The 144,179-nt window shown below is 39.2% G+C and overlaps 6 protein-coding genes and 3 pseudogenes across 15 annotated transcripts; 7 read left to right on the forward strand and 2 right to left on the reverse strand.

The window, feature by feature from the left end:
* Positions 1–3,766: 3,766 nt before the first annotated feature.
* On the reverse strand, positions 3,767–4,684 carry LOC123591253 (olfactory receptor 8S1-like). Its single transcript, XM_045465226.1, has one exon. It carries the CDS (start codon positions 4,682–4,684, stop codon positions 3,767–3,769), a length of 918 nt encoding a protein of 305 aa, XP_045321182.1.
* A 16,776-nt stretch (positions 4,685–21,460) lies between these two features.
* Positions 21,461–45,562, forward strand: CB4H12orf54 (chromosome B4 C12orf54 homolog). 10 transcript variants are annotated; one of them, XM_045464591.1, is made up of 9 exons: positions 21,505–21,608; positions 22,269–22,381; positions 27,644–27,674; positions 28,166–28,204; positions 31,102–31,134; positions 33,139–33,163; positions 35,087–35,135; positions 44,028–44,142; positions 45,353–45,562. In XM_045464591.1, the coding sequence occupies exons 2-9, from the start codon at positions 22,326–22,328 to the stop codon at positions 45,362–45,364; spliced, it is 360 nt and encodes a 119-aa protein (XP_045320547.1). In that variant the 5' UTR covers positions 21,505–21,608; positions 22,269–22,325; the 3' UTR covers positions 45,365–45,562. The 10 variants fall into 10 exon arrangements, with proteins under 10 accessions (XP_045320558.1, XP_045320547.1, XP_045320550.1 ...); XM_045464593.1 differs by lacking the exon at positions 21,505–21,608 and adding an exon at positions 21,686–21,870; XM_045464600.1 differs by lacking the exon at positions 21,505–21,608 and adding an exon at positions 27,473–27,555 and having other exon boundaries at positions 22,270–22,381.
* Positions 45,563–48,487: 2,925 nt separating this feature from the next.
* Positions 48,488–50,023, forward strand: LOC123590955 (annotated as a pseudogene).
* A 19,423-nt stretch (positions 50,024–69,446) lies between these two features.
* On the forward strand, positions 69,447–70,392 carry LOC123591342 (annotated as a pseudogene).
* Positions 70,393–84,404: 14,012 nt separating this feature from the next.
* LOC123590480 (olfactory receptor 8S1-like) lies at positions 84,405–85,340 on the forward strand. Its single transcript, XM_045463713.1, has one exon. It carries the CDS (start codon positions 84,405–84,407, stop codon positions 85,338–85,340), a length of 936 nt encoding a protein of 311 aa, XP_045319669.1.
* A 3,600-nt stretch (positions 85,341–88,940) lies between these two features.
* On the forward strand, positions 88,941–89,879 carry LOC123590479 (olfactory receptor 8S1-like). The gene has a single exon (XM_045463711.1). It carries the CDS (start codon positions 88,941–88,943, stop codon positions 89,877–89,879), a length of 939 nt encoding a protein of 312 aa, XP_045319667.1.
* A 14,559-nt stretch (positions 89,880–104,438) lies between these two features.
* LOC123591819 lies at positions 104,439–108,771 on the reverse strand (annotated as a pseudogene).
* A 15,300-nt stretch (positions 108,772–124,071) lies between these two features.
* LOC123590943 (olfactory receptor 8S1-like) lies at positions 124,072–131,187 on the forward strand. Its single transcript, XM_045464621.1, has 2 exons — positions 124,072–124,390; positions 130,571–131,187. The coding sequence occupies exons 1-2, from the start codon at positions 124,072–124,074 to the stop codon at positions 131,185–131,187; spliced, it is 936 nt and encodes a 311-aa protein (XP_045320577.1).
* An 11,499-nt stretch (positions 131,188–142,686) lies between these two features.
* Positions 142,687–143,613, forward strand: LOC123591820 (olfactory receptor 8S1-like). The gene has a single exon (XM_045466473.1). The coding sequence runs from the start codon at positions 142,687–142,689 to the stop codon at positions 143,611–143,613; it is 927 nt and encodes a 308-aa protein (XP_045322429.1).
* Positions 143,614–144,179: the final 566 nt, after the last annotated feature.

Consider the following 144,179-nt stretch of genomic DNA (forward strand, 5'->3'; position numbering starts at 1 on the left):
ATAATTCCACTACTGGGTATCTATCCAAAGAAAATGAAAACACTAATTCAAAAAGATATATGTACTCCTATGTTTATTGCAGCATTATTTATAATAGTCAAGATATGGAAGCAACCTAAGTGTCCATCAACAGACAGACACACACATACACACACACACACACACACACACACACACACACACACACAAATACTACGCAGCCATAATAGGATGAGATCATGCCATTTGGGACAATGTGGATGGATTCAGACAGTATTATGCTAAGTGAAATTGGCCAGACTGAGAAAAACAAATACCAGATTCACTCATATGCATAAACTAAAAAAAAAAAAAAAACAAATGAAGAAACAAACAAAAAAGCAGAATCAGACTTATAAATACACAGAAGAAACTGATAGTCGCCAGAGGGGAGTGGGGTCAGGGGATGGGCAAAATGGGTGAAATGGAGAGGAATATATGACATTCCAGTTTTGGAAGGAAAAAGTCATGGGAATAAAAGGCACAGCATAGGGAATATGTCAATGATATTGTAAAAACGTTGTATGGTGACAGCTACACTGTAGTGAGCATAGCATAACACATAGAGAAGCTGAATCACCTCTGTGTTGAAAACCTGAAACTAATGTAACATTGTGTGCCAATACACTCAAATAACTTTTTTAATTTAAAAATAATAAACATAAAAAATAAAAATGAGGTACATAAAAATTAGAAACAGAAAAAGAAAATTATTTGCTTTTATTCAAGATGAAATCATTAAAATGTAATTTTAAAATCCAATAATATTTATAAATAAGCCATTAGAAATAGGAAGATAGTTCGACAAAGTTAACAGATATAAGATTAGTATACAAAATATCACAACTTTCCTATGTACTAGAAATAACCAAGTAGTAAATGTAATTGAATTTTTAATTCATAATAGAAACAAATAATGGAAAAATATCTGGTACTATATCTAACAAAATTTGTGTGTGTCACCTTTATGAAAATAAGTTTTGGGATGCCTGGGTGGCTCAGTTGGTTGACCATCTGACTCTTGATTTCAGATCAGGACATGATCCCAGGGTTGTGGGATCAAGCCCTGCATAGGGCTCCACACTGGGCATGGAGCCTGTTTAGGATTCTCCCTCCCTCCCTCTCTCTCTCTCTCTCTCTGTCTCTGTCTCTGTCTCTGTCTCTCACTCCCACTTCCCTCTCTCCCACTCTATAATTTAAAATATTTCTAAACAAAAAATAATAATAAGTTTCATCAATGGTAACTGCAGAATAGCCTTTGTGAATGAAAATGTTGAACCTTTGCATAACCACCATGCCCAGCCATGGCCACACTGCAAATTCATGGACCAGAACTAGGCTCACCAGGAAGAGACTGGCACTCACATGGTAGACTATTCTACGCATGATTATTTCAGACTGCTTTGGCAGTGGAGTCCTTCTGGTGAGAACTCACCCTATATATTTTCTCAGTTTCTTTGCCTATAATTTACACAGTCAAAATACATTTACTGTGAAACATACATGTTTGAAACTATTTTATATTCTTGAAAAAGTAGTGAAGATTGGCAGAGATCAAGATTGCCCTTGATCTCTTTAAGTTTATATTTTCTGCTACTGGGCAGTACAAAGTGAAGGGTAAGTAAGTAAAGCAAGTAAGTAAAATCTAAAAGGTAATTTCAGGGTCGTCTGGGTGGCTCAGTCGGTTAATCATCTGACTTCAGCTCAGGTCATGATCTCCCGGTTCGTGAGTTCACACCCTGCATCGGGCTCTGTGCTGACCGTTCAGAGCCTGGAGCCTGCTTCAGATTCTGTTTCTCCCTCTCTCTCTGCCCCTCCCCACTCGCACTCTGTCTCTCCCTCTCTCAAAAATAAACAAACATTGGGGCGCCTGGGTGGCGCAGTCGGTTAAGCGTCCGACTTCAGCCAGGTCACGATCTCGCGGTCCGTGAGTTCGAGCCCCGCGTCAGGCTCTGGGCTGATGGCTCAGAGCCTGGAGCCTGTTTCCGATTCTGTGTCTCCCTCTCTCTCTGCCCCTCCCCCATTCATGCTCTGTCTCTCTCTGTCCCAAAAATAAATAAACGTTGGAAAAAAAAAAAAATAAAAAAAAAAAAAATAAACAAACATTAAAAAAAATTAAAAGGTAATTTCAGAAAGAAATAATGATTTTTGACCTTGATAACTTTAATCTCCCAAATCTCCTTCTCAGTAATCCTCCAATTGTATTTCATGATCCAAGGGGCTTTTGCTGAAAATCTATTGGTTTCTTTTTAGAGTTTGTCATAGGCACAGTGCAGCATTTGCTCTGCCATTGACTCTCTCACATTCTGCCATTTCTGTAGCATTATTAGGGCTGAGTGGCAGAGCTACTTGTCCAGCAGTGTCTCCCTCTCACAGCTGTAGAGACTACAATATATAGAGATAGACAGATATAGATATAGATGATATAGATATATATAGATATAGATACAGATATAGATAGATATAGATATAGATATAGATATAGATATAGATATAGATATAGATATAGATATCTTTTCTTTGCAAATGACAGAATCTAACTCTAACTTACTTAAGTGAAATAAAACAAAACAACAATAACAAAGCATTAAAAGGGAAATTCATGAACTGGGTCTGGGGTAGCTCATAGCACCAAAGGGACAGTCAGTGTGTCAAGGTAGTAAAGAAAACAGGCTTTGGGATAAGTCTATTTGATTCCAAATTCCACCCCCATCATTTACCTCTCTGAGTCCACGTTCTCTTTTCTGAACAAGGACAACTAAAGTATTTACCGAAAGCATTTGTTGGGGTATTTAAGTGAGATAATATATGTAAAATACTTAGCACAGTACCTGACATGATGCAAATATCTAATCACGTGCTTTTATTTTTTTTTTTTAATTTTTTTTTAATGTTTATTTTTCAACGTTTATTTATTTTTGGGACAGAGAGAGACAGAGCGTGAACGGGGGAGGGGCAGAGAGAGAGGGAGACACAGAATCGGAAACAGGCTCCAGGCTCTGAGCCATCAGCCCAGAGCCCGACGCGGGGCTCGAACTCACGGACGGTGAGATCGTGACCTGGCTGAAGTCGGACGCTTAACCGACTGCGCCACCCAGGCGCCCCTAATCACGTGCTTTTAATATAATTCATTTATCAATCTTCCTTGAAAGTACAGAATCTAGGATAACAATAGTGATCTTAGCAGCAGAGGCGCTGGGATAGGCTATCAGAGTGCTGCAAAGAGAAAGGCTGACCTCTGCCTCTCTGAATCTATCCTCAAGATTAAAATTTCTAAGGGAATGAATGGTGTGGCACTGACCATGTGCTCATTCCTATACCAGCCACTGTCTCAGGAAGAATGAGTGAATAACGAGTGGGGGAGGAAAGAGAATTTGGGGACACCATAATTAACAGTCTCTCTAGAACTATACTGAACAACATGGAGTTTAGTTACTGGTAGGATAGTAACGATAGTGTAAGCAGGCAATAACAAAGTCTACCATACTGTCTGTAATAAATTAAATATTTTGTAAGAAAAATTGTAAGACAAGAGGTTTACCCATCTATTTTCCTGTGAATAGGACAGAACGACTATCATTCCAAGAAAATAACTCCACCTTTTCTTAAACATTTTAAAGAAACAATGTAAGGCATCTTGCAGATCATGATTATCAGAAAATTCTCCTTAATATTCAGGCACTACTTATTGTGGTTCTATTCATTTCTCCCCTCATTATTCTGATTTTGTAGCCTATCAATTAGAACGCTAGACACGTTTTCTCAAAATTCTTCTCACAGCTGCCTTCACCTCTTTGTTCTTCAGGCTGTAGATGACAGGATTCAGCATAGGAGTGACCACACTATAGTGCAAGGAGAAGATTAACTCTTGAGTGGATCCTAAATTTGGCATGAGATAGCGGAGTAATCCTGAGCCATAAAAGAAGATCACTGCAGTGAGGTGGGAGGAGCAGGTCGAGAAGGCCTTGTTTCTGCCTGTGGTAGCATTCATACTCAGGATGGTGAACAAAATGCAAACATAGGAGAAAAATATCAGGAGGAAATTTCCAAAGAAATGCAAGAGGCTGGAGCACAGCAGGACAGTAAAACTTGCAGACACGTCACAGCAAGACAAAGAGTAGAGAGAAGGCAGTTCACAGCTGAAGTGATGTATATTTTGAGCCCCACAGAAATCTAAATTGAGAGCTACAAGGATATTAATAAGAGAATCCAAAAAAGCCACGCTCCATGAGCCCCACACCAGCCCCATACACAATTGTCTGTTCATCATCTGGCCATAGAGCAGAGGGGAGCTGATGGCAACATAGCGGTCATAGGCCATGACAGTGAGTAGGCAGGATTCAGTGCCCCCAGTGGCAAACACAAAGAAGGCCTGAGCCAGGCAGCCCTCTACTGAGATGGTTTTCTTCTCAGACAGGAGGTTCTCCAACAGCTTGGGCACAGTGACAGAGGAGTGGCAGAGATCCAGGAAGGACAACTGTCCCAGGAAGAAGTACATGGGGGTGTGGAGGCAAGAATCAGCCCTAATCACCAGCAGCAGCATCAGGTTCCCCATCAGGGTCAGGAGGTAAATAACAAGGAACAGTACAAAGAGGAGAGCCTCGATCTGGGGGTCAGCAGACAGGCCGAAGAGGATGAACTCAGAAACAACACTGTGGTTTCTCATTGCCTTCAATATTTCCTTTAGAATATAAGAAATAAATCAGATAAAGCCTCTTCTTCTAACAAATACTCAAGTGTTTTAATGTTCTTCTCCACTCAGAAAGTTTCATACCTACTCAAAAATTTATGCTCTGAAATGATAAACTTCCTTAAGTCTCTAGATTTCCTAAAATCTGAAATAATCTTTTTACAGGATTCCAACCCAAGATCAACTCCCTGTCCACTTTTATTGTTCTTCCTTTTAATGTCTTAGAATTTATTTTTTGTTGTTGTTTTATTATTAAAGCTACTGGACGATGTTTTGTAAACTCTTGATAATAATCCAGTAGAGAGGGAGAAATTGCAGGAGGAATAAGAGAAATTGCAGAAATAGTGTCTGAGAGCAGCTGGGTTGCAGAGCAGAAGCAGAGCATGGCCTTAGGTGGGAGTGGGTTTACTTCATCCATCAAACATGCATAGATTTGTTGTTGGGAAGGAAGTAGTTCCCATCTAATGGCTTATTTTTTCAATAAATATTTAAATGGGGTCATTAATGGAAACTGAAGATGAGTAGTGACTAGAGATTTGCAGAGTGAGGAAAAAGTGAATGAATTAGAAAGAAGGCAGCATAGAGGTATCCTAGATGCAATACAACTGATTAAGGGAAACTGCTGATGAATATGGGAACATACTCTGGTAATAATCTCTATCCCCAGTTTGTGTCATCTATTCAACTTCAGCTCTAGTTTGTTGCCCTTATGCCATTTGAAAATATAGACTACCTACTCACTTTCCAAAGCTTAGCTTTCTCTATTTCCTACTCTGGACTGACAACCCAGATTATAACTACAGACTCAGAATGACTCTCCAACACCACTGACTATATCATCTTGACCCCTCATGTCCTGCTCTGTCTCTTGCACTCATACTCCAAGACTGGCACATTGAATTTCTCAAAGAACTTATTATTTCTTTCCCATTATTTATCCAAACGACACCTAGAATTAAAGCTATTCTTAGGAATCAAGTCCACATCGCCTGTACTTCTCACCTAGGTGACCAATAACTAGCACAGAATTAAATGAAAACCTTTTCAAATCCAGTGATCCAGAAGACAAGTTTGAATGTCAGTGTGAGAATTCAGTGTTAAGGTGGAGCTTGAAAATTCCTGTTGGATAGAGACCTCTCCCTTGATTTCTAAAAGAGGGAACAGTAGGCTAAGTTGTATTATTTCTAAAAACCTAAATACTTCCAGTCACGTAACGATTGCATTTTCCATATAATTTTTTTCTTTTGCTCACCACTGTAGTTCTAGCTACAGCAACTTGGATTCATCCTGAGAGCAGAACATCACTGGCAGAAGATGCCGGAAAAGCAAGGAACCAAACCATGAAATGCAGACAGAGAAGCACCCATTATAATTTTGGAGGGCACCAAAAAGAAAGGCTCCTCATCTCTAAATGGCGCCCCACTTACTAGCACTAGAAACTCCTTAAACTTTGGGGAAATTTTCTCTCTTAGAAATAAAGGCAAAAGGACATTTTCATGAAAGATAAACCTGGAAAGTATGCCCTATCAGCAGCCATACTTCCTCAAAAGTATATAGGTGTATTGTAGTAGAGTTACTTGAGGGATCACATAAATAAATAAAATCACTTCTATTTTTACCTGGTGCTGCAATTTCATTACTCTCGATGTTTCATTTATTCAGACTGTGAGTCCAAATTTAGAACAGAAACAGCTCTGAGAACATTACCACTATAAGTTTCAGTTATTATCACAATTAGGTGGAGTTAGCTGACTAGATAATTTCCAAAGGATAGCTGCCTAAGAGGAGCTTCTTTTAAGATGAGACATACAAAAGTACCTAGCATTATAACTGCTCCAAAGGATAAAAATGAATATGTGAATGAGTGAATAAGTGAATGAAGGAAACTTAGGGGAAGAATAGTCTAGGGTTTTACTACTCACAGGGAACAGATCTGATTAGGAACCAGTAAGGGATTTGGACAGTCAAGGCTTGCATGAAACCAGATGTATGAAGGGCACTGAAAAATTTTGCAACTGGAAATGTTTGCCCCATTATAGTGTCTCATGCCCTGGTCTGAACCTCCACATACCTCAGAGCATATAATTACAGAGAATACCTATAACTAAAGATGTAATTAGTTTCTGGACCCATACATTTGGAGTGCTTGGAGAGAGTTATTTTTGAGTCACAAAGTACCCAAAGTCTATCATTGATGTCCTATCCCTTCTCACCTCTTACAGACAGCTCTCAGCCTTCCTGAACTTCCAGGTTTCTGGTATAATGTGGCCTTTGAGCACCCCCAAAACAAGGAATAAAGCTAGATATAAAAAAGATCTTGTCCCAGTTGTCTCATATGTAAAATGAAAGCTAAAAATTATTACCTTGAAGAGTTGTGAGGACTTAAGAATCCTGAAATGTTGAAGACTCATTAGATTCTCTTTTCTTCACACCCAATGCAAGGGTTTAATTTTCCCAAAAGGAGGAAGAGAGGTGATTTTAAAGAGGAGACCAAACATTTCAGGTCTCAGAAATGAATGCCATGTCAGAGAGAGACGGGGAAGCAATGATATCCAGCCCAGGGGAACAGAGAGGAGATGAGAGCTATAAGAAAGGAAGTGCCTGATGAGGGGGTAACAAGAAGCAGCAGTAATTGAAGCAGAAAGGATCCTACACAGGGAGCACAGAAGCAGATAAATTCATCAGAGAACAGATGAAAAATATTACCACGTGTCTGGGTTTTTCTGGTGCAGAATATGTCCCGTTTTTCTGAGTTGGTGGGCATGCCACTGAGCTCAGGAGAAATTCACAAGAAAGAAAATGTGCCACAACTGTCCAGTCATGTGAACTGGCATTGCTTTTTCTATTTAAAAACTTTCTGTGCATAAAGAGAAACATGTAAGCTCAGTCCTCAAAAGCCTCTGCAAATAAAGGCTTCAGAAAACTCTTCTAAATTTTGACAGCATCTTTACACTTATCCCTTAGTGATTCCATAAAATGACAAAGGAAAACTTGAAGACTTAAAATTCCTAACAAGCAATTTCTTTCATATTTCCCCCAGCATAATTACAAAATAATTTCTGCACATATCTCTCTGTATGAGTGTTAATATATTGCTCACAGCACCATCCTGACAGAAGAGGCTCAGGTCTAGCCTTTCAGAAGGGATTGTGGGTTAAGGTGGCCAATGAGATGGCAAAGTATGACCTGACAGCCCAGGGGACATTGTGGGTCGATCCTGATTGCTGGAAAGCTCAGCTTGAAGCTTACTTTAGACTCATTAGCTAAACATGGTTACTGAATGATCCCTCTGGGAAATCCTCCTAAAGTGATTCACAGCTTCCCTTTAGGTCATTTTTCTAATGTTGTCATGTATTTGATTATTACATTTATTCAAATGTAATTATTATATATGACATCATCATTGTTACTACCACCACCACCACCACCACTACAACAACAACTACTACTACTACTACTACTACTACTACTACTACTACTACTACTACTATATGGTCAATGGTAATTTAAATTTACCAACATATTTGACTTTTATTTGCTCAATTTTTTCTATGGCACAAAAACAGACACATAGACCAATGGAATAGAATAGAAACCCCAGAACTAGACCCACAAATGTATGGCCAACTAATCTTTGACAAAGCAGGAAAGAATATCCAATGGAAAAAAGACAGTCTCTTTAACAAATGGTGCTGGGAGAACTGGACAGCAACATGCAGAAGGATGAAACGAGACCACTTTCTTACACCATTCACAAAAATAAACTCAAAATGGATAAAGAACCTGAATGTGAGACAGGAAACCATCAAAACACTAGAGGAGAAAGCAGGAAAAGACCTCTCTGACCTCAGCCATAGCAATTTCTTACTCGACACATCCCCAAAGGCAAGGGAATTACAAGCAAAAATGAACTACTGGGACCTTATGAAGATAAAAAGCTTCTGCACAGCAAAGGAAACAACCAACAAAACTAAAGGCAACCAACGGAATGGGAAAAGATATTTGCAAATGACATATCGGACAAAGGGCTAGTATCCAAAATCTATAAAGAGCTCACCAAACTCCACACCCGAAAAACAAATAATCCAATGAAGAAATGGGCAGAAAACATGAATAGACACTTCTCTAAAGAAGACATCCAGATGGCCAACAGGCACATGAAAAGATGCTCAACGTCGCTCCTCATCAGGGAAATACAAATCAAAACCACACTCAGACATCACCTCACACCAGTCAGAGTGGCCAAAATGAACAAATCAGGAGACTATAGATGCTGGAGAGGATGTGGAGAAATGGGAACCCTCTTGCACTGTTGGTGGGAATGCAAATTGGTGCAGCCACTCTGGAAAGCAGTGTGGAGGTTCCTCAAAAAATTAAAAATAGACCTACCCTATGACCCAGCAATAGCACTGCTAGGAATTTACCCAAGGGATACAGGAGTACTGATGCATAGGGGCACTTGTACCCCAATGTTTATAGCAGCACTCTCAACAATAGCCAAATTATGGGAAGAGCCTAAATGTCCATCAACTGATGAATGGATAAAGAAATTGTGGTTTATATACACAATGGAGTACTACATGGCAATGAGAAAGAATGAAATATGACCCTTTGTAGCAACATGGATGGAACTGGAGAGCGTTATGCTAAGTGAAATAAGCCATACAGAGAAAGACAGATACCATATGGTTTCACTCTTATGTGGATCCTGAGAAACATAACAGAAACCCACGGGGGAGGGGAAGGAAAAAAAAAAAAAGAGGTTAGAGTGGGAGAGAGCCAAAGCATAAGAGACTCTTAAAAACTAAGAACAAACTGAGGGTTGATGGGGGTGGGAGGGAGGGGAGGGTGGGTGATGAGTATTGAGGAGGGCACCTTTTGGGATGAGCACTGGGTGTTGTATGGAAACCAATTTGACAATAAACTTCATATATTGAAAAAAAATTTTTTTTCTACTAAAATTGGAAAGTTTGATAGCTGAAACTGCAATGGATGAGTTCAACACAAATCAGACAAAGCTGAAGAGGTATTAGTGAATCAGAAGATAGGTCAGAGGAAAATAAGAACTCACACCTGTGAGCATTTTCTTTCTCCTAGAACTTCTTTTAAGTTTCATTTAGTGCAATTCTTCTTCGTGACGTATTTATCGCATCTTCACTCTTAAATGATGTTTGACCAGACACAGAATCCTAATGGGGAAGCTTTTGTTTGTTTATTTGTTTATCCAGTACTTTGAAGATGTCTTCTGTCATCTGTCTTTTGTCTTCTTGTTAGTCTAATTCCTCTCTCGTGAAGGCAGTTGTTAATCTAATTGTACTTCTCTGGAGTTCATTTGTCTTTTCTCTCTCTCTCTCTCTTGCAGGTTTTAATATTTTCTCTTTTGATTTTTAGTAACTTTATTATGATATGACAAAGTGTGACTTTCTTTTTTTAATTTATTTATTTAAATTCAAGTTAGTTAACATACAGTGTAGTATAGGTTTCAGGATTAGAACCCAGTGATTCATCACTTACATATAACACCCAGTGCTCATCCTAACAAGTGCCCTCCTTAATGCCCATCACCCATTTAGTCCACTCCCCTCTGGCAACCCTCAGTTTGTTCTCTGTATTTAAGAGTCTCTTATGGTTTGCCTCCCTCTGTTTTTATCTTTATTTTCCTTCCATTCACCTATGTTCATCTGGTTTGTTTCTTAAATTCCACGAGTGAAATCATATATTTCTCTTTAACTGACTTATTTCACTTAGCATAATACCCTCTAGTTCAATCACATTGTTGCAAATGGCAAGATTTCATTCTTTTTGATTGCCAAGTAATAGTCCAGTGTGTGTGTGTGTGTGTGTGTGTGTGTGTGTGTGTGCGTACACAATACATCTTCTTTATCCATTCATCAGTCGAAGGACATTTGGGCTTTCTCCATGATTTGGCTATTATTGATAGTACATAAACATGTATAGATAGATACATATAGATACATAGGTAGATACATATACATATTGATAGATAAACATAGGGGTGCATGTGACCCTTCCAATCAGCATTTTTTTCTTTTCATTTAACATACTTGGGATTTACTTATAGGGCTTCTAGTATTTGTAGTTGATATACTTTTTTAGTTTGGAACATTTTCATCCATTATCTTACATGTTGCCCTATTTTCATATATATTACCTTATTCTCTCTCCCTTCTCTGTAATTCCATGTACATGTATGTTATCCTTACCATTCTATGCATTAAGTATTTTATATTCCCTTGTTTTTTTCTTTATTCTTTCTGTACCTTACTGAATACATTTTCTTCTTACCTACCTTATAAGTCATTAGTATACTCCTCAACATTGTCTAATATCCTTCAAACTTATCCATTAAGATCTTAGTTTCAGCCACTGAATTTTCTAGAACTTTCACTTAGATTTTTTTATAGTTTCCAGAAATATTATGCCAAATTCTCAATCTTGTCTTTAATCTCCATAAATATTTTAAGTTTATTTGTTTTAAAGTTATGTGTCTGGGTCTGTTTCTACTGTCTTTAGTTTTTGTCTCCCCATATTGTTTATTTTTTTCTATTGAGAACAGGATGTTATTATGAAAATTATGGAAATAATTTAAAGCTCTGGCTTATATTCTCTTCCTCCAGAGAAAATTTTCACTAGCTTCTGTCAGACAGCCATGGACATTCACAGTCCTGGGTCATTCTCATGTAATTCCAGGGGCTGAGATGAAGCTGGGCTTCAGTCCTTATGAAGTTGGGCTGCTTCCAATCCACTTTTATTTCAGGGTATTGCCCTTCAAGGCTCCAACCCACCCCCTTGGTGGTCCCTGCATTCCATTTTTCCCACTAATTTCAGGAAACTGTCAAAATAACTTTTCACATTCTCAACGACCTCTTCAAGATGCACTTACGTGAAAAACAGATCCCCGAATGCTGAGCTTGCTTCTCTAGATTTTCTTTTCTTTGGGATGATGGCTCTAAAATTCTTCGCTGCTTTCTTAGTTTTAAAATATCTTCAAAGCATATATTAAAAATATGCTTTTCAAATAAAGATCCCAGAAATAAACCCATGCTTATATGGTCAATTAATCTATGACAAAGGAGGCAAGAATATACAATGGGAAAAAGTCTCTTTCAATAAATGGTGCTGGGAAAACTGGACAGCTACATATAAAGGAATGAAACTGGGACACTTGCTTACACCATACACAGAAATAAATTCAAACCAGATCAAAGACCTAAATGTAAGACCTGAAATCATAAAAATCCTAGAAAAGCACCAGGCACCAATTTCTCTGACATTGGCTGTAGCAACATTTTTTCTAGATACCATCTCCTAAGACAAGGGAAGCAAAAGCAAAAATAAACTATTGGGACTCCATCAAAATAAAAAGGCTTTTTGCACAGCAAAGGAAACTATCAACAAACAAAAGGACAACCTACTGAATTGGAGAAGATACTTGAAAATTATACCTGTGATAAGGGGTTAATACCCAAAATATATAAAGAAATTATATAACTCAACACCAAAAAAATAAAATAAAAACAGTCCAACCAAAAATGGGCAGGGTACCTAAACAGACATTTTTCCAAGAAGACATACAGATGGCCAACAGACACATGAAAAGATGCTCAGTATCACTAATCATCAGGGAAATGCAAATCAAAACCACAATGAGATACCTATCAGAATGGCTAAAATCAAAAACACAAGAAATAACAGGTGTTAGCCAGGATATGGAGAAAAAAGAACCCTCTCGCACTGTTGGTGGGAATGTAAATTGGTACAGCTACTGTGGAAAACAGTATGGAAGTTCCTCAAAAATTAAAAATAGAAATACCACATGATCTGGGGTGCCTGGGTGGCTCAGTTGGTTGAGGGCCTAACTCTTGATTTTGGCTCAGGTCATGATCTCATGGTTGTAAGACTGAGCCCCATATAGATTGAAATTCTCTCTCTCTCTCTCTCTCTCTCTCTCTCCCTCTGCCTCTCCCCCAACTAAGCACATGTTATCACTCCCTGTCAAAAAAAAAAAAAAAAGTTCCCTACTGTGCCCAGTTTGCAGACTTTTATAAATAAATAATCACTGAACTTTTTAATTTTTCTTAACGTTTGTTCATTTTTGAGAGACAGAGACAGAGTGCAAGTAGGGGAGTGGCAGAGAGAGAGGGAGACACAGAATCTGAAGCAGGCTCCAGGTTCTGAGCTGTCAGCACAGAGCCTAATGTGGGGCTCGAACCCACAGACCACAAGATCATGACCTGAGCTGAAGTTGGCCGCTTAACCGGCTGAGCCACCCAGGCGCCCCTCACTGAATTTTACTGAATGTCTTTTTGCGTCTGTTGTGATAACGTGGTATTTTTTTCACTTAAAGTTTGAATTAGTGGGTTTAAATAAACTTTTTTAAAGCTTGAATTAGAAAATTCTTGCATTCATGGTATAAATCCAACCACTTTAAAATTAGAGGATTGGAGAAAAAATAATTCCTTCTAAATATATTCATAGTCAAGGTTCAAATAAATTAATTTTCCCAAACCTTGTAACTAGAAATTGAAAGGTATTAAAGAGCAAGGATTAAAGTTTATTTACATCTAAAATACTTTTCATGTTGCCTGTCTCAAACACACACACCATTATATATGAAACATGTAAGTGAAATATCATATACCTCTCTATCCATCTCTCTCTCTTTCTTTCTGTCTCTCTGATCTATCTGTGTATCTACATAGATATACACACAGAGACACACACACAAACGTCACTTGTAGCTCATTTGCTCTGTCCTTGGGAAAAAAAAAAAAGGAAGGTGACATTTCATTCTTCCACTGAACTGAAACCAGAAATGCCTTATTTTGATTTACATAAATTGGCATTAGAGGCTGCTCCTGTAACCCTGGAGCATAATGGCATTATCAGGTCACACAACTCCTGTTGTTGCTGAGAAATAAAGCAGGGGCTCTAAGTTACAGGAAATAAAATGAAGATAGTTCCTCTAATTAAATCAATCAGATTCAACAGGTGGCATAGCCATTTTTACCTGAGATAGAAACAAGAGAGAAATGATCACAAATTGTAAGCACATTAGGAAGGTCTGGGAGATACGGAGTTTGGCTGAGCAAGTCTGATAGCTGAGAATAAAGCCCACTGACTACTTTTTCTCTTCCTACCCCTTTTTTTCTTTTCTTCTTCTCTTAATGCAACCTAAAATTAAAGGTAATTAGAAAAAGCTAAGAGTTAAGAGAAAAATACAAAATTATACCTTGACTTCCTTTTTTAAATGTTTATTTATTTATTTTGAGAGAGAAAGAGAGAGCACAAGCAGGAGAAGGACAGAGAGAGGGAGAGAGAGAATCCCAAGCAGGCTCCATGCTCAGCATGAAGCCAGACACGGGGCTCATTCTCAAGAACCCTGAGATCATGACCTGAGCTGAAATCAAGAGTCAGACGCTTAACAGACTCAGCCACCCATGCACCCCATTGACTTCCTTTTTAACACTTAAATAATTCCTTTTTAACATTAATTCCAAATATATTATTTTAAAAATAGTGCCTGAGTAACCACTGCAACAGATTTACATTTTTTTGTAAATAACATATGCGAAGCTCAAAGTCATAAATCATGGAGGCATGAGAGTAAAGAAACCAGCTGGTTCAGACCAAATGACTAAGACACCACTGCCTCCTCGTGGCACAATTCCAGAATGACAAGTTATGATTAGTGGAACGTGTTTTGTTTTTTCAAATCAGAGTTTCGACAGCCAATGTCACAGAAGCCATGGCTTGGAGTAGAAAGAGAGTCGCTATAAAGATCCCAGAAAGACATGAGAAGAATAGCAATTCTGAAAAGAGACAAAACCAGAGGAAAGTTATCCAGGTTTTCTTTCAGGTCTCCCAGGTATGGGGGCAGAGAGGTTAAAAAAGACTTGAGTAATAAGAAAAGCTTGACTTCAGTAGTTCCAGAATGGTATGCAGTAGAGAGAGATTGTACAGAAAAACTAACAGACACTTAAATAAAGTCTACATTACAGGCGTTGCTCTTTTCTGTATCATGTAAAATTATATATATACACATACACAACCTGGCATTTCTTCATAAATATATAAAGACCCAGGCCCAAAAACAATGTAATTTATTGTATGTTTGCCTATGAATAAGTTACTTAATCCTCTATTAGTTTTCTTATCTATAGGGATAATCATAGTAACTACTTCAGTGAGTTTTTGCAAGTCAGTTTGGTGAGTTTTGCAGTTAAAAATGTTAATAAAAATAATGACATGATTGAGTCTTTACCATGTGCCACAGGCTATTTTAAATGTTTTACTTTATCTTATTTCTTCTCAAGACATTTATAAAGCATGCAAAGCTCTTAGCTAATACTATGTCAGCAGTTTGTACTCAATAAACAATATTTTTAAAGTCTGTAAAGCGTCCTCTATATCTCAAGTCAAGTAGGAGGAACACATTTGTTTATACAGTTCAACCAATAAGACGCGTTGTCCAGGCACTGTACTGGGCTCTGGGAATATAAGGATGAGTAAGACAGAGTCTCTTCCTTTAAGACATTTATATTGTGTGGAAGAAAGTTGTAGTAACAGCTATAACGTAACACAGTAATTTATATTACAACAGTGTGACAGGATTGCTATGGGAGTTCTGAGGAGGAAAAAAAATCATTCTTCATTAGATGGTCAGGGAAATATTCACAGCAAAGATACCTATTTGACTTTGCCTTGTCTAGATCACTAAATTTTAGGAAGAAAAGAAAAAAAATCTTCCTGGAAAAAGAAACACTTTATAGTAAAGGGAGAGAGATGTGGACATGTAACATTTGAGATTAAGAGGATGAATCTTGGAATTAAACAGAGTTGAACTGAAATGCCAGCTCTGCTCTTCACCTGCCTTCTGACTTTGGACAGGCTACTGCTCTTTCTCCTGTTCCCTTGCCTATAAAAAGGATGTGACAATCGTGCCCTATCAAAGGTTGGTTGTGAGAATTAAATGAGATGTTCACATAACATTTGGCACATTGTCTAGCCCATTAGTGTTGCGTTGTTATTAATATATTTCCCTCTAAGTTGTCATTTGCTGAAAAAGGAAAACCACCTACTAATTGCTAATTTTTTTGTCGAGCAGAATTAACCATGTTAAATGGATTGTAAGATGCATTTGTATTTCAGAAACACTAAAATATGAAAAATGTCCACCTTAGAATCAAAGAAGATTACATTATCATAATTATGAGGACCAGTCTGCAAAGAATCTTTAATGCTATCCTGAATATTCAGATTTGAGCCTACTGTTAAAATCCTTCCCTTGTTGGTGGTTTCTAGATATTTTGTTTATAGTTCTTAAATCACACCTTAAGGTTAATGTTAACTTTCTGTTTCGTGTGGTCTCTAACATGTCCTCAGCAAATAGTGGATATTCCAAAGAGTATGGAATTAAATGGAATCTGACCAACCCATGAAAGGTGACCATCAGGTTCTCATCTTCGAACTCAAAGGAATAAGCCATAAGATCAGTACAAAAGATGCAGTTTTTGCCTAAACCCAATAGCTGATAGATAACTCACCTCCTCCCACTGTGTGCTTGTTTGTTTAACAAAAACAAAAAACAAAACCAACTACAGCAGTGGTAACTACATGTTAGAGTGCCTCTAAATCATGTGTTGTTAATACATGGATTGCTGCCCACACCCTAAGAGTTTCTCCTTCAGTAGGTCCAGGGTGGAGCCCCAGAACTTGACTTGTTAAACCTGGTAGGCTAGTACTGATGAATCTAGTCTGCTACACTTTGAGAACCACTCAAGTAGAGGCAATTGGGCCTCCAGAGTCTCAGCCAGGGACAATTATTCAGAAAGGTCCTTGGCTCGTCTGACCTTCTCTCTGGTGGGTTGGGTAAGTCTGCCTCAATGCCCAGAAGCCTGTGAGGCCTCTCCAGTCAGCTGCCTTCTCTGGTTCTGGCTCTTCTCTTTGTTTGGCATTCTCTACATCCACGATAACATTAGATATTGTCCTGGGGAGAAGGAACTGTGCTCCCACTGAGCATTATTAGCCATGGAGAGAGACGAATGGGAAGTGAGATTCTGCCAGGTATCTCGGGGTCTTGTTACTGCAAACTACACTTGTCTCTTTAGGCTCTGGCAGCTTCTGCCTCCTCTGACAGATCATAGGAGGCTTAGTTAAGGAAAATTTGTGGAAGGAGCTCCCCGGTGTCCAAGCTCAGGAACAACTGCTGAACTTTAGCCTCCCTCATCTAGAGACCTCTGAAGAAATTGGCCAGCTGCCCACTTTGTCTTCAGCTTCCTCTCAGCAAAAGTATTACAAATAAAAGAGAGGGGATACCCTTGAGGCATTCCTAGTGAGCTCCAACCTGACCTGCTATGGCCAAATGCAAGCATAAATTGTCTTCAGCCTCACTAGCTGGGATTGTTTAGAAGCTAGCTGGATTTAGAAAATATTTGTTAACTGCTACAGGAGAGGGATTACACCAGTTAAAACCCTGAATTATAAACATTTAAAACACATAACTCAAGTAATTAAACATACATGGCATTTTGTTATTGGGATGTCTGAACAGAATAGACTCCTTTCCATTATAGTTCACACATCCTTTCTACTGCTTTGTTATTGTAACAGTGACCACCCTATTGACCTCCTCCCCATTAACATGGACATTTACTGCATAGCTCATCCAAACATTACTGCTTAACTACAAAAGAGCTACTCAAGGACTTGGACCACCTCCTCCAGCTGTTTTACTCCCAGTTTCCATCCCAGTAGTCAAGACACAGCAGGTGCTTAATAAACATTTACAGAACAAATAATGTTAACATCAACCTCCTGATCTCTCTTCATTGTTGTTTTATCCCTGATACCCTTTCCATGAGGATACCTCATTGTTTTTTTTTTTTTTAAATAAAACCCCTATCCTGATACCTCTTTTCCTATTTTAGAAAGATGATTGAGATGTTTCAGCATGAATGAACAGACTCAAATACTTCTAGTCTTTAACAAAACATGTAAATCTTTTAGTTTTCAAATACAGATTTTAAGCAGTTTAGCAGACTTGTCAAATCTTTCTCTTCTTTCTGTTGCTGTGTTTTTCAACAGCATGTCCAAGTATAATGACATTACTTCCCACCCATCAATTCTTTTCTTAAAGCCCACTTTCCCTGTAAGCTGCCTTCCGGCTCTCCTCCTTCTCGGGAACTACACAGTCTGTGCACTAAAATCTTACTCTTGACAAATCTTAACTACCACTTTCTTCTTTGATTTCTATACCTTCATGAATATTACGAAATTGCACTTTCCCTGTTTCCTTATACTTCTTGTAATTCTTTTTGTCTGCTTAATAGATCCTACTGTAAATGGTAGATGCCTCAGGCCAGGACTTTTAGAGCTTGCAAATGCTGAAGTAATTAGCAATGCTATTCACCAATACTCCAGTTTTCTATCTAACAGCATGATAGGAGGGAATTTCTGAACCACCTCAAAGCTAAGAGTGCCTATGTCTTGCTTGAACCAATGAAATATGAGTTGGGGGGCCTGGGTGGCTCAGTTGGTTGGGCATACGACTCTTGATTTCTGCTCAGGTCATGATCCCAGGGTCGTGGGATACAGCCCCACATTGGGCTGCACACTCAGAGTGGAGACTGCTTAAGATTCTCTCTCTCTCCCTCTGCCCCTCTCTCCTGTTCTTGATCTGTCTAAAACAAAATGAAATAAGTGGAAGTTACATGTTTAAGGAAAATGTTTTTAAAACAAGCACAATTCATCATGTTTCTAGTTTGCTGCATCAGAAATTGCTGAAGCATGAAGAAGAAATTTCCTCAGCTTGATTACTTAAGTGAGGATGATACAAAGTAGGGCCTTTCCCCTAAAGCTCCCCAGAAAGGACATGTAATGTGAACAAAACCAAAACTTCCCAGTTTTAAACTGCTGAGATTCGGGGGTTATGTTGGGAGTCCCAAGAGTACCCTCAGGCTTGATGACTCACCAGAAAGACTCACAGGACTTCAGAAGTGGTCCTAATTATGGTTACAGTTTATTACAGGGTTAGGATACAAATGAAAATCAGCAAAGGGAAAAGGCATATGTGCCAAAATCCAAGAGAAACCAAGCACAAGACTCCAGCTGTTCCCTCCCAGTGAAGTTGCATGGGGACCCGCTTAATTCTCCCAGGAATGATGTGTGAAAACACATGTGAAGAGTTGCCAACCAGGAAAGCTCACACAAGCTATGAAGTCCAGAGTTTTTATTGGAGGTCAGTCTCATGCAGTGCCTATGTGACCAGCCTCAACTACTCAGACTCAAGTCGCCTCCAGATCAAAAACATTCACCATAAATGTAAACTTATTTGGTCAAGCTAGTACACCATGGCTCAAAGCCTCCGTCTACAAAAACATTCTTGTCAGGCAGAATATTCCAAGGATTTGGAGATTATCTCCCAGGAGCCAGCCAAGGAGTCCTGAAGACAGGCCTTTCTTTGGAATATGTAGGGAATGAGAAACCCAGGCCAGCGGAGTTAACTCTTTACTGCCCAAGGAGTTAATCTGGGGGGGCATACAGCTCCCAAATCATCCAAATTCCAAATCATCCAAATAATTTCCACTTTTGAAATACTTGTTAAACTAGAAAAATTAACAAATGTCCAAAAGTTTAAAAATATCATTACCAGGAGATCTGTACCGCAAGAAATTTAAAGAAAAGTCCTTTGGGGAGAAGGAAATGATACCATATGGAAATCTGGATCCACATAAAGAAATTAAGATATCAGAAAGGATATTTACATGAGTAATTATAAAAGACTGTTTATTCTTTTTAAATCTCCTTTAACAATAATTGACTATTTAAAGCAAAAAAAAATAATGTATTTGGGGGGTTATAACAAAAGACAACAATAGTATAAAAGCATCAGGGAATAAATGAAAGTATATTGTTATAAGATTTTTATACTACACATAAAGTGACATAATATCACTTGAGGGTAGTCCCTAATATGTTAAAGATATAAACTATAAATCATAAAGCAGCCCTTAAACTAAAACAAAAAGAGCTACAGCTAATAATCCAACAAAGGGATAAAAGAAAATCATAAAAATACTCAATTCACAAAGACACAGAAAAAGAGGAACAAAGGAACAAAGAATAGCTAGGACAAACAGAAAACAAAGAGCAAGATGGCAGCCTTACACCCAAATGTATCACAAATCACATCAAATGAAAAACTGGACAGCAACATGAAAAAGAATGAAACTGGACCACTTTCTTACACCATACACAAAAATAAACTCAAAATGGATGAAAGACCTAAATGTAAGACAGGAAGCCATCAAAATCCTCAAGGAGAAAGCAGGCAAAAACCTCTTTAATCTTGGCCTCAGCAACTTCTTACTCAACACATCTCCAGAGGCAAGGGAAACAAAAGCAAAAATGAACTACTGGGACCTCATCAAAATAAGAAGCTGCTGCATAGCGAAGGAAACAATCAGCAAAACTAAAAGGCAACTGACAGAATGGGAGAAGATATTTGCAAATGACATACGAGATAAAGGGTTAGTATCCAAAGTCTATAAAGAACTTATCAAACTCAACATCCAAAAAACAAATAATCCAGTGAAGAAATGGGCAAAAGACGTGAATAGACACTTCTCCAAAGAAGACATCCAGATGGCCAACTGACACATGAAAAAAAGCTCAACATCACTCATCATCAGGGAAATACAAATCAAAACCACAATGAGATACCACCTCACACCTGTCAGAATGGGTAACATTAACAACTCAGGCAACAACAGATGCTAGCAAGGATGCGGAGAAAGAGGATCTCTTTTGCATTGCTGGTAGGAATGCAAGCTGGTGCAGCCACTCTGGAAAACAGTATGGAGGTTCCTCAAAAAACTAAAAATAGAACTACCCTACGACCCAGCAATTGCAGTAATAGGTATTTATCCAAGGGATACAGGTATGCTGATTCGAAGGGACACATGCACCCCACTGTTTATAGCAGCACTATCAATAATAGCCAAAGTATGGAAAGAGTCCAAATGTCCATCGATGGATGAATGGATAAAGAAGATGTGGTATATATATGCAGTGGAGTATTACCTGGCAATCAAAAAGAATGAAATCTTGCCATTTGAAACTACGTGATGGAACTAGAGGGTATTACGCTAAGCAAAATTAGTCAGTCAGAAAAAGATAAATATCATATAACTTTACTCACATGAGGACTTTAAGACACAGAACAGATGAACATAAAGGAAGGGAAGCAAAAATAATATAAAAATAGAGATATAAAAAATAGAGAGGGGGATAAAACATAGGAGACTCTTAAATATGGAGAACTAACAGAGGGTTACTGGAGGGGTTGTGGGAGGGAGGATGGCCTAAATGGGTAAGGGGCATTAAGGAATCTACTGCTGAAATCACTGTTGCACTATATGCTCACTAGTTTGGATGTAAATTTTTAAAAAAATTAAATTAAAAAAAGAAAAAAAAAGAAATTGAAAGCCAAATTTTTCAGACCCTGTTTTGCAATTCAAAGTTAAAGGTGGATTCTGCTAAGCTCCTTCCTGCTGTCTCTCAGAAGCACTGGATGTTTAATGCAATGGGTGGAAGGCAATGAAGCAGCCAAAAATCCTAGAAATTAAAACTCAAATTTTATATTTTCTCATTCTTTCATCATTATCATTTAGACTGAATGGAACCCGGGCTGAGGGGGTGGGGGGCGGGAGAGCCAATTGTCTCAGATCTATGATGTCACAGCTGAAGTCACAGAGAGTTGAAAAGGGCAAGGTAGATGGGGAGCAGATGAGATGGGATTGTTGTGAAATGGGGTTCAAAGAGGAGAAATCCAGGGAGAAAGGGGTGGGACAAAGTATGACTTGGGCAGCGGAGCTGGGTAACTTTCTGGGCATAATTGGCCTAGTTCTGACTGGGGTTTAGAAAAGGGGAGGATAAGAGCAGGAAAAGGGGAGGCAACTTTTCAGAGGAGGGTTTAACTCTTGTCTAGGTCACTGCTTTGGCCTTTCAACCCCATGTGTTTTTGACACTATCAACTATGAGGTTTCCCTCTTCCTCCACAAAGCACTTGAAGGCTGGGGCTGCCAGACTTCCAGCCTGCAGTGTTACCCTTAGATGACCATGAAGATTCTGACTGTGGGGTAGAATGGGATAGGGAATTTTCCTATCTTCAGTTCATTACACACTACTTCCTATCCTTGCTTTAAAGTCCACCTTCACCTCAAGGGGACTCTAGCCAGCTTCTTAGCCCCAATCTCAGTCAGCTATTATTTTTTACTCAGGTTCTTTTTTTTTTTTTTTTTCACCTACCTTCTCACTGGAACTTTCTGTTCTTACTTACTGAAAAAGACTTACCTGGGGCTACACTTCCTTCCTCTCACCCTTATCTTTCTTTACACTTATGTGCACGTGCACACACACACACACACATTCAAAACACAAATGCTTCGTGTACTACTGAGACCTCTGTCCTTGTGGGTAAGTGCTTCTCTTCTCACTATACACCTGCCCTCTCCCCCTATCATTTGTGCCTCCCCAGGGCCTAGAGCTATCTCCAACTTCAGCTCCAGAGTCTCTGGTTTCTGTTCAAGGACAAATGGCACAGCATACTTTCCAAGATCAAGAACAAAGGACCTCCATACAGCAGAATAGGTAAATGGGGGTAATGATGATCGTAAAAAGTCTTTAGATTAGATATGCTGCGTGGGAGAAAAACTAGGGTCACCTTCTACCATCCCCCTTCTGATACACTTACTTCCTGACAGAGGAAGTGGAGGGGGGGGACTTTCATGTATCCTCTCTTCTCCACCTCCTCAATGTTAGAGACATTAGTAGACCTTTGTCATTTCAATTTAGAGGGTTAGCTTCAATCTGAAATCCCTCTAGAAGTTAGTTGAGTATACAACATAGGGACATTTATCCCAGGGTAAATGTTTGTTAAGAAGTCCTTATGTGACCTACAGTTTAAATCAAGGCCAGCCATCCAGAACCATGCTTCCCTTGGACTAGGGTAGAGAGGAGGGCCAGAATCTGCTGTATGAAACTGAGTATGAGACCCAGGCAATGTTATCCATAAAGTCAGAAAAAAGGAGGCTTGCTATGAACTTATGGGTCAAGAAAGCTTCAGAAAGGAATTAGGACTTGGCTTGAGCTTTTGAAGTATTCAGATGTTTTGACTTAAGAATTGGTAGGAAGTCAGGAAGAAAGAGAAAGTGTCTTCAAAGTTTCCAAGTTACCTATCTCTAAAATGCTCAGAATGGTCAACTGGACCTCAAGTCTGAGAGCCAGTGAGGAATTGAGAAGCCTGAAACTTGTAGGAAGATGAAAATCTGTTCCAAGAGTATGAAGTCTCTTGAAGACAGCTGCAGGACTATGAGGAGAAATAGTGGGTAGATATCGGAGTCTCTGCGAGTTCTATATGAGAAAGCATAAAAACCACACCAGAGATGTCTGCTGACAGATAGGTGTTCTGACGGTAGAAGCAAGCAAGACACTGAAAAATAGTGATAACAATATTTAAAATGAACTTTACAGTTACAAAGGCTTTTATATAATCTAACCCCAAACTCAGTAAGGTAAAGATCATTTCTCCTACTTTTTTTACATGCGGAAATAAATTTATACAAAGAGATTTGACAAAAGTCCAAGAACTAGAACACAATGAAGCTGGAATTCAGACAAACTCTTCTTTCTCCAAACTCCAAATTCTTCCTACTGCAGTGTAATTAGGCTTTCAATAACTCAGTATAAAACAAGGAGGACATGGGGCGCCTGGGTGGCTCAGTCGGTTAAGCGGCCGACTTTGGCTCAGGTCATGATCTCGCAGTCCGTGAGTTCGAGCCCCGCGTCGGGCTCTGTGTTGACATCTCAGAGCCTGGAGCCTGTTTCAGATTCTGTGTCTCCCTCTCTCTGACCCTCCCCCGTTCATGCTCTATCTCTGTCTCAAAAATAAATAAATTAATTAATTAATTAATTAAAAAAAAACAATGAGGACATAATTTATGCTCTCTTAGAGAAGTCATAACAAAGAATATATTCAAACTGACTGAAGGGGAATTAGCTTTTTTTATTACTATTACTTAGCATGACAGAGCTTCAGTTTGCTGCAAAGTAAAATGCTTCCCCCACACAGCAGCCCTGTTTGAGGATAAAAAATGTGGATCAAAGCACCCACCTCAGTGCCTGGTTCATGGAGGCTCAATCTTCTTCAGCCCCAACTTCCAAGAATAAATTGCTAAAATTCTACCATGACTGCATCTTTTCTCTCTCCTCTTTCTCCCTTGTTGCCCTCCTTTCTCTTTGTCTTTCCCTTTATCTCTCTCTCTTTAGATAGATAGGTAGATAGATAGATGGATATTGTTTAATTTATTTAGCCATTGTTTATTAAATAATTTAATCAATTTGTGCTTATCCATTGATCATTACATAGCAATAATTATTTACTACTGCCATTTTGTTGTATCCGGAACATACTGTAATTCCATTGCTTCTCTCCTCTTGTTATCTTTGTGATTTGTTGAATCTTTCTTTTAGAACAAAATAAGCTGTTTAGTTAGGATTATATTTTCAGAAATTGCAAATAAAATTGTAACATTTATAACAGGAATATATATGAATACACACACACACACACACACACACACACAGAGACAAAATGTAATTCATTCAGTGGAGACAAGAATGTTCATTTTTAGAAGAAGTTCATTTTAGCCTAATCAATAAGTATAATGGCAAGCACAATCACCTACAATACATAACAACAAAAAAAATTTTACTAAACCTGTCAACAAATTCCGTGAAAAAAGTTCAATAAAAAGAAGTTGCCTAAAATGACCCATAAGTAAACAAACCTAAAACTAATAGGACTAATATTCACTGTCAAATAACCAAAGGCCCTTTCTGCTTCCATATATCCTGTAAGAACGATGAATCGTGAAAGAAAAAGTTTGGAATTTCAATAAAATGTCATTTAAAAACTTAACAAAAATGGCTCTTCTATATTAATAAGAAAATAAACTAGGTGTACAATCCCCATTACTACGTCAACAAAACTAGGAAATGACTGGGAATGAATTGAATTTTTCTAGTGATATGCTTTGATTCCTTTCTCTTTATCTTTTGTGTATGTACTAGAGATTTCTTCTTTGTGGTTACAAGGTTGTTTACATAAAACATCTTATATAGTATAAGTTCATTTCAAGCTGATAAATTTGATTGCATACAAAAACTACATTTTACTCCTCCCCTATGTTTTATATTATTGTTGATATTTACATCTTTTTTAAGATTTTGTTTTAAGTAATCTGTGCATCCCACGTGGGGCTCGAACTCACAACCTGAAGACAAAGAGCCGCATGCTCTACTGACTGAGCCAGCCAGGCACCCCAATATTCAAATCTTTTCATAATGTGCATCCATTAACAAATTATTGTGTTTAGAGTTATTCTTAATACTCTCGGGTTTTAAGGTTTATACTAGCATTAAAAATGATTTAAGCACCAACATTACAGTATTGAAGTATTCTGAATTAGACTATATACTTACCTTTTCCAGCAAGATTTACACTTTCATGTTTTCATTCTACTGTTTAACATCCTCTCATTTCAATTTGAAGAACTCCCTTTAGCATTTATTTTTTTTTAATTTTTGTTTTTACATTTATTTATTTTTGAGAGACAGAGCACAAGTAGGGGAGGGGCAGAGAGAGAAAGAGACACAGAATCCCAAGCAGGCTCTAGGCTCTGAGCTGTCAGCACAGAGCCCAACTTGGGGTTTGAACCCACAAACTGTGAAATCATGACCTGAGCCAAAGTCGGACGCTTAACCGACTGAGCCACCCAGGTACCCCTAACATTTATTGTACACCAAGTCTAGTGGTGAGGAACTTGCTTAGCTTGTTTGTCTGGGAAAGTCTTTGTCTCTCATTTATTTCTGAAGGACAGCTTTGCCAGGTAAAGTATTCTTGGTTAGCAGTTTTTTTCTTTTGATACTTTGGTGTGGGATGCCTGGGTGGCTCAATTGGTTAAGCATTGGTCTCTTGATCTCAACTCAGGTTGTGATCTCATGGTTTGTGAGATAGAGCCCCACTTCAGGCTCTGTGCTGACAGTGCAGGGCCTACTTGGGATTCTCTCTCTCCCTCTCTCTCTGCCCCTCCCTTGCTCTCTCCCAAAATAAATAAAGAAACTTAAAAAAAAAAATACTTTGGCTATTTCATCCTACAACCTTTGGCCTGCAAGGTGTCTGCCATGAAGTCTGCTAATAGTCTTCTGGAAGTTCCTTTGTATGTGGCAATTCACTTTTTCTTGCTGCTTTCCAAATTCTGTCTTTGACTTTAGACAATTTGATTATAATGTCTCAGTGAAGATCTTTCAATGTTCAGCCTTTCTGAGATTTTTGAGCATCCTGAATCAGGATATTTATTTCCCTTCCTGAATTTGGGGATTTTTCTGGCATTATTGTTAAATAAGCTTTCTGCCCCCTTTCTCTTTCCGTTCCTTCTCTCAAAATGTCATTGTGTCATTTGATGGTATCCCATAAGTTACACAAGGTTTCTTCCCTCTTTTGCATTCTTTTTTCTTTTTGTTCCCCTGCTTGAGTCTGCTGTTGAAGTTCTCCATAGAATTCTTCAGTGCAGTCATTGTATTCTTCAGCTCCAGAAATTGTTTGGTTCTTTTTTTTTTTTTTTATGGTTTTACCTCTTTGTTGAACTTTTCCTTTTGTTTATGTATTGCTTTCCTGATTTCCACTAGTTGTCTGTGATCTCTTGTAGCTCACTGAGCTTCTTTAATATGATTATTTTGAATAGTTTTCAGACAATTCCTATGTTTCCATTTCTTTGGTGCCTGCCACTGGAGCTTTGTTCTTTTAGTAACACTCTTCCTTGATTCTTCATGTTCCTTGAGTTCTTCCATTGCTGTCTTGGCATTTGAAGAAGCAGTCCCCACTGCCAATCTTTACTGACTGGTTTCAAGAGTGAAAGACCTTCACCAATAGCCCAGCTAAAAATGGGGGAGGGGGTGTCTCTCAGGCCTTTTTTAAGGATGCACTTACCATTACCTTCTTGTTCCCTCTTGTGGAAGGTTTAGGATTTTGTCTTCTCTTCCCATAAAGCTAGTCTGGGTACTGAGAGCCTCCTATTTATTTTCCCCAGGATGGTGCCCTGGTGCATTCCAAGATTGTATGTCTTCTCTCATTCCTACATAATTGAGCCAGCTGCTGACATCTACATACTGTGCAATGCTTGCACTTGCCATCTGCAAAGGCCTATGTGCACCATCTTGGGGTGTGTGCAGAGTACTGTGGGCATTTGCCAGCCAATTCCAGGGGTAGGGGGACCTGCAGATAAGGAGTCCCATGGAGTTCATGGGTGGTCCTCTTGGTAGAGCCTACAAACCAGCTAGTAGGATCTGCAGCTGGTTTCTGAGATCCATGTGGTAGCCTCTGTGAGTGTCCACTCCTTTTCTTTGTTCCCAGATTCCCCCAAACTATTTAGCTGTGCCAATAACCTCAGTGACCTGGGTGAGGTGAAGCAGAAATTGGCCTCTTATGCAACGTCTCACAAGGCTGGGGAATCAGACTGCTCATTTCACTCTCACTTTTCCCCATGGGAGAAATCACAGGCTAAGAGTGTTTCTTTTGACACTGAGTTATGCTGCCCTTGGGAAAGGGTGACATAGGTAAAGTGAAACTGTTTTTCTTAACCTCTTTAATGCATCTACTTATGGATATTTTGCTCCTGCAAGGTGCTGGAATCTCTCCACTAGACTCCTGGTTTCCCACAGAGGTTTTCCCATTCATGATGGTTGTCAAAATTGATGTTTCTGTGGTGAGTATGCGGACTGGAATCTCCTTTTCTGCCCTCTTGCTGATATCACCTACCCAGTGCCTCATCAGATTTATATCATTCTTTCCAGAAAATCCACTGATGATACCATGCAACCAAAGGTAGGTAAGACTTCCAAATAGACTGGTTCCTTTCGGGTTTCTCATTCCTGGGGAAAATGGAGAAGAAGGGACTGTAGCTAGGAGACAGAAATGCTGCCTAGTAAGGACCATATCTTGGAGGACTTGAGCATTATAGCTCAGAGTGCTCTTGACCAGCTGGTGGATCACTGTCTACCAAGACTAGGTAATACCTTCAATGCTACTACTACACTAGATAACTCCAGGGGCTATGTGGATGTTCATAAGGGAAAAATACGAGACTATTTATACCTGTCACCCACCAGATAGATCAAGAGATGACATAGGAGATATGGCCTGAAAATGACTCAGTAGGGCTGAAGGAGACTTTGGGATGTCTGAAAAATAGGGTGACTTCAAGTGTCCATCTCAATTCCAAAAAAATGTCTTGTATTCTATCAGTTTCAGGGTGTGTCTTCTGATTCTGGGAGAATTAGGGTAATATTCCCAAGATATGTCTCTTATTTCAACAGGAAATACAGCTAACAATAACTGAAGCCCTCTGGGACCAAGTAAGTACAAAGGGGTCATCTTCGACAGCATTGTGAGAGGCAGGAGAAGGGATAGAAGACTTAAGAAAGGAGCAAACTTCTTTCTTTCCCCTTGAGTAATTACTGATTGATAGTGAAGGATTCCCATGCTCTCTTCCATCTTGTTCTATTACCCATCCAGTCCTAAATTCTCAGAGACTCCTCATGTTTGTGCACTTCAGCACTCTTCTAGAGATCCACCTGTCCATTAGATAATCCCAGCCTTTTAATGACTGCAAAATGAATAATTTAAATCTCATCCACGAGCAAGGACCTTAGGGGAAGTATTGAGAAACCCATATACTTTAAATCTCGGATGAGAAGAAGGCAAAGTTACCATTTTGTTAGGAAAATTAAAGATCTTAACTCCATTTATGATCCAAAAGAAAGTTATTTTATCTTTGGAGCTACTCAACTTGTCCAATAACTACTTGACTGTGGCCCTTGATTCCTATATCATAAAATGTTTTCTGAAAGATTTGGCCCCTCCAGAATAAGTTAGCTCCAAAATAAACGTCTCAAAAAATAAATGAATCAACCTGAAGAATAGAAGTATTTAGTTTTATCCATTTGAATGCCAAATTAAGTCCATTAAAAAAATACTAAGTTTCCTATAATTGCTAGTGAGTTTCAGAGAGTAACATGCCAAGTGATCCCATTGCTTCTAAAGGTCTTGTCTGGAACATGATTGGGGTTTTGTCATTAGCACAGAGGAGGATTATTTTTTCCCATTGGCTATGGCTGGTAGGTCTATATCAAGACATTAAAGGACGTTAAAATTAGATTGTCATTCAAATACAATTTCAATATTTGGGATGCCATTCTCCTCTGCATTATTTATAATAGGAAATTGCATTATTACTAATGCATTTCTAGCTGTTGTGAATTTCTTTAGAGTATTTTAATAAAGATTTTGGAGAAGCACAAATGCCAGATTCATCCTGTGGGATCAGAGGCTGCTAATAAAAATGTTTTAATGCTCCAAACTGTCCTACACATTCCCAAATTTATTGACAGTAGTTTAAATGGGAATAATGCCTAATAGTAGAAAACCATGCTGAAGCTTTCCTGTTCTTTATTAGATTTGAGAGACTCAGACCCGCTTTTTGTTGGTGACTTCTAAAGTGTTGAGAAGTAAACGAATATAAGTCTATACTTTGGATAGGAACATGAATTGCCATTTTTGTGGTTAGGAAAAGAATGGTCAGGAAAACCATTTAAGTTGATTTAAAGAAATCCAGTCAAAAAATGTCTTCCTTTGTTAAATCAAATGTTCTATAATAATGAAATTGTTGAATCCAATTAAGAGTGTGTTTTGGAATTTGACAACTATGAGTTGAAAACAAAAATAGGCCCATTAGGTCACCAATCTGAATTTGTTGCCTTCAGTCTTCTAACTGAAGCAATGCGATGAGTGGTTAGTCTCAGAATCTACATTATTAAGTCTTGCTTTCTGAAACTGCTTTACAATAGACATGAATTTAATGAATTTGAAAGTACCTTCTTTTAATTCTATAAAAACTGATGCCTTTTCCATTTTCACGAAATGTCCTTGGTTTCCCAGCTATATGAAAACAACAAGGTGGCCAATTCTCAAACATGAAAATGCCAGCTTTCACTTTATATTTCAATGGCCTATCAGTGCAGAAGCTAAGTATTCCCACAAGGCAGCCAGAGCAAGCTATTGTGAATTCAAGAACACAGACACTATCTGGAGTTTCTCAGGACTTCCCAAAAATATCAACTACTTCAGCTTCCAAATCTTGACATTCTAGTTGCATACACATTTAAACTGTTAGATAGAGATGGGAATTAGAGGACAATTGATCACTTTGAACTTATATGTTTCCCATACCGAGCCAAGCAGGAAAAGACAATTAAATTAATGACTCTGGATTTTTTATCAAAAAATGAGAAGTCTCGCTAGCCTCTTCTGCAAGCTCCCAATGAACAATATTATATGAAATGAGTAATGTGATCAACTTTTTTATTCTCTGTGATTTACAGTGACTCTTCCTGTAAGTTTTACAGAAGAAAGTAATCTTCTTAATTTAAAATGGATAGAATAACTAATGTTCTTATAATTATTGTATTAGAAGAGTGAGTTGCTTATGAAAGCCTCAGAAAACCATCCTGTTGAGAACCAATACATAATTGGATACCTATGACATAAAAAAGGATATGATAAAACAAAGAGTGAACAAAGGTAGTAAGCTGGTAACTGGCATAGTCTACCCCACTGACTATCCAGCTTCCATATGCACCTGCACACACCTGTTGAAACTCCTGAATTTCAACAAAAACAACTCTATATTTCTACCAAACAAGACATAACTATCTATCTCAAAGTCTTCATCCTTCTCCCAAAATGAGGCAACTCAGATTTCTAACAGTCATTCTATCCATCCATGGCTAGGTGTGAGGGTAGGTACATAGTAAGTTTTACAAGAACTGCCAAAGCTTTTTCCAAAGCGAATATACAATTCTACACTCCTTCCAACAATGTAGGAGAGTTCTGACTGCTCTGTATCTTCACCAATATTTGGTGTTGTCCTCCAATACAAATATGTGTTGACTTTAACAGCTATGCTTAGCTTCAGAACAATGACCAATTAAAGTATAATAGGTTTCACTTATATTCCTCTCACAACTCAGCCCTCTTTAAATAACTTCCTGCATTTCACCCATTTACCATATGGAGAAATGGTGGCCCAGACATATGTAGAGAAGTCAATGGGATCTATTGCTAAAGCTAGGAAGCCATGGTCTCTTGGCATTCACACCCTACAGCCTAATAGCTGGAAGATTCTATATATATAATCCCTTTGTAATGAAGTCTATAACATTAATTTTTTCACAAGTTTTGTGTCTTCTTTCAGGTACTAATGGCTTTTAGGGATATACAAAAAGAGGTGAGATTAAATTTCAATTTTCTAAATTCCCTGGCCACATCACTTTTCCCTTGCTCCCATGTTTTCCATACCCTACTGTGATGTTGACTCTGATCAAAGTTTAAGTTTCAGTCCTTTATCTAGTGAATTCTCCCTTTAAAGAGCAGCACTGGCTTGTCAGTTCAGGAAGCTAAGGGAAGAAGATGCCTAACAATCCCCTCGTGGAAATATGACAATAGAGAAAATTGTATCTACCAGAACTTCTCTGAGCAAGAATACTCTGTGTAATTATATGAAACACTGATAAGTGACTGAGTTAGGAAGAGTCCCCAAGTGATGTGGTAAATTCCTTATTAGACAAGTATGTCTATTCACTGTAGGGAAGTGCAAATTAGAGGTCAGAGCTAAATGTCTCTGCTAAACAGAAACATTCCTCCTCCTCTGCTCTTCCTCCACATAGATTTCAGTCTTTTTCTATACAAATACTGATCAAATATTTTAAAAATATACTCAAACATGCACTGTCCCCAGCTTGCTCAAGGTGGTGATATATCTGGGTCCTACCAAGCCTGCTGTCCCGCCTTTTTTTTTCTGTCTGTTACAGTGGACAACAATAGGCACTGTCTACACAATTACCTATCAGTAGACTATTTACATAGGTAAACACATAACTTAGGACAGGTACTAATATTATAAAACCAAAGCAAATGGGAAACTTCTACACAGATTCTTAACTTTTATTCCTCTGAATAAAGACACAGTTTCATTAAAATTAGCATCTAAGTATAATATGAGCTTCCAGTGGTCTCAGAAACAGTAGCTCTCTCTAGTTGGCAAGAAGTCATGTATAAATTGATTGAGAAAGCACTAAAAATAAACCTCTTCTAAATCACTATCTTCGCCTTAGAACTGAGCCCCTTCTATGGTCCCAGGAAGCTATGTCATCGTATCCTGCTGTTATGTCCAGGACTTACTCTAGGGAAAATTACAGCAGTCTTTGCCTCCACCTGGCTGCAAGTAAAAGGCAGCACTAGGTAGAGATAAGAAATTTGATATTTTCATCCAAGTTTTGCCTTAGGGTCAGGGTGCCTCTACCCTACCCAGAACTTTAGTCCCCTTAGGCCTGAGTCTCCTCCAGATAACGCTTGAATTAGTAAGAGGAGAAGCCTATCTATAAGTGAGACTTGTGTGTGTTGATTTCCATCCTCACAAGGCTTATATATTAAGTTAAAAGTCCCCTCTGATGTCCTCTATGCTGAAGCTCTCTTCTAGCGCTTCTTCATGGGATCCACCAGATAAATCCCTGTCTTCATAAATTCCCCCAGGCTGATACAGGCAAACATACTCCTTACTTACAGACTTATTAAGAAAAATTTTTATACTTAAATACTGAGAGAAGAATGTCAAACAAAAAATAGCAGAGAGAGGTAGAATTAGAATGTACTTTCTTTTTGATTAGGCAAACCTTAGGACCCATGCTTAGAGCATCGTTAGGTAGAAAGATGATCTACCAGGCTCCTGTTTGCTCAGGGGTCCCAAAGTGTATCAGCAGCAGCTGTTCACTCTAGGGTGGGTAAGAAGGATTTTTTTAAGGTCCTTCATAGATATTTAATAGTTCTCCTCAGAGAACCACTGGAGATGCAGAGAGGAGGGTAAAAGGGGGCCAGAAAAGGGAGAGCAAAAAAAACATACAAAAGTAAAAGAGAGTAATGAATTGTGTGTCTCCCACCCCTAAAGAGACCACATCTTGTCCTATTTATTTATTCATCATTCAACAAACATTTATTGAGCATATGCTGTATGCAGGACATTATGTTAAGTGGTTTGGTGTGAGGGATATAAAAACAACACAAAATTCTGCTTTCAGGAAACTTAGAATTTAATTCCAATCCTTAAAAGCCCCTATTTTCCACATAGACATTCCTACATTTGACCAAGTAAGTGTATAGCTGGTACACTGAAGTTTCAGAGGAGATGGATGGCCTCTAAGTCTCTGACTCTCTCCGAATTCTCATTATCTTTCAGCTGCAGGAAGATGCTCGGATTCGAGGTAAAAAAGCAGTATTTCAAGGTTTGGATAAGCCAAGAGTGGTGGGAGGGAACAAGAGGGAGTTCAACCCAAAGTCTCATCTTTCCTCTGGGTAAGAGCTGGAGTCGAGATCCTCCTTTCTTTTCTCCCTTCAGCCAAGTGAACATGGACTTTCCTTGAACTTGCAGGAGCACTGCTAGTCTCTCCTCTGTCCAGCCCAATTACCGAGATGGGCACAGAGGGATCCTTTTCTCCTGTGGGATGACTGCTGAGGACCTGAGGATACTCTCAACCCTCAGTGAGACCTACCTCTTTTCAGCAGAGGAGGGGCAGCAAGCATAGAAGTCTGCTGTATGGGCTTACTAGGGCTGGCATAGGGCTTAAATAGTGGGGACATCAGAACAGAATGCTTATTCATGGTGGTCAAATTTTAGTTCTAAACTACAGTCCTATGCCCAGGTGAAAATTTTAGTGTTACAGGAAAATATTCAAAACACCCAGAAGCCTAGAATTATAGCATAAAAGCTGTATCTGGAGTTCCATCCTTCACCCATCCAAGAAGAAATTTATAAATCAGGGCTTTTCAAACTTTTGCATGTATACAAATCACCTCTATACCTTGTTAAAAAGCAGATTCTTGGGGCGCCTGGGTGGTTCAGTCGGTTAAGCGTCCGACTTCAGCTCAGGTCACGATCTCGCGGTCTGTGAGTTCGATCCCCGCGGCGGGCTCTGGGCTGATGGCTCAGAGCCTGGAGCCTGCTTCCGATTCTGTGTCTCCCTCTCTCTCTGACCCTCCCCCGTTCATGCTCTGTCTCTCTCTGTCTCAAAAATAAATAAAAACGTTAAAAAAAAAATTAAAAAAAAAAAAAAAAAAGCAGATTCTTATTCTGTAGGTCTAGCGTGGGCTTGAGATTCTGTATTTCTAAGAGAGTACCACATGACGCCAAAACTGCTGACTCGTGAACCAGACTTTGAGTATCGAGGATATAAATAACTGGGCCCAGTGAAATATCCTCCGACGTCAGAATGAAGTAAGATTTATTTCAGGGGTTTACAAGTCCCATCACTTCAAATATGGGTGGAGTAATCACAGGGAGGAGCAAATCAAAAGGAGATTCTGACTAGCCTAGGGGTCTTTCTGAGAATTAAAACTATGCTTTTCTAGACCCTCCCCAAAACAGAGCTCATTAACAGTCCGAAACTTCTTGAGAATCTTTAAATATAACAAGTCCAGAAAGAATTGTTCTGATCTTGCCCCAAGCCTGGTCAATCACCTCCATTCCAGAATGATAAGGAAATAGGGCCAGGCAGAATCCATCATGAGATATAGAGGAAAGTTCTTGGCTGCCAATCCCTAAGGGTCAACAGGTCAAAAGTGCCAAGTTTACCTCAGCTTAAAGGATACTCTCCTTTATCCAAGAAAGGCTGATTTTCAAAGAGGTCACTGCAGGACTCTGGGAATACCCACCTGATGACCTAGGATGTAACTGCTGCTGTTGTTAGTTTTCCTAAAAGATGAGGGAGAGTGGGGGGGGGGGGGGGTAGGGAGGAGAGACTCAGAATAAGATGAGGAGAATTAAAGTCTCATTGTATCCATTTTCCATACAAAAAAAGTAGATAAGAAGTGAGAAATCAAGGACCTGCTCTAGTGGCAGTGCCCAGGGACTGAGACATTTGGCTAACTCCTAATGCCCAGCACTGCTTAAACACAGAATCATGGTGGCCATGATTTGCTCTGCTTTGCAAATGACCATATGTCTGGTGCAAGCAACCAGGATGGCTGGTGCCATAATCTGCATCTGCCTGTCTTTAGTTTCCCCATAAGTTCCAACCTCTCCTTCTTTGGCTATACTCCAAACTAAGGATGTGAGCAGGGCTCAGGGCCCTTAGGGAGACATTTCTAGATCCTTATAACAAAATGACTCCTTTGTGTGTCCACCTCAGGGATGAGCAACTGCTCCATGATACCCAGGTCATTTGCATTTGGGACTGGGTAAGTAGCCCTCTTTTGATAATCCCCAATGGAAATGGTATCCACCCAGATATGGGTATAATGGCTAGGAATATAGCTGGCTCTGAGCCTTGAACTTTCAGATGCCTGTATTTCCAATATACATCTCTTCTAAGGGGAGAGGAAGTGGCCCCCCACCACTCAACTAATGGTTAACTACAGAACCAGGGGTTCTTCCTCCATCCTCATCCCCATCAGAAATCCCTGTAATCTCAGGATCAGTCCTGGACCTCACCATAAGAGAAATGGGGAGATTCTCATCATTCAATTGAGGGAGTAAGGGAACATCAAAAGAATGTCAGATAAGAAAATAGAGTCATGAGAAAAGAATAAAAAATTATGGAGGTACAAGAAAGACTTAGAAGAAGAAAATTAAATTAATAAAAGTTTGAAAGTCCAATGCCCTAACATGGGGAGATGTCAATTTCTTTTCCAAAAGAAAAATACCAGGATTGCTCAGCTGGGAAGACGGCAGAGTAGGAGGACTCTAAGCTCACCTCATCCTATGGATACAACTAGATAACACTCACGTTAGCATAAATAACCAGAAAGTGATCCAAAGCCTGACAAAACAAACTCCACAACTAAAGGTAGAGAAGAGGTCACATCAGGGCAGGCAGGAAGGGTAAAACATGGTTTGAGAGTGAAACAGACCATGGCTATCCAGGTGGGGAGAGAGCTGGTAGTGCAGAGAAGGGCAAAAACCAGACTTTCACACCAGAGAGCCGAAGAATGGGGAGGACAAATCCCCATAACATTTGCCTCTGAAAGCAAGAGGAGCTGAATTTCATGAGTTCTTACAACCAGCGGGACTTAAAGCCTGGAATTTTAAAAATCAGCCAACTCAGGTCTGGCACAGCCCAGAGGGCATTAGGAAGCTGAGTCCCTAAAAACATAGTACAGCAACAACCTGTGCAGATACAGCATAGAACCGCAGTGTGAAAAATGCCAGGGCAGAAGAGAGAGAGTGATTTACTCATCTCAGAGCATGGCCTGGAGAGACAGAGAAAACAGAGAGACCCCTCCAGAAGCAAAAGAGCTGGCAGGCACCATTTCCCTCCTCAATACACCAGCATAAACAACGGCCACCTGTAGGAACCAGCATGGGTCAATACTCATTACCTAATTTGTTTGCACCAAGTCCCCCACCTACTTCACTTCAGCAGATCCACTCTTCCCAGTCACACTCCCATTGGTCCTGTAGCTCCAGGCCCCCTTCCCCAGAAGAACAGCACAGAATATCTCCCAACCTACACATTTTGAGGGACCTCAGTTCCACCGACAAGGCAGATCTCATTTCACAAGCATTTCACCACACATGTTAAAACGCACCCTACCCCCCACCACCCTGCTGGGGACCAAACATTGCCCATAGTAGGCAAAGAGAGCCTCTGCAGACAACCAGACTGAAGTAAAAAGAGGCCAAGACTTAACAGCAGAGCAAATGCAACACACATAAGAGACATTCCCTGAAATTCCAGGCCCTGAGGAACAGGGGACACTGCACTGCAGAGTTCTACAGGACCTCTTCTTCATAAGGCTACTATTAAGAGCAAGAGGTAGCTGACTTCTCTAACACGCAGAAACAGGCACAGAGTTAGACAAAAGGAAGAGACAGAGAAACATGTCCCAAATGAATGAACAGGACCAAACCACAGCAAGAGACTTAGGGGAAACAGATATAAGTAATATGACTGATAGAGAATTTAAAGTAATGATCATGAAGATACTCACTGGACTTGAGAAAAAAGTACACAACATCAGTGAGACCCTTAACACAGAGATAAAAAAAAAAAAAAAGAACCAATCAGAGATCCAGAACATAATAAATGAAATTAAAAATTGAGAGAATAGCACACTAGATGAAGAAGAGGAACAAATTAATGACCTGGAAGACAGAGCAATGGAAAGTAACCTAGTTGAGCATAGGAGAAGAAAGTTATGCAAAATGAGAATAGTCTCAGAGAACTCAGAGACTCCAACAAGCATATAACATTTAGATTAGAGGGATCTCTAATCTAGAGATTAGAGAAAAAGGTAGAAAAAGGGCAGAAATTTTTTTTTTTCAACGTTTATTTATTTTGGGGACAGAGAGAGACAGAGCATGAACGGGGGAGGGGCAGAGAGAGAGGGAGACACAGAATCGGAAACAGGATCCAGGCTCTGAGCCATCAGCCCAGAGCCCGACGCGGGGCTTGAACTCACGGACCGCGAGATCGTGACCTGGCTGAAGTCGGACGCTTAACCGACTGCGCCACTCAGGCGCCCCAGAAATTTTTTTTTTAAATAACAGGTGAAAATTTCCCTAATCTGGAGAAGGAAACAGATATCCAGATCCAGGAAACACAGAGATCCCCCAAAATATTCAATCCAAAGAGGTCCACACCAAAACAAATAGTAATTAAATGTTAAAGGTAGTTATAAAGAAAAAAATATAAGCAACAAGACAAAAGAAGACAGTTACATATAAGGAAAACCCCATAAGGCTATCAGCAGATTTTTCAGCAGATACCTTGTAAGCCAGAAGGGAGTGGTATGATCTATTCAAAGTGCTGGAAGGGAAAAATTTGCAGCCAAGAATATTCTATCCAGCAAGGCTATCATTCAGAATAGAAAGAGAGATAGAGTTTCTCAGACAAACAAAAACTAAAGGAGTTCATGACCACTAAACCAGCCCTATGATAAATATTAAAGGGGGCTCTTTGAGTGGAAAAGAAAGACCGTAAGTGAGAGTATGAAAAGTAAAAAACACAAAAGCAGTGAAATATGTATTTCTGTAAAAATCAGTCAAGGGATTCATTAAAAAAAAAAAAAAAAAAGAATGTAAAACATGACATATACCTAAAACATGGCAGTGGGGAAGAGTTAGAAAGATTTCAAACTTAAGCAAGAATCAATTTAATATAGACTGCTATATGCAGAAGATGTTATATACAAACCTACTGGTAACCACAAATCAAAAACCAATAATAGGTAAGCAAAGAATAAAGAGAAAGGAATCTAAGTATATCACTGAAGAAAGTCAACAAACCATGAAAAAAGCAAGAGAAGAAGGATCAGAGTAAATCTATAGAAACAACCAAAAAACAAGTAACAAAATGGCCACAAATACATATCTTCAATAATTACATTGAATGTAAATAGACTAAAGGCTCCAATCAAAAGACATATGGTGACAGAGTAGATAAAAAAAAAAAAAAAACAAGACCCATCGATATGCTACCTACAAGAGACTCATTTCAGACCAAAAGACACCTGCAGATTGAAATAAAGGGATGGAGAAACATTTATTATACAAATGGAAGTGAAAAGAAAGCTTGGGTAGAAATACTTACACTGGAAAAACTAGATTTTAAAACAAAAACTGTAATATGAGACAAAGAAAGACACTATATAATAAAAAGGGGAGAACCTAACAAGAAGATACAATTATAATATTTACGCACCCCACATGAAAACACCCAAATACATAAAACAGTTAATAACAAACATAAAGGGAAATAATCAATAGTAATACAATAATAATAGGGGACTTTAACACCCCACTTACACTGATGGACAGATCATCCAAACAGAACAGCAACAAAAAAAAACAGTGGCCTTGAATGACACACTGGACCAGATAAATTTAACAGACATATTGAGAACATTTCTTCTGAAAACAGCAGAATATGCATTCTTTTCAAGTTCATACAGAACATTCCCCAAAACACATCACATATTAAGCCACAAAACAAGTCTCAACAAATTCAAAATGATCAAAGTCATACCATGCATCTTTTCTGATCACAATGCTAAGAAACTAGAAATAAACCACAAGAAAAAATCTGGAAGGACTACAAAAACATGTACATTAAACAACATGCTACTAAATAATGAATGAGTTAACCAAGAAATCAAGAATAAATGCAAAAGTAAATAGAAACAAATGAAAATGAATACACAACAGTCCAAAACCTCTGGGATGCAGCAGAAGTGGTTCAAAAGAGGGAAGTTTACAGCAGTACAGGTCTACCTCAAGAAGCAAGAAAAATCACAAATAAACAACCTAACCTTACACCTAAAGGAGCTAGAACAGGAACAACAAGTAAAACCTAAAAACAGCAGAAGGAGAGAAATAATAAAGATCAGAGGAGAAATAAATGAAATAGAAACTAAAAAAAAAAAAAAAAAAAAAAAAATACAACAGATCAATGAAACCCAAGAGCTCATTCTTGGAAAAGATCAACAAAATGGATAAACTTCTAACCAGACTCATCAAAAAAAGAGAGAGGACCCAAGTAAACAAAATCCCTAATGAAAGAGGAGAAATAACAGCCAACACCACAGAAATACAAAAATTATAATATTATGAAAACCTATATGCCAAGAAATTGGACAACTTAGAAGAAATGGATAAATTCCTAGAAACACATAATGTACCAAAACTAAAGCAGGAAGAAATGTAAAATTTGAACAAATTACCAGCAATGAAATTGAATCAGTAATCAAAAAACTCCCAAAAAAACAAAATTCCAGGAACAGATGGCTTCATGGGTGAATTCTACCAACCATTTAAAGAAGATGTAATACCTATTCTCGAACTATTCCAAAAAAAAAGAAGACAAAGGAAAACTTCCAAATTCATTCCAAGAAGTCTATTATCACCCTAATACCAAAATCAGATAAAGATACCATGAAAAAAGAAAAATACATGCAAACATCTCTCACAAATATAGATGTAAAAATCCTCAAATTATTAGCAAACTGAATCCAAAACTATATTTTAAAAAATCACACACCATGATCAAGTGGGATTTATTCCCAACATGCAAGGTTGTTTCAATATTCACAAAACCACCAACATGATATGTCACATCATTAAGAAAGGATAAAAATCATATGATGATTTTGACAGATGCATAAAAAGCATGTCACAAACGATACATCCATTCATGATAAAAAACCCTCAGCAAAACAGGTCTAGAGGGAACGTACCTCAACATAATAAAGGCCTCATATGAAAAACCTTCAGGAATATCAACCTAATGGTGATAAAACTGAGAGCTTTTCCCTTAAGGTCTAGAACAAGATAAAAATACCCACTCTTACCACTGATATTCAACATAGTATCAGAAGTCCTAGCCACAGCAATTACACAACATAAAGAAATAAAAGGCATCCAAATTGGTAAGGAAGAAGTAAAGTTCTCATTATTTGTAGATGACATGATACTATACAGAAAGAACCCTAAAGACTCCACCAAAAAAACTAGAATTGATAGCTCAGTGAAGTCGCAGGACATAAAATCAATGTACAGAAATCTGTTGCATTCCTATATACTCATAATGAAGCAGCAGAAAGAGAAATTAAGAAAATCCCATTTACAATGGCACCAAAAATATCTAGGAATAAACTTAACCAAAGAGGCAAAAGACTTGTACTCTGAAAACTATAAAACACTGATGAAAGAAATTCAAAATGACACAAAGTGGAAAGACATTCCATGCTAATGTATTGGAAGAATGAATATTGTTAAAATGTCTATACTACCCCAAGCAATCTACACATTTAATGCAATGCCTATCAAAATGCCAACAGCATTTTTCACAGAAATAGAACAATCCTAAAATGTGTATGGAACCACAAAAGACTCCAACTAGCCAAAGCAATCTGGAAAAAGAAAAGCTGAAAGCATCACAATTCCAGACTTTTAAGTTATATTACAAAGATGCAGTAATCAAAATAGCATGGTACTGACACAAAAATAGACACATATCAATAAAAGAGAATAGAAGCCCCAGAAATAAACCCACAATTATACGGGCAATTAATCTTCAACAAAGGAGGAATGAATATACATGGGAAAAAAAATCTCTTCAACAAATGGTGTTAGGAAAACTGGACAGCTACAATGCAGAAGACTGAAACTGGACCACTTTCTTTCACCCTACACAAAAATAAACTCAAAATGAATTAAAGACCTAAACATGAGACTTGAAACCATGAAAATCCTTGAAGAGAGCAAAGGCAGTAACTTCTCTGACACTGGGCATAGCAACAGTTTTCTAGATATGTCTCCTAAGGCAAGAGAAATAAAAGCAAAAATAAATTATTGGGACTACATCAAAATAAAAAAGTTTCTGCAGTGAAGGAAATAATAAAACTAAAAGGCAAGCTATGGAATGGAGAAGATATTTGTAAATGATATATCCAATAAAGGATTAGTATCTAAAATATATAAAGAACTTACACAACTCAACACCAAAAAACAAATAATCCAATTTAAAAATGGGCAGGGGCACCTGGGTGTCTCAGTCAGTTAAGCAGCTGACTTCCGCTCAAGTCATGCTCTCGTGGTTCGTGGGTTCAAGCCCCTTGTCGGCTCTGTGCTGACAGCTCGGAGCTTGGAGCCTGCTTCGGATTCTGTGTCTCCCTCTCTCTCTCTCACACACTCTCTCTCAGTCTCTCAAAAATAAATAAATGTTAAAAAAAAAATTTTTTTTAATGGGCAGAAGACATGAACAGACATTTCTCCAAAGAAGACATACAGATGGCATACAGACACATGAAAAGACGCTCAACCTCACTCATCATCAGGGAAATGTCAATCAAAACTACAATGAGGGGTGCCTGGGTGACTCAGTCTGTTAATCGGCTGACTTCAGCTCAGGTCATGATCTAGCAGTTCACGAATTCAAGCCTCTCATCAGGCTCTATGGTGATAGCTCAGGAGCCTGCTTCAGATTCTGTTTCTCCCTCTCTCTACCCCTCCCCCACTCACACTCTGTCTCTTTCTCTTAAAAACAATTTTTTTTAATTTTTTTAAAAACTACAATGAGAGGGGCGCCTGGGTGGAGCAGTCGGTTAAGCGTCCGACTTCAGCCAGGTCACGATCTCGCGGTCCGTGAGTTCGAGCCCCACGTCGGGCTCTGGGCTGATGGCTCAGAGCCTGGAGCCTGTTTCCGATTCTGTGTCTCCCTCTCTCTCTGCCCCTCCCCCGTTCATGCTCTGTCTCTCTCTGTCCCAAAAATAAATAAACGTTGAAAAAAAAAAAAATTAAAAAAAAAAAAAAAAACTACAATGAGATATCACCTCACACCCGTCAGAATGGCTAAAATCAACAACACAAGAAACCACAGGCAAGGATGTGGAGAAAAGGGAACCCTCTTGCACTATTGGTGGGAATGAAAACTGGTACAGCCACTGTGGAAAACAGTATGGAATTTCCTCAAAAAGTTAGAAATATAAGTCCCATGTGATCCAGTGATAACACTACTGGGTATTTACCTAAAAAATAGAAAAATACTAATTCAAAGGTTACATGCATCCCTATATTTATTGCAACATTATTTACAATAGCCTAACTATAGCAGCAGTCCAAGTGTCCACTGACAAATGAATAAAGAAGAGATGGTGTATATATACAGTGGAATATTATTCAGCTATAAAAAAGAATGAAATCTTGCCATTTGCAACACCATGGATGGAGCTAGAAAGTATAATGTTAAGTGAAATAACTCAGAGAAAGACAAATACCATACGATTTCACTCCTATGTGCAATTTAAGAAACAACAAACAAGCAAAGGAAAGAAAAAGACAAACCAAGAATCAGACTCTTAGCTATAGAGAACATACTGATGGTTACCAGAGGGGCAGTGGGGGGGGGGGGGGGGGGGGGGGGATGGGTGAAACAGGTGATGGGGATTAAAGACTACACTTATCTTGATTAAAAAAAAAACAGAAAAGAACAGATTGGCTCAGTTCATTAAGCATCCAACTTCAGCTCACGTCATGATCTCGTGGTTTGTGAGTTCAAGCCCCTCATTGGGCTCTGTATCGATTACTCAGAGCCTGGAGCCGGTTTCAGATTCTGTATCTCCCTCTCTCTGCCCCTCCACCCTCAAATAAATAAACATTTTTAAAAAACATTAAAAATAAATTAAAATAAATTTTTTAAAAAACGGAAAAGAACAAAAAAAGACTAGGGAAAAAAAGATCAGGCTACAACACCAGAGATTTAATTTAGACATTAGGAATAACTTTCCAATAATGACAACTAAGAAACAAGAGGACTGGGTGGTCAAGAAAGATGGCAGCATCATGTTCTGCAGAGGACTTCAGAGATACTTTTTTAAAAGTTAGTTTGAAATATTTCAGATACAGTCCTTCCTGAACCAGGAAATGAAAGCAAACTCCCTGACCCTGTTTGAACCAAATTTGATCCTTTCTCAGACAGCTGGCTCTAGTGAAATAAAAACCATAAGAGACAGATCATTATACTTTAAACTGATCAGTGCTAAAACCATGAAAGGAATAACTGACCGGTAATCTCATCTTTACATACATTTTAAGTGTAATTACTGTAAACTTTTATAACGAGAAGCACTTTTGTTTGGTAAAAACCACATTGGACCTATGATTTTACTTAATTTTAATATTCCTCTGAGGCAAGCATGAGGAACTATCCTGACTTTCCTGATGAGGACACAAGCTCTCATAAGCTATGACACTACATCTCCTAAGACCTAGCAAGGGCTATTCCCTGTGGGCCACATGATCACCAGAGAATTGCAACTCCCACAACTAGTGATTCCCATTCCTGGTGGAATGTGATGAGAAAATCCTTCAGGACAGTGAAAACCAGGGCAGTGGGGAGGGATGGATGAGATCACTCTCCGCCATATATTCACAATCACAACCTTCTCTTATTGGGTACAAAAGCATCAGGCCTCCAGATTCTGGGATGACCCTAAATTTGGGAAGCACTGGAGAACAGCCATCAAGGGCCCAGGCCCACAACCTAAGAAGACAGTTCTCTGATCAATCAGCTTGCTACCCTGGACCCTAACCCTACAAGCAAGAAAAGAAGGTCTCTCTTCTGCTTCTGCCAGGTTTCACCCACATGGCCTTTCCCCTGAGGTCTCCCCTGCCCATCCTTCTATAGTCAAGAAACCACACCTCATGGGTCCTCACTCGAACATGAGAGAGCAGCACCAAACCAAGCAGGTATGCTCCAACCCAAGGGACAAGGAGTTGGGGTGCCTGGGTGGCTCAGTTGGCTAAGTGTCCAACTTCGGCTCAGGTCATGATCTCACAGTTCGTGAGTCCAAGCCCCGTATCAAGTTCTGTGCTGACAGCTCAGAGCCTGGAGCCTGCTTCAGATTCTGCGTCTCCCTCTCTTCCATTTCCCCACTCACTCCTCTCTCTCTCTCTCTCAAAAATAAACATTTAAAAAGATTAAAAAATAAAAGGGACAAGGAGTAAGAGAATGGAAGCCTGAGGGCAGGGCCAAGCCATGACTTCTTGGTCTCTTTGAACAATACAAAGAGCCAAAGTATGTCAGGTGTGGATGGTTCCATATAGAGAAAATCATGGAGAAACAATTATAAGATAAAGAGATAGAAAAGCAGGAGAGCTTAAACACAAACTAAGAAATGTGAGGCCCATTATTCCTTTCTGGAAAGTGCTCCAGAAACTTGCATTACCCTGAGGGCTTAATTCAGACTCAAGAGTTAAACACAGTAGGCCCACAACAGACTCCATTGTCATGATTTTCATCAATAAAGTACTTGAGTATGCTGCCCTCAAAGGCACTGCTTGAGTGACAGATCATTTTCTCAACCTTTTTAAGTTCCCTACTCCCTAGTTTCATCTGACACCTAATATCATATGGAGAAGAAGACTGTCTCAGATGTTCACCTGTGGCATATACAGTGCTAGCCACACTCTCCATATGGTCCGATCTATGACTTACTGGGAATTCCTTTTAAGACAGAATCTGAGTGATGGGTGATGAAGAAAAGTGGGCATATCTGCATATGTCTAAGTATAGTAACTGTGTATTTTCTTGAGTAGTCCCCTTTCAAATACTTTATCCCATATTTATCCCCCACAGCAGCAAAATACACAAAACTTTCCAATATTTTGGCAATAAGATTACATCTTTCTGAAAGAACACATACACTGACAAAACCTCTGTCATCAGTCAAAACTCAATTTGGTTCAGAAATTAAGGCAGGGAGCTTCCTTTCTCTTCAGTACCACATGGGCAGCAATGTAGGATAGCAAAGAATGAACACTGCATAGAAAGATGGTATACAACAAGTGGATCTCCTCCCTTCATGTTAGATATCCTGGGATAGGACCATGAAGGCAGTGCCACCTGCTTAGTGAACCAAATTTCTTTTATTTCCATTCATGTGACAATGACATCTAGGGCACAGCTTAGGTTGACTGAAAAAAAGAGAAGTTACTCGGCAGACATCACCTCTGACCCAGAAGAGAAACTGACCCTCATGGACAAAGATACCATGATCTTCGGCCGCACCTGGTAACTTGGAAATTGAATGAGACCCAAGCACATCACAACTGCCAAGCAAAGAAACCAGCAAACAAACAACCAGTAAAATAAATGTGATATAAAAGGTACTCACTTTATCAGTTCTTACTGGGTAGTGGGATGTAGTGATCAGATGTCCAAGTTTGGTTCATAGAACAGCACTGTAGATTAGAAGAAAATATGAATTATAAGGTCACAAACCCACTTCGACTTTGACTGAGTTATTCTTTTTTATGGACCTCAGTTTCCTCCCCTGTAAATAATGCGGCATAACTGGACACTACTGAAGGCTCCTTTCATTTTTAATATCCTGTGATCTAGATGGTCTCACAGTCTACAATTCCAACATAGCTATTCTCCAGACTTGAAAAGCCATCTCATCCAAAAATATTTCCTACAAGGAAGGAATATTTAGGATTTCATCAAAGGTGGTGGCCTTTGAACATACAAATGCACATATTACATGACAGAAAATGTAGAGTTTTTTAACTCTTTCCTTCCTAAACAAAATCTAAACAAATGAACATAACATACTAAAAATTATACAACATAGCATTTAACCCCAGGACTTAAAATTTGTCATAACATCAGTAAAATAATAAGCAGAACACATTGTAGCAACAAAACAAGTATTAAAAAAACATCAGGGGCACCTGGGTGGCTCAGTCAGTTAAGCACCTGACTTCCCCTCTGGAAAATAGAGATTCCTCAAAAAATTAAAAATAGGGGTGCCTGGGTGGTTCAGTCAAACACCTGACTCTTGATTTCAGTTCAGGTCATGATCTCATGGTTCATGAGTTTGAGCCCTGAATCAGGCTCTGCACTGACAGTGTGGAGCCTGAGATTCCCTCTCTCCCTCTCTCTCTCTCTCTCTCTCTCTCTCTCTCTGCCCTTTCCCTGGTCATGCTCTCTCTCAAAATAAATAAACGTTTTTAAAAATTAAAAATCAAACTACTCTACAACCCAGCAATTGCACCACTAGATATTTATCCAAAGGATACAAAAATGCCGATTCAAAGGGGCACATGCACCCCAATGTTTATAGCAGCATTATCAACAATAACCAAATTATGGAAAGAGCCCAAATGTCCATCGACTGATGAATGGATAAAGATGTGATGTATGTATGTATGTATATATATATACATACACACACACACACATACATACAATGGAATACTACTCGGTGATGAAAAATAATGAAATCTTGCCATTTGCAACAACGTGGATAGAACCAGAGTATATTATGCCAAGCAAAGTAAGTCAGAGAAAGACACATATGATTTCACTCCTATGTGGAATTTGAGAAACACAACAGATGAACACAGGAGAAGGGAAGGAAAAATAAGATAGAAAGAGGAAGCAAACCATAAGAGACTCTTAAATACAGAGAACAAATTGAGGGTTGTTGGAGGGGAGGTGGGTAGGGGGATGGGTTAAATGGGTGATGGGCATTAAGGCAGGCACTTGTTGAGATGAGAACTTGGGTGTCATATAGAAGAGATAAATCACTGAGTTCTGCTCCTAAATCCAAGACTACACAGTACGTTAACTAACCTGAATTAAAAAAATAAATAAACAGCAAAACGGGCACATTATGGTGATACAGAGGTGTTAATTACAGGAAGTAGCTACCCTCCTTAGGGCTAGGGGAAAAAGATGAAGTTGGATTGCCAGCCACTAGAAGCCTGCAAGAGATTCTCTGTGAGCTGGGACTCGCTTCCCTGAAGAGGCGTGCTGCCTGTCCGTGCTGCTGTCTCAGGAGTTCAGAGGAGGGAGCCTGTGGAGCTGAGAAGGGGAACTTTCTTGCTGAGAGGGCATAAGGAGACCAGTTCTGGGAGTGCCAAGAAAAAGCTGGAAAGTGGAAGCCCAGCTATTGCTGGGCTGCTAACAGAAACAGCAAGCAGTCTCCCGTTAGTGCCGGAATTTAAGAGAAGTCTTGTCAAATACGCTTTCCAGAACCCGCACTGCACACAATGGTGGGTCTGAAGATGAGAGTTGCCTAATAACTACTATGAACCTCCAGCAGGATAAACGCAAAAGAAACCACACCTCAGCACTGCATAATAAACTACCGAAAACCCAAGACAAAGAAAATTCTCAAAACAGACGGAGACCAAGGACAAATACCTTTAAACAGCACCACCTTTAGGCCCAGGCAACTGTGGCCCGGGGCCTGGACTTAGGGGTTCCTGTTTGGCTTCCTTCCCACCCGTCACCCTCCACAGGGTGAGGGTCCCGCAGAGTCCCGCAGCCAGCACACTGTGGAACTCAGGCTCCAAACAGAACTCTGGGCCCTCAGAATCCCCTGCCCGCACAGCCTCAGGTCCACCTCCAGCGCTCACAGCCCTCTTTGCACCGCAGGGCGCGCCCCAGGCCTGAGCGCCCAGAGCTCTACGGTGCGGGCTGAATTCCTTAAGCATGCATATCCCCCACCTCCATTCAGGGACGACCCAAGGGTGGGGAAAGAAAGGCACCTGGGTTAATGGCCTCCATTTTTTTGGTCAGGGCGGGCCTGCCTCGCAAAGGACCATCAAGTGCAGCCGACTCCTCCCAGTCAGGCGGTGGGCGGTGCGAGGGAAGGAGACTGCTGGGAAGGCGGGAAGTTTAAAAGGCCACTCCCCCAACCCCGCCCCTCGGCCTCCAAGAGCTCATGCCGCCCTACCAAGAAACGCGGCAGCTGCGCGGGCCTGCGCAGCCATCCGGCCACGTGACAGCATGGAGGCAGCGGGCTGTGAGGACAGCCCCTACCTCTTCAAGGTGGTGAAAAGCCTCTACGACCGTGAGGCCGGCATCCCGGAGGACGGGCTGGCGGCACACATCCAGAACCAGGGGAGTGAGGAGAAGAAGCTGCACCCCGGGCGCGTGGCATCCTGCGAATCGTGAAGCCCTGCAACCGTGTGCTCAGCCTGCCGGTCCCCATCCCGAAAGACAACGGCTCCCCAGAGGTCATCTGGGGCTATGGGGCCAGCACAGCCGGCACTGCACGCTCCCGTTACAACCAAATGTGAATCTAGGGAAAATAAAAGTTTTGGCTTCCCTTATGACCTCTAAATGTGCTGTGGTTGATGTGCCATTTGGAGATGCTAACGCTGGTGTTAAGATTAATCCCCAAAACTACACCAGTAAGGAAGTGGGGAAAGATTACAAGGGGGTTCACCGTGGAACTAACAAAACAGGGCTTTATTGGTCCTGGAATTGATGTGCTTTCCTCAGACATAGGCAATGTGAGTGAGAGATGTCCTAAATTGCTGACACCTATGCCAGCATCATAGGGCTTGCATAGCGCATGCAAATTAACGCACATGCCTGCTATCCTGGTAAATCCATCAGTTGGGGTCTCATCCGCCGACATCTCCGCTACTGGCCAGTGTTTTACATGGGATTGAAAACTTCCTCAGTGAAGCTTTTTTCATGAGCATTTTTGGAATGACACCAGGGTTTGGAAAGAAAACATTTCTTATTTAGGGCTTTGGCAATTTTGCACTCTATAGTTACATTATTTTGCTAAATGTGTTGGTGTTGGTGAATCTAATGGGAGAATATGGAATTCAGATGGCATTGACCAAAAGGAACTAGAAGACTTGAAATTGCAACATGAGTCGAGCACCTGGGTGGGCTCAGTCAGTTAAGCGTGGGACTCTTGGTTTCTGCTCAGGACATGATCTCGCGGTTTGTGAGATCAAGCCTCACGTCAGGCTCTGTTCTGGCAGTGCTGGCAGTGTGGAGCCTGCTTGGGATTCTTTCTCCCTCTCTCTCTGTCCCTCCCTACTCACTCTCTCTCAAAATAAATAAACTTAATTTTTTTAAAAAATAAAGTTGCAACGTGAATCAATTCTGGGTTTCTCCAAGGCAAAGCCATAGGAAGGAGGTATCTTGCCAGCAAACTGGCATACTTATTCCTACTGCCAATGAAAAGCAGGTAACCAAGTCCAGTAAACCCAGAATGAAAGCCAAGGTCATTGCTGATGCTTCCAATGAACCAACAACTCCAGAAGCTTATAAGATTTTTCTGAAGAGGAACATTACAGTCATTCCTGATTTATACTTGAATGTTGAAGGAGTGACAGTGTCTTACTTTGAGTGACTAAAGAATATAAATCATGGAGAACCTGGATGGCTCAGTTGGTTCACCCATCTGACTCTTGATTTCAGCTCAGGTCGTGATCCCAGGCTTGTGAAACTGAGTCCCTCACCAGGCTCCATGCTGAATACGGAGTAAGCTTGTGTGTGTGTGTGTGTGTGTGTGTAGTCAGCTATGGCTCTTTGACCTTAAATATGAAAGAGATTCTAGCTACTGCTTTCTCATGTCTATTCAAGATAGTTTAGAAAGAAAATGTAGAAAGCACCATCAAACTTTTCCTATTATATCCACAGCAGGGTTCCAAAACAGAGTATCTGAGAAAAGACATTGTACATTCTGGTTTACCTTACACTGGGGAGTTTTCTGTCAGGCAAATCATGTACGCAGCTGCAAAGTATAACCTGGGATTGAACCTGAAAACAACTGCCTATCTCAGCACCATTGAGAAAGTCCTGAGGGTGTAGCTGGTTTGACCTTCAAATAAATGGAACATAGCTGACTACTTCACTATCCTCTTTAACTGTAACTTCTGCAAACCTATCACATGTTTACATATAACCACAAAAAGATTTTTCTCTTAAGGACATCATTCTTAATAAGTCAGTCCAAATCACAACAAGAAGCTAAGAGATGATAGAAGATACATGTAAATTGTGTGGAAGGGAAATACGGAGAAGTGAGCAAATTGCTTCATGAGATAGAAGAATGGAAAAGAGCAATATTCTAAAATAAATCTATTCTTTTAAAAATGTTATTTTAGGGGCGCCTGGGTGGCGCAGTCGGTTAAGCGTCCGACTTCAGCCAGGTCACGATCTTGCGGTCCGTGAGTTCGAGCACCGCGTCGGGCTCTGGGCTGATGGCTCAGAGCCTGGAGCCTGTTTCCGATTCTGTGTCTCCCTCTCTCTCTGCCCCTCCCCCGTTCATGCTCTGTCTCTCTCTGTCCCAAAAATAAATAAACGTTGAAAAAAAAATGTTATTTTAGGGGCGCCTGGGTGGCTCAGTCGGTTGAGCATCCAGCTTCGGCTCAGGTCATGATCTCGCGGTCTGTGAGTTCGAGCCTCACGTCGGGCTCTGTGCTGACAGCTCAGACCCTGGAGCCTGCTTCAGATTCTGTGTCTCCCTCTCTCTCTGCCCCTCCCCCGTTCATGCTCTGTCTCTCTCTGTCTCAAAAATAAAATAAATGTTAAAAAATGTAATTTTAAACAGAGATGTGTAATTAAGTTAATGCATTATATATTATAAGTAGGAAAAAAAATAAGTCAGCCCAAATCAGCCCTTTAAAAAGGAAGAAATTAAGGGTGAGAGATCACAGACACATTGATGAGTGTGAAAGTAGAAATTGCCTGTGCCAGAGGGCCACTTGGGATAATTTGCCTTTAAATCAAAAGCCTTTTCATCTAGCTATATGCTCCCAGCTCACAGTTTGTTCCCAACATGTTAATTACCTTTTGTTTCAGCTGAGCAATCAGTTGTTTGCCTAAATTTACTCTGGCCAAGTCTGAGATGGAACATGCTATAATTTCGATGCATTTAAAAAGTGGGTGTGTGGCATTTTCAGAAGGTAGTATTGTCCTAAAATTAGTTATTATTATTTCACATCAGCAAAATAGCTCGATTTTATAGGTTACAAACAAAAATAAAAGCTGTTTCTTCTATGCATTTTATTCTCTTAGGAAGACACAAGTACATGCTGCTGTAATAAAATTGCCTTTAATCATTTAACAAGCCTAACTTTGACTCAAACAGTAAGTGCTTACAAACATAAATTTAAAAATCTAGTATTTTATGATATAAAACAGCATTACTTATAGCTCATCAGTTCTGTATTGTCCAGCAAAAATAAAAAGCCAGATGGAGAATTATTATCTTCAAAACTACAGATGAGGGAGGCTATTTTTATTGTGGCTATCTCAATTTGCTAAATATAATTATGACATGTAGTCCAAATAATGCAGTGACCTGCTTACCATGTTAATTTTTTCATTTCTTTAGGGATCCATTGCTGAGTAATTGAACAATAATTCAAGTGGAGTAACCCAGAAAAAATCTACTTGGTCTCCCTGTCTGGAATCTGGCTAACAATTTAAGCATTACTTGATTTTGTGTCTCTTTTCTTTTAGGAGGCTTCATATGCACACAAGCTTAATTAACAAAGTGGGACTTAAAACATTGGATTGAGTGTTTTGTTTGGGACTTTTTTGGCCAGGACCTTTTGAACAGTGTATACCAATGAAATACTAGACATTATGTATGTAATGAATGAGCCCTTTTTTAAAAACAATAAAACTCTCAGAAATTTCTAATTGTTTTGTAACTTCATGACTTAACCTGGTAATAAAAACAGTTATTAAAAGTCTGCCTTTTAAAAATAATTGAAAGGGAAATATTTTCAGACAAATGACAGCTAAAGACAGCACCAGTATACATTTACAACAGAAATACTGAAAGGATTTCCTTTTATAGAGGCAATATGTTCCTAAATGGAAACATTGAAATAGAGGAGTGGATTAAGACCTACTGAAAGTTTGAACATGTGAGTAAGTTTGCATGACTATTGAACTGTATAGCAACAATAATGTCTTGAGGATTATACACATACATACATATATGTACATGTACTCACACACATATAATCAAAATACATTTCAATAACAGCACAAAAAGTTGGAGATGGGTAAAACATGTTAAAACCGTGCAATGATCCTTATATTGTCCAAGAAGTGGTAAAAGTACTAATTTATAGGATACATTTGGTAACATCCAGGGTAACAACTAAAACAAGAGTAAAAGATTGCCTCCTACTAGAAAGGAAATAATGGAGTGATAAAATAAAGGGGGGGGGGGAATCCAAAAGAAGGCAAGAAAGGAGAGAAAAAGTAATATAGAGCAGGTGTGACAGTGGTGAGGTAGGAAGTTAAATTCAATTACATGAGTAATTATGATAAATGTAAATGGACTAAATTCTCTGACTAAAAGAGTTTATCAACTAAATGCTACCTAAAAGAGTTGCACATTAACTATCAGGTACAGAAAGTTGAGAATAAAAGGGTGGAAGATGCTGCATCTTATAAATGATTAAAAAAAAAAAAAAGCTTATAAGGCAGCAATAGGAACCTCGTCAAAATCTCTCCTTTATCCATTCCCAGAGAGAGATGTGAGAGCTGGGGAGGTAAATCATCATAAGATTATTATAGGGTGGCACTTATAATCGATTCTACTTTGGATGCATGAGGCAAGATCAATATTCAACCAAGACGTGCCTTAGGAATAAATACAGTCTAATTCAAAAGAATAGTAGATAGATTATTTTGAGAAGCTACATCCCCTTTACCTTAAACATGCAAATGTAGTCCAGGGCCTGGGACGTTGGAGCTGATAACAACAACAACAACAACAAAAAACTTTCCAATGTGCAGAAATCTCTTTAAAAGGGTTCTACATTTACCACTCTTCATTATCTTATGAGGCATATATTCACCCAATTGAGCTAGGAATCTCTTTATGATCTTACCATGTCTTTAACAAAAATATTTAAATTTCCCATTCTAGTTGTTCAGTTAAGTCACTACTCCATAAGTGTTAAGTGTTCTTTTGACCCATTTTTGTGTAAGAGTCATATTCAAATGTGTTCCTTAATCCAATGAGGTGTAGGTTATGGCTCCAAATTGGCATAAAATGCCTATTTCCAGGACCTTAATGGTGTTTTAGCTGCTATTTCTGTTAAAGAGTAAGAAATAGTTATTTTTGTTAAAAATCCTTTTGAATTCTTCAGAAATATTAGCAGTGACCTTGTGTCATTCACCTGTCAGCTTTGAGTCAGTCTTGTTATTGGGGATTTTCCCAAGGCCAATTTCAGATAGTTTATCTGTTGTTAACATTCAGTAAATTATATTTGTAACTTCCACATTAGTGACTCTGCTAGATGACAGTGGAATATGTTTTTGTAAACTCATTGTTGTATGACTTGGACATGACCATGCCTCATTTCATGTATCCAAGTGATTACCTGCAGTCGGTGGACCAAGGCATCATCTTGGCATTCCAATTCTCCTCTGAAAGAAAAATTGGGTTCTTTTGGTGAGCATCAATATGATCTACTTTAATTTTCTTTCTGAAATTCCACAGGCCTTCCACAGTTGTGTTCTTCACAGATGGTACTCTTTATTGTTCATCCATTAAACATTTATTAGCTATACCCTTGGGCCGTTGGCTATGGACGAAGAGCTTGTGATACCCACACTTTTTTATATAACATTTTATGTCAGGAATGTGATCTAGAGCAATATTCAGTTCTTTTTATATTGCTCTATGCACTGCTTTCAGTTCATCCCATTATGCAGAATTACCTTTACCTTTTTCTTTCTTCTTTAAATTTATTTTAATTCTAGAATAGTTAATATACACTGTTACATTAGTTTCAGGGGTGCAATACAGTGATTCAACAATTCTATACACTATTCAGTGCTTATCATGATAAGTGTACTCTTTAATTTCCATCATCTATTTCACCCACCTCCCACGAACCTTCCTTTTGGTAACCACCTGTTTGTTCTCTATAGTTAAAAGCCCGTTTCTAGCTTTGTCTCTCTTTTTTTTCCTTTGCTCATTTGTTTTGTTTCTTAAATTCCACATATGAGTGAAATCATATGGTATTTGTTTCCCTGACTTATTTCACTTAGCATTATACTCTCTAGCTCACATCCATGTTGCTGCAAATGGAAAGATTTCATTCTTTTTAATGGCTGAATAATATTCCATTATATATATATATATATACACATATGTGTGTGTATATATATATATATATATACACATATGTGTGTGTAACCACATCTTCTTTATCCATTCATCTATCGATGGATACTTGGGCTGCTTCATGGTTTGGTTATGGTAAATAATGCTGCATTAAACATAGGGGTTCATGTATCCCTTTGAATTAGTGTTTTTGTATTTTGGGGGTAAATACCCAGTAGTGTGATTACTGGATCATAGGGAATGCCTACTTTCACCACTTATATTCAGCATAGCATGGGAAGTCCTAGCCACAGAAATGAGACAACAAAAAGAAATAAAAGGCATCCAAATTGGTAAAGAAGAAGTAAAACTTTCACTATTTGCAGATGATATGATACTATATGCAGAAAACCCCGAAGACTCCACCAAAAAAAACTACTAGAACTGGTAAATGAATTCAGTAAAGTCTCAGGATACAAAATCAATGTACAGAAATCTGTTGCATTTCGGGGGCGCCTGGGTGGCTCAGTCGGTTGAGCATCCGACTTCAGCTCAGGGCATGATCTCGCGTTCTGTGAGTTCGAGCCCCGCATCGGGCTCTGTGCTGACAGCTCAGAGCCTGGAGCCTGTTTCAGATTCTGTGTCTCCCTCTCTCTGCCCCTCCCCTGTTCATGCTCTGTCTCTCCCTGTCTCAAAAATAAATAAAACGTTAAAAAAAAAAAAAAAAAAGAAAAGAAATCTGTTGCATTTCTATACAATAATAATGAAGCAGCAGAAAGAGAAATTAAAACAACCTCATTTACAAGTGCACCAAAAATAACAAAATACCTAGGAATAGAATTAACCAAAGAGGTCCTTTGACCTGTATTCTGAAAACTGTAAAACACTGATGAAAGAAAGTGAAGACAACACAAAGAAATGGAAAGACATTCTATGCTCATGTACTGAGCAAACAAATATTGTTAAAATGTACCTTTGCCGGGGCGCCTGGGTGGCGCAGTCAGTTAAGTGTCCGACTTCAGCCAGGTCAGGATCTCGCGGTCCGTGAGTTCGAGCCCTGCGTCGGGCTCTGGGCTGATGGCTCAGAGCCTGGAGCCTGCTTCCGATTCTGTGTCTCCCTCTCTCTCTGCCCCTCCCCCGTTCATGCTCTGTCTCTCTCTGTCCCAAAAAAATAAATAAACGTTGAAAAAAAAATTTAAAAAAAAATGTACCTTTGCCTTTTTCAACTAGGGAAATAGCTGGGCTAATAGCAATTCAGCAGCTGGGCAAAGAGCAGCAGACTTCCATAAGAAGTCTTTTTCAGTATAGGAGCTCCCACTGGTGGAGCAAGCAGCCTATTACACGTCAGTGGGAAGAGTCATACAATTCAGACCACTCACAAACAGGAGAGGATGTTCTATCATTGATCCTAGAGGCAGAGAAAGGCTACCTGCTCGTGAATATGATGCACTTACTCCATTTCAACATATTTGTAAGTATAACGTTTACATTTTCCAAGGAACTGTGTTGTACATCCCTTTCTTTATTTGAATGTCTTTCTCAAATCACTCATATCAAAATATACATCTTGGTAAGTTTGTCCTTCAGCCATATGACCTGTTGCCACCAGAGCTTAAGAGCACACTAATACTTATATCTCAAATGGTTTATACTAAGTTACAGCATAATCTTCTAATTCAAAATACCAGTACCTGCCATTTAGCGTCGGAATTAGACTTCTAATAACTGCAGTCTCTGAGTTTTAGTGGTATACACGTATAAAACCCTTGGTCTGTTAGGATTAGATAGTCCCAGAGGTGCCCTTTACATATCCTCAAAGACTTCCTTTGTTCCAGCTCGTTTGAAGTTAGTCTTTTTTTTTCCCCTAGTCACTCTATATTACAGAGGACAGGATACTCAAACTCAGTATACGTGTCCACCAGAATATGTATAGCTCCACAAGACTTCGTATCTTTTTCTCATTAGTGGGACCCAGAAGGGACAGTAATTTGTTCTTTACTATTTGTGAAATGTCCCTAAAGGCCTCAACCTGGGATATTCCTGGATATTTGCCTGATTGGCCTTGACCCTAAATCAGCCATCCTTGACTACTTCTGCACATTATAATTTACAAATGCCCTTGGCTTCCTCTTCCAAAGAGGAAATTATCATATTATCAGTGTAATGAATCAACTTATTTTGAAACTGATCGTATTTAAATCTCATCCTATCAGGTTGTGATAGTATGCTGCAGCATTCAGTTACCCTTACAGGAGGACAGTAATTGCACAATGGAGTCCATTTCACATGAAGATGAACTGTATACTTGACTGGCTTTCCAAAATGAGATACAAAAGCCAAGTCACTTTTAGCTAACCAGTCGCCTTTAACCTGCTGAATGCTTGAAATGTTGTCCTCATGTCTGGCATAGCAAAGGCTATCGATGGAAGTGCTTTTAAAATGTGGTAGTCAGCAGTCAGCTGTGCAGTGTTTTTTATAAGCCATATAGGAATACTATAGAAAGAATTAGAAGAGATACCCTTCTACAGTTTTCTTAGTAAGGGCTGAGGTTCACTATCCTCTAGTACTCAAGTACTGCTTAATAATTACTATAGAAGAGAGTACAGGCAATGCTTATGTCCCAGTTAGCATGTAATTAAAACCAGGCAAAGGGTGAATTTGCCCAGCATTTGGCTACAAGCTGGTAATGGCAATGCCCTCTATTCATGCATTACCTGTCTTCTGTATATATATTTGTGACAATGTGATACCATCACTGAGAATCTCTCACTTTCTCGATTATCTACACTTTTACTCAATCTTGGTAACTTCTGCCACAGAATCAGCATACTACCCCAAGGTTTACTTTTATCCCCTTAATGTTGCTTTCTGATTTCCCTAAAAGTATAATAGACATCATGTACCAGAATCACTAGGGAAAATAATATGTTTTCAGTATTTGAAAGCATAGAGGTTATGATGGTCCTACAGTAGGGGTGATCATGGACAAATCTAAAAGATAAGATCCAAAGGTTAGAAATGAAGTTCTCCATGCCTATATCCAGACCTGCCAGGAACAGTTTTCTTCAACAACCATACGATTTAAAATATATATATACTTTTGCTTAGTAAAGAATCCTGGGTGAAGGCACCATATCAATTATCACAGCCTGATTTAACTTATCTTACTCCCTCCCTGGTCCAACCATCAGCGTCTACTTCCACTTATATTTCCCCAATATAAATTAGCAAAATCTTACTTCGACTATAAGCCCTCTTCTTTCATTTTGCACTTTGTAATTTTCCCACTCCCCAAACTGAGACCATTCTGGGATTTGAGTACATTAATACATTTAGAAGCAATAAGGGGTTTTGAAGTTGAGTCACAAGGAGAATTGATACCTTCTTGCAAGCTGTAGCAGTTAATGGTTTTAGTGAAATTACAGAATCCTCTCTGGTTAGTTGAAGCAGAAATGAAATCTATTAGCATTCAGTAGCTGGTACTTAACTGCAAAAATCAGGTTAAGGTGATTAAGCTTCCAAAACAATTTCGAGGACTAATCAGCAATTCTATCCTCACCAGAAAGCAGTCATCAACACTGCCATCCCCAGAATTTTGCCTCTCCTGCCACGACCTGTTTAGTTTTCTCTTGCTGTAAAAAAATATTACTACAGGGACACCTGTGTGGCTCAGTCGGTTGAATGTCGAACTCGGTTTTGGCTCAGGTCATGATCTCACAGTTCATGGGTTCGAGCCCCGTGTCAGGCTCTATGCTGACAGTGCAGAGTGGGCTTGGGATTCTTTCTCTCTCCCTCTCTCTCTGCCCCTCCCCTAGTCTCTCTCTCTATCTCTCTCTCAAAATAAATAAATAAACGTTTTAAAAAACATATTACCACAAACTCAGCTGCTTAACACAATACATTTATTGTATCATAATTACGCTATCGCAGTTTCTATGGGTCAAGAGTTGCAACTGAGCTAGTCCTCCACTGCACTTGTAATGTTGGCCAGGCTGCCTTCTCACCTGGAGATTCTACTGGATGAAAGTCCTCTTCCAAGCTCAGTCAAATTTTGGGGGAGAACTCATTTCCTTGCAACTTCACAACTGAGGGCCTCAGCTTCTTACTCGCTAGTAGCTGCCCTCAGCTCTCGGAGGCCACCTGTATGTCCCTGCCACACGGCCCTCTATAGGCAGTCACAACATGACACTTTACTTCCTGAATGCCAGCAGGAGAGCATCTCTCTGCACAAAAGGGTCAAGTCCCTTTTTTAATGGCTGATTAAGTCAGGTCCTCCCAGTATAACCCTCCTTTTGACCAATTCAAAATCAAGTGACTTAGGATCTTAATTACCTCTGCAAAATCCCTTCACTTCGCTTTATAACATTACCTAATCAAGGAAGTGGCATCCCTTACCTTCACCATATTCCAGAAGTCACACATTCTGTCCCCACTCAAGGGAAATGTGTGGATTTACCCTAAAAGTGCCCTGAGAGTAAGAGCTGTACATGACCATTCTCAAGAAACTCTGGGCTTCCAGAAGAACCGCTACAATCTTTGTGGGAACATTAAACAGGGACTCCTGTGGGCAGTTACCACTCCCACAAGTTCACCATTGGCAAGTAGGGATTGGCCTAGATTTTAGACCACCACTCCAACCCAACCTTTATTCAATGCACAAACTGCGTACTGAACCAAAGGCACAGGCTAGGCCAATACCCTGCACGTAGTGGGTGAACATCTGATGGATGAATGTCTTCTAGAATGTCAAATCACCCAGTCTCATCATCTCATTAAACAAAGTCTACCAAAGGGCACACGGTATAATCCTGCCCTGTCCTTTCTCTCTGAAAACACCTTCTATTTTAACTTTTTTTCCAAAGTTTTATTTATTTATTTTGAGAGACTGTGTGCACACACAAGCAGGGGAGGGGCAGAGAGGGAGAGAGAGGGAATCGCAAGCAGGCTCCACACTGCTAACACATGGTGCCAGAACCCACAAATTGCAAGACCGTGACCTGAGCCAAAACTAAGAGCCCGACACTCCGCTAAGCCACCCAGGCACCCCAGGACACCTCCTTGCTACTACCATCCTTTTGCCCCACTATCCTGCACTCTTCCCAGTGAATCCTTTGGTCATCAATTTCATTTTCTTTTTTTTTTTATTGAGGTATACTCACATAACATTATATTAATTTCAGATGTACAACATAATGATTCAGTGTTTGTATATACTGCAAAATGATCATTATCGTAAGTCCAATTAACATCCGTCACCACACAAAATTTTTTTTCTCGTGATAAGAACTTTTAAGATCCATTCTCCTGGCTACTTTCAAATATGCAGTACAGTATTATTAACTGTAGTCACCAGGCTGTACGGTACATCCCTATGATTTGTTCACGTATTGTACCTTTTGACCCCCTTCACCCATTTTGCCCATCCCCCATCCCTAGCCTCAGGCAACCACCAATCTATTCTCTTTTTTGTTCATTTTGTTGCTGTTATTCTTGTTTCATTTGTCTTTTTGTGTACTTTTTTGGATTCCATATATAAGTGAGATGTTACAATATTTATCTTTTCATTTTTGACTTATTTCATTTAGCATAATGCCCTCATTTCATCCATGTTGTCTCAATGGCAATATTTTATTCTTGCTTATGTCCTATATCTTTTAACATCCTTCATCAGATTTTTCTGGGTCAGTTCATAGTGGTTTGGAAAATGTGGCAAATATGAAAAGTGGTTTGCCTATTTGATCATCAGAGAAGCAATATGCAGGATTTCTTTTGTGTGTTTTTTTCAAGTTTTTATTTAAATTCCAGTTAGTTAACGTACAGCGTAATATTAATTTCAGGTATATAATTTAGTAACTCATCACTTACATATAACACCCAGTGCTCATCACAACAAGTACCTTCCTTAATGCCCATCACCCATTTAGCCCATCCTCCCACCCACCTCCCCTCCAGCAACCCTCAGTTTGTTCTCTATAGTTAAAAGTCTATTGGGCGGTGCCTGGGTGACTCAGTCGGTTGAGCATACAGCTTTAGCTCAAGTCATGATCTCACGGTTCGTGGGTTCGAGCCCCACGTTCAGCTCTGTGCTGACAGCTTGGAGCCTGGAGCCTGCTTCGGATTCTATATCTCCCTCTCTCTCTGCCCTTCCCTCACTTATACTCTGTCTCTCTCTCTCTCTCTCTCTCTCAAAAATGAATAAACATTAAAAAAATCTTTTCTTCTTAAAAAAAGTCTGTTGGGGTGCCTGGGTAGCTCAGGCAGTTAAGTGTCCAACTATTGATTTCAACTCAGGTCATTATCTCATGGTCCGTGAGTTTAAGCCCTACATCAGGCTCCTCACTGGCAGTGCAGGGCCTGGGTGGGATTCTTTCTCTACCACTTTCTCTGCCCCTCCTCCCCATCTCTCTCTTTCTCAAAATAAATAAACTTTATAAAAAAAGGATTTGTTTCCTGTTTCGCCTCTCTCTCTTTTTTCCCCCTAGGTTTGTCTGCCTTGTTTTTTAAATTTCACATATGAATGAAATTATATGATATTTGTCTTTTTCTGACTGACTTATTTCACTTAGCATAATACTAACTTCATCCACATAGTTGCAAATGGCAAGATTTCATTCTTTTTTGTGGCTGATGTTCCATTGTGTGTGTGTATGTGTGTGTGTACCACATCTTTGTCCATTCATCAGGACAATGGACAAAGGGGATCTTTCCATAATTTGGCTATTTTTGATAATGCTTCTATAAACATCAGGGTGCATGTTTGAATCAGTATTTTTGTATCCTTTTGGGTAAATACCTAGTAGCACAGCTGCTGGATCATAGTTCTATTTTTAACTTTTTGATGAACTCCATATTTTCCAGAGTAGCTGCACCATTTCATTCCCATCAACAGTGCAAAAGGATTCCCCTTTCTCCCCACATTCTTTCCAACACCTGTTGTTTCCTGTTAATTTTAGCCATTCTGACAGGTGTGAGGTGATATCTCACTGTAGTTTTGATTTGTATTTCCCTGGTAATGAGTGATGTTGAGCATCTTTTCATCTATCTCCTAGCCATCTGGATGTCTTCTTTGGAAAATGTCTATTCATATCTTCTGCCCATTTTTTAACTGGATTATTTGTTTGGATTTTGAGTTTGATAAATTCTTCATAGATTTTGGATACTAACCCTTTATGTTATTTGCAAATATCTTCTCCCATTCCATAGGCTGCCTTTTAGCTTTGTTGATTGTTTCCTTCACTGTGCAGAAGCTTTTTATTTTGATGAACTCCCAATAGTTTATTTTTGCTTTTGTTTCCCTGCCTCAGAAGACATATCTAATAAAAAGCTGCTACGGCCAATGTCAAAGAGGTACTGCCTGTGTTCTCTAGAATTTTTATGGTTTCAGGTCTCACATTTAGATCTTTAGGTCTTTAATCCATTATGAATTTGGTTTTGTGTATGGTGTAAGAAAGTGGTCCAGTTTCATTCTTTTGCATGTAGCTGTCCAGTTTTCCCAATACCATTTGTTGAGGAGATTGTCTTTTTTTCAGTACACAGTTTTGACCCTAAAACATTTCACATTGTTTGCACCTCCCCCAGTAAAAAATCCAATCCATATTTTCTGTCACTTGGGCCCATCCACTCTTTTCAAAGTTCTTTATGAGCACTGACTTCTCAATATCATTGACCCATTTTACTTTTCATGCCATAGTCCATAGGTGTTTATGGAGCCAATGGGAACATCCAATTTCTCTTCAGATTCACTGACTCTTGTTTCTGTTTCTTAGCTGATATCAGGTTGTTTTGTTGCCATGTTTCCTATGGGCTCCAAGTATACGAGTGCACAGGGGAGTGTAGATGAGAGCTGCCCTGACCCCAGCCCCACTCCTTTTCTCATAGGAGGACACTACTCGCTGCCTAATAGACAAGCCAGCTGAAGGCCACAAGTATGATTTTTTTATTATAGTTCACTTTTTTATTTCTGTCGGTCTCATTTTGTTTCATAAAATGTCCTGTATCTCTTTCCATATTTGAAATATCCTGAAATTGATTTTTATAAAATAAGAATTATTGGTTATTTACATTCCTAAATAACTCATCAGTCCAGACCAGTGAAAGGAGGAATTTAAGGCCCAGTGACCTAGCTCCTGTCAGGATTTGGTTGCTGCAATTGCCCATTTACTACACTCACTAAACATGGAAGCAAAAGGTCCTCAGGGAACCCACCTAGCTTCCAGATATTCATCTTCATGCTCCCATTATGTAGAAGCATCTCTGGATACTCATGATAAAGAACCCTCATAAGTTTAAGAACTTCCTATTTGTCATGAGAAGCCCAAAATGACCAGGCAGTAGTTGTATCATTAGGTTTGGTGGAAATGTCACACCATTAGCTGATGGGAGCATTCTCCCTAGCTTATCCCAAAGTCCTCCAATCTTTAATTCCCCAGAGTTTAAAGTGTCAGATATGGAAAGCACAAGTTTCCCAAACATGTCACTAGGAATGGTGATGAGAAGATCTAACTCAACTTTATCCCTATGGTTACTGAGGCCCTGGTATTCTGGCTAATGTGGACAGAGCATCATATAATGGCCATTGCTTCATTGTATAGTCTGCTCCATGGAAGATGTTCACTGAGGGTGCGATAATCAAGCTGGCATATCACCCATTTACACCATTTTTACATTCTGTCAGACCAGAAGCTTCCATGTGAGTGGTATAGTGTAGGAACAAGGGACACCATGGTCATGTGGCCATTGTCTCAGCTCTTTGCCCTAAAGTGGGTCCTTTGATACAAGGTAACAATATGCAGGATCCCTAAGTTTATAAATTAGGTATTCTATCAGTCCTTAGATAGGAGGCACTGTGGGAAGGGAAGGTTAACTAATATCTAGAATAAGTGCTAATACAAGTGGGAGGAAATTAGAGGCTTCTCCAGACTAAAAAATGTCTGATGTAATTAACTTACTGCCAAGAGGCTGGTTAATCTCTGAAAGATGGTTCTACATCAAGGCTTTGGTATTGCACTCTGCTTTTTACAACTTGGACACTAAGCTGCAACAACAGCTATGTCAATCTTGGTGAGAGGGAGTCTATGCCATTGGACCAAAGCATAACTCCATCACTGTATTATAGCTATACTTTTGGCCCATTGTACAAGTACTGAGGTGATCAAGGACAAAAGTTGGCAGGCCCCCACTTGTTGACCCTTCCTGTCCTTCCTGGGCCTTCTTGGTTTATGAGAAACCAAGATCCACACATTTTATGAACACTTACACATTCATCCACTTTCCTTCTCCCAAGACTTCTTTGTCCCGCCTTTCAATATTCCTCTTTCTTGGCCACTGACCATTCAGCTAAGCTATTTTCCACTACCCAAGAGTTCATGTGTAACCCTATTTTGGATCAATTCTGTCTCCATACAAAGTTGATGTCTAAAGTGCACCACCCGAAGTTCTGTCCATTGGGAGACTTTCTCCTCATTACCTCTTGGAGCCACCCCTGAGTAGAAATGTGGCATATATATATCATCAAGCTTTTCCAGCTTGTACTAATTAATTTAGCAAACTCAATCACAAACTAAACCTGGGTTTTGTCTTTCTCCATCAACTGGTCATGGGGAAATTTCTATGAGGCCATAGGTGTGAACTACATTTAGGTGAAACATTGGTGCAATAACGGTGGGTGTCATGAGGCTACCTGCCTATGAGGACTTGATGGTGTTTTATGTCCCAGGTATCAGGGTTTGGCTCAGACCCTGTGCATAATATCCCTCAAAAGATCTAAGTATTTTTATTTTCTCAGTGTACAGTTAGTCTGATAAATTAACAGTTTGGAAAAAGAATTTGAGTAACAGTTTTGAAAATACTATATGTGACTGTAGGACTTTCCTCAAGGACACTTGGCTTCCCCTTAATGAGATGGACTCTGGTCTTAAAACTAGTTCACGTCTGGAAACTTGACACGGAACCATGAGTTTTCATGGTGGCAGCTAACATCAGCATTCTGCTCACTATTCCCGATCATGTTTGGGGGCCATTATTAGTAAAGGAATAATGGCTCATTGGCTGCCTATCTCCCCACTATGCACATTGTGATCAGTTATGCATCAGTACAGATGTTTGCAGGCCAAAACACCTTGGTTGCCAATATGGCCTTGGTGCACATCACAGTAATTGTATTCACCTTACACTTGACTATTAAAGACAGTCATCTGGCCTCTGCTATTCCATAATCTTATTTCCTTTGGCAATAAGTACCCCAATTCCATGGCAGCATCTCCAACCATCAAACCTTGCCTACCTAGGACAGACTCCCCTGAGGTTCTGAGTGATTCCATTGCTCTTTTCAGTAATGAATTCCTCAGAACTTTAGCAAAGGGAGGGCCTCATGAAGAACACAGTCAGATGATGGATACTCCAGCCATAAATAGTAAAACTAAACATGCACAAGTCTTTTTTCTTTCCTTAGTAGGTGTGAGGCAGTTCTGGCAACTTCAGCTAATTTACTCTATTGTGTGGTTGCTTCCATTGCACCCTTTCAGGGACCTAAAATTTTAAATTATGTGATAGTGCTACCATTTAAATAAGTCACCCTTCTCCCACAAATACCTTTAGGATATATGTGTTCCACAAATTCCTGCTAGTATATATTAACTGTATCTTGCTGCCCTTTCAATGAATAAGCTATTTCTTCCTACAGAGATGCCAAATTTTCCTACAGTCCTGAGGTCTAACCTATGTTATTGGTCTAGAAGCAATGAGGGGAAGTTAGGGCAGACCCTGAAGAGGACACACATCATCTTGTGATGTGCTTCAGGCAAGGCTTTTTCATCCAAGCAGTGTGAGAGTGATGGACTTTAATAAAGAGGACTGGGAGAGACCATCACTTCTGAAATCCTGAAGATTTAAGACAATATGTATTCAGGGTTCTCTGTCCACCCAAATATTCACATTCCTGACTGCAGGGTTTAGTCCCTTCCTTATCAAGGCCTTTACTTTAGCACAGGAAACCTTCTAGAGCAGCATATTTAGATTTCTTAATGGCTCAGCTACCTTAAGATCAAATCTTGAACTTTGTTTTCATACAGTCTCCCCTTCTGCAATGGGAAATAAGGGTTTTTTCAATGCTTCCATATAATATTTTTGGATTTGCAGCGTACCCTAAGTTGATAGCTGACTGATTTGAAAATATCATTTTCTATTTCAGGGCTTCTAGCTCAAGTGACAAATGCTTGGTTCTCCACAATCTTTATAATTATCATTATCCACATATTTTTGAATTGCTGCAGCTACAGCCAATACTTTCACTTCCATATGTACATCATTCAAATCAAAAGAGTCATAGTAATTGGATGTTAAAGGGGTTATCCCCATAGTACTTACCCCTACGAAAAGTCCCTGCTGCCCCTTACCTGGCAAGGGATGTATTACCAAAATCCCACTGTTCTCTAGAACTTCATCTGGTACCATCTTCTTTTGCATTCTCCCAGAAGCATTTAATGAGACACGGATTTGGGTACTGGTAGAGTATTTTAGAGAGGATTCAAAGTAAGGAAATGGGAGGCATGAGACAAGAAAGAAAAACCAATAAAGGATGTGTTAATGATTTTGTAATGGGAAACTAGAACTCAATCTCACTGGGGACCCTCAGAAAAACCGTGTGATACATAACTCAGGAACTTTCCTCCTGGGGCATTTACCCACTGATTTCCATTTCCTATTGTTTAAGTTTGATCCTGATGGCCATTAACTCCATGAACTTCTGGGTTGAGTATGCGTGCTTGGAGCAAGATCCTATTATTCTAGAGATTATCCTCTTTTGTAGAAGTGAATTGATGCAGGTACTTGATCTGGGAATCTATCACTATGCAGATGAACTCAAGTGGGTCCCAGAAAATGTGGCTGGGATATAAAAAAAATTTTATAAAAAAATTTTTATAAATTTATAAAAACTAATGTAAATAAAATAATTTTAGTATCCACATACGTTTCCTGCAGGAAGACAATGTTCTAAAATGGACTTGTAATCTAACTTCCTTACAATTCTATTGCTTATGTTTATTTAATAAATTGACAGGGGGGATGAAAATCACTATTAAGCATTCTAGTTTGAATGATAACATTATAGTATATCATAAATAAGTGGGCATTATGATTTATCATAATATATTGACTCAATACATGATACATTCAATAAGTAATTGCTTGCTTAAATGAAATCTTAATCACTAAGCATGAAAATTGTTATATAGCCATCACGTGGCTAAAGTATATATGGATTCATATACATGGGTTAATCACACCAGAAAAAGTTGACTGAGCAGTTTGGACAAATGACTAGTTATGAGATTTCTTTCCTTTATTATAATTTTTTACTCATTTTATCTTCAACTCACAGGTACGCAGCAGATTTACCTGGGTGAAATTGCTTTAGAGTGTCAAGTGAAAAATATTTGTTTTTTACAAGGAAGACAGTTAAAAAAAACCATTGCCTTTTCTGTCCCCTGTGAACTTCCCTATCAAAGAGTTCACATCTGACAGTTTTGGTCTTTGCTTCAACCTAGAAGTTCCAAATGCCACACTTAAGGGAACCCCATTGGTACTCTTTACTATAAAACCTTCAAGTTCTGACTACAGGGAATAATTGGCATTGCATCAACCATTCTCTGGGCTACTGTTGCCTGGTAGTCAATCCTCAAGGTACCTAAACTAAGCAGCTTTGAGGATTACTTGGACCAAAGTATTCTATATATGGCTGAGACAAAGTTTTTGGAAAACAGAGGAACAAATGAAGAGGTGGCAGGGTGACTGTGTTTCAGATTCGAAAGAAAAAAACTCCCTGTAGCTATTTCACTCTAATAGTGAAGAATATGGAAAAAAATATTATCAGTAGAATTTTATAACCTCAGTCATAAAACCAGGTATAAAAAAAGTGCCTTCTCCCAATCATTTTCCATTCTTAAAAGTTGAATCAAACACAAGCCCTATAGCCACATCAGGGAGTAGACCGTCTGTTGAAGAAGATGTACAGGTAACATGCATTTGGGTATTGGAAATGGAACAGGGATGTGTTGATGGCTGATCAGTTGAAAAGTAAGCACTCAAAGTTAACCTTGGTCAGGTTTTGAACTTATTGGGAACAGGGCAACAAAGGAATGGCAGGAAGAGGAAATACACTCAGCCACTGTATAAGTCCTACGAGTGACCCAAAGATCCAATTCTAACACATCTGACCAATGCTAGAACTGATGGATAACATCCAATGTTCAAACAGGCAGAGTATTTTTATAAACCAAACCTGAGTGTTTGGGCATGTCAAGGTACAGTGAAAGGTGTTGGTACTAGAGTATTGGGAAGTGTCTCAGGATGAATGTCAAAGGATAAATCTAAATATGTGCATGACTGAATGCTCTATTCCCCTCTTTAAGAAGCCTTCTTAAAATGGACAGAGGAGGGGCGCCTGGGTGCCTCTGTCGGTTAAGTGTCCAACTTCAGCTCAGGTCACGATCTTGCGGTCTGCTAGTTCAAGCCCCGTGTCGGGCTCTGGGCTGATGGCTCAGAGCCTGGAGCCTGTTTCCGATTCTGTGTCTCCCTCTCTCTCTGCCCCTCCCCCGTTCATGCTGTGTCTCTCTCTGTCTCAAAAATAAAAATAAAAATGTTTAAAAAAAATTTTTAATGGACAGAGGAAAGTTATTTAGGAAGAATCTCTTCTTGTGGTAATTCCAGAATAATTTAGAAGTCCTGCCAAGCTCTCAGAGTTCTAGGATCATGGGCTCCTGAAATTCTGTCCCTACTTTACCTCTTTTCTGCCTTGTCTGAGTGAGTGATCTATGCCATGGACACTGGCAAGGTACTCCTTTATATGACCTCTTCCTTATTTGCCTGGAGGTCTGGCCGTTCATGGAGCACACAACCATCCCAGAAAGTGATTTCTTTCTGGGGCCACAAGTTCACCTTCTCTCTCCTTTGGCATCTCTCAAGTCTGGCTGCTTTTTTGTTCTGAGTAACATTTACCTCAGTAACTTTAAGGTCTTTAACCCTTGAACATTTCAATGTGATTCCAAATCCCAAATTCTTTCAGGTGGGAGATGGAAAAAGGAGAGTATCTATCTTTAGTGATTTCAAAATAACTTTATTATACTCCTTTCAGTAAGGAACAGGAGCAGTAGTGGCAAAAATAACTTTAACTCTGATAGGGGATAATTCTGCATGAGGATATTATTTGTTTTAGGCCACAATTGTAATCTCAAATAACGATGACAGTACATTAAGAAATAGTGTACAGGTTTTTAAAATGCACTTAACATATGTTATCACATTTAATTCTCCTAACAACTCTAACAGAGGTATATTGTTATCCTAATTTTCAGCAAGGAAACAGAAGACAAGGACAGTTATGTAACATGCACAATGTGGAGCTGGGATTTGATTTTAGTCTGACACAGGACCCTACATCCTTAGTCACTGCACTATTATCTACCTATATTCTAAACTCTTAACTATTAAGAAATGCCCACGTTTTACTAAATATGCCTTTCTACTTCTCAATCCTGATCTTCCAGTTAAATGTCCTTCCTTTCCATGACTTCCTAGAGAAATCATACTTATCCTTAAATTTTTCTTCCTTTACCTTAAATTAGATGACATTAATGACTTCTCTCTTAATCAGACTTAAAGTTCCCATTTCAGTTACTCATATTCTGATTTAATTGCTTGTCTTTATTTTGTATTCTTCTTTCAACTATGACATTTTTTTAAATGTTTATTTATTTTTGAGAGAGACAGAGACAGAATGTGAGTGGGTTAGGGCAGAGAGAGAGGGAGGCACAGAATCCGAAGCAGGCTTCAGGCTCCAAGCTGTCAGCACGAGCCTGACGCGGGGCTTGAACTCACAAGCTGTGAGATCATGACCTGAGCCGAAGTTGGATGCTCAACTAACTGAGCCACCCAGGCGCCCCTCAACTATGACATTTTAAAATGTAGGCATCAAATCTTATTCTTTATGTTCCATGTGACTGACACAAAACTTGGCCCATGATGGAAGTTAAGACATATTTTCTGAATGTTTATGATATTACAAGAGAATCAAAGCAATATGAAAATTGGTTGGAGGAAAATAGAAACTTCATTGCCATGCTTTTCATAATCATATTTAGGGGCCATCCTTTTTAAATGGCCTTGGGGAACCACACCACCGTCACAGAGTTTATCCTGCTTGAACTATCTGCTGACCCCCACATTCAGACTCTGCTCTTTGTGCTTTTCTTGGTGATTTATCTCCTGACCCTAATAGGGAATCTGACAATGATGCTGGTGACCAAGGCTGATTCTTACCTCCACAGCCTCATGTACTTCTTCCAAAGTTTCCTCTCTTTCTTAGACCTCTGTTTCCCTTGTCACTGGGCCCAAGATGTTGGAAAACCTCCTTTCTAAGAAGAAAACCATCTCCTTTCTAAGAAGAAAACCATCTCAGAAGAGGGCTGCCTGGCTCAAGCCTTCTTTGTATCTATCGTGGCAGGGACTGAAGTCTGCCTACTCTCAGAGATGGCTTATGACCACTATGCTGCCATCTGCCACCCACTGCTCAATGGCCAGGTGATGAGTAAACAGTGGTATTTGCAGCTAGTGTAGGGTTCATGGAACCTGGGCATTCTGGACACACTCATTAATGTCCCTTTGGCAATGAAAATGGACTTCTGTGATAACCATACCAGCCCACACTACAGCTGTGAGCTGCCCTCTCTCTTCCTTCTCTCTTACTCAGATGTTTCTACAAACCTCTTTGTCATATTCTGCTCTTTCCTCCCATATGGCCTTGTAACTTCCCTGTCAATCTTCATCTCTTATGCCCACATTATCTCCACCATCCTGAGCATCACCTCCACCGCTGGCAGAAGCAAGCTTTTTCCACCTGCTCCTCCACCTTACCACAACGATCTTGTTCTATGGCTCAGGTCTTCTTCATTATTTCATTCCAACTTCAGAATCCACCCCCCACTCTGGATCTGATCTCTGCAGTATGGTGTGATCACTCCCATGCTGAATCCTCTCATCTGCAGACCAAAAAAATAAGGAGGTGAAGGATGCTCTGCAGAGAACACTGGGGAAGTATTTATAATGTTTCCAGTGGCAGAATAAAGAGAGAGGTTTATGGGTAATTATAATAAAAATATGTGGCAAAACATCAAGTGAGTTGACATTAAGGGGTACTTCCTGACAGTTCATGATGTCCAGTTTGGCAAAATTAATCAGAAAGGATTAAGGAAAAAACAAAGACCTATTATATGGTGGACCATTTAGGTCAGTCCTACTTGAAAGCAAAAAAAAAAAAAAAATTGATTAAATATTCATGTAACACTATAAAATTTTGCTTAGAACATGTTCATCGATATTTCTCATTTATTTTCATATATATTAAGATGAGTGATGTAAATTAACTATCATCATTTGTAGTGGAGTTTGAAAGCCATGGTTTTCCTAAATGGAAAACTGCCTGCATCTTTGAATGAGAACAGTCATAACAAGTTCACAGGGCCACTGGGTAATGAATTCTGGTTAAAGTTGCAGGAAGAGAAATGAGTGAGTTACCATAATGGGGCTGAAGACTTCCCAAATATTTGTTTTTATAGAAAGCTTAAGGTGGGAATAGGCCTGTGGAAAATTGCCCTCCTAGAGTAACTTTGCAAACCTGCTAACCATTTCCTGGGTTTAAGTAGTGCCCACAGCCTCAGGGAAAGAGACAGTGACAGGAAAAATGGAAGTACCGGAGCAATGCAATCCTATTTCCAAAACAAGCAGACAGAGGTTAAGTTCTGAGTAGATTTGCAAATTGGACATATTTGGTGGCTTCTACCTTTCCTTTGCAGATCCTTACTTTCCTTGATGCCTGCTCACATGTAAGTGCTCAGAGCAACATTTTTGCTCCCGGCAGGAATCTTGCATTCCCTTAGGTGCCCACCTAACCAATGACAATTCACTGAAGATGAATTTTCCTAAATGTCCTTTATCCTAATGATACATTTCTATAGTAACAATTCATTTAGATTCTATCATCAAAATATTTCCAAATTTCTTATGAGAGAGAAATATTTGAGCCCCTTTAGTATTTCGGGATGTTTTTCTCTTGGCTTTGGAGAATTTGAGCGATTATTAGTCCATTGATTCAAAGGAATTTCATATTTAAATCATAATTGTAAATGCTTATCAGTAGGCCATTCTTAACAGAAGATTCATCACGTATATAATTTTAAAAATTGTTGCTCTGTTTTGTGCTACTTTTATTCATATTCACATGAATTATGCTACAAGAAATAGTAGATCAATTTAACACCTGCTTAAATTTTTTTAGTGTTTTATTTTTGAGAGAGAGAGTGTGTGAGAGGGGGAGGCATAGAGAGGGAGGGAAACAGAATCCAAAGCAGGCTCCAGGCTCCAAGCTGTGAGCACAGAGCCCCACGCGGGGCTTGAACTCACAAACCATGAGATCATGACCTGAGCTGAAGTTGGACACTCACCTGACTGAGCCACCCAGGTGTCCTGACACCTGCTTAATATTCACTTGTGGAGGGGCGCCTGGGTGGCTCAGTCAGTTAAGCGGCCGACTTCGGCTCAGGTCATGATCTCGCGGTCCGTGGGTTCAAGCCCCGCCTCGGGCTCTGTGCTGACAGTCAGAGCCTGGAGCCTGTTTCAGATTCTATGTTTCCCTCTTTCTCTGACCCTCCCTGTTCGTGCTGTCTCTCTCTCTCTGTCTCAAAAATAAATAAATGTTAAAAAAAATATATTCACTTGTGGATACTGAGGTATTGTTCTATGGACAGCAAAGGTGACAGTCTATAATGGATACTATAAAGCATTTACTGTTCCTTTTCAGTTAATTTCAATGTGAACCAATATTTTCTGATTTGAAAGAAACTGAATTCCTTAAGTTATCAAAAGTTTTCATACGGAGAAATGATAGGTCAGTCTTCTCTTCTTTCATGAATTCCTACATTTATACATAATTTCCTTGGTGCTTTCTTTATGTGATTTCTAGGAAAGGAGTCTACCCATCTCTCACCTGCAAGAAGAGGAAGAAATGATTGTCCATCAAACATATTATAATCCCCTACAGATTGTAATATGAGACAAAGACCTCAAGATTCCCTCATCCTCTCTAAAACACCAGAATTTCATTTATGTATTGTTCAACGTGCGTTGGAGTAGTAGCAGCAGATGTATTCTATTGGTGAAGACTTGCAGTGATGGTGGGGGGTTTGGAGCTGCTGGCCAAGCAAGAATTCTTGAAGATGGCTTTGGTGCAAAAAGGTGATTTTATTAAAGCATGGGGACAGGACCCGTGGGCAGAAAGAGCTTCATGGGGGTTGTGATGGGTAACTCATTATATACCATCAGGTTGGGAATGGGTTAGGGATAGAGTAAGTCTCTAAGGAATTTTGGAAGCAAGGTTTCCAGGACCTTGAGCGGCTAGTTGCGTTAAGAAAATGCCATTTATTACCGTTTAGTAAAACCTTCATCATGAGACCCTTCAGATATATATCAGGTGGCCATAAACTTGGAGTATGATTGCCAGCATATATCTTGGGAGAGTTGAGATAATGGAAATTTTTATATGTTAAAGTAGACTTACAGGATCCTGAGGGGTCAGGATAATGGTAAGCCAAGATTCCCTTTTGCTCCTAGCAAAGTGTCCTCATGGAAGCAGCTGAACTTCTAGAGGAAGGTCACTCTGCCTGTTTCAAGGACTTGTCAATGGCCTGTAAGCAGCAAGGGAATTACTTTTTCATTTGCCTTTGTTTCCCACATTACCATGGCAAGCACTTAAACCCCTTTCCTTTGTTCTTGGGTAGCCAGGAGTGTCCAGGAATATCACACATATTCCATAAGGGGTAGGGTTGGGGGTGCTGTTAGCCTGTACTTTGTTCTCAGCTCACCCGATGCTCCCTCATCACTATTACCTGTTAGAAAGCCAAGGAGAAAAGGATTTGGTCATTGTTGGCAGTTCATTTTAAAAGAGGAAACTTAGCATCTGTTTCACTGTGAGCCCTATAACCAACTCCAGTCCAAGAGGATAATTCCCACTGACATGTTTTATATTATGTTTACATCTTTATACCTAATAAAATTCATACAACATGTATCACTATATATACAGCTTTTTACTTAAATTATATTGTAAGTGACTTTTATGTTACTATAACTAATATTAATTTTAATTATTTTAATAATCTATTATGTTTATATTCCAAAGTGTGCTTGGCATTTCCTCATCATGGAAAATAGTTTATTATTTCACTATTATAATTTATCTTTCATATATTTTACAGTACAGTTCAGGTGACATTTCAGTTCTAAAAATAGCAATGCATTAAATATCTCATAAATATATTTTTGTTATAATTATTTTGATGCTTGGAAATTATTAGATCAAATGTGTATGATGTTTGTTAAGCCTTGTGACATGTTTCAACAGATTATTTTGCCAAGTATTTTACCACTATTGTGATGCCAGCAACGTATGCAAATGTCTCTCTTTCCCATGTAACCTGTATTATTTATACTGCTTTTAAAATATTTTACTTATAGGCCAGGAATTAAATTTTTGTATCTATCTATATTTCTTTTGATACTACTGACATGAACAATGTTACATATTTATTTACTACTTTTCTCTTGTCTAATTATTCATCTATTTTGCCCACTAATATATGCAGTTGGTGATGTTCTTATCAATTTAACTAATACAATAAATACATTAAACATTGTCTGTCATAGTTGATTCCAACTTGTAAACCTCCTTAAAATGTCTTTTCATTTTGTGGATTTCCTTTTTAGAGAAAGAGAAATGTTAATTTTTATGTAATCAAATACGTTCAACTTTCCATATGAAGATTCTTTTTTCCTAAAGCTTAGAAAATCCTTTTGTTAATACGAGGCAAATGTCAAACATGTTTGCAACTCTTAATTTGTCTCAGAACTTAAATAATTTACATTCACTATCCCATTATTATTGACATAAGGTAAATTTGGCCAGTCACATATATGAACAAGAAAACTTAGAGTAAAGGATGTTAATAAAAATAACCCAACGATGCATATTAAATGGTTTAAGTTGGAATTCAAACTAGGCAGCTCAGAATCTAGAGTCCATGTTCTTAACTATTATGTAACAGAAAAATTGAAATAAATTTGAATTGATCCCACTTATTAATGTAAATAATGACTTGCTCTAGCTTTCTACACACACACACACACACACACACACACACAGAGCAAACTCTTCATTCTCTACATGAACTGGTGACAAAATTTCAAGTGTGAGAGTCTGTAAGAAACTCTACAGTATAGAAACTTCTATTTCTCATAGAATCTTCACTGATCAGGAAAAGTTCCCCAGTTCCTTTCTATTTTCTCACTCTTTCTTCTAAAGGCATGAGGGTGCATTCCTTCATAGAACACAGGCTACAAACAGTAATCAAGACTAATCATCTGGTTTTGTTCTTTTCTTTAGTGGTCCTGAGGCCATCTTTGTAGTCCTTTCTTTGTCAAGCAGACAACTGGTAAATATTTAGTGGCTGCTGTGTTTGATGATTCTAAAGCTATTGTTCAAGTCTGCTACAAGAACTCATATAGTTCTAAAAATTACAAATGCATTTTAACATGGTTTTGCATGTTTCATTTATATTTAAAATTATCTGACTTACTGTCATTATGTGAAAAGGGTGCTAAGGGAATGAGAATTTCCAGAAGAATTTAATGTCAGTTTATACCTTTCTCAAGCCTCTTTTACAAACTCATCCTTAAATGAATTTGACTTCAGGGCCCCTAGGTGGCTCAGTTGGTTGGGCATCCGACTTTGGCTCAGCTCGTGAGTTCGAGCCCCATGTGTCGGGCTCTGTGCTGACAGCTCGGAGCCTGGAGCCTGCTTCAGATTCTGTGTCTCCCGCTCTCTCTGCCCCTAACCCACTTGCATATTGTCTCTGTCTCTCTCAAATATAAACAAACATCAAAAAAAAAAAAAAAAGAGTCTCATAACCATAAGAAGGTTAATGGGGGTGGGGGGTTGGGAAGTGGTTTAAATGGATGACAGGATGAGCACTGGGTGTCATATGTAAGAGATGAATCACTGCGTTCTACTCCTGAAGCTAAGACTACACCATATGTTAACTAACTTGAGAATTAAAAAAAAGTCAAAAAAAATTTAAGAAACTAATTTCAATTTACAATCATTTTACTTTTGCTGGAAAAAATAAACTTTGAATAATTTTTTTAAAAATTGATTACCCTGCTATTATCACAGTTATAAAATTACTAATTTTCATATATAATTTGATACATCACAATGTAAATAAGTTACCTTTAAAGTTGCTCAGCAAAAAAAAAAAGTCTCTTACAGTTTGTTTCCCTCTCTCTTTTTAGATTTGCCTCTCTCAATGATTGATTTCTGACTGTTAATTTTGCATTCGCAAAATGAACCCCTCTTCATTATGATATATTATCTTTTTAATAAATTATTTGACTATATATGCTATGTTTTGCTTGCAGTTTTTCCATCTATGTTCGTGATAATTATTGGACTATTTTCTTTTCACGCTCTTGTCAGATTTTAGCATCAGGGTTATTATTGACCTCATAAAACAAGTTGAGGATTCTTCCTACAATCGCCATTCTATAGATGAATTTGTATGTAAAACTGGTACTATTTGTTCACCAGTGAAGTCATGTAGATTGGAGTTTTCTTTATGGAAAATATTGTAATTTCATGTTTAATTTATTTAACAGATATTGAAGTGTTCAAACCTTATATTTTCTCTTGTGTTAGAATTGTTAGGTTGTGTTTCTCAAGGAAATTGTGCTATTAATATAAATATTTGATACTTATATTTTCACGAGTATTTGATATATTTGTGCATAACATCCTTCTAATAACTTTTTTATGTCTATAAGATTTGTAGTAATTCTTCCTTTTCATTTCAGATATCACTAATTTTTTAATTATTTATTTATTTTTGGTCAATACTGCAAATTTACCATTTACACTGATCTTTTCAAGAAATCAACTTTGGCTTTCCTTGTTTTCTTTGTTGTACATCTACTTTCTATTTTGTTTACTGCTCTTGATTATTTTCCTCTTTCCACTTGCTCTGTATATAATTTGCTGGTTTTTTCCAAGCTTCTTGAGGTGCAAGCTTAGAAAATTGAATTCCACTCTCTCTCTTTTTCTAATAGATGTATTAAAAGATTTCTTGTCTCTCTTAGTACTGTTGTAGCTGTGTCTTACAAATTTTGATATATTACTTTCATTTTCTTTCAATTCAAAATATTTTCTAATTTCCTTTGCAATGTCTCTTTTAACCTATGTGCATTTAGAAATGTATAGGGGGTGGGGGGCACCTGCGTCGTGCAGTCCGTTGAACGTCTGACTCAGCTCAGGTCATGATCTCACAGTTTGTGGGTTTGAGTCCCACCTCAGGCTCTGTGCTGATGGCACGGAGCCTACTTAGGATTCTGTCTCTCCTCTGCCTCTCCCCATCTTGTGGTCTCTCTCTCTCTCTCAAAATAAATAAATATATTTTTAAAAATAGAGTATCTTTTAAAAAAATGTATTTGGGGACTTTTCTATTTATCCTTCTGATATTGATTTCTAATTCAATTTCACTATGTGAGAAAAGATAGTTTACTTTTTCAAACTTCTAAAATGTGGCCTATTTCAGTAAATTTTTTTATTTAACTTTATTTATTCAAACTTTATTTCTATTTCTATTTCTATTTTTTTTGTCATACTCTTAGTTGATATTTAACTCTCCTCCAGCTCAGGTTCCTTTTTGTGTTTTGCCCTTTCTAGCTTTGGATTGAAATCTTCACAGAAAATTTTAAAACCATTCAGAAACACAGACATACCAATCAAATGTTTGCAAAATACAAAATATGCACCTCACAATAGGAGAAATAGAATCCAGTAAGTATTCAAAATTTATTCACTCTAGTGAATATAAAATAAAATATAATTTCAAGCCAATAAATGTTTAAAATTAAGTATACTAGCAATGTTTAATGTTGGTGAAAATCTAACAAAATAAGCATAATCACATGCTTTAAGCCAAAGTATAAACTGGTTTAATGTCTCTGGATATCATGTAGTAATATGTATCAAGAGTTTTCACAAAGATCATATCCCTTTCCCTAGCTTGTCTGGGTTCAAATAATTAATCGGTTATTGCATCAAATTTTAGCCACAAGACTGCTTATCATAGAATTATCAGTTTTCATGATAACTATGAAAACTATAAATTATTTAACTGTTATATTAGAGAATGCATTATTTGATTAAAGTAAACCCATGCTGGGGCACCTATATGGCTCAGTTGGTTGAACTTCTGACTTTGGCTCAGGTCATGATTCCGCAATTAATGAGTTCAAGCCCTGCATCAGGCTTTATGCTGACAGCTCAGGGCCTGGAGTCTGCTTCCAATTCTGTGTCTCCCTCTCTCTCTGCACCTCCCCTGCTTGCATTCTGTCTCTCTCTGTCTCTCAAAAATAAATAAATGTTAAAAAAAAAAAAAAGTTAAGTAAACCCATGCTATGGAATACTGTAATCCATATTTTAAAACCACATTTAGAAAAGTATTTAATGTAAAGAAAATCTACACATCAAAATGTTACATAAAAGTGTTACTAAACTATACTTGGATTTAATTCACTATTTACCAAATTTTTATGTAGACATGGAAATCTGGTTGAATGTAGATCCTAATTCAATAAGGCAAGCACAGGTCCTAAGAGCCTGTAGTTCTAACAAGTTCCCACGTGATGCTACTAAGCTGGCTCATTATTGAGTTGAGTAGCAAGAGTGTAATCAATTTTGAAGGGAAAGTAGATACATGATAAATAGATAGGTAAATAGATAGATAGATGATAGAGATAGATAGATAGATAGATAGATGACAGATAGATGATAATTAGATAGATGATAGAGATAGATAAGCAGACAAACAGAATTAAAGGAAAAATGACTTAATACCAGAGTATTCATCTCTAAATGTGTCAAATAAAAAGGGCTTTATATTTTCTTAATTATGGTTTTCTTTTACTTGAACTTGTGTTACTCTTGTTCTGACACTCTATTTCTTATTTTAACAGATACTTAATATAGAAATACAGAGAATCCCCCTAAAAAGAATAAATAATGTATAATACTGCCCATCCAGAGATAACTACTATTAATACTTTGTATATATTCCTTATATGCAAGCACACAGACACCATGCACATGTGAAAATACACAAACATGCATGTATGAGTCATATACAACATTCTTACATTATATAATATATAATAACATTATACATATATGTATATAACTTTTATAATCAGAGAAATAAATAAAAATTACTTGGCATTGATTTCCTGGAGAGAAACAATTGTCCAGACCTGAGCTGTCCAATGTGATAGCCACTAATCACACAAGACTATTTAAATTTAATTTTTTGTTAATTAAAATTAAGTAAAACTAAAAATCCAGTTCCTCAGTCTCACTGGCCACATTTCAAGGGCTCAATAACCACCCATGCCTAGTGACTACTTTTTTGGAGAGTGCATATATAAAACATTTCCATCACCACAGAAACTTCTCATCACACAATACTAATCTAGACAAGTCTTCCGATCTTTTTGGAACTTTATTTGCTGGCTATTCTGTTTGAGTAGGGAAAGGGTTAACATTAGGCAGGGATAGATAAGGTATAGATAAGGCAGGCTCCAGCTTCAGGTGGGGAGCTGAAGTGGCAGACAGGTTTGAGGGGAAAAAAATGATAAACCTATTCCTGGGTGACGCGCATGAGTGGAGTCTCACACTTTCTGATAAGGTCCCAATAAAAAGTCAGGGACAAAAATCCTCAGTGGTTACCCAGTGAGACCCCTCTCCCTCTTGAGAGCTTTATACTTCCCCTCAATAAATTCTATCACTTTGCTCACTCTCCGATGTTGGTGAGATTCCTTTTTTCGACACACGAGACAAAGACAAGTGTCTCTCCCACCCTCCTGTAACATAATAAATGTTAAGGATTATTTTTATCCTAGAGCTAATTTTACTGATGGTCTTAAAACTCATTTTAAGGGGCGCCTGGGTGGCGCAGTCGGTTAAGCGTCCGACTTCAGCCAGGTCACGATCTCGTGGTCCGTGAGTTCGAGCCCCGCGTCGGGCTCTGGGCTGATGGCTCAGAGCCTGGAGCCTGTTTCCGATTCTGTGTCTCCCTCTCTCTCTGCCCCTCCCCCATTCATGCTCTGTCTCTCTCTGTCCCAAAAAATAAACGTTGAAAAAAAAAATTAAAAAAAAACCTCATTTTAATAAACAAATGGACATTTGTTTTATATCAGGACTCTGATAACTTAAGCAAACAGTTCTGCACATCTCAATCTGTGAGCACTCAAACCTTAACAGAGCTATTATGTAGGCTGAATCTACACAGACACATCATACAATGGGAGTCAAATTGTTTACAAAAATGAGTTCACTGATTTTTTTTCTCTTTACTTATTTGGTAATCAATTTAGTGAGTCAGCGACTCACTATCAAGTAAGTTCCCATTGCTTCACGGGGACCAATCAAATAAATACTCTTGGCCCAGTCTGTCTCCAACCAGCTCCCTCTAGATTAACAAAGGTTCGTACATAATACATACATCAAACCAGTAGTTCCTTAATTCCGCATCTAAGCAAGCTCCATGAATTCTTGAGTACAGTTGCTAAGGTTCTTGACTACAAGATTGACTAGTGGGAATAACAGAGTTGCCATTCCCCTGAGCTTCTCAGCCAGAGGGTTAATGCTCAAACTGTCTAAACAGGTGTTCTGAGGATTAGTGAGACCAGATAACCCAATGAGTGGCTGAGACATGTTATAAAGAAACATCTGGAAATCCTAATGAAGAGATGCTTGGATGAAGGCATTTGAGATCATTGAAAGAAGCAACTGTGCTGTGACTATTTCATATTTTTAGTTTACAATCTAGTAATATTTTTAGTTCAGAATCTAGTTAGCAATAGGATTTTATGAACTTCACCATGTTTGAGGATGCAAAAGCTACCTTCTATAGTTCATTCAACTTCTTAGAAGCTGTGTTTAAATCACACTTCTGCAGCCTTCTTGGGCATCAGATTGTCTTGTTGGGCAGAATTCATAGGTAATCAGGATTTGGGTCCTGGAAAGGGCTTTGTAGGTGGGATCAGGGATGAGGAATTGATAAGTAAGGGCTCAGGAGTCACCCTTGCTGGGTAATTAAGTCTGAGCTAGACCTTGCATTATCAGCTATCAAGCAACTCAGGATTAGCATAAACCAGGAATCAGGCTGGGGCACCACAGTGAATCCTGAAAGTAACCTAAAGGACAGGCTGTAGGCTATCAGGTCAGAGTTGGAAACTATGCATAACATTGTTTAACTGCACTCCCTGATGCTATAAACTAGATATAGAGTCTTAGAAAAAAGTGGAATCTAAGGAGAGGAGCATCACCTGGGCATGAGAAAGGGAGTTGAAACTTAGACACTGAAAAAGTGTTTCAGGATCAAGACCAGAGAGGTACCCAACTGTGGTATATACAGTACTGAATGTTTATAAGCAGCCTTTCCAGACTGGACAAAGAAAGGTGAGATCTACCTCCTTTGGGGCAGGGCTCAGTAACTATGATGATTTCATCTGAACACAGGGACTCTGCCTGGCACAAGCTGTCATAGGACTAAGTGGATACATTCCCAAACTTCTTCTCTTACACTCTTCCTGTCCTACCCTGTCTAGGGGAATTGTTCAGAGTGTATTGTTCTGGAGAGGGTCTTCTTTCCCAGCTGTTCCTTTGGGCACCAACATGATTTCTATTCACATAATTTGTTTCCTTCTTTTTCCAGAGTTCTCTGCATCTATCCCAGAAAATAATGTAAGGGCAAGTACCAAAGTTGCACCCAGAGTCCTTCATACTTCCTGTCTCATTTATAGCTGCTCTTCCTTTTTCTTAAATTTTTTTATTTTAATTTAAATCCAAGTTAGTTAACTTATAGTGTAATAATGATTTCAGGAATAGAATTTAGTGATTCATTACGTACATATACTACCCAGTGCTCATCCCAACAAGTGCCCTCCTTAATGCCCACCACCTATTTAGTCCATTCCCCCACCCAACACCCTGACAGCAACCCTCAGTTTGTTCTCTGCATTTAAGAGTCTCTTATGGTTTGTCTCCCTCTCTGTTTTCATTTTTGCTTCCCTTCCCCTATGTTCATCTGTTTTGTTTCTTAAATTCCACAAATTAGTGAATCATGATATTTGTCTTTCTCTGATTAATTTATTTTGGTTAGCATAATACACACTAGTTCCATCCACATGTTGCAAATGGCAAGATATCATTCTTTTTGATCACTGAGTAATATTCCGTGTGTGTGTGTGTGTGTGTGTGTGTGTGTGTGTGTGTACCACATCTTCTTTATCCATTAGTCAGTCGATGGACATTGGACTCTTTCCATAATTTTTGAATAATTGTCAATAGTGCTGCTATAAGCATTGGGGTGCATGTACCCCTTGGAATCAGCATTTTTGTATCCTTTAGATAAATACCTAGTAGTGCAATTTCTGGGTCATAGGGTAGTTCTATTTTTAATTTTTTGAGGAACCTCCATAGTGTTTTCCAGAGTGGCTGCACCAGTTTGCATTCCCACCAGCAGTGCAAAAGGGATCTCCTTTCTCTGCATCCTCACCAACATCTGTTGTTGCCTGAGTTGTTAATTTTCACCATTCTGACAGGTGTAAGGTGGTATCTCATTGTGGTTTTGATTTGTATTTCCCTGGTGATAAGTGATATTGAGCATCTTTTCATGTGGTCTATTAGGCATCTGGATGTCTTCTTTGGAAAAGTGTTCTATTCATGCCTTCTGCCCATTTCTTCACCAGATTATTTTCTGGGTGTTGAGTTTGACTAAATTCGTTATAGATTTTGGATACTAACCCTTTATCTGATATGTCGTTTGCAAATATCTTCTCCCATTCCCTCGGTTGCCTTTTAGTTTTATTGATTGTTTCCTTTGCTGTGCAGAGGTTTTTTATCTTGATGAGATCCTAGTAGTTCATTTTTGCTTTTGTTTTCTTTGCCTCTGGAGACATGCCAAGTAAGAAGTTGCTGTGTCCAAGATCAAAGAGGTTGTTGCCTGTTTTCTTCTATAGAATTTTGATGGTCCCCTGTCTTACATTTAGGTTTTTCATCCATTTTGAGTTTATTTTTATGTATAGTATAAGAAAGTGGTCTAGTTTCAATCTTCTGCATGTTGCTGTCCAGTTCTCCCAGCACCACTTGTTAAAGAGACTGTGTTTATTCCATTGGATATTCTTTCCTGCTTTGTCAAAGATTAGATGGCCATAGGTTTGTGGGCCCATTTCTAGGTTCTCCATTGTATTCCATTGATCTATATGTCTGTTTTTGTGCCAGTGCCATACTGTCTTGATAATTACAGCTTCGTAATACAGCTTGCAGATCAGAATTGTGATGCCTCCAGCTTTGATTTTCTTTTTCAGCATCACTTTAGCTATTTGGGGTTTTTCTTGTTCCATAAAAATTTTAGAATTGTTTTTTCTAGCTCTGTGAAGAATGCTGGTTGCTATTCCTTTTTTTTTTTTTTTTTTTTTTTTTAATGAACACAAACATTTTTATTTACCTTTTCCCAAACACAGGTCTCCTAACTGCAAGAGTCAGAAAGTTTTACTAACTTCAGACTTCTTTAATTTGGAGCTGTATGAAAATGTCTTAACATACATATGCTTTAGAATTCTTATGGAATTCTTTACTATCTACCTATGCATCTATCTCTCTATATACCTACCTAACAGCATTTGTCTCTGTATCTACTTAACAAAAGCAAATGTAATTGTAACAAACCAAAATGGCTTACATTAGGAGTCTAGTATTAAGGTTGAAGTCTTTCATTATTTTGTTTGTTTGTTTGTTTGTTTTTTATTGTTCCACCAACAACTGTTAAGGACTCTCAGTCAGGTGTTACCACATGTGGTCTTTCTTCTGGCCTGAGTTTCTCTTCCTCTTAGGGTGCTGAGTTCTGCTGAAACTTTGCATCTTGCTTCTTAAAGCAGAGGTTGGCCTGGTCTTGTCTGTTTCTTCTTGAGCTACTTACTCCTTTTGAAAACAGTCACATACCCTCCCTTTCTGAGTGAAATTGCCCTCACGATCGTAAAATGGTTTAATGTTGGAAGGGAATCATTCCAAAGTGATTTCAAAATGTCGCTGTTAAGCCACCTTAGTGATCTCTACGTTATTTTCTACGCCTCCTTTAGGAAACAACAAGTGCGGTGAATGTTGCAGCAAAAACTTAATTCCTGATAAGTATCACCTTTAAGAGTGATTTACTATCTGACTTCTGCCTACAGTTGTAAACCATGGCAATAATAGTGATAGAATAATACCTGGGCTTTTTGTGTAGACATTTTTCTAAATACTTCATATACATTTATCATTGCAAAAACTTTATAAGGTTGGAACTGTTATTGCCTCATTTTACAGACAAGAAAACTGAGGTACGGAACAGTGAAGTCACGTGTACAAGGCCTCACAGTTAGCAAGGCCTCACAATTAGCGGTGGAGCTGGGATGAACCCAGGCTGATGCTTACCTGTGAGTGACCAAAGATGCTGCTCATTCACACTCCAGCGGACAGCTCTTAAGAACTATTCACTTCCTAATTCTTTACCTTTGGGCACACTTTTCTCTCAATTTACATGTCTCTTTAGAGGAAGCTTGCATTTCCTTAAAATCTTGGCTCAAATACCTCAATATTAACTCATTACTGAATCTTCCAAAACTCATTTCTACAGCTGCCATCGCACCATCACCATGGTTTCTAATTGCCTGTCTTTGCAAATGTATCTCCCTGAAGCACGATCTTTAAAATGAGAGAAACTATGCCTTGCTCCCCATTACATTGAAAGTGACCGACATAAAACTAGTGGCCTAGTGTAGAAGCTGAACATTTATTTGCCAATTAATAGTGATAATAAGAGAGAATCAATGCAATGCAAAATCTGATTGAAGGATAGAAGAAACTTCACTGCCATGATTTTTCATATAATTTTTAGGGAACGGCCTTTGTAAATGGCCTTGGGGAACCGCAGCACCATCACTGAATTCTTCCTCCTCGGGCTGTCTGTCAACCCCCACATCCAGGCTCTGTTTTTTGTGCTGTTCCTGAATATTTACCTTCTGACCATCATGGGGAACCTGCTGCTGCTGCTGGTGATCAGGGCTGACTCTCACCTCCACACACCCATGTACTTTTTCCTCAGTCATCTCTCTTTCCTGGACTTTTGTTTATCTTCAGCTACTGTGCCCAGGATGTTGAAAGACCTCCTATCGGAGATAAAAACTATCTCAGTAAGGGGCTGCCTGGCTCAAGGCTTCTTTGTGTTTATCACCGCAGGGACTGAAGCTTTTCTGCTCTCAGTGATGGCCTATGACCGCTATGCTGCCATCTGCCACCCTCTGCTCTATGGACAGATGATGAGAAAACAGCTGTGTGTGCAACTTGTATTGGGCTCGTGGGGCTTGAGTTTTTTGAATGCACTTATTAACATCCTCCTTGCTGCCAACTTGGACTTCTGTGAGAGCCATACCATCAACCACTACAGCTGTGAGGTGCCCTCTCTCTTTCCTCTGTCCTGCTCTGATGTTTCTACCAACCTCCTAGTGCTGCTCTGCTCCACCCTGCTTCATGGACTTGGGACCTTCTTCCCAATCATCTCATCCTATGGCTGCATTGTCTCCACCATCCTGCACATCAGCTCCACCTCAGGCAGAAGCAAGGCCTTCTCCACCTGCTCCTCCCACCTCATAGCAGTGATCTTCTTTTATGGATCAGGTTTTCTCCGCTATCTCGTGCCAACCTCAGGATCCCCCCTTGAGTTGATCTTCTCTATGCAGTATGGTATGATCACCCCCATGCTGAATCCTCTCATCTATAGCCTGAAGAACAAGGAGGTGAAGGCAGCTGTGAGAAGGACACTGGGAACGTATTTGCCATGTTCCAGGTGAAAAAGAAAAGCTAGTAGATAATAAAAAAATCAGAATAATATACCAGCCATACATTGTGTGAGTTGACTTTAATAAAAACTTTCTAGGTCTATACTATGTCAGACATCATGAGATAAGTAAGCAGTGCATAAGAAATGAAAACAAAAATATTAGAAAGGTATTAACTTTAGTCTAAATAGAAAGAAACAATGGATTAAATAACTATCTCAATTCAGAAAATGAGGTCATGAAAGTGTTGATTCATTCTTCTCAGTACTCCTCAAATATTTACTTTGATCTTCTTATTAGTAAAATATGTGTGTCTTTAATCATAATTAGAAATTGGGTTTAAGAAAAGTCAATGAAAGGCATACTTTACTCTTAAGTGAAGGTTTTGGATGGTTGAGTAAAAACAGAAGTAGACTTCAACTATGTGGCAGGAGAATAATGAAGTTCAACTGAGTGGCCCTTGGAGAGGAACTAAAGATGCTGAAGAAAGTAAGTTCATACACTGGGGCAGAGGACAGACTCAAATAAACCCTCAAAATCCCTGTTGTTTCTTGCTATAATCTTTCCATAGAAGCCTTAAATATGCATATTCTTATATCTATAATTTCTTAGATACATGTGTGAATGAATGTTCTGATCATAACAATAATTAAAAACAAAATACTTAAAAACAAATATAGATTAACAAAAAAAGGAAACATTCTTTTAAAAAAGGTGTTCTTGATTATTCCATATATCCTTGAATTGTGTTTCCTTTGCTCATTTATTTGATAAGTAACAGTGGGGGGAGGGGGGAATATTAGGCTAGAACAGTCTAGTTTGACTGAAAACCTAATAGTTTATGGTAAATAAATAAATGGAAATTTTGATTTGTGTAACAGACTATTCATACTAAAGACTATAATTAACTTTTACACAAATGCTTCCCTAAATCCTCCCAAATGGGAGTATTCAAACTGTAGCAGGGCCCTGTATAGGATTCTAAATGCATTCTAAAGCAAATGGATTTGGATGGAGTTTAGGCAAACAACTGTGCATGTGAACTTTTTTAGTCTTTTTACCTTTTTGATCAACAAATCACTTTTACACACCAAATTTGACTGGGCTTGATTTTGCCTAAGAAGTCCCAAAGAGAAGAAGACCTGAGAGTGTCATTTGAAAACTACTCTTTTCCTGCTTGGGGAGCCAGGCAAATAACCCTCTGGCCACTCTTTCTACTTTCGACTCCCACTAGACTCAGAAGAATTTAGAATTAATGACTAAAGGTCATTGCATCACCTAGATGTTCCAAAGGCCACACCTAAGAGATCCCCACTCATCCTTATAAAATCAGTGTTGACAAAACCTTTTACTACTAAATGTGACTTCAGGTTATGACCATAGAATTATAAATGCTGTCGCCCTGGTGAGGAATCAAAACCAACCAGTTGTCTACACATGGCTGCTCTGTGAACTCATTAAACCCAAACAATGCTTTGTGTAACTGAGACATGATGTTAGAAACAAGAAAAACTAAGAGTATGTGAGATTCTTTGAAAGAAGGAACTTCCCTTGGCTATATAAATTTATTGTTAGAATTCAGTAAAGCATTTCATCATCAATAGGATTTTATAAATTTTATCATGACACCAGACAGAAGCCACTTTCTCCAGGCCATCTTCCTTCTCACTAAATGAATCTAAATAAAAGTCCTGCAGCCAAGTTGAAGAGCAAATTACCTTATCGAACAGGATATACAGGTAATGTGTGTTTGGGGTATGGGAAGGATTTTGAGGCTGTGTTTTTGGCTAAGGAGTTAACAAGTAAGGAATCACAACTTTCCCTTGGCTGAGCTCTGCACTTACTGGGAATGGTCAGGACAAGGAACTGGCTGGGCCACCCCCTACTAAATCCTATGGGTAACCCAAGGTCAGACTTCAGGGTAGAAGGTCAAAGCCAGAAGTCATTGGTAAATACTGATATTTATGCAAATAGAGAATTGTAATTCAGACATAAAGCCTTCGAGAAACACAGCAAGGGACATGAGCACATCTGGCCATGAAGGAGAAATTCGGAGTATGAAGAGTGAGGACAATGTCTCAGGATGAAAGTCACAACAGACGAATATAAAGGATTTAATGTTCTACTCCTGTTTTAAAACAGGCCCCTGAGTATGAACCGAGAAAAGTTAGTGGGTGGAGCCTTCCTTCTGCAGGCAGAGAGTAGCAACAGTGGGTGTTTCCAACAGAAGCTAGTCCTATAGAACGCATCCCCCATTTTTTTTTCCTGTACTTCCTGGGAGAGAAGTCCAGAATGCATAGCACTGGGCAGAGTCCTCTCTCCCAGCTGCTGCTCTGGCCAGGATACCCATTCAAGTATTCCCTGGCATGAAACCCTTTCAAGCTTTCCTCTCTTAATTTTCTCGAGATCCAGCCTGTTTTGGGATACACACCCATCCTAGTAATGCTCGTAAGGTGGGCCCTAAGGTCTACACAGAATCCCAAACACTTTATCTCCCCCTTGTCATCATCTCTGCAGTCCTGCAGCTATGCCTATTAGCAATTACATGCCCTCCTTTCTGAGTGAAGGCACCGCAGAAACTGCCAAGTGGAGACAGGCTCAACACCAAAATAATTCTAAACTTCTAACTTGCCTTCCAGTGGAGGTGATGAGCAGAGGAGGGAAGCTGCTGGTAATGGTTTCAATGTGATTTCTTGCACTTCTCTTGATAAAGGCATGTAAAGTAGTAACGATGACTGTAGCATCAGCAGCAACAACTTTGGTCTTTGATAGTGCTTTACCGATGTAAGAATATAGGTGACTTTTGCCTAGACTTAAAATCCCAAATAATGGGAAGAAGAAGGAGGAGGAGGAGAAGTAGAAGCAGCAGCAGCAGCAGTAGCAGCAGCAGCACAGAATAGATGCTTTTGAAGAGCTTTGTATATAATTTCATATTTAATGGAATTAAATTATTATTTTCATATAATTTCATATCCTAAAAACCCTCTGTGGTACTGTTATTATCTTCTCTTAATATGCAAGGATATTGAAGTAAGAGCGTTATGTATCTTGTACATAAAATCATAGCTAATTAGTGGTGGACCTGGGATTCGATCTTAGTTTGATGCAGGAGCCCACATGTTTAGCCACTGCTCTGTGATGCTCACTTATTCCCTGGGCATCAACTTTTCAGCACTACCCATGTTTTAACTACCCATGAACTCAGCTGATTTTTCAGTCTTGAGCCTTTGACTGTATTTTTTAGGCAAACTAAATATATGTGAGAAACACACTAATCATACACTTTCTTAAAAGTTTTGTCAAATTCGCTCAGAAAACTATCATTATTGACCCTCACTAAATCAGTTTGAGCTCCCATTTCATTAATTGTAGCATTCATTGTTTTCATGTCCATGTTCTTCCATGGAGAATACTAAGAACAAGGACCATACCTTAATCATCTTTTTGTTCTAAGTGGCTGCACGAAACCCAGGTTATAATAGAAAACAAAACTGTTCACTGGGCAATAGTGATACGAAAAGAGAACCAATGCAATTAGAAAATTCCTTGGGGGATAATAGACTTTCGGTTCCTGTGGTGTTTTGTATTATTTCTAGGGAAAGGCCTTTGTAAATGGACTTGGGGAACTACAGCACCATCACGGAGTTTATCCTCCTCGGGCTCTCTGCCAATCCCCACGTCCAGGCTGCACTCTTTGTGCTCTTCCTGGGGATTTACCTGCTGACCATCATGGGGAACCTGATGCTGCTGCTGGTGATCAGGATTGATTTTCACCTGCACACACCCATGTACTTCTTCCTGAGTCACCTCTCTTTTGTCGATATCTGCTTCTCTTCGGTCACTGTGCCCAAGATGCTGGAGAACCTTCTGTCTCAAAAGAAAACAATATCAGTAGAGGGCTGCCTTGCTCAAGTCTTCTTTGTGTTTGTTGCTGCAGGAACTGAAGCCTGTCTGCTTTCTGCAATGGCCTATGACCGCTATGCTGCCATCTGCCACCCTCTGCTGTATGGACAGATCATGAGTAAACAGCTGTATATGCAGCTTGTGTGGGGCTCGTGGGGACTGGGCTTTCTGGATGCACTCATCAACATCTTCCTAGCTGTGAAGATGGTCTTCTGCAAGGCCCAAATCATCCCCCACTACAGCTGTGAAATGCCCTCTCTCCTCTCACTGTCCTGTTCCGATATCTCCAGCAACCTCATTGCCTTGCTCTGCTCCACTCTTCTACATGGACTCGGAACCTTCCTTTTGGTCTTCTTATCCTACACCCGTATAATCGCCACCATCCTGAGCATCAGCTCCACCTTAGGCAGAAGTAAGGCCTTTTCCACCTGCTCCTCCCACCTCATCGCAGTGACCCTTTACTATGGCTCAGGTTTGCTCCGCCATCTAATGCCAAATTCAGGTGCGCCCCTTGAGCTGATCTTTTCTGTGCAGTATACTGTAGTCACTCCCATGCTGAATCCTCTCATCTATAGCCTGAAGAACAAGGAGGTGAAGGCAGCTCTGGCAAGAACTTTGGAAAAGTATTTGCAACATATCAGGTGCTGAAATGAAAACAGAGCATGGTGGAGAACTGGAACATATCTGCATACAAAAGGATATTAAGTGAGTTTACGATAGTAAGCTGTACTCCTAACTACTTACAACGTCAGATGCCGCAACCTAAAATAGAAGTGCATGTGACAATGACACAAAGTAATTATAGGAAGGATGGTTCAATTTCTTTTCAAGGCAAACAAATTATTAAATAATAAGAAAGCTTTGTGATGAACATATTGGTTCACTTTTCTCATTCTAAAACATTTCACCCTAGGCTTTCATTTGGAAAAGTCATTAGTTTCATTGATCTGTCATTATTTTTTTTAATGTTTATTTATTTTTTGAGACAGAGAGAGACAGAGCATGAATGGGGGAGGGGCAGAGAGAGAGGGAGACACAGAATCGGAAACAGGCTCCAGGCTCCGAGCCATCAGCCCAGAGCCTGACGAGGGGCTCGAACTCACGAACCGTGAGATCGTGACCTGAGCTGAAGTTGGACACTCAACCGACTGAGCCACCCAGGCGCCCCATCTGTCATTATTTTTTATTGAGTTTTGGGCATACACATCTGAGAAGAATGTAGGGCCCTGGATCTATAAAAGAGAAAAGTCATAGATAAGGGTAAACGGTGAGAAAGATAAAGACTTCCAACTGGGTGACCACAGGAGACACGCATGAAAAGCTGAAAGTTCTGCAGAGAAATAATAATCATATTGAGGCAGAGCTCAGACTCTTAAAATTTCCAAGAACTTTTATGTATGTGTGGAGTGATGGCCAGATCTCCAGTGAGAGAGGCTGCAAGGAGGCTCTATGTCTCTAGGAACCTCACTTCTCACATAGCCTTCACTCAGACTTGTATTTTCTATAATAAGCTGACCTTATCTGTGTTCTTTTCCTTGTAGAGTACAGGCTATGAGCTTTAGACAAATAATCTGGTTTTGATCTCATCACATGTGAATTCTGAAATTGTCCTTGCCTCTCATCTTTCAGCTGTCAAACAATTGGTTACTGTTTAGGGACCAGTGGTTTGCTGGATTTAAGGTACTGCATCACCTCCAACTAATTCATTTTTATCTATAAAATATAAACCCAGGGGCGCCTGTGTGGCTCAGTCAGTTAAGCGTCCAACTCTTGATTTCAGCTCAGGTCATGATGTCACAATTGTGAGATTGAGCCCCACGTCAGGCTCTCTTGTTGGACGTGGAGCCTGCCTAAGAATATCTCTCTCCCGCTCTCTCTCTCTCTGCCCCTCCCTAACTTGCACATACACGTGTGTGTGCTCTCTAAATAAATAAATAAATAAATAAATAAATAAATAAATAAACAAACCCATTCTCACATTGCTTCTCATTTGTTTAAAATTTTGTTAGGGTTTACTTATTTTTGAGAGAGAGAGAGACAGAATGCAAGTGGGGGAAGGGGCAGGGAGAGGGAGACACAGAATCTGAAGCAGGCTCCAGACTCTGAGCTGTCAGCACAGAGTCCAACATGGGGCTCAAGCTCATGAACTGCGAAATCATGACCTGAGCTAAAGTCAAGAGTCTGACTCTGAACCGACTAAGCTACCCCGGCACCCCTGCTTCTGATTTGTTTAATCTATATTTTACTATTCTCTAATTCATTGTAGTTGAGAAAAAAGGGGAAAAGTAAGTACAAACTATTGAATTCACTTAATATTAGCTTACATTTTTCTCAAGCTACTTTCATAAACTCACTTTTTCCCAGTTGTCAGTTATACAGGCTTTTCATCCTCATCTAGCCATTGGTAACTCACAGTAAGGGCCTCTTCTCATCTGATACTCCAGAAAACTCCAAATACATTATCTCGCTCCACAAACAACAGAATATTCAAGGCCTTCTTTGGATTCTTTGCCCTAAGGTGAAGCATCAGTGAACCCTCCAAGGTCAAGCTTTCTATGGTGAAGGGAAGTTTACGGCACTGCACCTGAGAAGAAGGCTGGTTATAGTCAGTGCACAAACGTCACAGAATTGATAGTAATTGTCACAGAAAGATACCAAGAGACTCAGTCAAATTCCCTTTAGAATAAATGAAAGACATGAAATCATAACTGCGTGAAGACATCCCCTCAAATCTAAAGGCTCAGCAGTTGCTCCTTTGGAGGGGCAATGACCTTGAACTTTGATGCCCAGAGTGCTACACCATTGCTTACTATACTGCCTGATCAGTGACAGGATCCTCTCTAGGCCTCAGAGAAGCTCTTCTTACCATTCCCTCAAGGGTTTTTGTATTTCCGGCCTGCAGAAATTCGGGAGATTCTGCCTGTGTTTTGGCCTTCCCAAGAGGCATAAATAACTAGTAATGATCCTATTATACACCTGAGTGCTTAGTGTTAAAAGATTGAATTTATGGGAAATTTTTCAATATTAATTTCCCAGGAACACCATTTCCTAAGCATGCCTGAAGTTTCTTCCTCTAAGACAGGTGACAAAAAAGGCAGCAAATATGCCAGAGAGGGAGACTTGCAGTGTGACAGTTCCTGAGAAGTTTGTCAATTTTACCCTGATTTCATCATGTTCTTTGCTTTTACTTAACACCTTTGCAATCTATTCTATTACTTTTATCACTTTATCTTTATAAAAAATATCACACTTACTAAAAAATGTATAAAACATATATGTACCAGTTAAAGAATGATTATGAAATGAAAACATACATACCCACTACTCAGCTTAAGAAATTATTCATTCTAGGGGCTCCTGGGTGGCTCAGTCGATTGAGCGTCCAACTCTTGATTTAGGCTCAGGTCGAGATCTCATGGTTGTTAGATGGAGCCCTGCATCAGGCTCCATGCTGGAAGTGGAGCCTGCTTAAGATTCCCTCTCTCTTCCTCCATCCCTCCCCAGCACTTGTGTGTGTGTGTGTGTGTGTGTGTGTGTGTGTGTGTGTGTGCTCTCTCTCTCTCAAAAACTACAATTTTTTTAAAGAAATTATTCATTTTACTACCTCTCCTTCACTCCCCAAAACTGACTACTCCTCTGAATTTTTTAATCATTTCCTTTGGTTTTCTTTATATAATTTACTTTTGCCTGTTTCTGAACTTTATATAAATAGAATTAGGATATATGTATTGCTGTGACTTGCTTCTTTTCATCCATAGGAAGTTATCACCAGAGCCCTGGTTTTCCGCTGTGATGTGTCTAAAATTGCTAACATATGCTGCTACTTACCTCAGTAAGGGATTCTATACCCTTTGGCCTAAGATGGGAGTTTTCAGATTTGGTCCCTAATACTTTTCTCAGGTTACGGGTTTAGAGACCAAATGCACCTTCTGACAAGGCATACACTGGAATGTAGAACTGAAATGATGACATAGGTAATTCAGCAATAAGTTTCAATAAACTAGAAAAATTTACTCCCTATTTTATTCTGATATTGCAGCAGAATCAGCAACTCTAGAGACAGAAAGCAGATTGGTAGGTGCCTGAGAATGTAAAGGAGGGAAGAATGGAGAGTTACTTCTTAATGTGTACGGGGTTTTCTTTTGAGCTGATGAAAGTCTTTTGGCTCTAGATAGCGGTGGTGGGTACACAGCATTATGAATGTACTAAATGGCACTAAATTGTGTACTTTATGTATTTTTTAAGTTGTTATTTAAATTCCAGGGAGTTAACATATAGTGTAATACTAGTTTCAGGTGTACAAATAGTGATTCAACACTTCCATACATCACCCTCCATCCGTGCCCCCTTCCACCTCCCTTCTGGTAACCATCAGTTTGTTCTCTATAGTTAAGATCTGTTTCTTGGTTTGCCTCTCTCTCTTTCTCTCTCTTTTTTTTTTTTTTTTTGTCTCTTTGCTCATTTATCTCTTAAATTCCATATATGAGTAAAATCATGTGGTATGTGTCTTCCTCTGGCTGACTTATTTCTCTTAACATTATACTCTCTAGCTCCATCCATATCATTGCAAATGGCAAGATTTCATTCTTTCTTATGGGTAATATCCATTGTATATGTTTATCACATCTTCTTTATCCATTCATCACGTGATGGACATTTGGGCTCTTTCCATAATTTGGCTATTGTAGATAATGCTGCTGTAAACATCTGGGGAGTATGTACCCCTTTGAATTAGTATTTTTATTATCTTTTTTAAAAAAAAATATCTATTGCACCTAGGTGGCTCAGTCCGTTGAGCTTCCGACTTCGGCTCAGGTCATGATATCATAGTTCATGGGTTCAAGCCCCACGTCAGGCTCTGTGCTGATAGCTCAGAGCCCAGAGCCTGCTTCAGATTCTGTGTCTCCCTCTCTCTCTCTGCCCCTCCCCTGCTCATGCTCTGTTTCTCTCTCTCTCTCTCTCTCTCTCTCTCTCTCTCTCTCTCTCTCCTCTCTTTCAAAAATAAATAAACATTAAAAAAATTAATAAATAAAATAAAAATATTTATTTACTTTTGAGAAAGAGCATGAGCAGGAGAGGAGCGGAGAGAGAAAAGGACAGAGGATCCAACATGGGCTCCACACTGACAGCAGCAGCCTGATGTGGGACTCAAACTCACGAACCACGAGATCATGACCTAAGCCAAGCTGAGTACTCAACATACTGAGACACTCAGGCACCTCAGTAGTTTTATATTCTTTGAGCAAATACCTAGTAGTTTAATTGCTGGGTCATAGAGTATTTCTATTTTTAAAGTTTTGAGGAAACTCCATACTGTTTCCAGAGTGGCTACACCAGTTTGCATTCCAACCAACAGCATAGGAGGGTCCCCCTTTCTCCACATCCTCGCTAATACCTGATACTTCTTGTGTTGTTGATTTTGGCCATTCTGACAGGTATGAGGTAATATTGTGATTTTGACTCATATTTCCCTGATGATCAGTGATGTTGCATATCTTTTCATGTGCCTGTTAGCCATCTATATGTCTTTGAAAAATGTCTATTTGTGTATTCTGCCCATTTTTAACTGGATTATTCATTTTTGAGGTGTTGAGTTTGATAAATTCTTTATAGATTTTGGATACTCATCCTTTATCAGGTATGCTGTTTGCAATTATCTTCTCCCATTCCAAAGGTTGCCTTTTAGTTTCATTGATTGCTTCCTTCACTGCGCAATAGCTTTTTATCTCCAAACCAGTGTGATACACCACATTAATAAAAGAAAAGAACCATATGATTTTTTCAATAGATACAGAAAAAGCATTTGACAAAGTACAATATACATTCATGATTTTAAAAACCCTCAACAAAATAGGGTTAGAGGGAACATACCTCAACCTAATAAAAGCCATATATGAAAAACTCACAGCTAATACCATCCTCAACAGGGAAAAACCAAGAGCTTTTCCTCTATAGTCAGGAACAAGATAGGGATGTCTACTCTCACCACTGTTACTTAACATAACACTGGAAGTCCTAACCACAGCAATCAGACAACAAAAAGAAATAAATACATCCAAATTGGCAAAGAAGAAGGGAAAATTTCACTATTTGCAGATGACATGATACTCTATATAGAAAACCTGAAAGACTCCACCAAAAAAATGCTAGAACTGATACACAAATACAGTAAAGTCGCAGATACAAAATCAATGTACAGAAATGTATTGCATTTCTATACACCAATAATGAAGCAGCAGAAAGAGAAAGTAAGAAATCTATCCCATTTACAATTGCACCAACAACAATACGATACCTAGGAATAAACCTAAACAAAGTGGTGAAAGACCTATACTCTGAAAACTGTGAAACAGTGATGACAGAAATTGAAGATGACACAAAGAAATGGAAAGACAGTCCATGCTTATGGATCAGAAGAACAAATATTGTTAAAATATCCAAAGCAATCTACACATTTAATGCAATCCCTATCAAAATACCAACAGCATTTTTCACAGAGTTAGAATCCTAAAATTTGTATGGAACCACAAAAGACCCCAAATAGCCAAAGCAACCTTGAAAAAGGGAAGCATAGCTACATGCATCAAAGCTCAGGACTTCAAGCTATACTACAAAGCTGTAGTGATCAAAACAGTATGGGGCTGGCATAAAAATAGACACAGAGATCAACGGAATAGAACATAAAACCCAGAAATGAACCCACAGCTATATGGTCATTTAAGGCTTGACAAAGAAGGAAATATCCCCTGGGAAAAAGACAGTCTACTCAACAAATGATGTTGGGAAAATTGGACAGCAACATCCAGAAGAATGAAACCGGACCACTTTCTTACACCATACACAAAAAAAAAGTTCAAAATGGATTAAAGACCTAAATATGAGACAGAAAACCATTAAAATCCTAAAGGAGAACATAGGCAGTAACCTCTTTGACATGGACCATAGCAACTTCTTACTAGATATGTCTCATGAAGCAAGGAAAACAAAAGCAAAAATTAACTATTGAGACTTAGTCAGAATTGTGTGCTTTAAAATGGTTAATTTTATGGTACATGGATTTTATCTCAAAGAAAAATATTAGTATCTTTATTCTCACAGCTGTTATAGATATCCTGAGACATAAGATTGTAATGAACAATCCTCAATTCTTATTCAGAAAATTTATTTGGAACAAGCACTTTATTTCAAATATTTCTTTTAGGAAAGGATGTAGCAATTTCAGAATAAATTTAAGTAATAATAGTCTTCATACACATTATTCTAAACCACTGTTTTCATTTTTGACAATTTAAATTCCATTCGCCCACAGTGTCCACAATCCTGTATTCCATTATTTTCACTTTTCAATGTAACATAAACACACTGTGATAGTCTTAATAATTTTAATAACCACCTAAAATTTACATACAATCTTATAAATTATTAAAAATTTTTCTAAAGTTACATGTAACATATCTAACATGTATAATTATATGTACATAGCTTTAGAAGAATGTGTATATGTATATATCCATAATCTATACATATGGCAAAAATTGATAGCTCTAAAATGAGAAATTATAGTTGAAGACCAGTAATGAATATGACAAGTAGATAGATAATGAGTAGGAATAGAGTTGAAAAAAATAAGCAAATAAATTGTAGATAGCACAAGCCCAACTTTCTCACTAGAAGAGAAAGTACAAATAATCAAGGAGAAAAGGGTAGACATAACCCTGTGGTGCTGATTTGAGTCTGAGATCATCAGTATGAGATCATATTTATGTTAATATATGTATAGATGGATCCAGAAAAGATATATAGATACATGTGCATACCTGAGTTAGAATGCATATATTCATTTCCTAGCTATATCCATGGAAGGGCCTAGAAGCAGTGACCCCTCAATAGCAATGAGAACACACAGCACACAGATCTTGGTGGGGTTTTTTTTCTTTCCTAGTTTTTATTTAAATTCTAGTCAGTTAACATACATTGTAATATTAGTTTCAGGTGTAGAATTTAGAGCACCAAGTACTATATGTAATTGTTGAATCAGATCTTGGTGTTTAAATACCATTTTCTAACAAAAGAAACCAAGGCTCCTCAATTCTAGAGCTGGGACAAGAAAACACAAGATGAACCTAGCACATTTTGTAGTTCCAGAAGTAAAGTCATGTTAAAAAAAAAAAAAAATGGCCTGCTTCGGATTCTGTGTCCCCCTCTCTCTCTGCCCCTCTCCCGCTTGTGCTCTGTCTCTCAAAAATAACAAATAAACATTAAAAAATCTTTTTAAATGATCACAACCTGTCAAAATGACACAAGAGCCAATCTGAAAGAACTCCCAATACCCACATGTGAAACTATTTAAGCAAAAAAAAAAAAAAAAAAAACAGCAATACTCTCGGACTATACCCCAAAGAATAAAATACATATCCATGAATCTATTCCTCTGTAAATAAATGATTGAGTAAATAAATAACTTAGAGATAAGGGACAAATATTTACAGAATTCCAAATAATATATGGAAATAGTGTTACTTCCAGGAGGTGATGATGTAATTCTCCTTCTCTTTAGTGTGGTCTGGACTTAGTGACTCACTTCCAAATAACAAAGTACAGAAAGGGAAAAATAATAACTTTACAATGGACAAGAGTCGCAGATACCATTTTAATCAAGTAAACAAGCATAACATCATCAGTGATAAATCATACACTCCCTGATATGACGTGATGTAAAGGGTATTTCACCTTTGTGATTTTCTTCCCAAAGCCATTACCTCAGTCTAATCACAAGAAAACTATGGGCAAATCAAATTTGAGGGATGTTCTATAAAATACCTGAACAGTACTCTTGAAAATTATCAAAGCCATGGTAAACAAGGAAAGACTAAGAAACTCTCATAATTGAAGAAGACTAAAGAGATGATGGCTAAATGCACATGGTATCTTGGATTGTATTCTGGAACAGTAAAAGAACATTTGTGGCGAAAACTGGTGAAATCTAAACAAAATTGGTAATTTAGGTCACAGTATTGTTCTCATATTAATTTTTTGAGAAATGTACCATGGTTATGTAAGATGTCAACATTAGAGAAAGCTGGGTAGAAGCTGAGAAAGAAGGGCATACAAAAACACTCTGTGCTATCATTTTAACCTTTTCCTAATTTAAAATTATTCCCCAAAAAGTTGGAAAAATGAATCAGTATTTTACCACTTAACAAACTAAAGATGATAATTATGTTATAGATGCTGAAAAACCCTTTGATAAAATTCAACATTGATTCCTGATTTAGAAAACAAAACAAAACTCTCAGGAAACAAGCCATAGAATTATTTGTAACAAACCTACCACTAATATAATACTTTACTGTGAAACATGAAATCTTTTCCCCTAAGAAAAAGACAAGAATTATACTATCACTAGTTCCATTCAACATTGCACTGTCATTTATATTTAGTTCAATAGGGCAGGAAAAAAATCAGAGCATAAAAATAAAAAATAAAAAAGTCGCTTGTTTTTAACCTGCAAGTGACATTATTGAGTATGTAGAAAATCCAAAGAAACCTACACAGTTAGAACTACTTAGCAATTTACCAAGGTCCAGGAATTCAAAGGTAATATGCAAAATGCATTTGAGGAGGGAAGTCTGCAAAAATGGTGGAGTAAGTTCCTCCTAAAATTCTTTCCTCCATAAAGATAAAGAGGACAGGCAAAAATGGCCAGAATCAACTTTTTCTAAACTCTGGAAATTAACGAAAGGTTTGTAACAATTCTTGAAACATTTAATGAAGAAAAGTGGCTGAATCTTGGTAACAGCAGAGACCTTTGTGGTGCTTTGATTTGTTTGCCCAACTCCCATCCCACCCTCCCCAGCTCTGCAATAGATGTGAAAAACAACATCCCTCAATCATGGTAAAAATCAACAGACTAGAGGAGCAGGGGAGGAGCAGGAATGGAGCCCCTTCAAGAACCCACACACACACACCCATTCCCAGAGAACAGTCATTACACTTTACCTGTCTGGTGATTCCCTGGAAGATGTCACTCACAAGTCTGTCACCATATGCATATCACCTCACGCCTGTTAATATGGCTGCTATCAAAAAGACAAAAAATAGGGGTGCTGGGTGGCTTGGTCGGTTAAGCGTCCGACTTTGGCTCAGGTCATGATCTCACGGTCCATGAGTTCGAGCCCCGCATCGGGCTCTGTGCTGACAGCTCAGAGCCTGGAGCCTGTTTCAGATTCTGTGTCTCCCTCTCTCTCTGCCCCTCCCCTGTTCATGCTCTGTCTCTCTCTGTCTCAAAAATAAATAAATGTTAAAAAAAAAAAAGACAAAAAATAACCAGTGTTGGTGAGGATGTGGAGAAAAGGGAACCCTTGTACACTGTTAGTGAGAATGTAAATGGGTTTAGCCATTATGAAAACAATATGCAGGTTCTTCAAAATATTAAAAATGAACTAGCATGTGGGAATGCAAGCTGGTGCAGCCACTCTGGAAAAACAGTATGGAGGTTCCTCAAAAAACTAAAAATAGAACTACCCTACGACCCAGCAATTGCACTACTAGGCATTTATACACGGGATATAGGTGTGCTGTTTTGAAGAGACACATGCACCCCCATGTTTATAGCAGCACTATCAACAATAGCCAAATTATGGAAAGAGCCCAAATGTCCATTGCTGGATGAATGATAAAGAAAATGTGGTATATATATATATATATATATATATATATATATATATACATATATATATATATATACACACACACACACACACACACACACACACATATACAATGGAGTTTTACTCGGCAATCAAAAAGAATGAAATCTTGCCATTTGCAACTACATGGATGGAACTGGAGGGTATTATGCTAAGTTAAATGAGTCAGAGAAAGACAAATATCATATGACTTCACTCATATGAGGACTTTAAGAGACAAAACAGATGAACATAAGGGAAGGGAAACAAAAATAATGTAAAAACAGGGAGGGGGACAATGCATAAGAGACTCATAAATATGGAGAACAGAGGGTTAGTGGAGGGGTTGTGGGAGGGGGGATGGGCTAAATGGGTAAGGGGCATTAAGGAATCTACTCCTGAAATCATTGTTGCACTATATGCTAACTAATTTGGATGTAAATTTTAAAAAACAAAATTAAAAAAAAAGAAAAAAAAATGAACTAGCATGGGGTACCTGGGTAGCTCAGTCAGTTAAGCATCTGACTCAATTTTGGCTCAGGTCATGATCTCACAGTCATGAGATCAAGTCCCCCCGACCAGCTGTGTGCTGACAGCACAGAGCCTGCTTGGGATTCTCTCTCTCTCTCTCTCTCTCTCTCTCTCTCTCTCTCTGCTCCTCCCCTGCTCACACACATGCACACACATACTCTCTCCCAAAATAAATAATAATAAACATTTTAAAAAATGACTACCATACAATGCTGGAACCCCACTTCTGGTTATGTATCCAAAGTAAATGAACTCAGGATATCAAAGAGATAATCTGCACTTCCATGCTCATTGTAGCATTATTCACAATAGCCTAGATATGGAAATAAACTAAGTGTTCATCTACCAATTAATGGATAAAGAAGATATGATATATATGAAAAATGGAATATCATTCAACCATGAGAAAGAAGGAAATCCTTCTATTTGCAACAACATGGATGGAGCTGGAGGGCGTTGTGCAAGATGAACAATGTCAGAGAGAAAAAGAAAAATATGGTATGGTATCATTTGTTTGTGGAGTATAATCAACAAAAGCAAAAACCTCTTTCATAGAAATGGAGAATTAGAATGGTGGTTGGTTGCCAGAAGGGAAATGGGAGTTGTAGATCCAAGCGTATGAAAACTTTAAGTTGTAGGACAAATAAGTTCTGAGGACCTAATGTACAGCATGGTGACTATAGTTAGTAATATGGAATTGTATGCATGAAAACACTTAAAGCTGATCTTAAGCATTCTGTACATACACACACACACACACACAAAGTGATAACTGCATGAGGTGATGAATATGTTGATTAAGTTAATTTTGATAGTCATTTCACAATGTACACATATATCAAATCATCACATTATATACTTTAAATATATCCAATTTTATTTGTTTCTTATACCTCAATAAAACGGGAAAAAACAAAAACCAACAAATCTATTTGATTTACTATTGGAGTGATTTAATATGTCTCATTTAAATTGAATAGTATCAAAAATCTTAATGGTGTTCATAAACTTTGGGCAGGGCTCAGGTTCTTGAAATAACCACTAATAGGAAAAACTTCATGCTAAAATTGTTTAATGTAGTATTGAACATTTCATTGGACCTATCCTAGATATAATTTGGAATAATTATTAGCATAAATAAAGAAATTGGTATCATAGTAAAAGGCTGAAGACATGTTAATGACAGTAGGATTATTATATCAAATTTGATTGTGTGCTTAATGGAACTGAATGATAATTAAATATGGAGCTTTTTTTATTAGAAGTCATGGAGTACCTGGGTGGCTCAGTCAGTTAAGTGTCTGACTCTTGGTTTCGGCTCAGGTCCTGATCTCATGGTTCCTAGTTCTACCCCATTGGGCCGGCACTGATTCCCTCTCTCTCTCCCCCTCCCTCTCTCAAAAGTAAACTTTAAAAAAATAAAAATAAAATAAGAAGTCATGAGAAAATGTTCATGATATAATTTTAGGTATAATTATGGTATGTTAATAAATGCATCTGAGAATCCATTATAAAAAGATTTTCTGTGGACAAATTTAGAGGGAAATAATTTTAACTATTTGTGTGTTGCTAGCTTTATTTAGATGGTTGTCTTTTTTTTTTTTAATTTTTAACGTTTATTTATTATTGAAAGACAGACTGAGAGCATGAGCATGGGAGGGACAGAGAGTAGAAGACACAGAATTTGAAGCAGGCTCCAGGCTCTGAGCTGTCAGCATAGAGCCCAATGCGATGCGGGGCTCGAACCCACCAACTGTGAGATCACGACCTGAGCCAAAGTTGGATGCTTAACCAACTGAGCCACCAAGGCACCCCGATGGTTGTTATTTTTAAATAATGTATTATTTAAATGCATTTTACGAATTTAAAAGTTCATTAGTGTTATTTATATAATATTTAACAATCTTTGATTATAAAAAAAATTTATAATAATGAAGTGCAACAAAAATTTTAAATGCTCTGGCATCTCCATCACACATTTTTGTTCTTAATTTAAATTAATGGGAAAAACATAACTAACATATGGGAACAAGATTTGAGTAGGCACCATTTTGTTTCACAAAACCATATAAAGTATGGATGAAAATAGTTTTTAAATAGCAAAAGGAAGACAAGAATCCTCGAAAAGGAAATGAATCACAAATGAGTGTTGCATAGTTTATAAAACTTGTTAAAACATGCCAATAAAAGGAAGAGATAAATTGGCCAAAATGCCCCTAAAGAATCATAACTGGAAAATAGATTGAAAATGAAATAAAATGTTGCAAGAGGCCTAAACATGTTTATCTTATATGAAATTCTTGAGTTTTACAATTAAAGATCTTAAGAAAATATTCTAAAAGAAGAATTGATACTGGCAAAAATAATCAACCATGATTAAGATTGATTTTAAAAATAATCATAATAATTATGGCTTTTAGCCAAATATCCTGTAGAAGAAAAGTCAAAGGAGTTTTGCAGAAGGTAGTTTGAAGGTGCTGGGTAGGCACAGAGCCACCAAGAGTTAGGAGATGTGCAGAATAAAAGGAAGAAGAGGAAAGCAGTCCCATACTGAACCTGAAATGCAGGGTGTCCCAGAACTCATCCGGGATCTTCATAAATGACAGAAAATACCATGGACCATGTGCAGGACTGTATTTCTGTGTTTTGTGTCATGATTTTGTGCATAATAAAGCTGAAGGCAAACGTTCCAGTTGAATAGAGGATATGTCCTATATTCTGCATGTTGAGGTAATCCTGAAGAAAGTAATTGATTGACCACTGAGAAACACTGATATCAAGAATGATTCAACTCCAATAATCACACTACTGGGTATTTACCCAAGAATATGAAAACACTAATTCAAAAGGATATATGCACCCTATGTTTACTGCAGCATTATTTACAATAGCCAAATTATGGAAGCAACCCAAGTGCCTAGATGTGGTATATATATATATATATATACAATGGAATATTATTCAGCCATAAAAAAGAATTAAATCTTGCCATTTGCAACAACATGCGTGGAGCTAGAGAATATAATGCTCAGTGAAATAAGTCAAAGAAAGACAAATACCATATAATTCACTCATATGTGGAATTTAAGAAACAAAACAAATGAACAAAGGAAAAAGAGACAAACCAAAAACCAGACTCTTAACTATAGAGAAAAAACAGAGGGGAGGTGGGTGGAGGGATGGGTGAAACAGGTGAAAGGGGTTAAGAGTACACTTATCATGATGACCACTGAGTCATCACTGGAACTGTTGAATCACTATGTTGTACACATGAACCTAATATAACACTGCATATTAACTACACTAGAATTAAAATAAAATTTAAGAAAACATATAGTATCTTGCTTCTGTGTAGCACAGTGCGGTAGGGTAATATGTTCATTAGGCAAATTTGCTAATCATGTTTCAATTTTCTATACCATTACTATTTTTTTCTATTCTGTCAATTAAGTTATTTAACATTTTATTTCTTCCTTTCTGTGGATGATTTGTTATCATTCCATTCTTTTCCAATCGTTTGTTTAGAAGTTTTACAGTCTTTTTCTCTAATTTTGGTGGCCACCCTAGAAATTACAGTTCATTGGATTATCAAAACCTAATATTCACTGATAATTTTACTTTCATTTTGTCAATTAAACTATCTTAGACCACTTTTAATTCAATACCTCCCAATGTAAATGTTATTTTTTCTACTAATTTTAATTACATTCCTGTACAAACATATAAGGCCCTATAAGATATTATTGTTGTTTTAGTGTCAATATTCTTTTAGATTTACCCACATGTGTACAATGTCTTATCTTCATTCCTTTCTGCATTTTGAAAATTACATCTGCGATTTTAACCTTACTGCCTGTAGAACACTTTTAAAGATCTCCTTTGATGAAGTTCTGGTGGCAAATGTTCTTATTTTTTGTTTGAAATGCCTTTAAATCTGCCTTGCATAGCACAGCTATTTTATTGAGTGTAAAATTTTAAGATCATTTTCTTAGAGCACATTGAGGATATTGTTCCACTGCCCTTTGGCTTCCATTTTTGCAGTTGGAGAAATTAACTGTTGCTCTTTTGAAGACAATAACGCCACTGAAGGGAAAAAGGATATTGGCTAAAAATGCATGAGATTCCCAAAGTTGATAAAATAGGAAAACGGATAAGCAATAAGGCAAACTGTGGAAAGACCTGAAACAAGTCTTATATGTAATTCTAAAATTAGATGAGTGTCTATTTTCAATTAATGTCTCACTTGATTATTATATAAAATTATTTTAAGTCAATCTCCTTTAGAAAAAAGAATCTACATGAATTTGGAGCATATCCTAGTTCTGGAAGAGGTCTGTAGAGGGCAGTGCACAAGTGGGAACAGAGACACCGTGAGATGGGTATAAAAAGGGAAGAAAAGTCCACCAAATGAAGACTGTTCCTTGAAGTTCCTTCGAAATTTCTGAGGATTCCAGATATTGGGGAAGAAGCCACGGCCCCCACATCAGATCTTTTATCAGCACAGAGTAAGAGGATCCTACCTCCCCTTAAACTCCTGTGTTCACTGGTGTAGTAAATCCCTCAGGCCACCTGAGGGCGCCAGTACATCTATAGACCTGAGTTTTCTATTTACTGTTTTCCCAAGGGTAGTTCCCCCTTCCCTCTTTCTTCTGACCCATATTGAAGCCTTCCTTAAATTCTCCTTCTTATTCCCATTTTCCCTTCCATCCTCTCTTCTTACTCCTGATTTTACCCATACTAGTTTCTGTTTCTTGCTTGAGGAGGGTCATGTTTACAAGTTTATCTATTTCACCAGTTTATTTTCAGATGACGCTCTGAAAGGAACAATCCAAATGACAGCCCTACCTTAGTTTAAAGCTAGGTTCTCTTTTCTGTTTATTATGGATCTTTGATAAGAAATACAATTGCTGAGAAGTCTGTTTTGCTTGCTGTTTGCTATGAGCATTGTGAGACCTTTCCTGAATGTAACCCGCTGTGTAGTAGAATGGGTTGTAAACCTTCCTAAATGTAATGGAATGAGTGGTTGTACATAAACTAACCGGCGTTTCTCGCTTCTGTAAACCTGCTTGCTTAGCACATTCCTCACCTATCCCCTTCCCCTTTTTTTTCTCTCTCCCACCACAAGTAACAGACAAAGGACGCCCAATCAGAAAACCACAAATGTCCTTACTTTAGAATTTACCTATCAGGACCCTCACTCACCTATGCTGTTTGTCCCTGTCTATAAAAACCCTATACCAACTCTGATCGGGGCCTCTGTGTGTCACCGGCAACGAGTGCGCAGAGGTCCAGGTTCGAACCTGCAATAAACGACCCTTGCCGCTTGGCTTTGACTCACGACTCTGGTGGTCTTTTGTGGGAGGTTTTAGAACATCGGGCATTACAGCTCAACCCCATTTTTGTCCTATGTACTTGGTTTTGTATTACTTTGACTAGATGCTTGCAGAGCCATTTCCCAGATTTCCAGGCTGGTGGCTTCTGATTAGGCTCAGCCAACTGGAAGTATAAATGTAAACTAAAAGAAGCGGCTAATCTGATTCTGGGGGAGGCAAGGCAGTATCCCAGCATTTTGGTGATGACCTGCCACCTGGCCTCAGCACCTCCTCAGCATCCCAACAATGGTGCCCCAGTGACACAGCGGGGCTGATGGCCACCCCAGAAAGAGTGGATTCTCTCCCCGTTGCCACCAGGTAAAGGTGTTGGGAGATGTACAGAGTATGGAAAATGTCTGCATCTGACTTTATCCTAATTGGATGCTCCCTCTCCCAGTCATTCTAGGAGCCTCTCCAGTCCATACTCATCCCCAAACAGACTCCCAACTCCTGAGTTTCAATTTTATGTCACTACCAGAAGTACTGGGTCTTTTATTTCTAGCAAAGCTTGCCCCTACATCTCAAACCACTGTGGATTTAAATAAGAATTCAGGTCATAGACATTTTTATCAGTAGTAAATCTACTGAGAATGTTCCACAGATGAAGAAAGAACAAGTATGTACCAATTTTCTTGATTGAAATAATTATCTGATCCATTGTGCTGTCCGTGAACAAATTAAATATGAGCTAAAGTAAGCAAATAGCTCTTGGCCTTTTCTTAAGCCTCCTAAAGCAAAGAGGCTTGTTCAAGATATTTTGTTATGGCTGACATTAGGAAAGAAAAATTTTCTTAATGCTTGTTATCCAGCCATCTAGATGCAATTCTGCCCTATTTCCCAGTCATCTTCTGACTCTGCTCTGTTCTCTGAGCTGTTACAAACCTTTTTGAAACATTCTTTTCAGAGCTGCTTTTACTTCCTTGTTCTTTAGGCTGTAAAGAAAGGAATTCACTAGGGGAGTGACCACACTGTACTGCATAGAGAAAACCACCTCCAGTGGGCAACCGGAGGTTAGCACAAGACAGTAAGGAAAACCTAAACCATAAGAGAAGATCGTTGAGGTAAGGTGGGAGGAGCAGGTGGAGAAGGCCTTGCTTCTGCCTGAGGTCGAGTTGATGCTCTGGATGGTGTCAATAATGCAGGAGTAGGAGAAGAGGATCAGGAGGATGGTCAAAAGGGTATGAATGATGGCAGAACATACCAGGACTGCAAAGTTGGCAGAGATATGAGAGCAGGACAGAGGGAATAAAGAAGGCAGCTCACAGCTCAAGTAAGGCATAACATGAGCATCCCAAATCTCAGTCTCCATGAGACCCATACCAGACCCCCACACAATTTTTACTTATCAGCTGACCAGAGAACAGTGGGTGGCAGATGGCAGGCAGCATAGTGGTCATAGGTCATCACAAAGAGCAGAAAGGCTTTGATCCCTGAGTGCAAAACACACACACACACACACACACACACACACACACACACACACCCTGAGTCAGCTCTACTGAGATTGGTTTCCTCTGAAACAGGAGATTCTCCAGCATTTTGGGCATGGTGACAAAGGAGTTACAAAGATCTAGGGAAGAGAGCTGACTGAGAAAGAAGTACTTTCTTTCTTGGGGGCAGGGAGGGGAGGATCACCAGGAGCATCACCAGGGTCCCCATGTAAGTCAGAAGGTAAATCACCAAGAAATTCACAAACAGCAGCACCTGCATATGGGGTTCAGCACAGTCCCAAGAGGATGGGCTCAGTGGTGGGGTGTGGTTTCCTACAGCCGTGATAGAAGATACTCCCACGGAATAAACACAGAAGCATGACATATTCACCTACCCTTTGTGCCATCTCTTCTTCAGAGTTTGTATCTCATCCTCTGTATATGTCTCTCTCTCTCTCCTCAGCTTGCTTGTCTTTTTCAGAGATTTCTTATCTACTCACCCCTCCCTAGAACCTTTCCATCATCCAGTGCCTCATGAACAACTTCTGAACCCTGAATCAGCACATCTATGTTCTTTCCATATGTGACTCTTCTGACCCAATGGCTCTGGAGAAATTCATATAATTTTTCTTACTAGCCCATATAAATTTTCTTACTCCTTTAATTGCCATTTGTTTTGAAGCCTGGATCATGTGAGAAATTGGTTCTTTCTCAAAAGAGCCAAGATGGTGGAACAGCATGGAAGTTTTTTGTGTGTCTCGCATCCATGACATACAGCCAGACCAACACTAAACCATCCTGCACACCTAGAAAACTGACTGGAGGATTAACATAACAATCTTCACAACCTGAACCACAGAATTCAGCAGGTACGTGGCACGGAGAGGTGAAGTTGGGGTGAGAGAAGTCGGTGGTGGGCAGGGAGCCGCTTTTGCAGGCAGAGACAGGATGGAGATGGGGGGTGGGGGGGATAGGGGGGAGGATACTGGAAAAGCACCCCTCCCCAAAAGCAGCTGGAGAGAAAGTGGAAAATTGGAAACAGCCACAGGGACTAAACTAAAAAGGGAGAAAGGAGAAAGGAGAGGGTTTACATTTCATTAAGACTGTAAACAAGGGGAGCACAAAGTCTGCAACTCTGCAGCTCAATACCTGGAGGTGCTCTGGTGGGAAGGGCGAGTCCCCAGGAACAGAGTGAGGTCCAGGAGGTTCTCAGGCCACACGGAGAAAAGAGGTTCCATTGCTGGAAGGACATTTGGTAGATACTGTTGAAGCCACCTGGTCCCAGCAGATCCCAGAAAATGGCCACATTTGCTGGTGCTGGAACAAGGTCATTAAGGCTGAAGTCTGGTGCCAGATGTGTGTTGTGATTTTCCATAATCCCTGAAAAGCTGCTGCTACACTCTCTTGCGAACTTTTTCTGGGGCAGGCTGGCACCTGGCTGCAGTCTCGGGGCTCCGGCAGCAGCAGGTTCCAGCAAGCGTTCCTGGGTGCAGCCAACATTTGGCCATTGTTCAGCCATTGCTGGGTGCGACCCTCCCGCAGAGGGGCAGACCAGGTCAAAGCTGCAGTCCTTCAGAAGTAAGGGGCCGGGGAAAATAGCCGCATCTGAGACAAAACTCAGGAGAGAGGTACTGCCTGGGGCTTCACAGACAGTGAAGAAGCGGGGAGTGGATGAAAGCTGAAGACAGAGGACGGGTGCACGATTGCTGATAGGGAGAACAGAGTTCCGATACTAGAGACTGGATAGCTGGGTGACACCATTTTCACCGCTCCCACACATGCGCACATGCACCTACCAGCACCACAACAATCCACCCCAATAAGCTAGCAGCGCCATCTAGCGGAGAACGGAGCCGTTACACTGAGCCCCGCCCAACTGGGCCAACCTCACTCTTCAAGAACACAAGTCTCACCACCTACTTAGTTTATGGACTATAAAGCGCTACATAGTCTGACTTCTGGGGGAAAACGAAGTAATTTCAGTCCTATTTCCATCTGTTAGCAGGTGCATCCATTCAATTTTCTTTCCTTTTTTCTTTTTCTCTTTTTCATTTCTTTTCTTTTTCTTTAATGCAGAAAGAGAAAAACTTCATTTTTACTTTCAATTTTTATTAAAAACATTTTTCTTTAATTTTTCTACTATGTTCTTTACTTTTGTGTAAATTCTTTCAAATTATTTTACTTCCATCATTTTATTTTAGTCTACTTCAGTGTATTCACTTTTTCAAATTTTCAAATGATTTCTTTTTTTTCTTTTTTCTCTTTTTCATTTCTTTTCTTTTTCTTGAATACAGGAAGAGAGAAATTCATTTTTATTTTCAATTTTTATTAAAAATGTTTTTTTTAATTGTTCTACTATATTCTTTACTTTTGTGTAAATTCTTTCAAATTCTATTTTCCTCCCATCGTCTCATTTTAGTCTACTTCAATGTATTCATTTTTTCAAATTCTCAAACAATTTCCTTTTTTTCCCCTGCCCTTTTTTTTCCTCTAATCTGTCAGACCACTTTCAACACCAGACCAAAACACACCTAGGATCTAGCATCATTTATTAGATTTGTGTGTGTGTGTGTGTGTGTTTAATTTTTTAATTTTAATTTTTTTAATTTTAATTTTTCTACCTCATTAATTCCTTTTCTCCCTTCAAAATGACAAAATGAAGGAATTCACCCCAACAGAAAGAGCACAACAAAATGACAGCCAAGGATTTAACCAACACAGATACAAGCAAGATATCTGAACCAGAATTTAGAATCACGATAATAAGAATACTAGCTGGAGTCGAAAATAGATTAGAATCCCTTTCTGCAGAGATAAAAGAAGTAAAAAATAGTCAGAATGAAATTTAAAATGCTATAACTGATGAAAAATCTATATGCTGAAAACTATAGAAAGCTTATGAAAGAAATTGAAGAAGACACAAAAAAATGGAAAAAGATTCCATGCTCCTGGATAGGAAGAACAAATATGGTTAAAATGTCGATTCTACCCAAAGCAATTCTACATATTCAATGCAATCCCTATCAAAATAACACTAGCATTCTTCACAGAGCTAGAACAAACAATCCTAAAATTTGTACGGAACCAGAAAAGACCCCAAATAGCCAAAACGATCTTGAAAAACAAAACCAAAGCAGGAGGCATCACAATCCCAGACTTCAAGCTATACTACAAAGCTGTAACCATCAAGACAGTATGGTACTGGCACAAGAACAGACACTCAGATCAATGGAACAGAATAGAGAACCCAGAAATGGACCCACAAGTGTATGGACAACTAATCTTTGACAAAGCAGGAAAGAATATCCAATGGAATAAACAGTCTCTTCAGAAGTGTGCTGGGAAAACTGGACAGCAACATGCAGAAAAATGAACCTGAACCACTTTCTTACACCATACACAAAAATTAACTCAAAATGGATGAAAGACCTAAATGTAAGACAGAAAATCCTTGAGGAGAAAGCAGGCAACAACCTCTTTGATCTTGGCCTCAGCAACTTCTTACTCAACACGTCTCTGGAGGCAAGGGAAACAAAAGCAAAAATGAACTACTGGGACCTCATCAAAATAAAGAGCTTCTGCACAGCAAAGGAAACAATCAGCAAAACTCAAAGGCAACCGACAGAATGGGAGAAGATATTTGCAAATGACATATCAGATAAAGGGTTACTATCCAAAATCTATAAAGAACTTATCAAACTCAACACCCAAAAAACAAATAATCCAGTGAAGAAATGGGCAAAAGACATGAATAGACATTTCTCCAAAGAAGACATCTAGATGGCCAACCGACACATGAAAAAATGCTCCACATCACTCATCATCAGGGAAATACAAATCAAAACCACAATGAGATACCACCTGACACCTGTCAGAATGGCTAATATTAACAACTCAGGCAACAAGAGATGTTGGCAAGGATGTGGAGAAAGAGGATCTCTTTTGCATTGTTGATAGGAATGCAAGCTGGTGCAGCCACTCTGGAAAACAGTATGGAGGTTCCTCAAAAAACTAAAAATAGAACTACCCTACAACCCAGAAATTGCACTACTAGGTATTTATCCAAGGGGTATGTTGTTTTGAAGGGGCACATGCATCCCAATGTTTATAGCAGCACTATCAATGATAGCCAAAGTATGGAAAGCACCCAAATGTCCATCAATGGATGAATGGATAAAGAAGATGTGGTATATATATATATATATATATATATATACATATATATATATATATATATATACACACACACACACACACAATGGAATATTACTCGGCAATCAAAAAGAATGAAATCTTGCCATTTGCAACTATGTGGATGGAACTGGATGGTATTATGCTAAGTGAAATTAGTCAGTCAGAGAAAGACAAAAATCATATGACTTCACTCATATGAGGACTTTAAGAGACAAAACAGATGAACATAAGGGAAGGGAAACAAAAATAATATAAAAACAGGGAAGGGGACAAAATAGAAGAGACTCATAAATATGGAGAACAAACTGAGAGTTAGTGGAGGGGTTGTGGGAGGGGGGATGGGCTAAATGGGTCAGGGGCACTAAGGAATCTACTCCTGAAATCATTGTTGCACTATATGCTAACTAATTTGGATGAAAATTTTAAAAAATAAAATGGAATAAATAAATAAATAAATAAATAAATAAATAAATAAATAAACAAACAAACACATACTTAAATTTTAAATGAGAAAAAAACCCAAAAAACTCCTATATTTATTTTATTCTGCATATCACATGTCCCTGATATATTTAATTATTTGATTCAAGAAAGCAGTTGAAATGTGCAATGTATGTAGCCAGGGGGTGGCATTGTGCACAAGTGTGCAAGTGATTATGTATGTTGAGGAACAGGGATAAAAAAGGAGATTAAAATTCCTAAAACTATGCCAGAGGATGGTTGGATAAAATGGGTGAAGGGGAGAGGGAGATACAGGATTCAAGTCATGAAATAAACAAGTCACGGGAATAAAAGGCACAGCATAAGGAATATAGTAGATGATATTGCAATAGAAATGTATCAGGACAAGGGGTGGCTACACTTGTGGTGAACATAGCATAATGTATAAACTTGTTGAATCATTATGTTGTACACCTGAAATTAATATAACACTGTGCATCAACTATACTCAAATTAAAAAAAAAATTTTAACACAGTAAATTCCAAATGCAGAGAAAAGTCTTTGCTACTGAAGAACGCAATAAACTGTTTATTTCAACAAAACTTTACAAACAAACTTACATATAAGAAAAAAAAAAAGACCTCATCTGCTTATCCATCACTGCAGAATATGAATTAATTGGAGCCACCACCCTAGGTTGAGGATTACACCAGACAAAACTAAGAGATCATTTGAATTTAGGTTCTGAGAAGAACTTGGAGTATGGAAACCTGTCTAAATACTTAAAAGGGAAAGAGGGGAAACCCTGGAAGAGCAGGAGCCAAGACATTCATGGGCCCCACAAGAGTAGAATCTGTTGTGGTGAATTCTGTTGGCAATACTATCATCAGACCATGACATCAGGTAGACTCTGGGGGAGATGGGGTAGATTAAGAGTTCGCTGGATAGGTCATGATTACTGTAAGCAGTTGCCAAGTAGGAAGGCTTCCTGCCAAGCAGGAAGGCTTATGGAGGAGTAGAGTCTGAGTGTTCAGTGATGGTCAGGTTTCAAGCTGGGTTTGAAAAAAACTAACAAGGGAATTTAGTTCTGGATGTTGGGAAATATGCTTGGAAAACCAGGACATAAAAGTGTATTCACCCAGCAGAACAAATGGAGACATAGGCGAATTGATGAATGAGTTCACAGGTAGGACAGATGAATGAATGAGTAAATGAAAGAATATATGACTAAGTGGACAAACTGATAAATTATCTAACTGAGATGAATATGTATGTAGATGAATAGACTTCAGCAACCCTCCACAGGAGGACAGAAATGTGCTACTGGCTCACACCTGCTAGGGAAGAGAGAGGAATATTTAGGTGCCAGTGAGTGTGGCAGAGGAGAAGCCTCCTGCCAGCCCTTCACAACCACTACAAAATGAACGCCTGTGGATCCTCTGACAATAGGTCCGAAGGAGAAGCATCTGCTTCTGCACCATGGTTGACCATAGGAACTGAAACCAAAGAAAGGAAAACTGTGGAAAAGCAAGAACCATGATATCATTTATTTCCATAACCCAAGCAGGCATAGAAGGAAATAATCAAGATGCATATAATGGAAGAAGTAGAAATTAAGGTGAAGGTTGAAAAGTAAGTAGCATTTGGGTCAGAATTTGAAGGCTAAAAATTTTAGCCAAGTATCAGCTGAAGTCAAGGCAGGGAGAAGAAGAGTAATGAGGGCATCTGGAGAAGTCAGGTCAGACAAATGTGTTCCCTGAATTCTGCAGCCTGGAGGCATGCTAGAACCATCCAGGGAACTTTTAAACTACCCAGCACCATGGACCCAAACAAGACCAAGTGAAACACGGTATCTGCACATGTAGGTGTTACTACAAAGATTGGTTAATCCTTAAATGTTGAGCACAGAAGTTTTACTTTTTTCAGGAGGAACTTGGAAACAGCACTGTACAATAATAGAATAAGCTCTGGACATAGAGTCAGGTAGAGTTGATATAAATTCTAGCTGTTCAAATTGGAGACCCAAACAAGATTTATCAATCTAAGCCTCGGGGTTTTTTTAATGTTAAACATAAAGCTTCAGCTATTTTTTTCCTACTGTCATTGACAATGTTACATTCATTTTAAGTGTATAAGATAGTGATCCAACAAGTTTATACATTATGCAATGTTCACCATAAGTGTAGTTACTACCATCTGTCCCGACACATCACTATTGCAGTATCATTGACTATATTCCTTATGCTGTGCCTTTTATTCCCATGATTCATTCATTCCATAACTGGAATGCTGTATCTCCCATGCCCCTTCACCCATATTGCCCATTCCCCTACCCCCCTACCCTCTGACAAGCATCAGTGTGTTCTCTGTGTTTACAGGTCTGATACTGTCTAGTTTGGGCTAGATATTTGCCCCAGTTTTTTCATATTTAACTTTCAGTATAAACCTGAATGGTATTCCATTTTTGTTCCAGAACACTCAGCTTCAGTAAACCCCGGCATATCCAAAGAATGTTCAAGAAGCTGTGAGTTAGAGATTCAGTATTTGAAAACCTCTTTCCCATGCTAATCCTGCACAATGTGAGCTTCCATGATCTGCAAGCCCTGCCCCCGGCACAGGGATGTCTCTGACTAGAGACAAGGAAGAGAGAGGCATCATTTAAACCTTGCAATTAAAGACAATCACTGATTTCAAATTCTGCTCTCTTAACTTGCAAGAGGACATACTGCTGCTTCAATATACATTGAAGTCAAATGCCTATTTCTAAACCCAGTAAAAAGAGAAGGGAAGTTTGGGAACTTACATTGACAAAACAAATGAAAAATATAGTGGAGCCCAAATGAGATCCTCTTACTAAGGTGTGCAAACTTACCAATTAACTCTGGTAGCTGTGTTTGAGCACTTGTCAAACAGATCACTTGTTGGTATCTTATATGTTTGTCAGATCTCATCTTAAAGAGAACTGGAACAAGAGATGGCATTTTCTGGATCATTTTAAGAATAATCCAAAATAATCATCAGTCTCCACCCTATGATTTATATCTAGATCTATACTACTGTGAATTCATTCCACTTAAATTAATACGTGCCCAAATTCAATCAATTCTGATGGCAACGTGAATTTAATGATATTATAAATTATTACCTTCTTTAGATCCAATAATCTTATATAATTTCCATGGAAATAGGTGACTGAAGACATTCCAAGGAGAAATGTCACACAATTTACCTATTCTATATGCAATCAGACAGAGAATGTTAGTTAATTGCATAAATGAATGGATGGGTAGATTGATAAAAGATAGGGCTAGTGCTAGAAGACAGAAACATTCTGGGCAACTAGTATGAAGAAATTAAGTCAGTCAGCAGATAAAGACTCTGGGTATCCCAGGAACAAACACATGAGTGGAGAGAAGGGCCACATGCTTGCAATCTGTGTGCATGAAAAACAAACTCCATATAACTCAAAATTGTCCCCAGAAACCTCCCTGATGTGTGGTCTTCCCCTTCTTTCTTCCATCAATAATTCTGTTGACCAGAGACGATGGTATGAATAATAATAGCAGAAAAATAAACTATTTTTAGCTCATGCATTTAGGGTCTAGAAGAGGAGGAGGACCCTCCTAGGTCACTAAATCTCACTATCTTCTCCGACTAGGAACCTTTAGCTCTTGGTCTTAGCTTCCCAGATCAATGCACATTTTATAGTCAGTGTATACTCAACACTTCTGAGAGAGCATAAAGATTTATTTAGTGGATTCTAAGAACAACTAGAAATAAAAGCCTCACAGTAGACTAAAAAAATCATTATGCCCTAAGGGTCCAGAACTCAGACCCTCGCACAAGGAAAAGATGATTTGAGAACTTAAGGTAAAAGGAGTTCCCTAGAAGATCCAGGCATTTAAAAAAAAAAAAAAAAAAAAAAAAGCCTAGCTAAGAAAAAGGAATCCAGACCTAGAAGTCTGTAGGTGGGAACAAGGGGAAACTTTAGAGAAACAATGGAGGTCTAACTTTTTCTGGAATAAAGTACTCTTTTGGTTTTGGTCTTACCATGGTATAAGAAGTTGTCTTTGGTCTGGGGATCTCTGTGCACAAGAAAACCATTTTTTCTATAGCTTAACTAGAGAAAGCACAGACATAAATTTGACCTATTGGCAAGTCACAATGGGTGAAGGCAGATAGAGAAGCTTAAGCACACTTAATCAACTGAAATCTGTCACTCACAAAATACAGTGGGAGACATCCAGATCCTGAAAGGAACACAAGAGAGACTTCTCTCATGTCATCCCAGACTCAATCACAGAGGCTTCTCTTCATTTAGCTGCCTTTGTGATTCTATGTACTGGACAAAGAATATCAGTTCAGGTTCAGATATAATCTAGCAGAAGAAAAGCCAGGAGGGGCACCTAGGTGGCTCGGTTGAGCATCCAACTTCAGCTCAGGTCATGATCTTACAGTTTGTGGGTTCGAGCCCCACATCGGGCTCTGTGCTGGCAGCTCAGAGCCTGGAGCCTGCTTTGGATTCTGTGTCTCCTCCTCTTTCTCTGCCCCTCCCATGCTCATGCTCTGTTTCTCTCTGTCTCTCAATAATAAATAAACATTTTTTTTAAAAAAGAAGAAAAGCCAGTAATTCAGCTTATGGAGCTCAGAAGAGAGTGGTATTCTCTGAGGTCATATCCTCAAACCAAACTTGAAACTCATTAACTGGAAGAATTGAGGTTTATGAGAGTCTGAGGGCATTCTCACAAATACAGACTTTGCAATTTTAGGGTTAACGGTCTATCTGTAAACCGTAGGGCCTGAAGGACTTTAAAGTAAGCAGGATGGATAGTATTTCCCTCTTGTCCATGTAGGTGGGATTCTCCATTTGGAAATTACCTAGGGAGATGTATAGTGACATAGAGTTCACGAATTTATTTCCCACATTGACATGGGTTATGTCTTTAAGGATGTTGGTCTGAACATTCTGTTGATAAAATATCAACAGAGTTTAAAAAGTTTAAAAAATCAGAGTTTAAAAAATCAGAGTTTAAAAGTTTAAAAAATCAGAGACGGTTATTTTTCACTCTATCCAACTTGCATCTGACTCATTTGTGAACACTCAAAACAACGGCGTTGCAAAAAGCAGTGCAGAGACCAGTGCAATCGGCAATGGCACGTTCTAGCCTCAGGTAATGGACCTGAAGAAAGGCAGCTTCATCTTTGGAAATAAATTGCTTAATCAAAATGAGCATCAACTCAGGCAGTGTGAAAATTTTGTTTTATTTTAAAGATTATTCCAAAAACAGAGACAGCATCGTTTACCTCTATTTTGACAGGGAGAATTGTTATATTTTATCTGATGACACATGTTTATTGAGACACACACAAGACTGGAGTCAGTGATTTTGGTCGCTTAATAGAACACTTATTCAAAAGTCAAAAATACTTATTCACTTCCAGTACTACATTAAATAGAAAGCAGTGAAAGTGAAATATGTCCTTGTATTTTTCTTGATTTTAGAGGAAAAGTTTCAGTCTTGCAGTAAGTCTGATGTTAGCTGTGGGCTTTTCATATAGGAACTTTACTATGGTGAGGTTGTTTCCATCTATTCCGAGGTTGTTGACTTTTTAGAATTGTTTGTTTTTTTAATCATGAAAGAGGGTTGAATCTTGTTAAATGCTTTTATTGCATCACTTGAAACAATCATGCCTCCCACTCCCATCATTCTAGGATGTGTTGAATTACATTGATTGATTTTTGTATTTGAACAAACCTTGCCTTCCTAAGATAAATCTCTCTTGGTCATGTTGTATAGTTCTTTTGATAAGCTGCTGGATTTGACATATTTTCTAGTATTTCGTTAAGTATTTTTTCACATATTTGTAAGGGATATTGCTCTGTTAAGTTTCCTTTCTTGTGATGTCTTTGTCTAGCTTTGATAGCAGGGTGATGCTGGCCTCGTAGAATGAGTAGGAAGTGTTCCATCCTCTTATCTTTTTGAAGAGATTGAGAATGGTTGGTGTTACTTCTTTAAACATTTGGTAGAATTTACTGGCGAATTCATCTGGTCCTGGGATTTTTTTTTTTTTTTAGTTGAGACTTTTGAAAACTCATATTATCTCTTTGTCATAAGTATGTTCAGATTTTCTATTTCTTTTTGAGTAAGTTTTGGTAGTTTGTGTGCTAGCCAGAAAACTCTTCATTTCATATAATCTATCTAATTTGTTGGCATTCAGTTGTTCATAGTATTCTCTTACAGTTCTTTGAATTTCTGTAACATAATAGAAATGTCCTCACTTTCATATTTGATTTTGTTGAATCTTTTTTTCTTGCTCATTGTAGCTCAGGTTTTATCAATTTTGTTCATCTTTTCAAAAATCCAAATTTTGTTCTCTTATTCACTCTGTTTTTCTATTTTCTTCTCTCTCTCTTTTTTTTACATTTATTTATTTGTGAGAGAGACAGAGCACAAGTTGGGGAGGGGCAGAGAGAGAGAGAGAGACACAGAATCCGAAGCAGGCTCCAGGCTCCGAGCTGTCAGCACAGAGCCCAATGCGAGGCTCGAACCCACGAGAACTGTGAGATCATGACCTGAGCCAAAGTCCAACACTTAACCGACTGAGCCACCCAGGCGCCCCTGTGTTTCTATTTTCTATTTCATTTAGCTCCACTCTAATATTTATTTCCTTTCTTCTTGGGTTTGGTTTGCTCTCCTGTATTTTGTTCCTTAAGGTGAAAAGTTATTTTCTTCATTTGAGATGTGTCTTTTCCTTCCATGTAGGTATTTACAGCTACACATTTCCCTCCAGGACCGTTTTTACTGCATGCCATAAAGTTGGTATGTTGTGTCCCCTTTTCATTCTTCTCAAAGTATTCTTTAACCCTGCTTGTGTTTCTTCTTAATCCATAGATTAAGAGTGTGTAGTTTAATTTCCATGTATTTGCTAATTTTTCTGTTCCCCTCTGTGCTGGTTTATAGCTTCATGCCTCTGTGGTAAGAGAAGATACTTTGCATGATTCAGTCTCTTTAAATCTATTGAGACTTGTTTTGTGGCCTAACGTGGTTTAGCCACAAATGGCCAATAAGTGCTCAATATGAATAATCATCAGGGAAATGCAAATCAAAACCACAAGGTGACATCACCTCACACCTGTCAGAGTGGCTACTATAAGAAAACATGACGTGTTGGTGACAATGTAGAGAAATTTGAGCCCCTGCACTCTGTTGATGGGAAAGCAAAATGGTGCAACCACTATAACTAACAGTATGGAGAGTCCTCAAAAAATTAAAAATAGAGCTATGATACTGTCCAGCAATCACACATTTGGGTACTTATCCAAGAGTGTTGATATCAGTATCTCAAAGAATATTAGCTCTCCCATGCTCATTGCAGCACTCTTTCCAATAGCCAACATGTGGAGGTAACTTAAATGTTTATCAGAGGACAAACAGATAAAGAAATGCAATATTGACACATAATGGAATACTCTTCAGCATTTAAAAAGAAGGAAATTATTTAAAAAAAGAAAAAGGAAATGCTTCAATATGCAACAACGTGGATGACTCTGGAAGGCATTATGCCAAGTGAAATAAGCCAGTCACAGAAAGAAAAATACCGCATGAGTCCATTTATCTGAGTTATCTAAAATAGCAAAATTCATAGGATCTCAGAGTGGAAGAGTGATTTCTAGGGAATGGGGAGAGGTGGAAATAAGTAGTTACTAATCAATAGGCATAAAGTTTCAGTTCAGCAAGATGAATACGCTCTAGAGATCTGATGAACAGCATTGTACCCACTATAAATAATGTGTTGCACACTTGAAATTTGTTAAGAGGGCAGATCTCATGATAAGTGTTCTTACCATGATAAAATCAAATGTTAAAAACTATAAAAGCACGCTCAACCTTTAGTAATCAGGGAAGTGAGAATTATAGTTAAAAACCTTATATGTATTCACATATTGGCAAAAATTTTAAAGATTAAAACTATAAAGTGTTATTGAGACTATGAAATTATGAAAATCCTATGCCAATGATGGTGGGGATGTTGTAATTTTTGTTGGCCTGAGTCTGCCATACCATAAGTGGGCTGAATCATAAAGCTTTATCAATCTAGGATGGGAAAAATTGATTAGACATATAAAAATACATTTTCTGTTGATTAACTCCTTTGATCATCACAATTTGTAGATTTCCCCATTCATATGGATGGAGGAAAATAATTCCCTGTGATTTCCTAAATGAACCATCCAGCTCCTTACAGGTCCACTGGAAACTGCTACCCAGCCTTCCGACTTTCAAAACCCACGGGACATCCACCAAAGGATCAAGACGTTTGCTTTGACCCAAATAGTCTGAACACAGAGAGAGAGAATGCCCTATGATTCTTACAAGTTTCAACTCTTCTGGTTAATTAAAGTCTGGCATTTGGCTGTGACTTCAGGGAATTTAGAAATTCATCTGTCTCCTGAGTCCCCAAACTCAGCTGGCCAATTTACTGATTGCCTTTCTAATGGATTATGTCCGGAAATTGCTTCTTCACTGATACTTTAGCCCAGTATTTAGAATCACAAAGGCAGCTAAAGGAACAGATGCCCATGTGATTTCATCTGGATCACATGAGACAGGTTTCTCAGATACCTCTTGTAGGAATCTGAGTATTTTTCTACCGTGGTTAGTAAGAAAGACCGAAACATGTTATTTAAAACACATTTATCAGAGACAGTCTATTTTCCTGCCATCACGGAGACTTCTAACTAAGAAAAAAATTATCTACTAGTTCAATAATTGGAGTCTAGAAGTACTGATTCTTGCAAAAAGAGCACCTGATTGCGGATGACTCCTTACCCTATGGAAAAACCAGAGCAAACAGATGTCTTCTGTGCCAGGAAGTGTCATGAGCTGGGTAATGTCCTCCATGGTATCTGTAATGGTCTTCACCCCATCCCCACCCCCACTAGAGACTTCCAGGTTATATTTGTCTCTCCTCATCTGACTTTCTACTCCTGTCTCTTTGAGGCCACCCTTCTCATCCGTACCCAAACATCACTATTTCCCTGTGCTGGAGCCTAGCTCAGAACTCTAACCACCAGTTAGTTACATCAAACAAGGCTTTAAAGATTTGTCCTCCACCAAGGGTTTTGTCATCAGTCATTCTTACTATCTTCTCAATAATGCTTGTCTGTGCTTCCAGAGTATTGTTGAAAATGGGTTTTGTTGATTTCTTGCATTCTTTCTACAAATTTTTCACTAATCTAGAAATTTCAGGTTTAAGGGAGACTGAAACAAGCAGGTGAGAGGTTCCTACTCTGAAGACATATAGAGGAAACACAAGAGAGTAGACAGGGAGTTCCTGGATGGCCAGAATTTATAGAATATGTTATATATTATAAATGTTATATATTATAAAAGTCTAATCGCATATGCTAGAAAAGAGTTAATTTTTTTCCTCCCTATCAGTTCTAGTCTCCAGTAATGTAGATGGTAAAAGGAAAAGGAAAAAAAGATTTCAGGGGGAAATACTAAGGTCAGTGAAATGTAACTTCTATGCACACTGCTTCTCCCCATTCCAGATGCCTCCCAACCAGGGGCAGACAAGTTCTCTCTTCCAGCAGTAACTGTTTTTCCTCCTATCCTCATTACTACACCTTCCCGGACATTTTTTCCAATTCTCAACATTTTCCATGTGATTATACTGGGCAGATGAAGAGTTAGATGTAGAGTAATCCTCAGCTACCTGTATCTTTGGAAATAATAGGATAAAATTATTAGACCTAAATATTTTAATAATTTATAAATAAAATAATGTGCTATGTCTCCCACAGCTGATTGAATTTTAAATGTAGACACAGATTATTTTAAGAAATATTGGGAAAATACTGGGAAATGTGAATTCCCAATAGTGAAATTCCAGCCATATAAACCACCTGGGTTTTTTTCATAAAATGAATGTTTTTCTTAAAATGATTTAATCCAAGTAACCTCCTGCCGCACCTCTCTTTAAGATAGATTGTGAAAAAATGTAGACAAGATACCAATAAGTGGCCATCTGAGAAGTACTCAAGCTATCCCTGGCAAGTTGGCAAAACGAGTCTCGTATTCAGAGGAAAGCCCTGGGCTCCAGCTGGAGCTACCACTCTTCTCCCTGTAAGCAAAGAAACCAGTCTTCTTCCCCTTTGCTGAAATTCAAAACTAGTCATTCAGACTTCAGTGTGAATTGAATCCACTGTGTTCGCTCTTCAAAGGTAAGTGAGCAGAATTTGTAATCTGTGTTTATCTTCACTATACAGTTAAAATAAGCTTTGGCCTCACTCTGTCACCAAAGGATCTTGGGGACAGGGGTGAGAAAATCTGGAATCTCACAATATAGGGTTCTACCTACCTCGCTGACAGGTCGTGTGGCCCTGATCTATGCTGAATGTAAATGTGGTAGAATGAAGCAACTATCAGCTCAAAGGGAGGCAGCAAATTGAAAGTACTTACATTTTTTTCAATTAAATTGAATATATTTAATTAACTAATGTAGAAGTCAGAGAGGATGTTTATTCAAGAGAATTTTGCAAGCACAGAGATGAGAAAGACACATTAAAATTGACTTTTCCATTTGATTTTTCTTTTTCACTGCCAAGTCGGAATCAACTTGGTACGCCACCCTAAACCACACATTACCCACTGGACACGACTGATAGGTAACCTGTATCTGATCTTTCAGAAGGGCTTGGAATATAGACAGATGCCTAAATACTATCTAGCATGAGTGAGGAAAGCCAGGAAGACCATATTAACTGACCATATTGTTGTGGATTCATTTCTGGGTTTTCTATTCTGTCCTGTTGATCTATGTGTCTATTTTTGTGCCAGTACCCTACTGGTTTGATTACTACAGCTTTGTAATGTAACTTGAAGTCCAGAATTGTAATGCCTCCAGCTTTGCTTTTCTCTTTCAAGATTGCTTTGGCTAGTCAGAGTCTTTTGTGGTTTCAAACAAATTTTAGGATTGTTTGTCCTAGTTCTGTGAGAAATGCTGTTGGTATTTTGATAGGGACTGCACTATATCTGTGGATTCTTTTCGACAGTTAGGTATTTTAACAATATTTGTTCTTCCAATCCATGAGCATGGAATGTCTATCTATTTCTTTGTGTCATCTTCAATTTCTTTCATCAGTGTTTTATAGTTTTCAGAGTATAATTCTTTTACCTCTTTAGCTAGATTTATTAAGGTATCATTATTTTAGGTGCAATTGAAATTGGAATTGTTTTCTTAATTTCTCTTTCTGCTGTGTCATTATTGGTGTATAGAAATGCAACAAGTTGCTGTACATTGATTTTGTATCCTGCAAGTTTATTAAATTTGTTTATCAGTTCTAGCTGTTTTTTTGGTGGAGTCTTTAGGGTTTTCTATATAGAATATCATGTCATCTGCAAATAGTGAAAGTTTTACTTCTTCCTCACCAATTGGCAATTTGATTACTACAGTGATTTGTTGTCTGATTGATATGGCTAGGACTTCTCTCTTTTTTTAGTGGTTTCTTTTGATGAACAACTCAGTTCTGTTTTACCTTTATTATTTCTTGGCTATATTTTGTAACTTTATAAAATGTTTGGTAGTTTCCTCCCTTATCTCAACTCCGTAACACACACACACACACACACACACACACACACACAGCTTTCAAAATTATCTCTAAGATCAAATGTTACAAATATATGCAAAATAATAAAGAGAAAAAAGATAACACAAATGTACATAATTAATTAGTAAAAAACTATTACAAAGTCTTGAATGTAAGGTGAAAGACTGACTGAGGAAAACAGGATTACGGCATCTTCTGCAGAAAATGAGTTCTTGAGCAGAACATTATAGAACAAGATCAATGGCCCAGTTTAAAGAGATAAAAATTATTCAAGGGTCAGATCTGAAAAATTATGTGAATTTCTCTAGAGCTATTTGTAAGAAAAGAGCAACAAATGGAAAAAGCACGGAATATTCAGGGCTGATACACCAGGAAATCAGAAAAGGGAAGGCCATGCATGCTTCAAGGGACTGCATGAGAGATATTAAACAAGTATGGCAATAATGAGCAGATGAAGAAAAAAAAAGTGTATGTACATAGAATAAGTAGAAGCTTTGGGTTGCCAGAGGAGATGGTTGATATATTATTTCTCTTTGTGTTTTCTTCCAAAGTATTATCATCTTTAAATGGCCTCAGTAAATCACAGCACCATCATTGAGTTTCTCCTCCTTGGAGTCCCTGAAGATCATCATACCCAGGCTCTAGTCTTTGTTCTTTTCCTGGTAGTTTACCTCCTGACTCTGTCAGGGAACCTGTTGATAATCCTGGTTATCAGGACCAATTCTCACCTTCACACACCCATGTACTTCTTCTTGAATCACCTCTCCTTCCTGGATCTCTGTTACTCTTCGGTCACTGTGCCCAAGATGCTAGAGAACCTCCTGTCTGAGAAGAAAGCCATCTCAGTGGAAGACTGTTTGACCCAGGCCTTCTTTGTGCTTGTGAAAGGAACAATCCAAATAACAGCCCTACCTTAGTTTAAAGCTAGGTTCTCTTTTCTGTTTATTATGGATCTTTGATAAGAAATACAATTGCTGAGAAGTCTGTTTTGCTTGCTGTTTGCTATGAGCATTGTGAGACCTTTCCTGAATGTAACCCGCTGTGTAGTAGAATGGGTTGTAAACCTTCCTAAATGTAATGGAATGAGTAGTTGTACTTAAACTAACTGGCGTCTCTCGCTTCTGTAATCTTGCTTGTTTAACACATTCCTCACCTATCCCCTTCCCCTTTTTTTTCTCTCTCCCACCACAAGTAACAGACAAAGGACGCCCAATCAGAAAACCACAAATGTCCTTACTTTAGAATTTACCTATCAGGACCCTCACTCACCTATGCTGTTTGTCCCTGTCTATAAAAACCCTATACCAACTCTGATCGGGGCCTCTGTGTGTCACCGGCAACGAGTGCGCAGAGGTCCAGGTTCGAACCTGCAATAAACGACCCTTGCCGCTTGGCTTTGGCTCACGACTCTGGTGGTCTTTTGTGGGAGGTTTTAGAACATCGGGCATTACATTTGGAGGTCCCACCGAGATCTCCCCCGAGCTCACCAGACTTCTGATCAATGGGTCGTATCTGATTCCGATCGGTAAGTAAGCCGGCTCTAACGTTCTTCCTTTTCTCTCTAATCTGTGCTTCTTCTCTGGAGAACCGGTTCTGTCTGGAAGCTGGTGTGACCCTGGCGGACGCGCTATAGGGCACCCAGCCGGGGTCAGTTGGAGACGTCCACTGACATCTGGGGCTCTTTGGCCCATCTGGGGACCAGGTTGGTCCATCTGGGGCTGTTTGGCCCATCTGGGGCTGTTTGGCCCATCTGGGGACCAGGTTGGTCCATCTGGGGCTATTTGGCCCATCTGGGGACCAGGTCGGTCCATCTGGGGCTCCTTGGCCCATCTGGATTCTTTTCTGGGGGCTGTTTACGCCCAACGCGCCTGCGAACTAAATACTTTCATTTTCTTTATGAACCTCCAGAGTGCTAAAAATATCTCTAGGCGTCTAAAAAAAAAAAAAAAAAAAAAAAAGAAGAAAAACCATCTAGGCATGCCAATTATTACCGGTATTTTGATGTGATGTATGTCTGTGTGTCTGTCTGTTGAATGGAATGATTGTTGGGAGTCAGGGGCACGCGCCTGACTTACCCTATGTGTAGTCCCACAGCATAAGCTACGGGATTCGAGTGGGCTCTAACCCGATTTCCGCGGTGATCCTCATACGGCTTAAGGCGGTCAAAATCTTTTTGATCCGAGCAGGGGGTTTATACCTGCCCGCCCATGCTAAGAGGCACCTAAGTTCCCGCGAGGGACGCGGACGGGCGAGTACGCGAGTGCTTCTTTGTCAGTCTAAAGAGTGCTTCTTTGTCAGTCTAAATGTATTGTCACCCCGGGGCCCTTGTAAATACCGCCGTAACCCTCTCTGTCGGGCTAGCCAAGAAAGTTGGAACCGCTGCGAAAGATTTTTGTTAGTTCTTGTTTTTCTTTCATAGGTCGGATGTTTTATTGGAATTAAGTGTTTTCTCGGCTGATCAGAATTAATTATTCCATCCTTTGTTTCTCTCTCCTCCTTTCTCAGCTCCCTGCGGCTTTCCTTCCTGCCCCCTGACCAGCGGCGCCCCCCCCCCCTTTCTCCTCTCCTCTTCCTCAGAATTATAATATGGGCCAAACGCAGAGCACCCCTCTCTCCCTCCTCCTCGCCAATTTCAGGGACGTAAAAGCTAGAGGACACAGCTTAAGCCTAGACATTCACAAAAGGAAGTTAATTACCTATTGCCGCTCTGAATGGCCCACCTTTGGGGTTAATTGGCCTACAGAGGGAACCTTCTGCCTCCCTGTGGTCCTTAAAATAAAATCAAAAATTTTCCTACCAGGGAAAGAAGGTCACTCGGATCAGATTCCCTATATTCTGGTGTGGCAAGATTTAGTAAAAAAACTCTCCCAAGCCGCCAACTCCAGCTGCACCCTTTGATCTCCCCGACAACCAAGATTTACCTTTCCTTGACCCTCCCCCTTATCAGGTTCTTCCTCGCACTCCGCAAGCTGCCCTTATCCCTGCTGCGCCGGCAGAGCCTCCCATAGCCCAGCCCATAGGAGAACTGGAGAATAGGGAGGCTCAACCCGCGCCCATGCCTAGTGGGGGCAAAGTCCAAGGGCCGGCTGGACATACCCGTAGGCGGGCCCCACGTGAGCCAGGACTCCGCCTTCCTGACTCCACCGTAGCTTTACCCTTACGGGAAATAGGGCCTCCCGATGATACGGGGAATCCCCGACTTCAATACTGGCCCTTCTCTACTAGTGACCTATATAACTGGAAAACCCAGAATGCCCGATTTTCTGACAACCCTAAAGATTTAATAAGTCTCTTAGACAGCGTTATGTTTACTCACCAACCCACCTGGGATGATTGTCAGCAGCTCCTCCGAATCCTGTTCACCACCGAGGAGCGAGAACGAATTCAATTGGAGGCAAGAAAGCTGGTTCCTGGAGATGACGGCCAACCCACTGCTAACCTTGATCTCATTAACGCAGCTTTTCCCTTGACCCGACCCCCACAGGATGGCTGGGACTACAACACGGCAGAAGGTAGGGGACGGCTGCGCATTTATCGCCAGACTCTAATGGCGGGTCTCCGGGCTGCTGCACGCAAGCCCACTAATTTGGCAAAAGTGTATTCAATAATACAAGGTAAGACAGAGAACCCTGCCGCTTATTTAGAAAGATTAATGGAAACCTTCAGACAGTATACCCCCATGAACCCCGAGGCCCCCGAAAATCAAGCTGCTGTTGTAATGGCCTTTGTAAATCAAGCAGCCACTGATATTAAAAAGAAACTCCAGAAGCTAGAGGACCTGGAGGGAAAACAGATTCAGGACTTACTCCGCATTGCCCAGCGTGTCTATAATAATAGAGAGACTCCAGAGGACAGGCAACTTAAAGCCACCGAGAAAATGACCAAAGTCCTGGCTACTGTTGTCCAAAAGCCCCTGGATAAACACCAGCCCCTAGATAAGGACCAATGCGCCTATTGCAAAGAAAAAGGCCACTGGGCTCGAGAATGCCCTAAAAAGAAAAAGCCACATCATGGTCAAAAACCGTGGCCGCCAAAAACCACACCCGCCCTCTTCACTCAAGATGCAGAATAGGGGGGACGGGGTTCGGATCCCCTCCCCGAACCTATAACGCTACAAGTGGAGGGGAACCCAGTTCAATTCTTAGTCGACACAGGGGCACAACATTCGGTCTTGATCAGACCCCATGGAAAAATCTCTGAAAAATCTTCCTGGGTCCAAGGGGCTACTGGAATAAGAAAATATCCCTGGACCACCCAGAGAACTGTGGACCTAGGAAATGGAAAGGTCACCCATTCCTTCCTAGTCATCCCTGACAGCCCGTGCCCCTTATTAGGAAGAGACTTACTCACTAAAATGGGGGCCCAGATTCATTTTACGCCAGGGGGCCCCCAAGTGACTGGCCCGCACAACCAACCCATTACCATACTTACTCTAAGATTAGAAGATGAATATCGACTCCATCAGGGGCCACCCTCACAAAGTCAAAACATAGAGCCCTGGCTCCAGCAGTTTCCGGAAGCATGGGCTGAAACCGGGGGTATGGGATTGGCTAAACATTGCCCAGCTCTATTCATAGAGCTGAAGCCGGGGGCAGATCCAGTTCGGGTCCGACAATACCCGATGTCAATGGAAGCCAAAAATGGCATCACACCACATATCCGTCGCCTCCTAGACTTAGGCATCTTACGTCCCTGCCTCCCTGTTACCAGACCCGGACTTAGATACCCCTCTCCATGACTGCGCTGAGATATTGACACAGGTTCATGGAGTTCGGGAAGATTTACAGGACCATCCGCTGCCAGACGCCGAAGTTACCTGGTTCACTGACGGCAGCAGCTTTATACATCAGGGTCAAAGGTACGCGGGGGCAGCAGTCACAACTGAAACTGAGACGGTTTGGGCAGAGCCTTTGCCAGCTGGCACCTCTGCCCAACGGGCTGAACTTGTGGCCTTAACCAAGGCACTGACTTTGGGAAAAGACAAGAGACTAAATGTGTACACCGATAGCAGATATGCTTTTGCTACGGCCCACATACATGGAGCTATATACAGAGAGAGGGGACTGTTAACTGCAGAGGGGAAAACCATCAAAAACAAGAAATATTGGCTCTTTTAAAAGCACTCTGGCTGCCTAAACGACTAGCCATCATACATTGCCCAGGCCACCAAAAACCGATCACACCGGTGGCCAGAAGAAATAATTTGGCTGACCAGGTGGCCCGAGAGGTGGCCTTACAGGTGGACTGTGCTTTAATGACCACCCTACCAGACCCCGGTCCAGCTAGTTTACCAGAAAGTCCCACCTACACTAAAAAAGACCTAGACTGGATCCAAAAATTGCCTATGACTCAGTGCCTTAACGGATGGTGGAGAGCAGCAGACTGTAGCATAATCCTCCCAGAGGAAATGGGAAATAAAGTTTTATCCAAGATGCACCGAGCCACTCATATGGGCACGAGAAAAATGCAAGACTTAATAAGACATGCTAGGATCACCATCAAAGACTCTAGGACAAAAATCGAACAGATAGTTACTAGCTGTAAAGCTTGCCAACTAACTAACGCCACCAACCACGGGAAAAACCCTGGCTCAAGAACTCACGGAACCAGGCCGGGAGCCTATTGGGAAGTAGACTTCACCGAGGTAAAGCCTGGAAAATATGGATACAAATATCTGCTAGTGTTTATAGATACCTTTTCAGGATGGACAGAGGCCTTCCCCACCAAGCATGAGACTGCGCAGATAGTAGCAAAGAAAATGTTGGAAGACATCATGCCCAGGTACGGATTCCCTACCCTAATAGGATCAGACAACGGACCAGCATTCATTTCAAAGGTAATACAAGGGATAGCGTAGTTTATTGGGGCCGATTGGAAACTACATTGTGCATATAGACCCCAAAGTTCAGGACAGGTAGAAAGAATGAATAGAACCCTAAAAGAGACCCTAACCAAATTGACCATGGAGACTGGCGCTAACTGGGTAGTCTTACTCCCCTACGCTCTGTTTAGGGTGCGGAACTCCCCTTACAAACTTGGATTAACCCCCTTTGAAATCATGTATGGAGTGCCCCCCCTATAATTCCCAACCTATAGTCTAATGTGTTAACTGAATTTGATGATCATGAACTTCTTATTTCCCTGAGGGAACTCCAGCACACCCACCAGGAAGTTTGGCCCAGATTGAGAGACATTTATAAGAATGGGCCCCCTCCTGAGCCGCATCACTACCGACCCGGAGATTGGGTATACGTGCGGAGACACCAGCAAGAGAACTCATTACTGCAGGGGCTCTAACTCTGGCCATCCTACTTCTCGCTCTCACATTCGGCCCCTGTATCATAAACAGAATTATTAATTTTGTCCAAGACAGGTTCAATGCTGTACAATTAATGGTCTTACGAACTCAGTACCAACCGCTCGAGACATTACAAATAGAAAACTGAAGATCCAAGATTGGCTCTTTAGGCACAAGAAAAAGGGGGGAATGAAAGGAACAATCCAAATAACAGCCCTACCTTAGTTTAAAGCTAGGTTCTCTTTTCTGTTTATTATGGATCTTTGATAAGAAATACAATTGCTGAGAAGTCTGTTTTGCTTGCTGTTTGCTATGAGCATTGTGAGACCTTTCCTGAATGTAACCCGCTGTGTAGTAGAATGGGTTGTAAACCTTCCTAAATGTAATGGAATGAGTAGTTGTACTTAAACTAACTGGCGTCTCTCGCTTCTGTAATCTTGCTTGTTTAACACATTCCTCACCTATCCCCTTCCCCTTTTTTTTCTCTCTCCCACCACAAGTAACAGACAAAGGACGCCCAATCAGAAAACCACAAATGTCCTTACTTTAGAATTTACCTATCAGGACCCTCACTCACCTATGCTGTTTGTCCCTGTCTATAAAAACCCTATACCAACTCTGATCGGGGCCTCTGTGTGTCACCGGCAACGAGTGCGCAGAGGTCCAGGTTCGAACCTGCAATAAACGACCCTTGCCGCTTGGCTTTGACTCACGACTCTGGTGGTCTTTTGTGGGAGGTTTTAGAACATCGGGCATTACACTTGCCTTTGGGGGAACAGAGCTCTGCCTCCTTGCAGTCATGGCCTATGACCGCTATGCTGCCATTTGCTACCCTCTACTCTATGGTCAGAAGATGAGCAATGAGCTGTGTGTGGGACTGGCGTGGGGATCTTGGGGTCTGGCCTTTTTGGATGCTTTCATCAATACCCTCCTAGCCTGGAATTTGGACTTCTGTGAGACGCAAGTCATCTCCAACTTCATTTGTGAGATTCCTTCTCTGTTCCCTCTATCCTGTTCCAATAGCTCTGATAACTTTGCAGTTCTGCTCGGCTCTGCCCTCCTGCATGCCTTTGGGACCTTCATTCTGGTCTTCTTCTCTTACGCCCGTATTGTCTCCACCATCCTGAGCATCACCTCCACCTCAGGCAGAAGCAAGGCCTTCTCCACCTGCTCCTCCCACCTCACCGCAGTGAGCTTATTTTACGGCTCAGGTTTTCTTCGCTATCTCATGCCAACCTCAGGTTCCCCATGGGAGTTGGTTTTTTCCATGCAGTACAGTGTGGTCACTCCCCTAGCGAATCCCCTTGTTTATAGCCTAAAGAACAAGGAAGTAAAAGCATCTCTGAAAAACATGTTGCAGAAAAGTTTACAACATCTCAGGTAGCAGATGACAAGCAGCGGATGATTGGGAAACAGGACAGAATTACAGCAAAATACCTGAATAATAAGCATGAAGAAAAATTTTTGTTTGCTCGTAAAGTCAGATATGACAAAATATCTTTTAAAGCTGCCTCTGTTTGGAATTGCACCAAAAAAAATAGCAGCAAGGTGTTTTCTTGCTTTGGTTAATATTTTTCTTTCTTAGAGGCAGAAAACATGCGTCAGGTAATTATTTCAATTAAAGTAATTTGGTTACAGACATAGATATATATTATTCCTTTTGTTTGCAAGACATTAACAAAATGCTTAGCACTAGGGAAATTGCTTGTGTTGAAGTCTTGCATGGATTCCTGTGGGTATGAACCTGGGGGTAAAGTTTTGCTACAAAGTCTTTAAAGGAAGAAAGATACAGGTTTGAGATTGTGGAAGTGTGAGTGGTAGGTGGGTTTAGGATAAGCTCTGACTGAAGAGGGTCTTAAAGGCAAGACAGATGCAGCTGAAGGTGTCTGAGAAAGGAAGTCAGTTTGCGGGGCTAAACTCCAGGCCGGCAGACACCTTCCACAAGTCCTATGAAGCATTATAGCAAATGCCAGAGAATTTCATTCATTGTAGGGTCCTAGAGCAGCCCTGCAAGTTTGCCCTTCTAAGTTTTACAGGTGGCTCAGAAGGCTTAAGTATGGTGGATCTCGTTCTGGAGAAAATGATGAGGTTTAGAAAAGAAGTGCATAGAGAGAAACCTGGGTAGGAATTTCCTGAGGGGGTGGGGGAAAAGGATGGTCATGGAGAAGACTAATCGGAAAAACTGCATAAAACCAAAGCATCCTAGACATCTACACAAAACCATTTGCCAAAGCATCCTAGAAATCTTAGAAGTCCAAATATTAAGCCACACAGACACTGTAATTTACTCTAAAATACCTTAAATGAAAGTGGATTTAATTCTAAGTTGTTGGGATGACAGGATGGCCAAAAGGGAAAGGATGGAGGGGGTCTTAGAGAAGCAAAAAAGAATGAAGAAGTCATTCCAACCTTACACTGAAGCTGATAGTTCTACATTGGCTGCTGTGTTCTTGGGGGGTGGGGGTGGGGGGCACCAGGGCCAGGACCACTGAGGAGAGGGATCACAGTGATGCCAGGACCGCTGAAAATCGCCGCACTGCTCCTGCCAGAATCAGAACGTGGCTGTGGTGCCCCCACCACTGCCTCCTCTGCTTCCTCTTTTTCTCCTTCTCCTTTTTATGCTTATTCATACTCTTCAGGTACCTAGGTCTGTGCCTGCCCTGCAGAGCAACTCATTGCTTAGCTTAAAGGATGGATCTCAGGCATTCACTGCTCCCCCCGTGAATGCATAGAAATGTAGGCAAAGAACAAATGTGATTTCTGTAACGCTACTCCAAGGCAAATATTATAACTTGGGGTTCCAAGAAGCCTGTGAGTTTTTCTCCAAAGTCTGGTAACTGGAAAATACTAGGCAGCCTTCAGAAAGAGGCTGTTTAAGGCTCCCTCTTACTTTTTGTACCCCTCATACTCACTTTACAGTGCTTTTCCCACGCAGTAGTGCCTTCTGCAGGCCTCCCCTGGAGGGGAGCTGATCCAGCAAATCCACCTAAGATTTTGTTCTTTACTTTTTGTTTGTTTCCTAAAGGAAATTTGGCTAAAGCAATTTTGCCTAATAATCACCTCCACTAACCAAACATCTACTGAATGTCTCTTGTTCTCTAATTTCAGAATGTCATGTAAGATAGACCCGTTGCAGCTTTTCCAACATTTTGTCCTATTTTAGATCTGTTTTCTACTTTGGAAATTTCAAAAGTTTTCAGTCAACTTGCCTTTCTCTTTGAATGGCATTTTAAAAGCTGCATTTATCAAATATTAAATTCTTAGTATTTGATTAATTCAATTTACAATTTATGAGGACTCCATTTTTTTAGATATTTGTCTCATATTTGCATATATTTTTGCAATACGTGGATTTATGAAGCAAGTCAATATCTCTTTATTTTTCTTCATGTTATAGACAACAGACTGAAAATATTCCATGAACACTGCTGTGCAGTTTAGATTATTTTTCACTTTATTTTTTACTGTGTTGAAATCATAAAGTATTATTACTTCATGTAAAATACTAACATTTTTCTTCAAATATTTTTAAATTAGGAATTATTAAAATACAGTGAAATGGTTCTACTATACGGTGAAAACCACTATTAACATTTAGGTATATCCCAGCCCAATTTTTCTATGAGAACTGTCTTTAGGGTACATTCTTTTGTATTTTAGGTTTTTCCATATTTATGTATTTTGAGAGAAAGAGCAGGGGAGCAGCAGAGAGAAAGGGAGAGACAGAATCCTAGGCAGGCTCCCCACTGTCCACACAGAGCCAAATGCAGGGCTCAAACTCACAAACCATGAAATCATGACCTGAGCTGAAATCAGGAGTCAGATGCTCAACTAACTGAGTCACCCAGGTACTTCTAGGGTACATTTTTATATATAGCCATGATTATAATTTATAAGCAATTTTATTTCTGTAATTTTACTTCTCATAAAGTAAGCATCTTCTATTTCCAAAAATATTTTAGTCTCTATAATATTATATAAAGAACAAAATAGGACATAGTTTAACAATTCCCCTACCACTGAACATTTCGTTTCTCTAGAAATTGTTCCAAGGAGTTGTCCCCTCTTCCTCCCTCCCTTTTGCCATCTGTTTCTCCTTCCTTCCTTCCTTCCTTCCTTCCTGCCTGCCTGCCTTCCTTCCTTCCTTCCTTCCTTTCCTTCCTTCTTTCTTCCTTTCTTACTTTCTTGCCTTTTTAATTTTTCCTGGCTTAGGAAATCAGAAGCATATGATTGAATTATTCCTAATTCCTATTCATAATGTACTATCGTATATACTACTTTATTTCATCTCTTTTTGTTAGGTTGTTCATTGGGGTTTTTTTGTTTGTTTGTGTATGTGTGTGTTTTCTTTTTTCTTTTTCTTTTTATTTTTTTATATATTACTTAACATATGGTACAATATTGGTTTCAGAAGTAGAATTCAGGGTTAATCACCTGCATACAATACCCAGTGCTCATCACAAATGCCCTCCTTAGTACCCATCACCCATCTAGCCCATCTCCCACCCACCTCCCTCCATCAACCCTCAATTAGTTTTCTATCATTAAGAGTTTCTTGTGCTGTTTCCCTTTCTTCTCTTCCCCTCTCCCCTTTCCCATATGTTCATCCGTTTCGTTTCTTAAATTCCACATATGAGTGAAATCATATATCTGAATATTACTCAGCCATCAAAAAAAAAAAAAAAAAAAGAAAGAAAGAAAGAAATCTTGCCATTTGCAATGACATGGATGGAGCTAGAATGTATTATGCAAAGTGAAATAAGTCAAGCAGAGAAAAACATATCAAACGGTTGTTCATTTGTTTATAAAGGTATTATGAAGCATGACCCCACCTCCTAACCTAAAACTAAAATTATTCATAATTAAATTTACCTTTGATTTCTTCCCTTCTCTGATTGATGAGGGAGCATAAGGCAAGCTGACAGGCCACAAACACCACCCCCCACCCCCACCCCCAGGTGGGATATGTGTGCTACTCCTCTGGAACTCCTGACTGCCCAAGAACAAAGGAAAGGAGAAAAACAAATGGTTAACTGATAGAGATCATAGTCCTGCAGGACCTAAGTCCCCATCACCCCTCCATAGGGATGTGGGAAACAAAGACAGAAGGAAATGGCAGATAGAACTAAATTTCCTTATAACCTGCAGCCCATTGACAAATACTTGAGGCTGGCAGAGTAAAAGGTTTGCTCAGGAACTCCCTGCTGTCTTAATGTTAATGCTTTGCTAGGGGGAAAACAACCTTAGCTTGACATATAGCTAGGCCTCCACTATCCTGGGAGTCTTCTTTAGTGTATGAAAATCTCACTGGAAACTTCCCCTGGACTTTATCTCCCCCAACTCCATAGTATATAACCAGCCTCTCCTCATGGTCCCAGGGTAGCTCTTCCTGCCCATGGGTCCTGTCCCCGTGCTCCAATAAAATCACCTTTTGGCACCAAAGACATCTTTAAGAATTCTTTCTTGGCTGTCAGCTCCAGACCCCACAAGTCCCACTATCACCCCAAAAACCTCATCACTATCATTTGAGAAGTTATATATCACCTTAAATTTTGTGGGGGGTTTTTTTCAATAAAAATTTTTTGATGTTTATTTATTTTTGGGAGCGAGAGAGACAGAGCATGAGCAGGGAAAGGGCAGAAAGAGAGGGAGAAACAGAACCCCAAGCAGCCTCCAGGCTCTGAGCTGTCAGCATAGAGCTGGATGCAGGACTCAAACCCGTGAACCATGAGATCATTACCTGAGCCAAAGTCAGATGCTCAACCAACTGAGCCACCTAGGCACCCCTAAATTTTGTGCTTGTGAACTTCCCTTATAAGTTTATAAACTGTGGGACCCAAGGAATTTAACAAAAATCCCCTACCCCTGGACAAGCAGAGCAAGACTAACTCCATTTTGTGCTATATCCACCATCTCACATATAACCCCCACATGACCTACTTATTGCTTAAGACACTCCCCCACCCTAGTCAAGCCGCTGAGCACACCCTTAGTGGAAACCGGCTCATATAGGAATGCGGAACCCCTAACCGCCAAAGAATGTAAACCCCGCCTTTTGCCCGCCAAACTTGCGCGCCAATTCTGACCAGAGTGATAGGCTAGTTCAAACAGTTACTATAGGGTAAATTGTAATTCAAGTGGCCACCTACGTGTGGACTGACATGACTATGCAACTTTCTGTGTGTGTTACAATCTCATTGGCCACTGACCCCTATAAAACTGCTAGATCTCTTAACCTAGGGGTCCAAGTCCCTGCTCCGCTGTGTCGTGTATACTTGGGCCCAAGCTTGAGCTGCAAATAAACCCTCGTGCGTTTGCATCGGTATCGGCTTCTTGGTGGTCTCTCGGATTCGAAATCGGGGGCATTACATAAACGTCCTTTCATTTTTTGTTATTGTCTGATTTTGTTATCAAAAATAAGCTATGCTTGCAACTTTACATTAATGTTACTTTTAAATATCTTTGAAAATCATTCCATTGTTTTTAGTGATTGCTTATATGAATCCCAAGTATGTCCAAATCCAGGTTATCTATATACCAAAAAAAGAAAAAGAAACACCTATTTAGCTGTTTATTATCATTTGAATTCAGGAATGGGTTCTTGATGTGGAATGTGCCCTGCCTGCCAACCCGATGTCATTCTCCAGAGCAGGGCACTGTCCTCCAGCAGAGCACTAGACTTGGCTTTCTGAGCCTCCTCTCTTTTTGTTTTGTACCAACAGCTCTTTTTCTGTCTACAAGCATATATAGATCAAACCTTAAACTCAATTTCCCCATTTGAGGCTATTTAACATAGTTACAAAAAGCAGTGTTTGGGGGCGCCTGGGTGGCGCAGTCGGTTAAGCGTCCGACTTCAGCCAGGTCACGATCTCGCGGTCCGTGAGTTCGAGCCCCGCATCGGGCTCTGGGCTGATGGCTCAGAGCCTGGAGCCTGTTTCCGATTCTGTGTCTCCCTCTCTCTCTGCCCCTCCCCCATTCATGCTCTGTCTCTCTCTGTCCCAAAAATGAATAAACGTTGAAAAAAAAATTAAAAAAAAAAAAAAGCAGTGTTTGAAGTCTTATGATAGAAATTTTAATCCTGACTCCACCACTTAATAGCTTTATAAACTTAGACCAGATATTCAACTGTGCCTCAGTTCCCTCATCTGGGATAAATGAGGGTAATAAAAGGTTCCAGCTCCTAGAGTTGTGGAGAAATACTTATTATGCCTAAAGTGTGTGGGACAAAACCTGGAATTCGGTAAGTAATTAATAAACATTGATCATTATGTTTACTTTGGTCTCATTCTCTTCCAAAACTTTGAAAACACACCAGGTTTTAGCATTAATCCCAGTGTTCCTTATAGACAACAATAGACCATATGTCTAAAATTCAATGGGTATTTTGTATTTCTAGTCATTCAGAATCAAACGGCTGCATTTGTCACTGTTGATTGCTCAGTCCTTCACCATCTTTGGCTTTCATGACCCGCATTCAACTATTTCCCTAAAAACCTCTCTGATTGTTGACACAACTAGCTGATCACTAAAATATTCATCTGAGAGATATTTATGAATTCAAATCACAAGGGCAAAGGAAAATAACCTGAGGTTAAAGATCAAAACACAGCTTCCCTTTGCTTTCCCAGTATGACATACTGAGACTAAGCACACAAAGGATATTGCCAGCCACCTTGCCTTTTTTCTTTTAATTTATTTAAATTCAAGTTAGTTTACATCAGTGTAGTATTGGTTTCTGGAGCAGAACCCAGTGTCTCATCACTTACATTTAACAGTCAGTGCTCATCCCAACAAATGCCCTTCTTAAAGCCCATCACCCATTTAGCCCATCCCCCACCCACCTCCCCTCCAGCAACCTTCAGTTTATTCTCAGTCTTTACCACCTTGCCTCCTTTCAAATTTACTAAACTCGAGTTTTTCATCAAAGTCAAAGCCTCAACACAGAAGTTTCAAAATAGAATCCCTTGAGTTTTTAAAAATTTCTGTTTGTTTTGTGAGTCTAAATTTGGGTTTTAAGCTGTGACTCCAGAGAATAAAGGACATTGGTTTCTTGGTCTCCCGGGGTGCCAGGCTGAGCTGGCCAATTACTGACTGCCTAATCCTAATCTACACCTGCCCCTCTGAAGGGTTGTATCTGGGAATTGCTCACTTCATGGATTCTCCTAGTACAGCAGTACTTACAGTGAGAAAGAAAACTGAAAAAAGGGATGCCCAAGGGGTTGGACTTAAGACTATCAGAAAGAAGCTCTCCAGACCTTTTGTGGAGGATTGGAGAGTCTTCAATAGCCAGTAGGAGAAAAAGGCAGGGTCAAACTAGAGCTCAGAAGATACGTGTCTCAAAGCTTCAGAACTGGTGAGTATCTAGCACCCAGGTAACTGATCTTCATGGCCTAGAAAAAAATTAATAATATGAAGTTCTTGCAATTGGTCTTCATGAACATAGAGACCTCATGGCCTGAAGAAAAGATCAGAGTGACAAGAAGTCTTCTGAGGCACAAAAAGCCCAGAGCTCGGTAATGTCCTCTCTGTGACTGCTCTGAAGTCTCTCTCTCTCTCTCTCTCTCTCTCTCCCTCTTTTTTTCCCCTGATAAATTGTTTTCCACTCTTCATATACCTTCTCTTTCTGGGTCTCTGAGATGTGGGTTTTTATTTTGCCCTGGGTTTTCTTATAGACTTTTTATTTGCTGGAGACTGAGCCCCCAAATCTAGGCAGACTCATATTCTCCATGCATTAAAGTCTATGTGTTCACCTACTCTGAGCAGCTACTTGGGAAAAACTCTGGCCTTCGTGACTAACATTAAGCAATGAGAATGAGGACTGCATGCATTCTGGGTACAAACTCTGCATTAGTCTAGGCCCTAAGAATGTAATGAAAGCAGAGTATGCAACGGGGAGCATAGCAGTCAGAGGAGGATTGGGCAGAGTACATCATCAGAGTAGATGGTATATATTTTTTCCTTTTCTAGGATCCACTCACACTTGCCACAAAAAGTTAACTTTTTTTTCTATTAATAACTCCTTCAATCTCTCAAACGGTTCAAACTGATGCAGGTGCTGAAGCACACAGGAGGAGAGGCAAAAGTCAAGGAATATTTTAAAAAAATCTTTTGCTGATGTTCTTTTTCCATATCCTCCTACTTTCACCTCTTCTCCCAGTTCAGCGGCCTTCCAGATTCCCATGGAATTTATACTGCTTCTGAGTATATACATTTTCCCACTTTTGGTCAGTAAATAGAGGAAATACTGAAACTCTCTCTCTCTTGCCTTTCTTATTAATCCATCTATCCCAACATTTGTGAAATTAACATTTTTAAACTAAATACATTTGAGATTGATTAAGTGTTAAGAAACTTATGTTTGTTCTCTTTGTCAAGGGAGGTTTCCCAACAACTTGTCCCAACAACTTGTCCCAACAACTTGGAAAGGATGTGATAAAGATACATTACCGAACTTCCTGAGCTCAAATTCCAGCTCCTCCACTTGGTGTCTGTTTGACCTTGGGCATAGTTCTTAAATGCTGTCTGCCTCAGGCCCTCATCTGTTTAAAAAAAAGAAAAGGGATAAGAAGATAAAACACCCACATCATGGGACTTTTGCATGAAAGAAGTAGGTTAATATATATAAAGTGCTTGGAATCAAGCATTATCTTTTCAATATCATCACCATCCTCACTACCCTGATTCATTACATCTACAGGGGTTAATAGTGTAACTGATTTGAAGTGTTTAAACACAGTCATTCCAGTGGAATAAATATGCAATGATAAAAATAGGATGACTTTTTTAAGCCCCCAAAATCAACATCATTTTGATCTGTAAAGCAGATCAGACAGAATTGAAGGTTGCAGACATGTTTGACAAAGTGTTTATATGTGACTCACCAATGCAAATTAGAAAACCCAGCTAATTTCTAAATTGTCTTCTGCATTGACCTCTATTCTCTCTTTAAAGATCTGGGGCATCTCTTCTCCACTCACTCTGAATCTAGGCTATATCTCACAAACTTCACTGTGAATTGGAGCACTGTGATCCTTCCAGACGAGTAAGTACACACAAGGCAGACAGAGTAAATGTGACAGAATTGAAGTTAATATATGCTTAATTCATACAGAAAATTCCAAACAAAGAAGTGTTCGTATTCTTGAGGAGAGTGCCCTCAATTTACTTTTTAATTTTGTTTTACTTACTAGTGTAGAGAACAGAAAAATGTTTTCTTCTAACAGGACTTGACAAAAGCAGAGATAAGAGGGGTCCTTGAAATTTATTTTTTCAATAGTTTGTTCTCCTTACCTGCTAAATTTAAGTTTATTTCAGCCATCTATTCTGCATATAAGACAATAGTCAGAACTGAGATGTAAACTGGATTTAAGAAAGTCCTATAGTTTGAGAAAGTATGTAAATATTCAATATTAATAGTGGGGAAATAATCAGAAAGGACAAGCACTGGGAAGATGACCACTCTACAGGATTGAACTCATTGTGATCCCTTTGGGCAACATCAAGGTCAAACTCTGTGGTATCAGGACAAGGCTCAAGAATACAGAGCAGATTTTGAGCACAAGGGGACAGACTAGAGTTTGTGTGGCATTACAAAGCCAGGCAGAAGATTTCAAGAGGCACAACCTAAGTATGTAGCCCCAGACAGTGTTTCAAACTAGGCACAAGAAGAAAAGCTAAGAGAATAAATCCCTGAATGCTAGACAAGAGTGAAACAAAGAGAAAAAACTGAGTACCTATAAAATAGTTAAACAGCTGTATATACAAGGTTGTCTTCTTCTTAGTGCCTATCATAGCCTGGCTTATAGGAGTCCACCTGTGAATATCTGATGTCTGAATAAATGGGCTTATAGAAATATGATGGAAGTATAAACAAATGGAGAAAAGGATTGTGAATGGAACAGGTAAAGTCTACTCCCAGACCCTCTCCAGCTACAGCAATCTGACTCCAATTCTGACTCCGATTCCTCCTACACACACACACACACACACACACACACACACAGAATTACTTTCTCTTTCACTTATCTTTAATGTTGAATCTTTATCAAGCTTATGGGCCTGGAATCTTTCCCAAGAATGTTACTTGTACAGTCTATACTCTTCATTTCATCATTTCTTTCTTTATTCCACAAATATTCATTGGGGTTCCATTCTGTGCACATCCCTTCACTAGGCCAAGGGTTCTGGATGCCAAACATTATAGAACACAATCACTGCCTCCATGAAGTTACAGTATCACGAAATGGAAAACATTAATACACTATACATGTGTACTAACATTAACTATGACAGAAAAACAGGGATTCATGTGGTAGTCTACAAGGAAGAGCGTTACTTATTATGAGCTGATGAGCTAGATCATATTATGGAGAAACAAGAATTCTTAAGAAACTCTTCAGAAAAGAAGTAGAGACTCAGTGTAGAAAAAATTCAGGCTTCATGATCAAAGAGTTCAGAGTTGGAATCATGGTATTAATCCTTTGGGATGATACTCAAATGCTTTGTTTCCTTATTTAAAAAATCTTTACATAATGATTTACTTCAACTTGCATCTGGAGTTTAGTAGAAGTACCTAGGACTTATGTGGCACTCAATAATAAGTAGTTCTCCTATTATTACATATTATGGTGAATTCAGAAAGATAATGATCAATGAAGATCTCGGGGGAAAAAGTTGAAATTAAGGTAAATGTCAAAAACCAAATAAGATTTGGATCTAAAGACAGGGCATTCCAGATAGAGCTGATGCTTGAGCAAAGGCAGAAAGAAAGGATGTCCATGAAGTACTCGGAGGAAAACAACACTCATTTGCCCTCAGAATTGGGGCTTTCTAGAGGGAAGTATATGGACAATTCTATAGGTACATAGATACCAGGTGATGGAGGACATTCACTGTCAAGCTTTGGTTGGAAGACATGGTAGGATATATCTACGAGATACCTCTTGTCTTGGAGCGCAACCAAATGCTGTGCAACCAAATGCTGACTGTTGAAATTGGCAATTTAGACAAGTAATATAACCTCTGATACTCCATTTTCTCTTCTGTAAAATGGATCCAGCAAGTTCTGCTCTTATTCATGCTACTCCGTTCTCCAACATACAAAGGCAAAGAAAGACACATGCACACACACACAGGCACACATACACTAAGATTCATGATTACATGAATTACACTCATGATTCATGATGCATTACATTCATGATTACATTTCAGTCTTGCTGCAAAGATGAAAGTGATTGTAAAAAAGCTAAAGAAAGACAAAATAATGTCATTGAGCAGTTATGCAACCTAGCAAGGTTTTAAATGGGAGTAAGAAACTCAGTGACAGAAGAGAAATGACAAGTTTTGCAACATCCATTATAGACAGTTCACTAAAATATACAAATTACAGGCACCGCTAACAAGTTTCAATGAAAAGAATTGACTAAATTAGTCATGGTCCTGGTCTGGACAAATTTGTGAACTCCGAGGCACCTGGGTAGCTCAGTTGGTTGAGCAACTGACTCTTGATTTCGGCTTGGATTATGATCTCACTGTTTGTGGGTTTGAGCACTGAACCTGCGTAGGATTCTCTCCCTCCCTCTGCCCCTTTCCCACTCTCTCTTTCTCACACACAAAATAAATAAACATTTTTTAAAAAATTTGTGAATTTCTTCAGCAATCTCTGAGATAGAATATCAACTATAGGATAATATCATACTGAGATTGACCCATTCAGATGAAGCAGAATATCTGTATGGGAAGAGAGGATCCAAAGATTCAATGAGGGAAAATATTAAATACAAGTTAGTTGGGTTCAAACCCCCCTCCTCTGGTAATTGAATGTGGTCATCAGAGGTTTAAGTTTTTGCCTATGTTTACTTCTAGGGAATATTCCCTCTAAATGGCTTTGAGGAACCACAGCACCATCACAGAGTTCATCCTCCTTGGCCTGTCTGTTGACTCCCACGTCCAGGTTCTGCTCTTTGTGCTTTTCCTTGGGATTTACCTCTTTACTATAATGGGAAATCTATCGATGCTGTTGGTCATCAGGGAAGATCCCCATCTCCACACACCTATGTACTTCTTTCTGAGCCACCTCTCTTTCATGGACTTTTGTTTCTCTACTGCCATAGTGCCCAAGCTGCTGGAGAACCTCCTGTCTCAGAGCAAAACCATCTCAGTGGGGGGCTGCCTGGCTCAAGTCTTCTTTGTGTTTGACATTGGAGGAACAGAAGTCTGCTTACTCTCAGCAATGGCCTATGACCGTTATGCTGCTATCTGTCACCCACTCCTCTATGGCCGGGTAATGAATAATCAGCTGTATATGCAGCTTGTATGGGGCTCATGGAGCCTGGGGTTTCTAGATGCACTTATTAACATCCCCCTGACAATGAACTTGGATTTCTGTGAAGCGAAAATCATCCATCACTATAGCTGTGAGTTGCCCTCCCTCTTCCCTTTGTCCTGCTCTGATGTCTCTACCAGCCTCACTGTCCTGGTCTGTTCTACACTCCTGCATGGCGGTGGTACATTCTTCCTGATTTTCTTCTCCTATGTGCGCATCGTCTCCACCATCCTGAGCATTAGCTCCACCTCAGGCAGAAGCAAGGCCTTCTCCACCTGCTCCTCTCACCTCACTGCATTGAGCTTCTTCTATGGCTCAGCTTTCCTCCGTTATCTCATGCCAACCTCAGGCTCACCTCTGGAGCTCATCTTCTCCATACAGTATGGTGTGGTCACTCCCCTAGTGAATCCCCTCATCTACAGCCTGAAAAACAAGGAGGTTAAAAATGCACTGAGAAGAACCTTGGGAAAGTTTTTGCATTAGTACAGGTAGCAAACTGGATGGAGATGATTAGGTGTTAGGCTAGAACTGCATGCATGCAGATATCTATTGAATTGATGTTAAGTAAAATTGGCTGAATGCCTATCTTGTTAAATGCTGACAGATGCCTTAGTATATAATTTAACACCCAAACTCAGTATATCTTATTCTAATTTTTTTCTATACATAGAGATCGGAATTGAACAAATTATTGAGCAGTCTCAATAATATATAAACATGAATCATTTTTGACCTATTTTTACCAAAATATGACATACATACAAAAAGTGCACAGAATATAAATATACAACACAATAAATTTTCTCAAGGAGAATATGACCAAAAAGCTGGCAACCAAATCAAGTCCCCCTTTGCAACACGATCCCACCCTCACAAGTAATACAATACCATATATTATTTTTGTCTTCTTTTGCTCTTCATAGAAGTGGAATCATACCATCTAGTTCTTTTTCTTTTGTGCCTGATTTAATTTACTCAATATTGCACTTAGAGAGCTAACTCTTCAGGTATAATGTATTTGTTCATTGTTTATTCTCAGTGTTGCATTA

The sequence above is a fragment of the Leopardus geoffroyi genome, chromosome B4 (genome assembly GCF_018350155.1).
Source record: "Leopardus geoffroyi isolate Oge1 chromosome B4, O.geoffroyi_Oge1_pat1.0, whole genome shotgun sequence".
Lineage (NCBI taxonomy): Eukaryota > Metazoa > Chordata > Mammalia > Carnivora > Felidae > Leopardus > Leopardus geoffroyi.

Excerpts from the sequence above, each read along its gene's own strand:
- LOC123591253 (XM_045465226.1), bottom strand. The coding sequence starts at position 4,684 with ATGAGAAACCACAGTGTTGTTTCTGAGTTCATCCTCTTCGGCCTGTCT.
- CB4H12orf54 (XM_045464591.1), top strand. The coding sequence starts at position 22,326 with ATGGCACAGCATACTTTCCAAGATCAAGAACAAAGGACCTCCATACAG. Across the intron at positions 22,382-27,643 it reads ACCTCCATACAGCAGAATAG|AAAATCCACTGATGATACCA; the intron begins GTAAATGGGGGT and ends CATTCTTTCCAG. Across the intron at positions 28,205-31,101 it reads CTGAAGCCCTCTGGGACCAA|GTACTAATGGCTTTTAGGGA; the intron begins GTAAGTACAAAG and ends GTCTTCTTTCAG.
- LOC123590480 (XM_045463713.1), top strand. The coding sequence starts at position 84,405 with ATGGCCTTGGGGAACCGCAGCACCATCACTGAATTCTTCCTCCTCGGG.
- LOC123590479 (XM_045463711.1), top strand. The coding sequence starts at position 88,941 with ATGGACTTGGGGAACTACAGCACCATCACGGAGTTTATCCTCCTCGGG.
- LOC123590943 (XM_045464621.1), top strand. The coding sequence starts at position 124,072 with ATGGCCTCAGTAAATCACAGCACCATCATTGAGTTTCTCCTCCTTGGA. Across the intron at positions 124,391-130,570 it reads GGCCTTCTTTGTGCTTGTGA|TTGGGGGAACAGAGCTCTGC; the intron begins AAGGAACAATCC and ends TTACACTTGCCT.
- LOC123591820 (XM_045466473.1), top strand. The coding sequence starts at position 142,687 with ATGGCTTTGAGGAACCACAGCACCATCACAGAGTTCATCCTCCTTGGC.